This window comes from Osmia bicornis, chromosome 7 (assembly GCF_907164935.1).
Source record: "Osmia bicornis bicornis chromosome 7, iOsmBic2.1, whole genome shotgun sequence".
Classification (NCBI taxonomy): domain Eukaryota; kingdom Metazoa; phylum Arthropoda; class Insecta; order Hymenoptera; family Megachilidae; genus Osmia; species Osmia bicornis.
The window spans coordinates 4,152,840-4,291,689 of NC_060222.1; the positions used below are offsets into that span (position 1 = coordinate 4,152,840).

At 43.1% G+C, this 138,850-nt stretch overlaps 20 protein-coding genes and 2 non-coding genes across 24 annotated transcripts; 4 read left to right on the forward strand and 18 right to left on the reverse strand.

Moving 5' to 3' along the window:
• The first annotated feature begins 1,799 nt into the window (after window positions 1-1,799).
• Window positions 1,800-14,259, forward strand: LOC114873220 (1-phosphatidylinositol 4,5-bisphosphate phosphodiesterase-like). Of its 2 annotated transcripts, none has more exons than XM_029181321.2 (20): window positions 1,800-2,138; window positions 6,664-6,718; window positions 8,093-8,330; window positions 8,492-8,551; window positions 8,831-8,968; window positions 9,199-9,278; window positions 9,615-9,750; window positions 9,826-9,926; window positions 10,021-10,187; window positions 10,534-10,744; window positions 10,812-11,070; window positions 11,332-11,526; window positions 11,621-11,825; window positions 11,898-12,055; window positions 12,130-12,336; window positions 12,406-12,778; window positions 12,850-12,999; window positions 13,064-13,241; window positions 13,310-13,760; window positions 13,839-14,259. In XM_029181321.2, exons 3-20 carry the CDS (start codon window positions 8,160-8,162, stop codon window positions 13,905-13,907), a joined length of 3,309 nt encoding a protein of 1,102 aa, XP_029037154.1. In that variant the 5' UTR covers window positions 1,800-2,138; window positions 6,664-6,718; window positions 8,093-8,159; the 3' UTR covers window positions 13,908-14,259. The 2 variants fall into 2 exon arrangements, with proteins under 2 accessions (XP_029037154.1, XP_029037144.1); XM_029181311.2 differs by having other exon boundaries at window positions 1,802-2,138; window positions 11,332-11,532.
• On the reverse strand, window positions 2,149-2,879 carry LOC114873258. Its single transcript, XM_029181416.2, has 2 exons — window positions 2,711-2,879; window positions 2,149-2,504 (listed from the first exon to the last, which is right to left on the reverse strand). Exons 1-2 carry the CDS (start codon window positions 2,824-2,826, stop codon window positions 2,270-2,272), a joined length of 351 nt encoding a protein of 116 aa, XP_029037249.1. The 5' UTR covers window positions 2,827-2,879; the 3' UTR covers window positions 2,149-2,269.
• A 1,020-nt stretch (window positions 14,260-15,279) lies between the features above and the next one.
• LOC114873255 lies at window positions 15,280-16,002 on the reverse strand. Its single transcript, XM_029181400.2, has 3 exons — window positions 15,927-16,002; window positions 15,595-15,853; window positions 15,280-15,380 (listed from the first exon to the last, which is right to left on the reverse strand). The coding sequence occupies exons 1-3, from the start codon at window positions 15,936-15,938 to the stop codon at window positions 15,280-15,282; spliced, it is 372 nt and encodes a 123-aa protein (XP_029037233.1). The 5' UTR covers window positions 15,939-16,002.
• Window positions 16,003-17,061: 1,059 nt separating this feature from the next.
• On the reverse strand, window positions 17,062-17,764 carry LOC114873234 (adhesive plaque matrix protein-like). Its single transcript, XM_029181346.1, has 2 exons — window positions 17,735-17,764; window positions 17,062-17,664 (listed from the first exon to the last, which is right to left on the reverse strand). Exons 1-2 carry the CDS (start codon window positions 17,747-17,749, stop codon window positions 17,062-17,064), a joined length of 618 nt encoding a protein of 205 aa, XP_029037179.1. The 5' UTR covers window positions 17,750-17,764.
• A 1,231-nt stretch (window positions 17,765-18,995) lies between these two features.
• On the reverse strand, window positions 18,996-19,987 carry LOC114873248 (MAGE-like protein 2). Its single transcript, XM_029181369.2, has 3 exons — window positions 19,946-19,987; window positions 19,586-19,867; window positions 18,996-19,502 (listed from the first exon to the last, which is right to left on the reverse strand). The coding sequence occupies exons 1-3, from the start codon at window positions 19,955-19,957 to the stop codon at window positions 19,359-19,361; spliced, it is 438 nt and encodes a 145-aa protein (XP_029037202.1). The 5' UTR covers window positions 19,958-19,987; the 3' UTR covers window positions 18,996-19,358.
• A 1,942-nt stretch (window positions 19,988-21,929) lies between these two features.
• On the reverse strand, window positions 21,930-22,720 carry LOC114873254 (MAGE-like protein 2). Its single transcript, XM_029181384.2, has 4 exons — window positions 22,709-22,720; window positions 22,391-22,517; window positions 22,148-22,317; window positions 21,930-22,070 (listed from the first exon to the last, which is right to left on the reverse strand). Exons 1-4 carry the CDS (start codon window positions 22,718-22,720, stop codon window positions 21,930-21,932), a joined length of 450 nt encoding a protein of 149 aa, XP_029037217.1.
• A 3,434-nt stretch (window positions 22,721-26,154) lies between these two features.
• Window positions 26,155-26,999, reverse strand: LOC114873241 (MAGE-like protein 2). Its single transcript, XM_029181357.2, has 5 exons — window positions 26,988-26,999; window positions 26,782-26,905; window positions 26,579-26,659; window positions 26,406-26,515; window positions 26,155-26,343 (listed from the first exon to the last, which is right to left on the reverse strand). Exons 1-5 carry the CDS (start codon window positions 26,997-26,999, stop codon window positions 26,155-26,157), a joined length of 516 nt encoding a protein of 171 aa, XP_029037190.2.
• A 1,434-nt stretch (window positions 27,000-28,433) lies between these two features.
• LOC114873229 (ATP-dependent RNA helicase DBP2-like) lies at window positions 28,434-29,620 on the reverse strand. The gene is made up of 4 exons (XM_046286344.1): window positions 29,609-29,620; window positions 29,101-29,326; window positions 28,801-29,067; window positions 28,434-28,732 (listed from the first exon to the last, which is right to left on the reverse strand). The coding sequence occupies exons 1-4, from the start codon at window positions 29,618-29,620 to the stop codon at window positions 28,434-28,436; spliced, it is 804 nt and encodes a 267-aa protein (XP_046142300.1).
• A 4,788-nt stretch (window positions 29,621-34,408) lies between these two features.
• On the reverse strand, window positions 34,409-35,914 carry LOC114873786 (nuclease SbcCD subunit C-like). Its single transcript, XM_029182463.2, is given in 5 exon segments — window positions 34,409-34,504; window positions 34,611-34,848; window positions 34,906-35,102; window positions 35,162-35,401; window positions 35,897-35,914. Coding segments are annotated over 5 exon segments (789 nt in total).
• A 3,398-nt stretch (window positions 35,915-39,312) lies between these two features.
• Window positions 39,313-43,689, reverse strand: LOC114874008. The gene has a single exon (XM_029182879.2). The coding sequence runs from the start codon at window positions 43,687-43,689 to the stop codon at window positions 39,313-39,315; it is 4,377 nt and encodes a 1,458-aa protein (XP_029038712.2).
• Window positions 43,690-46,524: 2,835 nt separating this feature from the next.
• Window positions 46,525-50,088, reverse strand: LOC114874014. Its single transcript, XM_029182893.2, has 2 exons — window positions 50,068-50,088; window positions 46,525-48,666 (listed from the first exon to the last, which is right to left on the reverse strand). The coding sequence occupies exons 1-2, from the start codon at window positions 50,086-50,088 to the stop codon at window positions 46,525-46,527; spliced, it is 2,163 nt and encodes a 720-aa protein (XP_029038726.2).
• Window positions 50,089-51,485: 1,397 nt separating this feature from the next.
• LOC114874019 lies at window positions 51,486-53,490 on the reverse strand. The gene is made up of 7 exons (XM_046286530.1): window positions 53,449-53,490; window positions 53,113-53,372; window positions 52,798-53,033; window positions 52,484-52,722; window positions 51,923-52,318; window positions 51,645-51,841; window positions 51,486-51,570 (listed from the first exon to the last, which is right to left on the reverse strand). The coding sequence occupies exons 1-7, from the start codon at window positions 53,488-53,490 to the stop codon at window positions 51,486-51,488; spliced, it is 1,455 nt and encodes a 484-aa protein (XP_046142486.1).
• Window positions 53,491-58,008: 4,518 nt separating this feature from the next.
• LOC114874027 lies at window positions 58,009-59,592 on the reverse strand. Its single transcript, XM_046286531.1, has 2 exons — window positions 59,581-59,592; window positions 58,009-59,516 (listed from the first exon to the last, which is right to left on the reverse strand). Exons 1-2 carry the CDS (start codon window positions 59,590-59,592, stop codon window positions 58,035-58,037), a joined length of 1,494 nt encoding a protein of 497 aa, XP_046142487.1. The 3' UTR covers window positions 58,009-58,034.
• A 2,855-nt stretch (window positions 59,593-62,447) lies between these two features.
• Window positions 62,448-64,156, reverse strand: LOC114874034 (uncharacterized transmembrane protein DDB_G0289901-like). Its single transcript, XM_029182932.2, is given in 3 exon segments — window positions 62,448-63,884; window positions 64,039-64,066; window positions 64,068-64,156. Coding segments are annotated over 3 exon segments (1,539 nt in total). The 5' UTR covers window positions 64,142-64,156.
• Window positions 64,157-67,562: 3,406 nt separating this feature from the next.
• On the reverse strand, window positions 67,563-69,720 carry LOC114873589 (proteoglycan 4-like). Its single transcript, XM_029182068.2, has 2 exons — window positions 69,573-69,720; window positions 67,563-69,455 (listed from the first exon to the last, which is right to left on the reverse strand). The coding sequence occupies exons 1-2, from the start codon at window positions 69,585-69,587 to the stop codon at window positions 67,563-67,565; spliced, it is 1,908 nt and encodes a 635-aa protein (XP_029037901.2). The 5' UTR covers window positions 69,588-69,720.
• A 1,133-nt stretch (window positions 69,721-70,853) lies between these two features.
• LOC114873447 lies at window positions 70,854-71,929 on the reverse strand. The gene is made up of 2 exons (XM_029181789.2): window positions 71,870-71,929; window positions 70,854-71,416 (listed from the first exon to the last, which is right to left on the reverse strand). Exons 1-2 carry the CDS (start codon window positions 71,882-71,884, stop codon window positions 71,159-71,161), a joined length of 273 nt encoding a protein of 90 aa, XP_029037622.1. The 5' UTR covers window positions 71,885-71,929; the 3' UTR covers window positions 70,854-71,158.
• A 2,509-nt stretch (window positions 71,930-74,438) lies between these two features.
• On the reverse strand, window positions 74,439-76,893 carry LOC114873033 (tRNA N(3)-methylcytidine methyltransferase METTL6). Its single transcript, XM_029180880.2, has 9 exons — window positions 76,313-76,893; window positions 76,096-76,241; window positions 75,892-76,035; window positions 75,653-75,820; window positions 75,421-75,469; window positions 75,188-75,238; window positions 74,942-74,998; window positions 74,710-74,758; window positions 74,439-74,539 (listed from the first exon to the last, which is right to left on the reverse strand). Exons 1-4 carry the CDS (start codon window positions 76,703-76,705, stop codon window positions 75,655-75,657), a joined length of 849 nt encoding a protein of 282 aa, XP_029036713.2. The 5' UTR covers window positions 76,706-76,893; the 3' UTR covers window positions 74,439-74,539; window positions 74,710-74,758; window positions 74,942-74,998; window positions 75,188-75,238; window positions 75,421-75,469; window positions 75,653-75,654.
• Window positions 75,065-75,147, reverse strand: LOC114874351. The gene has a single exon (XR_003789093.1). It is a non-coding gene; the product is annotated as a small nucleolar RNA snR60/Z15/Z230/Z193/J17 (small nucleolar RNA).
• Window positions 75,303-75,382, reverse strand: LOC114874358. Its single transcript, XR_003789095.1, has one exon. It is a non-coding gene; the product is annotated as a small nucleolar RNA snR60/Z15/Z230/Z193/J17 (small nucleolar RNA).
• A 1,884-nt stretch (window positions 76,894-78,777) lies between the features above and the next one.
• LOC114874333 (D-beta-hydroxybutyrate dehydrogenase, mitochondrial) lies at window positions 78,778-88,729 on the forward strand. 2 transcript variants are annotated; one of them, XM_046286331.1, is made up of 6 exons: window positions 78,778-80,254; window positions 85,754-85,980; window positions 86,309-86,546; window positions 87,313-87,465; window positions 87,819-88,026; window positions 88,291-88,729. In XM_046286331.1, the coding sequence occupies exons 2-6, from the start codon at window positions 85,774-85,776 to the stop codon at window positions 88,445-88,447; spliced, it is 963 nt and encodes a 320-aa protein (XP_046142287.1). In that variant the 5' UTR covers window positions 78,778-80,254; window positions 85,754-85,773; the 3' UTR covers window positions 88,448-88,729. The 2 variants fall into 2 exon arrangements, with proteins under 2 accessions (XP_046142287.1, XP_029039352.1); XM_029183519.2 differs by having other exon boundaries at window positions 78,780-80,684.
• A 1,654-nt stretch (window positions 88,730-90,383) lies between these two features.
• Window positions 90,384-92,234, forward strand: LOC114874039 (glycine-rich protein DOT1-like). Its single transcript, XM_046286532.1, has 4 exons — window positions 90,384-90,398; window positions 90,771-90,837; window positions 90,913-91,713; window positions 91,998-92,234. The coding sequence occupies exons 1-4, from the start codon at window positions 90,384-90,386 to the stop codon at window positions 92,156-92,158; spliced, it is 1,044 nt and encodes a 347-aa protein (XP_046142488.1). The 3' UTR covers window positions 92,159-92,234.
• A 2,969-nt stretch (window positions 92,235-95,203) lies between these two features.
• LOC114874044 (cuticle protein 19-like) lies at window positions 95,204-96,308 on the forward strand. The gene is made up of 3 exons (XM_029182955.2): window positions 95,204-95,215; window positions 95,274-95,508; window positions 96,049-96,308. The coding sequence occupies exons 1-3, from the start codon at window positions 95,204-95,206 to the stop codon at window positions 96,222-96,224; spliced, it is 423 nt and encodes a 140-aa protein (XP_029038788.1). The 3' UTR covers window positions 96,225-96,308.
• Window positions 96,309-138,850: the final 42,542 nt, after the last annotated feature.

The following is a 138,850-nucleotide window of genomic DNA, read 5'->3' on the forward strand; positions in this document are numbered from 1 at the left end:
TTGATAAGCAGTTAATTTTTGATTGGTGTTATTGATTGGCGCAAGAAAATCTCATATGCGAGTTTACAAGGTTTAACGATTGATCTACCGTTACGCAACCTTCTGGACTTTGTTACGTAGACAACGCCGTTTTTTGTTTAATTAAATGCGCATATGAAATCAGGTGACAATTATAAAAGAAGCTTCAAGCATAGACGTTATTTTATTTTGATAATACTTGTTTCGATAATCGATACTATTTTGTTAGTGTAACCACGAGGAAACATTTGATCTGTTGCTTCTAATATATTTAGTTTGTTATTTTTCAGAAAATTCACGGATCAGAAGCAGATGTTTACGTAGACGTGACCTGTCTACGAGTATAGATAACTGAATTTCCTCTGTTCACGATGAAAGATATTTATATCTTCTGATTCAAACTTTCATTTGCCACTGAAACATAGCATAGGAAACAACATTTCGAGTCTACATAATTTATTCCTGTTTGTATGTCAATATTAACGTTTGCGCAAGTGTATATGCATGCACCGGTCGCGTTAATTAAAAGCCTGATCATTGAAACGGATATTTTCTTCAACACTCCGCGGATTCTTTTAATATGTTCGTTGACGCGAGAAGAATACTTGACTCGTTTAAATTCGCGTGTACGAAAGTTTCAATTCTGATTAATGATAGCCTGAATTCGAATCTACAGGGCCGTGAGAAGCGAAAAATAAGGTATTTTACAAAATCGAGGGAAAAGTAGTCGGTGAGTCACATACGGTGAAATTTTTCCTGTCCATGTTAAGGCATCAAAATTATTTATCCACTATTCACTCGAAGATTCTAAATATATATCGAAACGTGTTTCCATTCAAGAGGTAGTAATTTTGGCACTCTGCTTCGGAGTAGAATCATCACTCTGTAAGTATTCAGGGACACGGAAGTATTCGGTCGATGGATGAGATAATAGAAAAGAAAAACAGCAAAACAAAATGCTTTCTAAGATATAACACATTTGGTTCGAGAGGAAAGCTTCTCCTTTTCGTTACACTCAGTTTCCACCAATTAATCTATTTTAAATTACTACTGTAATTTTATTCGTGTATGTAATTTTCTTTTCTTCATTTTCTAATCAGCTAAGTTAATTACTTTCGCAACGGTGCTCACCGATCTCCCTCCTTAATTTTAATCTTTCCACGGAGCTTAATTCCTCGAATTAACAAACGAGGAAGTTAAGCAGGAACAAATTTAGAATTAAAATATTCATTAAACATTGGTGGGGACAGGGCAAGAATCTAATCAACCTGAAACTTGTCGCGTACACCCTTCGATCCTTGGAGACCGTGCAGCCTTAAATATACAAAGCACACTTTCATTCATCGAGCTTGCGTGAAAACGTGTTTCTTTTGCATTATTTGACAGGAAGAGGGAGGAAGAAATTAGTGAGCAAATCATTCTTTAATTAACATTTTATTTTCTACCCTTACATCGCTAGTACAATATCAATGTACCGTAACCTTTGAACGGCGGACCATGGAGAGAGCCTCAATTCTATATTAATTTTACACTGTTCTTCTAAAAATTATTCTCCCAATATATGAAACTCTTCCATTTAAAAATTACACATTTAATTTCAAATTAATATGTTTCGTAGCTTAATCAGAAGCTCGCTGTTCAAGGATTAATTATTTATTTATACCGCATTTCTAGGTTCAATTTTTATCCCGATTTTTTCGGAATAATTGAAAGACGCGAGTGCATAGCAGATACCGCGCTTATTAACCGAGCAAGTAGAAACAGAACGGCGAGCAGCGAGATAGTAATGCGGCACATGCGCGCAGGAGAAAAGGACGGTATCGAGCCAGGCTAGAGGCTTGCCCGTCAACAGACGGTGTCGCACCGTCAGTTTCTTCCGCCGCGCCTGAAGGGCGTTCAGTGTTGCGCTGAGAAAACGTGCGTTCCTCTTATACCCGTTGCTCGTCAACGTTTTCCTTCTTTTTTTCTCCCCTTTTCGTTGAATTTTCTCACCCCTCGACGCGGTGACCGCGTGTGCGCTCCGCAGTGCGAACCGATCGCGAGAGAGGAACCGTGAAAGAATGTGATCCAAGAGAGAGACACGATCGCCAGCGTCGTTTCAGCCGGTAGTTTCACACACGGTAAGGCGAGAAACAGCTTAAGAAAAAAAAAAAAAAGAGAGAAAATTTCATTAGCGATATCGTGTCCGCGATCGCCTCGAACGTGGCCCGCGATCGTCCACGGTTACTGCACGTCAGGGACACGTTGCGTTTCATCGGGAACCTTGGACATCCGCTGACCGCAGAAACTGTCGATTGACGTGCGAGAAATTTACGTAGAATCGAACGTGATAATACGGAGGATCGTGACGTACGCTGGATCGCGGTCGTTCGCATCGATCGCATGTTCGAAAAAGCCAAGTCGTCTTCGATTTTATAACCAGCAGCTGTCCGTTTCGATTTGCATAAACGTAATCTTCCGATTCGAAAACTGATCCGAAACTATTTCTGAAACGTATCGGAACGTAAACAGAATGATAGAGGTTTTTCAATCGATGAGGTATCAGTCGAGCATTGTACACAAAGCGCACGCACACGTTCGTCTGCTGTCAGTTGTCCGAAGCTACTCGTTACCTATATTTTTCTTTCCTCTCGTTCTCTTCCTCAGTCTTTCTCTCTCTCTCTGTCTCTCTGATACCGTGAACTCTGCTCACCTGTTTATCTTCGTCTGCTTTTTCTCCAACTCTGTTACTCCTTCCGTTTGCGTTTTCCGTGCGTGTACCTGTCGCGAGTGCGTGTTCGTGCCGCACGAGCATTGTATTCCGTGCATTTCGTACACGCACCAAGGCAGAGCACGCAGTCGAGCAAGTGCATCGTAATGAGACGGTGAGAGAAATTAAGGAACAAACGATTCGTTAACACGCTGGCTGCGCAGGTGGTCACCGATGACCACCACCACGGAATTTCATTAAACCCTTTCGCTAATGTTCCCCTGCAATAAGATTTATTTTAAAATATTCCAGTGTTGGCCATTTTTAGAAATAATTAGAACACGGATGACTAGTAGATTTGAAATTTATTAAAATGTACCATTTCTGACAGTTTTCACTGTGGAGTGTAAGGTGTTAATTAACGAGAAAACGACGATCGGCGAACCATGAGACAGAGGATAAGAAAGTGGGGAAACAATGGAGGGATCGACGCGACCCTGGATGCGGCTCTCCCAAGGGATTTTCGAGGTCAAGGGAATCCGAAGCGTGACCAAGAAATGGCGGAGTAAACACACGGCTTTCCGCGAACGACGAAAAGCGTCGCTTCCATTACGAAATATTGGCTCGTGTCTGTTGCCTCCAGCTGTTCCTCACCTTCGTTGATATTAACCGACCGTCTACCACTTTATCTTCGCCTCGTACATTTTTCTCGCTTTTTACTCCGACTTTTGACCTTCTTGTCGAAAGGAGGGGATTCAGCTTCACGCGTGTCGGCTACATCGATATTCCACGATGCTGGTAATAATTTTAATTAACAGCGTCGAAGCTACGTATTGTTCGGATCGTACTTAAATCTCTGAATAGGAGTCGGGGTAAAAATGGGTTAATGGATCTTCAAATTGCAACCTGCTGGTATCCAGGGTTTCTGGAAGGATTGAAATTGTATCTGAACCAGTTACGAATAACGAATAACCCCTCTCGTGTCGAGAAGATTGCAAGAATTCTAACCGCGGCACACGGGTCATGACCCTCATTTATTTCCATTCTTCTTGAAGCGACCGCGTTGCGTTATTGAGCGATCGAGCGGTCAATGTCGTGTCAGCTTAATTCGTCCTTCAAAGGCTGTACCGGAAGTTACGTAATTATTGATCGACGGAGTCGGTAATTGAACCACCGCCACGCGTCGATTAATCTAACGCACGAAGAAATTCTCTGGTAGCCCGACGTTGCTCCAAATTCAAGTAACACCGGTATTCATCGGCTGTGCAAATATTGTTCCACGGCGTTCCACTTACGTGATATCAGAGTGCAAATGTTTGCACTGTATTTACAAGCACGTGTGTACCGTACGTGTGCGTTAAACCGCTTCGTGTAATGGCTACTTCACAGATAATGCGACGTTTAAAAAAAAAAAATGGAAAGAAAGAAAGAAAATAAGCGACGCGGTACACGAACGCTTACTTTCACGTTTTGTCAACAGCCAGGGCTTCCATTCATTCCCGTCAGCCTTCCAGCAATAATTTCATTCATTTCCCTCGATGGTAGGTTATAAAGGGGTTACGTGGTATTGCATAAGCGTATAATGTACGCAACTCGTTTCACGCTGGAACGAAACTGCTCGAACGGTGCATTAGTTATTTAAAACTTCCCGCTGGCGAGCCTTGCGAAGGAGGATGCAAAAATTCTAATACAAAATTATTCTGTCAGAGGAAGTGCTTATTAAGGATCAGGGAAGATGCAGTAAAAACGACACATAACAAACGTGTTTATGCATTTTTTAAATTAAATTCTTGGCGACCGTAATGGCAGTCGACGCGTTAACGTCCGCAAATGCTATTCTTCTCGATAAATAGTCATGCAAAGCGAGGATTATTCTTCTTGTTAAACGACAGTCTTTAACACCTCTGGCTACATTCGTTCTCCTACTTATGAGAGAAGCGTTTTAAACTGATTGAATTTCCAAGTAGCAATATCCTTCGAATACTTTTCAAGATACTTTTCTCGGAGACTAGAAAATTGACGGTCTCGGAGTCTTCGGTTCTCACGAAAAATGGTCCATAAAGGTGGAAAAGGCACCGGTGGCAAAATTGGACGAGAAAGTCGTCAAGTTTACGAGCAGTCAGTGGTCGGAACGGATTCGGTAGATTATCAACATAGCCAGACGATATTACGGCATCCCGACGTTCTTCCGCTTTCACGACCGAAATACTCGTGTTCCGCGCTTGCCATTAAGCAGGTTCCACGGACGCGTACCGCATCATCGTCACGATTGCCCGTGAAGAATTCGTTTACCGTGTAGGCGCCAGAAACGTTTTTATCGTGCCAGGGAAGAAGCACCGGCACCCACCAACTCTCCCACATTATTTTCGTAACGCTCCTGTGTTTACACGCTTGTCTCTGTGTATGATACAAACCATTTATACAGAGGTGTGCGATGTGTACACGCGCTATGGGACACGAGAGAAGAATCAAGCGTGGCGACCTGAAACTCCTGCTATTTCAGGCAATTCGATCGTCCATGGAATAACGCCGATCACAAACTGCGAGACCACCGGTAACGAATTAACAGCTTTATTGAATTCCTCGCTTTTCCCCCATTGGACAGACGATTAACCCTACGTCCGTACCTTCTGTCGCGTTGTCCTCCAAATAGAGGCTTTGAAAATGTCCATCGAACGTTTTAATAAGAATCGAACGTACGATTGATAATATTTCAAAGAAGAAGATGAAAAGATTTATCGGATCAAGTTCCCCCGGTAAGAAACTACATTAATACGAAACTTCTCTCGGATATTTATGATCGAATCGAACGCTTTCGTTCTGATTGAAAGCGCGTTAGGGGACGTTCCGAAAAGTTGGAAACTCGGGCGATCCGAAAATACCTGCGTCTGTCTGCCAGTTCTTTCGTTACATTTCTCCCCGACCTTATTCCTCCCCCCTTACCACGGACTTTCTTCACTTTTGTTTTCTTTTATACTTTGCCATGTTTGTGCCGTCTCTGTACACAAGTTCCTTTCAATGTTCATGGTCATTGTTACTCGTTCTACGAAAAGATTGAGACACGCTCGCGTGTAAGCGAACGAGCCAAAGTATCCAAGCGAAACAATGAACAGACGTTTTCAAAAACTCTTTTCTACATAGAAGTATTTTGCACGTGATTGGTAGACATTTGCGAAACTTCCTACTGCGTCAATTAAGATAATTCGCGATAAGCCGAAACGGGATATCCGTAGACGATAGTAACGCTGATAGGTGCTCGACCTTTCTCGTTCGCAAATGATAAACCCAGTTACTGAATAATGGTCAGCCTTTCGCGACCGATAAGCGTTCGATTAATTGCACTTCATTAGTTACGCGCTCTTGGTCGATCTATCAGCACGGATGTTGGTTTCCCACGGCAAGCGTAGAACATTGTAATAAGTAAGCGTTTAGGATTCGATTATTTAATAAACGCGATTCATTTTTATTCATTTGAACGATAATCGACGAGACGTGTGTGTGACTTGTTATAAAACAGAAAAATAAGGAGAGCATATTGATCACTAATTGCACTGTCATTTTTTTTTACTTCGGATCGCTAACAAGTCGATGCAATTAGATAATTAAAAAGACGAACATAGACGAATAATGTAAAGTGGCAATTGAACGTTTCAATTAAAAATGCATACCAGTCGAGAATTATAATCGTGTCTATTTTTAGTAATGGCAGTCGTGTCGATTGAACTTGATTGAAATTCGAATAGAACGTATGAATTCTTGCTGACCGGAAGCGGGTAACAGTCACAGGGGAACGTTGTTTGACAGTTGCATGAAATATTTGCACAAAGATTGGTCATAAAGTTCAGTGAATCTAATTTGTATACCGGTTGCTATACATAGACTCAGAGACCTTGACTCACAGCACAGAGGGGGTAAGAAGATGCATTATAAACTTTATTCGATCTTTCCTGTCGTAGGTGCAGCGGAGAAGTAAAATGTGCAAACCAGCCAGGAAGAAACGATCTTAACGTCGTAAGTGATCATCGTTTTGTTTCCTAACTTCGTCCACGAAAGATAAACTTTTCCTATAACTTTATTTATTTATTAGACGTAGAGGGTGTGTACAGGGGTTGTGTGAAAATTTCTGAGAAAAATTCATGAAAATATACAGAGTAGGGCATTTTAAACCAGGTCACCATCGGAGAAAACTTGCAGCATTTCGAGGTACACGTAATCCGCTTAAATAAGATATATGTATATCTATTTTAATATTTTTTCACCTTCTCATCTTCGCTACGCCTCCACTTATGAAAGAATTACTGATATCAGATTATGCGCCCTTTGAAATCAAGCAAATTTCTATCATCAGAAGCGAACGAGCCATTCAAACGACCTGTTTTAAATTCCCCACCCTGAATAGAATCGTTCTACCAATCGTTTCGTCGAGGAAACGTTCTACCATTATTCTATTTTCACCTAGCCATTTCCGTTTATGGTACGTCCTACTTGCAGCCAGGGAATAAAGGTCAATCAGTGCAACGATGCCAGCAAATCCTTTGTGCTTCGATGCAATATCGACCTTTCGAAAAAACAGAAAGCTTCCCGATGACGCGATTGTAACCCGTTTCGCGGTGATAAAAGCTGCACTTTCGAGTGCGCCAGAAGACGCGTTAAACTCCCGACTTTTCTCGTAAACCCTGCCAATGCGCACCCTTCTCGAAAAGCAAATCGCAGCAGGGGAGATTGATTCTGTAACGATTGATTCTTTGGCGAACAAAAAGGGCCGGCTTTGAAAAGCCAGTTAACGTTGCTCGTATCGCGAACAGAGGCAACAGTTTAACGAGATTAACGTTTAATTGGATTCCGATGCAGGTGAAAGAGGTCGGAGCATGTACTTCGTTCTCTCGGAGGTTAATACTCAATTGAGGTTGAGAGAATACGATTAAAGGACGGTCTACGCTCGAGTTAATCGAACCGAGTATCGATTAGTGCTCGACGTGTAATGGTGCTCGTTTCGAATGAACGTGGGACACCGGTAACCGAGTAAATCGTTTCGTACTCATCGATTCGCGGTCAACTTTCGTAATTTTGGATAACGATCCTGGAATCGGTAATGAGGAATAGAAAGACACCCTGCAATTAATAATTTCATTAAATTCCCGAGGACTTATGGAAGCGTGAAAGTAATCGACGTAGAAATGTTATTTTTCGTGGACGATGTACGATTGCGAAAGGTATCGTTAGATATTCACCCAGAAACTTGTAAACAAATGAAGCCGAACGTTTCATGCTACTCACGTAATCGGCCAGGCAAATTTGAAAACGTAATATGAAAAGCGAAGATTCGTGTCACGGACGCGATGTTTAGGCAGCGTTTATCGAAAGCCTTGAACACAAAATTGACAGGAACCCGACGACGCAAGACGTGTACGCTGCTCGACACGGAGAAACAGGTGAAAAAGAAATCGTGAAGATGACGAAAAGGTTCGAGTTCAATTGGCAGATCGAGGTACCGCTACCGCTGCGTCAAGGATGCATGTTCGATCGTTGGTCAGAGGAAAAGGACAACACGGACCTCGAACTAAATTGCATGTTCAAGGTCGATGAGTATGGTTTCTTCATCTACTGGCAAAGCGAAGGAAAAGTGAGTGTCTACCTTTTGTCTTTGCCTCTGCTTTTGTTCTTTCGAAGAAAGACGATATCTCGTACGTTACTTGTCCTATCGAGGACAATGGTGTGGATTATTTTATTACCTTTTCTCTTTCTTCCTTTTTTTTTCTTCTTCATCTTTTGTTCGTCCTATAGGACGGGGACGTCATTGAGCTGTGTCAAGTGAGCGACATTCGCGCCGGTGGATTACCAAAGGTAAGAGTATCAGAAGTCTAGGCACAATGCACCTCGTTGAACCTGTCGCACTTTTCGATGAAATATTCAATACAAAACTTTGAAACTAGTTGCTAGACCGTAAGTGCTTCGAAACTTCACCCTTTCACTCAGCTCGTAAATTGATCGCTTAAAGGCAAGTAATTTACACTTGGACATTGAAATGTTAATGACGAAAATTACCCTTGGCACGGTGGCGTATTGAATAATTTCGCAAACGAGAGGAGAATTTTGATAAAACCGTTCTGTAATTTAATCCAGGACCCGAAGCTGTACGACAAGCTGCTGACGAAGCACGGCGAGCAATTAGACGAGAAAAGTTTAACCATCTGTTCGGGCGTAGATTACACCAATATTAATTACCAGCACGTCGTTTGCCCGGACCCAGCGACGGCTAAGGTAAATTTGCTCTTCGGGCAATCCCCTTTGCTTGATCCTCCGAAAAATGAATAAATTAAACGAGCCTCTTATAATTATCGATTACCATTCGTTTCATTTTTGCATTCGTCCGATCAGAAACAACGAGCTTATATTTTTCTCCATCGATCGACAAAGAAAAATTTTTCAATCGATCAGTCAATTATTACCAATAATCAATAAGTCCACGTGTTTGCTATGCCCCATGACAGGTATGGCTGGATGGCGTACGATCGATTACGCACAACGTGAAAGCCAACAACGTTTGCCCGCTTACGTGCTTGAAGAAACAGTGAGTTTAGTACTTCAATTACACCCACAAATACACGCACGAAACACACCTACGCTGTTACTCGTAACCGCGACTTACGTTTACGCGAATCATCGTGAAATAATTAAGCGGAAACGTCCTTTTCCACTTCTGCTCCTTTGAATTTCACGAAAACACTCGTAAACGAGACTCGCGTTTCACGAGTGAAAGCAAACAAGATATTCTTCTTTTCTTTTTTCCGCTATTTCTTTTCATCCATGGAAAATAAGTATCGTGTTTTTGCTACGCGGACGGTAAACTATACACGAAAGTTATCTTTTTGCGACTGAAAGATAAAGGCTGGTCGGCGTGTTCCAGTTGGATGCGGCTCAGAATGCTGGTCGATCCGAATGGAAAAGTTCCGGTGAAAGTGGTCGCGAGAACTTTCGCGTCCGGGAAAACGGAGAAGCTCGTCTATCAATGCCTCGCCGACTTAGGCCTACCTAGCGGAAAGGTACTCGATGATAAAAATTGAAAAAATTAAAATTCATTATAAGATACGACTGAAATTTTAATTATAAAATTGTAGAACGACGTGATCGAGCCAGACGACTTCACGTTCGACGCGTTCTACGCGCTCTATCATAAAATCTGTCCAAGAAACGACATAGAAGAACTATTCCAATCCATGTGAGTATGAGAAGCATCGGTCTAACGAACGCTAATCGCGATCGATTCCTCAATAAACGTGGAAAGGAACGTTTGTTTGCTCTGAACGTTCCAGCACCCAGGGTAAGGCGAACACAATCAATCTCGATCAACTGGTCATGTTCCTGAACGAGAAACAACGCGATCCAACATTGAACGAGATCCTATATCCGTTGTACGACGAGAAGAGGGCATTGGAAATCATAAAAGATTACGAGCAAAACGAGACAGCACGAAATCAAAGTAAGATTTTCATTGGATGTGTGTCTATGTTGCTTTCTATGTCCTCGAGTGAAACGATATTGCGAATAACTAACAAGAAGTATCTAAAAAATTTTATTCTATGCTACGGATAATTAATTATTTTAATATATAGGAATTTTGTTGGTTATTTGCCAAGAACGAGTCGCTCGACTTTGCTTCATTCCATTTCTCATTAACCCGTTGATTGTTCAATAACGAAGGATTATTAAGAATTTCAATTCCTGATCAATCAACGCGTTACACCTGCACCATCGATCGCCTAAGCGTTTGAATTAGCTTGTACCTTCGAAACGGCATCCTTTCAGAAGCAATCACATCCTTTCAGAAACGATGACAAAGGATGGTTTTATAAGGTACCTGATGTCCGACGAAAACGCGCCGGTTTTCTTGGACAGACTAGACGTCTACATGGACATGGACCAACCGTTGGCTCATTATTATATTAATTCGAGTCATAATACGTATTTGAGCGGCCGTCAATTTGGTGGAAAGAGCAGCGTTGAGATGTACAGACAAGTTTTGCTCGCCGGCTGCAGGTAAACTTAACAAAACCATGTCTTATGGAAGGATCGAAAGGCGAAATTTCGTTGGTTCGATTTAAAGATGCGTCGAGCTGGATTGCTGGGACGGAAAAGGGGAGGACGAGGAGCCGATAATTACGCACGGAAAAGCAATGTGCACCGACATCCTGTTCAAGGATGTGATATACGCAGTGAGAGACACGGCATTCGTTACGTCGGATTACCCGGTGATCCTCAGCTTCGAGAACCACTGCAGCAAGAAACAGCAGTACAAATTGGCAAAGTATTGCGACGAAATTCTCGGCGACCTGTTGCTGAAAGAGCCACTCAAGGAGTACCCTGTGAGCTTTCTTTTTTTATCGATCGTGTAATTTAATTAACCGTGCGTCATCGATTCGTGTTTTGATCAGTCATGGAATCTGATAACCAGACAAATGCGTCAATCGAAATCTTCTTAAGATTATCATCGATAAATTAAGCAAAAGTACCTTACCATATTATCGTCTGAAGTGTTCGAAAATCAAGATAAATGGTTCGAGTGTAGGATATCGGTCTAAAAATAATACATTAATAAATACCGATCTTGCGTTCTGATAAAATAGCTGGAGCCAGGGGTGCCGTTACCGCCACCCAGTATGCTGAAGCGTAAAATTCTTATAAAAAACAAACGCCTGAAGCCCGAAGTGGAGAAACAAGAATTGGAATTATTTAGGCAAGGTCAATTCGTTATTGAAGACGAAGTGAAGGAAGATGCGAGTGCGCCTCCCGTTGTAGCAGCAGTCGTTGAACAACAATCGGTAAAGGTAGCCCTCGTTAAGAGTACCTGCGTGAAATCTTGCATTCTTTTTTTAAAATCGAAATAAATGATTTGATTAATGGTATCTGGTATAGGAAGAGGTTTCGACGACCGAGTCTGTCGCATCTTCGACCACGGTTACGCAACAGCAATCTGGTTCCAGCGCTGGTTTAGGAGATACTTTAGAATTGGCGGTGGTTCAACCGTACACCGGAAGCACGACGAACGTGCATCCATGGTTGTCTTCTATGGTCAACTATGCTCAGCCAATTAAATTCCCTGGTTTCGACGTCGCCGAACGTAAGATAAAACAAAACTTCTTTTAAAGGTGTCTCGTATGAATACGCGAGAAGTTTCTATTTATTTGTACAGAGAAAAATATTCATCACAATATGTCTTCCTTTGCGGAAACCGCCGGCCTGAATTGCCTGAAGACGCAAGCCATCGAGTTCGTAAATTATAACAAGCGTCAAATGAGCAGGATCTATCCGAAGGGTACTCGGGCGGATTCATCGAATTACATGCCACAGGTAATTTTCACCGCGTTCAAAACCGATTCGAGCGATCAAAAGAACGCGTCCGCTGATCGATCGATCGGAAACAGGTCTTCTGGAACGCCGGCTGTCAGATGGTTTCGTTAAATTTCCAAACGGCGGATTTACCGATGCAACTGAACCAAGGAAAATTCGAGTACAATGGCTCCTCTGGATACCTTTTGAAGCCGGATTTCATGCGAAGGGCGGACAGAAGCTTCGATCCCTTTGCCGAGAGCCCTGTGGACGGGGTAATCGCGACTCAGTGCAGCGTTCAGGTATTTAATAAATGTCACACCGAAGTGTTAATATTAACGCTTGGTTACACGTTAATATTTATTTATTAGGTAATCGCGGGGCAATTTCTATCGGATAAGAAAGTCGGGACGTACGTGGAGGTGGAGATGTACGGTCTGCCTACCGACACTATTCGCAAGGAATTTCGAACGAGAGTAGTTCCAGCGAACGGCCTGAACCCAGTGTACAATGAAGAACCCTTCCTCTTTCGAAAAGTCGTTCTGCCGGATTTGGCAGCGTTGAGATTCGCGGTTTACGACGAGTCGAATGGTAAACTGTTAGGTCAGAGGATCGTCCCTTTGGATGGCCTGCAATCGGGCTACCGCCATATATCTCTGCGTACCGAGGCGAACTTCCCCATGTCCCTTCCTATGCTGTTTTGTAATATCGAGATCAAGATCTACGTGCCGGATGGCTACGAAGGTCGGTGTTCGTTTCGTCTACACGAAAGGATAAGGTGGATAAGGTAATTTTAATTTCAATTCGATTCACAGGACTTATGGACGCGCTCACAGCACCACGGGCCTACAAGAAACCTGAGAACACAGCGCAGAATAAAATGCGCGGACTCGGTATCGAAGAAAGCGACAGCAAAGGGAACTCTGATTCTATGTCTGCTCATCGCGAAGTGGCCAAACCGCGGGGTAAATAGGAAAACAAAAATAACTCGAGAATAATTTTTAACAAATATTTATATTTTCCTTGCAGAGGAGATGAAATTCGACCCCATAACGGTAGAATCGTTGCGTCAGGAGAAAGGATTTCAAAAGGTGCTAAGGAAGCAGCAAAAGGAATTGGAGTCTCTGAAGAAGAGGCATCAGAAAGAGAAACTTACCGTCCAGAAACAACACTGCGTTGCCATCGAGAAGATTATCAAAGGGAAAAAGTACGGAAGGATTTAACTTCTCTTCTTTTCATATCTTTGAAAATCAATTCTCTTTGTTTTCGAAACAGCAAAGCGGAACTGTCGAGGGATCCAACCGTTCGTCGTGCGGTTTCCGAACAGACCGTTCAGTGGTCACGGTTAGCGGACAGGCAGCGACGGGAGGAGCGGGATTTGATGCGTTCTCACCTGGAGGAACGAAGGAACACGTTGCGGAAGTTGTGCGTGGCCGCACAGGTGGCTCAGCAGAAACAGCTGACGGCGCGGCACGAGCGGGAAATCAAAGAGATGAATGCCAGGCAAGCGAGACTGTCGGTGGAGAGCATGAGGGAGGTGATGAACGATAAAACGCTGAAGACTCGGGGGATCAAAGAGGGTAGATTGAGGGAGAAGCAGCAGAATAACACGAAGAAATTCATGGAAGAGAGGAGAATCGCTCAATTGATTCAAAATAGAGAGAAAGAGAAGCTGAAGGTGATTCACGAGAAGCAACTGGAGGAATTGCAAAAAGACATGAACGCGGTAAACGAAGCGCTTTTTTCTTTTCTATTATTACGATAAACAGTGATTTTACAACAGACGAGACGATTTCTGTTTCAGATAATGGATATGTACAAAAACGAGGAGATGGAGTACGAATTGGGTCCTAAAACCGAGTTCTACGTGTGATGGCCGACAGGAAGCGATCGCGTTCGCCCCTTCCCGTGACCGTGAAAGTTTCCCCGGAAGAACTGAGGTGCTGCATTCACAGAATCCACTACTATCGTTAATTACAATTGGAATTGGGATCAAGCCTCGTTAGCTATCGTTCTCGAAACTGCCGGCACGTCCGCGCGTGTCGGCAACCAGAGAACCGGAAGCAACAGAGAAAACCGCGTTTACTCGTGTATTCTAGTTCATTCTCCTGGATATTTTTTTATAAAAGAAGCGTCTTATAACTCCATACTGTCCGTCGTCGCACGAGCAAGTACCTAGACTAAATATAAGGGAGTCAATAAAAAACTAAAGTGATCTAGTCAAACTCTTACATTGATAAGCGTATATATACACGTACATACATTTATTACAATTATGTATGTGTATGGATATATACATATATATACACAGGCACGGTTTCCTAGGATTATCCGATCAAACTTCGTCGTCATGTTCTACGAATATAATTAAGAAAAAGAAATTGTTGCATAAATATAGCTCGTTTGATGATTCATTAAATGAATTCAATGAAACTTTATAAAAAAGAATCATAAAAGTTAGTCTTATTTCTGTCCGTACAAAGTCTGCGAGATTTCGTGCAACGTTTAGTTTCTTATTTCCACCGATGTCGACGAAGTTAGCTCGGAAGGATCCTAGGATGAAACGTGTATAGGTAAATGAGAAGTATGAATCTCGCGGATCAAGCGTGCCGTGTGATTCATCGGTTACAATATTTTTCGATCGTTAACGCTATTACCGAATTCTATCGTTCTGCGTGCGTGAGCGAGATGCGAGCCTGTGTTTCATGCCTAACGCCAAATGGAATTTACCGTCACCGTAACGATTCCTACGCTACGATTAACAAGAAAACGATGCTTCTATGATCGGAAAGAGTCAATAGATCGCGCGTCTGTGATGGTGTCTCAGCTTGTCGAATTACTTTCAACGCATGATCGAGCGGGTACTCGTTCCCCTACCGTTTTCTTCCTTCCTCTTTAAATCGAGTACTATCGCGAGAATGGTCCAAAAGTAGTATCGCCGAGAGGCAATGATTGCGTTGTACATAAGGAGGACAAGGGCCGAGGAAAATGGAGAGCCTAGCATTAATTGTCACCACGTCGTTGTTTTCATTCTAATAATGTTATATTTACACAAAATTATTATATTAATCTATATTACATACATATTATCTATATTGAATATAAAGGAGTAAGGAGAAATAAAGAAATTGCTAGCTCGACCGATCGTCGTTTCTTCGAATTGATGCAACTGTTGCTGCAAGCGGCGTTCAGGGAAGCTGAATATATGCACCCGAGCTCATTAAAGCTTAATGAGATTTCTATAACTAATAATCGTAATCGTGTGCATGGTTGTAGCGTTCGTAGTTCCGAGGAAGAGCCTGATGTGGATTGAAGCCTCCGTGGTTGCCAGCAACGTTGAACGGACCTGAAGAAAGAAAGATCCGATGTTAATCACGTTGATGATCAGTGATTTTAACGCCATCGCGACGATAATTAACTTTCTAGCAACAGTTTCACTGGGAAAGCACACAGTAGGTAATATAAATTACTGAAGTCGTCGTGATTAATTTTTTTAATTGAACTTGTTTTGATTTTCTACTTTTCTAATTCGGACACTTAACGCGTTAATTGAACGTTACCTCCTGCAAAATGGTCGGCAACGTTCGCGTGACCACCAATGGCACCCTGACGACCGTAGAACTCGTTCCCTATATCCAAGTTTCCATAGGGTCCCCTGTAATCTCCAGGAAATTGTACAGGACCGTAGTTATCCAGTTGTCCGTGCTGATATCTAGGGCCACCGTGTCCATGATGAGCGCCTTGAAAGCCCGGAAAAAAGGACTCCGATATCCTAGGTATCCTTGTCCCTTCGCAGACAACGGCGACCATAAAGAGCAACTAAAACCACGTTCCCAGTATTCGTAAGATTCTTGTATATAAATTCGTAACACTGAAATAGAAGAAAACTCACGAAGTATCTCATAACGAAGGCTGAAAGCAAGTTCCAAGTTCTTACAAGGTTTATTACCAAGCTATATTCCTGCGTGCATTCGCTTTTATACTCCTGAAAAATGTCGAAATATCATCGCAAAATCCGGACAATGCAAGACAATCGGAAGATTACACCCCTGTGTTCCCGATGATTGCAAAATTGCAAGACGATTCGTTTCATTGCCGCGGTTTGCGCAACATCGTGTTGCGAGAGAGTGACGAAACGACCGCTCCTCGAAATAATCGGGAATCGGTTGGAAAGCCTTCTGCGACCGGATCGTAATTAATTCCTTACATAGAGCTGGCAAGCGATCTGACGCAATTTAGCAGGCTGATAAAAGGAGAAAAAATGTCGGAACTTGTCGTGGATCTATCGTGATTCACGATAGAATGTCGTACATTTTGGAGAACAAGTTTCCTGTAAACCATTTAAATTAATAGCTTAGCGTGCAAAACGCGAGGATGTAATTAGAAAAGAAAATCTGGCGAAATATTCGAGCTTAGAAGCGGCGATAATGCGATTCAGTTTCCAGGAACAATGGAGAAAAGTTTGGGGAGGAAATGAGTTTGCATAGGCAGAAGGATTAAGAGGAAAGGCAATCTCAGGACTGTAGATGACCGCAGCCTCGGTAATCTCTTGTTGTAGAAAGGATGTCGGTCTGTTATGAGACTGCCGCTAGTCTGATTGTTCCGTCGGATGAAAAGCTTCAGGGAAAGTTTGAGGAAAATTAGCGAGCTATCGAAACTTTCCGTTTCCAAAGTGTTCCTTTCCAAAGCTTTTAACGAGTTTCATTCCCATCGTCGTCCTGCTAACAGCTTTACCTTTCGCGATGTCGAAGATGAAGCACGCTCGACGATTACGAAAACCGCGACGAGAGGGAAAGTCGAGGAGGATGAATAGGGCGAGTACACCGAACAGTCAAATTGATACTTCCTTCGTTTTTTATTGTACAATCTGTGACATGGAAACTTTGCTAAATTACGCTCGATTACTGTGACGAGTTAAGGCAACCGCGAATCGATGGATTTCGCGAATGCGCTCGTGCCACCTTTCTGTTTCCTCGGAACATTCTGAAAAGCATCGATCGACGCTGACGTCAGCCTATCGATTCGTTTTACGGACACCACGGTTTTATGGCCGAGTGATAAATGGGCTGGGGATGAACGACGGGTTGAGCTATCTTTACGTAATTATACTGCGGTTGCACGTGCACCACTTTCGGATGTTGATATTGAACGGGGTAGGAAATTTGGGGTTTATGGACGACTGGCGGCAGGTCGTACTTCTTCAGGTACACCTTAGGTGACTCGTACATCACTTTTTGAACGATGGGCGCGTAATACATGGGCTTGTGGTAGACGGGAGCGTACGATATCATCGGCTTCTGATAAACTGGATAAACTACTTTCGGTTGGACCACTGGTTTCACGATCACCGGTGCTGGCGTAGGCTTCAGGATGACCGGAGGCGGAGCTGGCTTCACGTACGTGATCATCGGTTTGGGGATGTACTGAATCGCCGGTTTCAAGTAAATTTGGGGCGGTGGCGAATAGGAGATCGGGTGCGAGTAAACCGGAGGGCATGGGTTATGATAGGACTCCCTCTTCGGTTTCATCCAGGCCTCCATCGATGATTTTTCTTCCATCATGCCGTCCGGCATGTGCATGTTCATCGCCGTCTCGGAACGAACGCTTGACAGCCATATCAGGCACGGTATCTAGGGATTAGAAAAAAAGATTAAGATTAAGAAAGAATCATGGCACCTTTGAAAATTTTATTTCACTTACCAGTAACCTGAACATGATTTCGGCTTCTGTCGGATAACTTCTGGATCTAATGTCCCTGGCGAAACTAGAGGCGCGTCGTGCGTGGCCGTCGGTTTTATAAACTTTTGCTCCACTTAAACGGGGCAGGTTTCTTGCGGGCCGAAGTCGAATGTGATTCCCTTATGCGGAGTAAAAAGCGGTCGTCGGTCAGGAGTGTGACGCAACCGATCGCGCCCCGGTATTTCCTGAATAAATTCTCCACCTCGGGCATTACGCGGCGATCGTTAGACTCGCGTTTGTCATTTACAACACGATCGCCAGTCATTGGCCGGTTTCTGGACCGACAGAACCGCGGGGCAAACCTCGTAACGGGCTCGATCGCTTCGGGTGCAGCCTCCGGTAACCTCCAGTGAAAAAACGGAGAAAAAGGTTCGCCAGCTTTGAAATATTTACTACCGTTTTATCTAATTTATATCTCCTCTGCGGCCACTCCCGCCGTTTCTACGGGGGTTGATTAATCGTACGTTAAGAAGAAAAAGTAGCGAACCGCTTTTAGATAAATACTTAGACTTTCCGAATATCTGATTATAGGTTCTTTAATATCTTACTAAACTTACAAGGGGAACTACCCAAGTGTTATACTCGCAATCTAGAGATTCACGATTCAAATCCTTGATTCCCAACATTTTTTTTTTATTAATGATAATTTGTCTCTTTGAATAACTATTACATAAAAATTATCATAAAAAAAGAAAAAAAAAATTTTTGGGAACCAAGGATTTGAACCGAGGACCTTCAGATTCCAAGTCATGGATCCGCTCCGTGGTTAAACACACGACTCGCAATCTAAAGGTCCTCGGTTCAAATCCTTGGTTCCCAACAATTTTTTTTTTTTTTTATGATAATTTTTATGTAATAGTTATTCAAAAAGAGACAAATTATCATTAAAAAAAAAACATGTTGGGAACTAAGCATATCTTTTAAACTTAGCTGTCTGTCCCCAAAGGGGGGTATAGGCGTGTTCAGCTCGACGAGCCAACCAAGCTGGCAGTTTCATTAATAAGTGATTGTGACACTTGGGTAGTTCTCCGTATTAGTGGTATCTTAATGTTTCGACTGTAAATTATTTACTTTGAAACAAGATATAATTTGCAATAACTATTTAACGCGATAAGAAATTTTCTGCACATCTTATGGAAAAATGAGAAATAGTAAAAGTCATTCATTATTTCTATACGACTGACATTCTTGTTTTCTCCAGGTGGCGAGGTAATTGTTTTATCACGGTGTTGGGCGGCAATTAGATGGAGAAAACAGTCGAAGCATGCGGATCGACGGGATCCAATCTGGTGAAGTTGACCTAATTAAGAAATCCAGTGGTTCGAAGAAAAAGCGACTGGTTCCGAGCCATTGAAAGAAACCCACGGCTTTCAAAACCTTCCAAGCATCTCGAATATTCGAGACAACCACCATAAGGGAAAGAAATTCAATCGGCAATTGTTACAAAAACAAAAACAGTTTATTTGAGCAACAATAACAACATTGGACTATGTACAAGCGTGATAATGCCAATAAACGATGAATTTCATTTTGGCTGCGTATTTGGTAGAAGGACTCGAGTTTGATACGTCGACGACATCCAGGATCAGTGTTTCCAGCCGTGTCCTTTGCTTTGGTGATGGAACACGTGCTTGTAGACAGGTACGTGGACTGGGTATGGTTTTGGAATGGGAACCGCGAAATGTTTCTCCACCGTCACTGGATAGGGCTTCTCGACAACGTATGGTACCTATACGACATTAATATTTTAATACGAAAATAATATTTCGGGTTCTGTTTAAATTTGAAAGATTAATTTAATCGTGTAGATACCTTTTTCTCTACCACGTACGGTTCAGGCTTCTCCACTGGAATTTCAACGTGTTTCACTACCTCCACAGGCACTGGATGTGGAACTGGTACTTCGACCTGATACGGCTGCGGAATTGGTACCTTAATGTGCTGCGGTACCGGCACTGGAACAGGGTGCGGAATTGGTATGGCGTATTTTTTGTAAATTGGAATCTCCACCGGTTTCGACGTCTCGTGATAAGTGGATCCACCGTGGTCCTCTTCGTAGGAGGCGCACACCATTGTCACCAGAGCGGTCAGTATCTACCATGGAGAATGATCACGGTTTATAGTAAAAGGAATCGATAATTATTCGGAAGTGGTTGATGGAGAAAAACTTACGAAAATCCTCATGGCTTCTGCACTGTGCACGCAATCCGTAGTGTTAACTGGCCACAATCTCTTTGATGCTTTCAAAGTCACGGCCAAGTGTTTATATACCAACGTCACTTTCTCCCTTCTCTTCGTTACATTTACTCTTTCTACTAGTCGTGTTTATACCTGTGCGCGTGCACGATCGTTTTACGATTATTCTCGTAGATATATTTCACCTATGGATGGGTGCTCTTCCTGGCATCCAGACATCTTCCAATCTCTCACATTTTTTTAATGATATTTATCTAATTAACTGCTTCCCTGAAGAGTTAGTACCATTTATTTCTACATCCCTATTTGTCTAATTAATCCCTTCGTCAAAATGATTTATTGTGTAAACAGATTAGAAAAATATTTTTTATCCCTCAGGTGATTATTCAACCTCGTAATTAATTGCCCGATTAATTGTAAAATATATATTTCCGCTTCGGAGTAGGTAGGGCGTTTTTGAAAATATTTCATAGCCTCGACTTCCGTAATTACGCGAACGAGCGAAAAATATTTTAGAAACCTGCCTGCACCGCTCCCACGAGTACCAAATACAGTAGAACGCTTTCGATTCTCACCATATAGAAGGAATGATACACACCGTGGCGATCGCGGGGAAAGGAAGTCGTTCCTCTCGGTTCAATTACCGAACGATTGAGTAATTGTACTTTTAATCGGTCCACCCTGTGTACACGTTGTCACGGTACATGCACATTTTCGGCAAGCCACGGAACAACGCGCGACGCAGTCTCTGCTGGGTAGATCATCGGGAATAAGCTCGGTGGAGCGAAGCAAACGTGGTCGTGGTCTAGTTCGCATACCTAACAATTTGTAAACTACTGTCAGCCAGGCTTTGAACACAAGTTCAGCCGTGTCTATCGCGTTAACACGCGATTCTACAGATCCTTCGGTTCCGTAACTAACATTCGCACAAAGGGGTGTTAAGTGATACGCGTCGATGATGGACGAATCGAAAGAAAATCGATACTCGATGGAACGGTAATTATAACAGGGTGTTGAATTTCCATCGATCATCTGATCGTACGTGAATGGAACTTTCGAACGGATATTCCCGTACTTCCTCTCTCGTTTTCAAGAGAGAGAGTCTATGCTTTAGAGAGTTTCTTGTATCTTCCAGGAGCGTGTTACTCCTACGGTCGTAGCGGAACGCAAGCGGAGGAAGGAAAAATCTTTGACTCCGATATAGAGTGTCGTGGAGGAAAAATATAGAGGGGTGTGGTCGTTGAAGAAAGAGAAGTCTGAGCTCGGAAGATTCGAATCGTACACGAGACTACTCTCTGTACCAACGAGCGGAACAGTGAAAGTGTATCTCTCGAGTAAAAGTGGTCTCGCCTGGCGATATAGGAACGCGTTTGCTGCTGGGCTCGTTATGGCGAATCAAGATCGCGCAGAATTCCTGTCGGCGACTAGTCCGATTCTGGCCGATTTGTTACACCGGACGACAGGAAATGGAACGCACGATTACGCGTTTCCTTCCTCTGTTCGTTGATGAAACGGGAAGAACGTTTTTTCTTACGATTGTAGGAAACGAAAAAGGGGAGGATAAAAACAGACGTGAAAATGTTCTTTTGTCAGGTAATGATCTGCCATCTGAGGTAACTGAGATGTAGGAAAATCCTTTGGGAAGGGTCAAAAAGGTTCATCTTTGAATTCGTAACAACATTTCTAGGGTAACTCGGCATCTTTTTCATTCATCGATAATATTTATGAATTTTTATCAAAACACAGTAGTTTTTAAATATCGTTTATTAACAAAAACGTTGAGGTTCGAGTAGAAAAGGAAAACTTAACAAGTGTATAAAATCTATAACAAAGACATTGGCAGCGTTTGCGTCAACCAGGACGTTTAGACGAGAATCTCGTGTGTCTTTCAAGAAGTATCAAAAAATCATCGTAACGATGAACGTTTGTTTTCCAGACGAGAAGAACGATTCCCATGAGTTTAATGCCATCCCTTGCCCTTCGAAGAGTAATGGAAGACGTGCTTGTAGATCGGTACATGAACCGGATACGGCTTGGCCACTGGAATAGGGAACTTCTTCTCCACGTACACAGGATATGGCTTTTCTACCACGAAAGGTACCTGGATGAAAATATGAAGAGTTATCATAGTTCCTATTTATCGAATATCAAATATTTCCAAAAATATTAATTACTTACATGCTTCTCAACAATGACGGGTTCCGGTTTTTCAATGGGGATTTCGACGTGCTTGACAACCTCGACAGGATAGGGATGAGGAATTTCGATGGGGACTTGTTGAGGCTGAGGAATCGGGATTTCTATCTTCTGAGGAACTTCGACTGGCACTGGGTGCGGAATCGGGATCGCTGAAAAAAATATTAAAGAATATTAATCAATATATTTTGAAAAATTGCTAAGATTTAATAGCGAAATATTTACCATATTTTTTATAAATTGGAATTTCCACTGGCTTCGATTTTTCCTCGTAGGTGCTGCTGCCGTGGTCTTCGTCGTAATGGCCCGCCGATACCGTTCCAGCGAACACCGCGATACCGATCAAAAGAATCTGAAAACATTTTATTATCGATCATAGGTAACGCTTAATTTTCAAATGTCACGTGGTAATTTGAATTTCAACTTCGAAACAAATGAATGCGGTGTGATCTTTAAACCTAGTTTCAGACGTATCCCGTAAACCATAAATTTCACGATATCTCACTGTCGCACTATCATCCGATTTTTCAAAATACTCCTTACGATTTGATTCATTGTTGCAGATCTTCCGTGCGGGGGTGTTTAATTGTGCAAGGACAAGAATCGAGCGTTGAGTGTCTGTGGCACTGGAACACCGAGCTTATATACTAACATCGATTCCACCACCTTTCACTGTTTCTTTGCGCTAGAGTCCCGACCCTTTCCAGGATATATCAAACATCGTCACACCACCGAACAACCTTTGTACGAACTATATACACAGTCGATGAATATGAAAGGATCTCGTTTCATTTTTCACGCGGTACATTGAACCATTCGCCGTCTATGGTGTACCGGAAGCCGAGGTTACGCGTGCTCGTGGACACGGGAAGTGTCTCGTTGTTTGGGATAACACGTTCTTTCCATGTAGATCGTGTTCGGTTTGAATGAAAGTATGTACAATTGTTTTATTACACGCTGTGTGCTCCAGTAAAGGAAAGTCTTTCGCTTATGAAGATCTAATAAGAAATGAGACAAAGTGGATTACCAAAAATATTAAGGATTGATATTTAATTTAATTATGAGGGATATTTTCACCCAGGATCACTCAAAGTGACCGACAAAGCGGAAGATCAAAAGCGCTTTAAGAAGCGACCGCAAATCTACAGCAGCTCCATTTGCCGGAAACAAACATGGAGCTGCGGTTGCGAAAATTTCTACAGACGATTCGATTCCACTCCGAGTGGTCGATTCTAGAACGGAATATTCAAAACAGTCGAGAAGATGACCATCGAGAATTAAATATGCGCATAAATTATAATTATCTTTCTGAAGGAGCTCAAGGCATACGTGTTAAGTTGTTCGAAGAAACGGTCATCGTTTCGGTTTCTTTCTCGCACGGTATGTGATTGTGGTCGCAAATCTCGCGTCTACCGGAAGTGAATGCGAAAAACGCTCTGAGGCGTAGAAAGATTCCGAGTTTCGGGAGCAACGAAATGAAAGTCCTTTCGTATTCGAGAAAAAGAAGTTTTATGAAAAACTGATCGAACCCGGAGATCTTTGTTCCTGTAAAAGCATGCTTCTAGTTTGATAAGTGAACAGCACAGTGATCGATCGGCGAGAGCAGGAAGTGTCTAACACAATCTACTTGTCGATCATCGTGCTTTTTCGTTTCACGATCTGTATTAACAACGAATTGTATCCTGGACGATGTTTCTCCTACGCGTTTCTCATCTTGGTTTGAATTTTAATTACGTGACGCTATCTAGTCGTCGAGATAACATCAGAATGCAATGTGGTTTGTTTGCTAACGCGTATATTAATCCCTGATGCCTAGGGGCGACAGTGACATAGCTGAGGGAGAAATTAAATGCAACTACGGTATGAATTTAATGCAAGCGTGGGTACAGATAATGTGTAATATGGTAATAGCTTTGGATGAGAGTCGGTCTACCCATTTCACGGTAGAAAGTTCATCTGTGATTTTGGTACGGTTTCCAAAGACCGCGAATTTCTCTCAGCGAATATTCGTCTTCCTAAACGTGCAACCAACTTTCGCATTAAACGGGTCCTGTCTTATTATTCGAAATTGTTCGAAAACAAGCTTGAAGAAAAATTGATTTCTTAATGGCCGATCAATCTTCCTCGAAAGGAATACGATCGAGCTAAGAACAACTCGATTCATTTGCCCATTTGTCACGACTCGAGGTACCGTTTTAATTCATCCTCGTTTATTGGCACGCGATGCTTGTCGGCTTCGAAGGAACGAGTCGCTAAAGACACCGAAACGAGTCAAACGTGACAAGTTAGAAACTTGAGGTTCAATAGCGATTCGAGGACACCCATTGCAGAAAAATTGGAGCGAAACGAAAGTCAATTATTATTGCTCGTATTAATCAATTGGAGAAATTTGCAAGATTTTCAAGGGTCCGAAGAAATGTATCTTGATCCCTTCCGTGCGTTCACCTTTCGAAGTAGAAGGCTTTTACCTTCTTTCGCGTTTTTCCTATTGTTCTTCCTCCTCGAGGAGCTCGTTTCTATCGACAGCAACGGGTACCTCGAGAGGAACGTTTGGTTATTTCCCACGGGCGAACAAGCAACGCCATTAACGTTACTCGCTCAAACAGTTTTCACGATGATATCGTTGTTCCTGGGGAGCCATCGTTTAGCGCTCGAGATCGATCGCACCTCCCTTTGATCGTCGAGGAACCGCAGAAAATATTTTAACGTTCAATTTCAGAGGAGAATTGTTCTCGAGGCAGGATTTGAATTTTACTTTCTTTCAGTATTCAATTATTCTCGTTATCGTAAAGAAGCAATTGAAAAGTAATTGTTAATAGAATCCTTGCGCCTCTTTCCGGATAATTTGATCAGGAATTATCTGAACAGAAATCGAAAGCGATTAAGATCATTGATGAGAGCAGTTTTCCTTCCATTAATATCGCTTTTATTTCATTTCGAACAGGTGATTATCGCTCGCAATTGGTTGAGGCTCGAAACAGTCTGCCGTCGTTAAACTTTCTTTCTGACCACTTTTTGCATCGTTTCTCTACTTTTTCTAGCATGAAGTGCGATCGTCGCCCAGTCTGACGGATCCCACTCGGATTTCTCCGCGAACGTTCACGAAAAAGTGTTTAACCGTTGCATATTGATGAGATTCAAAGAAGGAACACGCTGCGTGAAACCTTCCGCGCAATTTCTCTTTCCTTTACACAGCGTTATGATTTCACGATTCTTCTTCCTCCTTTTACATCCCTGCAATTACCGAGATCATCTTCGCGTCTCACTTTCGCCTACACTTCTTTTTCCTCTCGCTACAAATTTGTCAATGTTACATATTTAATTATAGAATCGTGTTACTTCCGCGTTCAAAAATGAAAATGAAAGAACAGAGAGTGAAAGCAAAGTTGAAGTTTCCTTATCGTTTTTCTGTGTCTGTTAGACAATCCCTTCGTAAATGGAGCACACGTTCTCTCGATCAGCTACACCTTCTTTTTTCAGATAGTTAATATTATATCTTTTCACTGTTGAGAATTTGCTCGCAGCTTACAATCTCTTCGAACGTTCGTCCTTTCAATGGACTCTGGCAGTCGAATTTACGAAGGTCAATGACAGAGGAAAGTAATCGCACCGATTACTTTCGCTACCAGTGCTCTCGGAATACGCGACATTCTCCTTTCTCCTCTACGCCTTGCTAGGTCTTATTACTGCGAGCCAGTGACCAATAGTTGCAACGCTTCGTTAAGTAACACCGTGTCACTGTAATGAGAAATCTTCTTTGTTCAGATTTTTCACAATGAATTCAATGCATTTTCCCTTTCTTCCCGTGGAACAGTGATCAATAATCGTAACTCTTCGTTAGATGGATTTAATTAACAAATACCATGGTGCTTCGAATAAGGTCATTTATTAACAAACAATTTTAAAATACAATATGATGGAACAAGCAACAGATATTACAGGAACGATGAATGGCAGAATAATCAACAATTTGAACTCTCGATTTGCTGTTAGTGTCCCTTGTGTCTGTGTATGATCGTCTTGTAAACTGGGATCTTGATGGGAATTGGTTTCGGCACAGGTACAGGAACGTGTTTCACCACAGTGAAGGGAACATGCTTCTCGACCTTCACAGGGATGATTTTCTCCACTGGGGTGGGTACCTTCTTCTCCACCTTGGTGAACACCTGTTTCTCCACCTGAAAAGAAACGAATATTATTATGCGAACTATCTAATTAAGTTTTAATGTTAAATATTTACCGGGTATGGAACGGGTTTCTGCACAACCACCGGAACTGGGTAGCTTTGGGGAATGGATTGTACTTGCAAGCTCGGTACAATGAATGGAACCTTCTTCGGTATCGGTATTCCTGTTGCAATTCAATTTCACGTGGTGTAAAATTCTACATTTCACTTGACAATAATTTACGTACCAATTTCTTTAACAACGGGTATAAAGTGACCTCCTCCTCCTCCTCCGTGACCTCCCAGACCAATCTCGTGTTCTGATCCTCCTAATGCAATAAAAAAAAAAACCTATGACAAGAATTTTTCACAACCAGCTTTATTTGAAAAAATCTTTAACTATGTCTTCGACCAGCTGGATAAATTTTCAATAGTGACAGCTGAATCAGACCTAATTCGTCCAAACTGAAGCCTCCTCCTTCGTGACCCACGTCAATTTCCCCCAAAGTCAGTCCATGACCTCCCCATCCTAATTCGCTGGCCCAGCAGAACTCAATGATTGCCAGAACCACGATCTTAAACAAAGTAAGATTGAAAAAGTTCATTGTTATTAGTCACTGGCATAATTATCTATATAAATGATTGAACGACACGTACGAGCTTTTCCATGTTTCTCTTATTCTCTGCCAACGAGTTGCTTCGTGAATAAAATATCAACTCGAGACAAATTCTTTGGGTAGTCACTTTATATAGCTGGTAAGAGACACGCAACCCCACTATTCCGAGAAATGCTATTCGACACCTTCACCGTGCAAGTTACGTTTCTCCCTTAGAACAATTACGTAACACAGGATTTCCGTCTTTCTTTAGAACAGCGATGAGCAACCTACATAATTCCCCGTCTTTTCCTGTTCTCATTAAACCGACGACTCGATTGTTCACCTTTCTATCACTTCTTTCACACCGCGGCTCGGTATTTCGTGAGTGAATGTAATTACAGTAATATCAAGAGTACTTTGTGGTGGACAGATGATGAGGGTGGTACTTCCTATTTCCTGGTAATAGTTGCGAGTACAATTTTGCAATGATAAGTGAATGTAACAGGAATGTAAGAAAATATAAAAGGGGTAAATTTATAAAAATAGCAAAACAGCTATTATCATTAAATTATTTTTAGAACTTTCAAGACTTGATCGTGTTTAAGATAATTGCAATTATAATGTGTCGCAGGCAGTCGACATAATTAATTAAAAACGTAAGCTTGATCACTTCCTGTTAATTTCGTTAATTATTATTAATCATTAGCCACGTTACGCAGGATTACTCGTCGGTTATTATCTTCGTCGACTTCCTGCATCTTCACGGCTCGTTGACGGTGGTTGATCGTGACAATCGTATTTCCTCCAGTGTCGAACTAGATCGCTCGCGAAGCATTCACTTTCTATGGAATCTGCAGCTGATGTATCGAAAATACCACAGTGAAAGTTTCGATTATGATCTCTAGCGTGCTTAACATGGATTCATCAACCAGGTGCGACGACCGTTAGTGTCTATTCGAAACAACAGGAAAATCATTTGATTTTCCTTCTAATATTCCATGGAAAGTTTTTTCATCTAAATTTTTATCGAGTTTCCACGAACGAACGTGTCGTATTTGTTGGAAATATAATTTGCATCAAAATCATGCTTTGCAACAGCGAAACTGTTTATATTAGTTTGTTTTTAATACGGAATATCTACTTCCTGCTTGATACATTAATACGTAGAGGAATTATCTGGCGGCATCGAGAGGAGGAATTTTCTGAAACTTTTACTGGTGATCAACTTTCACTAGGAAAATACTTATTCGTTCATTTTCAATCATTTTATTGGAAAAACAAAAACAGTAACATTTATAAAAGTAGAAAAACAAACATATAATAGTAACAGTTTTTAACATATATACAGAAAAAACAATAAACTCAGTCGCGACACCCTCGTATAATCATTTTCCCTTGACATTCATATCGATTCCATCAGGGTTGTTCGATGGACGTTGATTCGAGCCTTGAGCAGAAGCAGTGAACGTCTTTGCGAGATCATTGTCTAATGATTCGCGACGTTCTAATGCTTTTTCGCGTGGTGGTAGATGGTTTTGTAGACGGGGATCTTGATGGGATACGGTTTGATGACCGGCACTGGCACGTGTTTCTCGATCGTGATGGGAATCGGCTTCTCGACAGGCACCGGAATATGTTTCTCCACAGGGAATGGAACCTTCTTCTCCACAGGGACAGCGACGGTCTTCACTACTTGAACTGGTACCAATTTTGGTACCGGATGCGCAACTGGATACGACTGGGGAACGCCGACTGCCACTGGATGGGGTACAGCAATCTTCACGATATGAGGAACTGGTACCCCTGGAAAGCGAAAAATTTTAATATATCACAAAATTATTCGCATAAAAGTGCTTTAATTTTAAACTTACCGATGTGTTTGATCACTTTTATGGGTATAGGCTTCGTCACCTCGACGTGCTCCGACACAGGGACACTTTGCACCACACTGTGGTGACCGCCGTCGAGGGAAACTCCACCCTCGTCACCGCCCTCGTAACCACCGCCATAAGAAGAGTAATCCGAGCTCAAGTGGTCACTGGAACCTTCCAAGTGTCCCGAAGATGCTTCGAGACCTCCACCGTGACCGCCTCCGAAATCGCCGCCTCCGTAACCACCGCCGTAACCACCGCCGATGTCTCCGCCACCGTAATCGCCGCCACCGTGACCACCGCCATAACCGCCGCCATAGCCGCCGCCATAGCCGCCGCCATAGCCGCCCCCGCTGCTGTACTCGCCGCCGTAACTTCCACCCCCTGAAGATGAGCCGAGGCTTTCATGGTCGGATCTTTCGATCGGTTGGAAACCACCGTAGAGCTGGTACTGTTGATGGTCGTTTTGATCCTGTTTCACGATCAATGGCGCGGCCGTGGCCAAGGACACCAGAGAAAGCAGCACCTACGTAAGTCGAAGGTAAGGTTCGTGAAAGAGAATGCACAGTCGAATGTCTACGGTGAATGGAATAGTGTGAACTTGAAAATGCAGGTATCGTGTGTTAATTAAGTGGTCGTTAAGTGAAGTAAGATTGCCAAGTAATTGTAACAGAGATAAAAATATTCAGATATTTTAAGACTAATTGACCATCATGATTCGAAGGAAATTTGATTTAACGCGATGGTATTCTTAAGATTTTCTAATTTAACCAGTGTTAGAAAAATTATATCCGAATTTGTTACTCACGATCCGATTCATGTTTCTATGCATATAGCTGTGTTCACTGTACAGAAGTTTCTTGAGCGACTGATACATCTATGCTCATTGCTCCTCTTAATATACCGTCGAGCCTTTCACTGTCGGGGATGTAGTTTAGTCCAAAGGCCGACTCCAGTGAATTGCAGCCGACCGGTACAATTGTTTCCCGTCTATCGGTTCGGCGAGCACGTCCTAGGCATTGGCCACTCTTGCTAACTCCCTTGTACCGTACGAATTGAACGCTTACTATTCTCTTCTTAGGTGATTGCCCACGTATGCTCGTAATTTTCATCTACCATTTGCCGCCGCTCCCACCATCATCTCGGTGCTACTTCGAGGATAGTGGAACTTTGAAGTTTCTTGAACCTGATACCACGCCAGTTTATTAACTTTACAGTCTCCTTCTGTCATTGACTCGGTGAGCGTTTCTACGAGGAAACTGGATGCAGTGCTTGTTAGGTAATTGTGATTACGTTCCTTTGTCGATTCCTGCAGAATTAAGTTCAGTGAAGTTCAGAATTTCTGATCCTTTGACTTTTCACTGAAAATTCTATCGTTTCATTGGTTGAAAGCATAGGGAATCTTTGCTAGAAACTTGCTAGAAATTTTATATATAGGAATTAAAATACACGCTTTCTCGCGTTGTTGCAAATCATTCGCGCGTGTTTCTTATTTGCTAACAGTTGTAACTATCGCTCGACGTTCTGTCGATATTTGTTCATTTGTTCGTTCCAGAAGTGGTTCCTTCCTCTTTCTGTAATTAAGCCCGGGCGCAAAAACGTTCTAATCTCGCGACAGATATTCGAAGATCGCGTGCAGGTGTATTTGAGACAGGAGTCATGCTCGCGAATCTCGGTTTGCCTTGTGGAGAGAGCATAACGAAAGTCTTTAAAAAACAACTATGTGTAAACTACGCCTGCCGTCCATTATTATCCAGAAAATTATAATAATTATAAGGCTGTGGCAAGATACGTGGGAATTCGTGACTCAAATCGCTCCGGCAATTTCCTCGGAAACTCACGCGAATTGCTGAACAATTATATCGAAAGTGCCTCAACTTTGTACTCGCTCGAACAAATGAAAAAGAGAAAAATATACTGATTAAATTAAGTAACCTCCTCCTTTTTCGAAGTCAGTTGAAAAGAGAGCAGTCTCCGTAATCGTAATCCTCTCATCTTTAATTGAAGAAATAAAACAAATGAAATTCTCCGCGCATTGCGATCATCATTAATTATCTCTCGCTACCAGTTGTGATGGATGGTTTTTTAAGAAAGCGACAGCCACGTGATCGATCAACCGGCATTAATTTTCAGAGGGGAGTAGATAAACAAGCAACGGGTTTAATAAAAATAACTCGATCAATTTTATTCGCTAACAAAGTAACAAAACAAACAAACATACAGACATAAATAACTATCAGTGACATTCTTTCATCTTTGTATGAAGTGACGCTTCGTCGATCTTTTCGATTCGAATAAAGACGAAACGTCCTAGGGTTGCGTATCGTGAGCTTTCAAGAAAGCGAATCAAAATCTTCTCGCGTGTTTAACGCTACACACGATGAATTTATTACATTCTGTTTTCATTCGCAGGCGTGTTTTGTAAGCGTGCATCCTTCGGCGGTGTCCTGACGTAATCGGTTAATGGCTCCAACCGTGGCCGTAAGACTTCACCCGATGGAACACGTGTTTGTAAACCGGCACGTGAATGGGGTAAGGCTTTTCCACCGGCACAGGTATGTGCTTTTCCACAGGTATGGGCACGTGTTTCTCTACCGGAACGGGTATCACCTTCTCCACAGGGTACGGCACCTTCTTCTCGACCGGTATCGCGACTGTCTTCACCACTGGAATGGCGACGGGCTTTGGTACCGGTACGTGAACCGGATATGGCTGTGGTACGCCCACCGCCACCGGATGTGGCACTGCTATCGCCACAGGGTGAGCGACCGGTACTCCTGAAGGTAAAAGAAAATAATTTCCCTTTATAAATAGAAGGCAACGCGTACTGTAATTAACGTCAGTAATCAGACGTGTTAGGAAGAAGTAATTACTTCCATTTAACTTTGGAACGATGATCGATGAGGGAAACTTACCGACATTTTTAACGACAGGTATCGGTATAGGTTTCGTCACTTCGATGTGCTCGCTTACTGGCACAGCTGGTGCATAGTGATGCTGCACGTGTCCTCCGTGCAATCCATGATCGTAACCCCCACCCCCGTAAGAACCATAACCGGAACCGTAACTAGACAAACTATCGTACAGTCCACCCCCTGATGCGTGTCCTAATTCCATGCCGTGTCCGGAATCGTAACCACCGCTTGCTACCCTGTTTCGAATCAATTGTGAATTAATCATCTATTAGAATCTCCTTTTTAAAAAATTTTAATATTTAATTCACCCTTGCCAGCCTTCGTCACCACCTGCCTCGATGCTCCCTAAAGTGCATCCCGCGATTAGACACAGCAGCAGTACCTGAAACAATGGGAACGATGAATATTCGTAACACGAAGAATAGCAAGTAAACTTTTTCTCTATCGATACGTTATAAACTCTGTCAGCAAATGCTGGTAAATCACTCGCCGGCGAGTATAACGTTCGCTGAGTGCGATCGTAACTTCCGAAGCATGAATATAAAGCGGGAGACGAATGGAGGCCATAATGCCAGCGGCTTTACGAGCCCTCGACAATGTACATCGAGCTTGTGTATGGAAGAAGATACGCGAGAGCAAACAATAGTCACTTTTCACCGATATCGTTCACGATACTGGCCGCAGTTTTCATGGAGACGCGAAACATCCCTCGCTACCACGGTTCACTGTTCCTCCGAACGCTTTTCATTACCGTCCTTGATTCGTATAAATCATCTTATGCTTTTTAAGGCTACTTACATTAATGGACATTTCTGTTTTTTTTTTTTTAGGTCTACTATTAAGAACGGTGGTTGAAGAAACGTATACTGATACTGCGGGTAGTTGCCGATGGACCGATCCTTTTTATACGCTTTCTCCCTCTCCCCTTCCTAGACGCACTGATGATCTCTCTCTTGGAAACCGGACTTGCATGCTCGAACTCATATCCGACACACGTCGGTAGGAAATACGCTCGTGCGACGAAACACGACACCCGACGTTTCTGTACGTCTCGGATGAGAATTGACTTACAGTGTCAAGTCGATGAAATGGAGAATTGCGAAGGGTGATTTCGTACGTGGGAAATGAAATAGTCACGGACTATTTCTGTAAGAGATCCATCGTTGTCTAGCTTTCTATTTTATGCACCGAGATCCTCTTTCGTTTTTGGTTGAATTTCTAACACAGGGTTATAGGAAATTTCGACAAAGGGATTTTCCACGAAATAAATCGATGGAGATTCACGGGACCGGAGGATCAAGGATCTTTGCTCGATCTTCCTCGAGAAACGCTGACAGAATGCACGGTAAGATTCAGAAACTAACGCGATCAGTGAACGCGGTGAACGCCCATGCGGACCGATCGTGATCTTTCCTTGGCTCGTTGGCGTCGAAAGCGATTTCCTTTCCTACGGCGAGATTCTCTTTCTTCCGTTTTGCCCTATTTTGCGATGTCACCGGCATGAAATTCTACCGTGCAACCGAACCGTGACTAACCGAAGACGATTAAATCAATTAAAACTCCGGATGTGATTAAGTTTTTATGGGTTTATAGATGGGAAACTTTCAATACATTATCGTTACCATTTTTGTAACATTTTTGACGTTGAATACAGAATGGCACTCTCTCGTGACCCGGGCAGTTGGAAAAAAAGTTCGAGTCACGGCTAGTTTCGGTGAGAGCAGCGCGTTCTTTCACGCAATAAGAAAGTAAAGAAAATAAAACTGGGTGAGGTAAAAGGCGAAAAGCGAGTAGATCCAAAAAAAGCAGCATCGATGAAAGTATTGGCTGGTTTAGCGTGAAAGGAGGAGTCGGTGGCCATTAAAATAGCTGTATCTGCCCGAACTACAGTTATTACGATCCTATTCTCGAAACAGATTAGATCGTTCCTGCTTTTTCGATGAAAAATTATTAAATAATTATTTCTCGTAACTGGACTTTTATTTTTAATAAAAACCGAAAAAATTAGAACCGTTTAATTATTCAAGAGGCTTACGTAGTCTCTCGAAACAAATAGGGGTCATTGTCCCAGGTGAACGGTCAAGGGGCAAGGGTAGGGGTGACTTTGATCGAACGACTTTCTTCCTAGATAATTACTACTGATTCGTGGAACCGGGACGGCCCGGCATGGCAGGGTTTCAGGGGAGAAAGGTGATGGTGGAGAAAGAGGCGAGTGAAAGGATTCAGAGAGGGATACCTCGGCAGATTCGATACGGACAGTTTATCCAACCCGGTCGTAGATGCTGCCGCCGCTAACAGGGCGTTGCACGTAACTGGACACTGATATTGCGTTCTTTGGTACTGTCTTCCTGCGAAACGAATCACGCTGCCCACTGTAACTTTCACTGCCACTTCCTGCCAGCGTACCGGTCTCGCTGCCATTGTCTCGAATCAGTCCAGGAAATGGTTAAGCAGAGATTCTTGAACCTGGTGCAACGATAAGTGTGTCACGATCGCGGATTCTTGTTAGATAATCTTCCACGATGCGGTTACCCAAACCACAGCCACATTTTCCAGTTAATTAAACGAGATGATTATCGGGCAAATTAAGAGACAGAAATTTTGAAACGAATTTTATTGATAACAAATATAAACAATTGGGTACACCATCACCGATACAAAATTAACGTGTTTGTATAATAAAATAAAGGGTTTCAGCGGTTCCAGGGATGATGCGGTGGTTTCTGCAGCGCGGACAGCTGCACGGCATTCGCCACAGCGTTTTCCTTGGCGGCAATTATGTCCTTCTCCTGAAAATTCGAAGAACTTTCTTTAATGGAAAGCTTCTTCTCTTTCTCATAGAAGATTCAGAAATTTGTATGATAGTAGTAATATTTATTAACAAACGAAGCGTACCTTCGCTTCCTGTTCGCTCTGACTGATCTGCTTGTCGACATCCTGTTTCTGCAATTGAGCGGCAGTTTCAGCCGCGTTCCTCTGAATCGCAGCCGCTGCAGCCGCCTCCCTGGCTGCAGCCACCCTTTGTGCAGCTGCAACTGCATCCTTTAGGGACGCCAATCTCTGTTGAGCTGCCACCAATTGTTTTGCACTGGCTCTGGCCTCGGCTTCTGCGTTCGACGAGATCTCTTGCGATCTAAGGAGACGGTAAAAGGATCGTATCAAAGAGGACTACTTGGTTTTCGTAATTTACCTTGCTGCAGCCTCCCTCGCCGAGGCTTCCTTAGCCAGTGCGAGCTTTTGTTGAATGACAGCGGCTTGTTTAGCCTCTGCTACTCTCTGCTGAGCCAAATTCACGTTGCGATTCGCGTCCTTTGCTTGTTGAATGGCTTTCAGAACGTCCGGAGGGTAAGCAATGCTCGGCGTCCCAGAGGAGGAATCTTTGAGCGTCTGTAATTAATTTAAATAAATCATCCTATTGTTATAAAAAGAGGAATTTAGTTATTAACCTGAATAGCGACATCATGGGTGGCTTGAACTTGAACTTGCGTTAAGGGGACATCAGGTGCACCTGACGAGCTCCAAGAAGTAGACCCAAAATTGGTGGGTGTCCATGGGGCGGTGGAAAATATGGGCGCAACCCCAAAGAAGTCGTAACCCGATGGTCCCAACAGTGCCACCCCTCTTTTCTCTTTCTTCCCTTGCGGTTTTGACTCTGCTATACTTGCCCATGCAAGAGCAATAATGATCTGTTGACATTTCGAAAATTATTCTGACGTAGTGGAATTTTTGTTTCAGGTGTAGCTGCTCTTACCATGCCGATGGTCTTCATCTCGAAACAGCTTTGGATGATGTTATCGATGATACTGAATGCTTCGGCTCTAAGGACCAGTATATATACAGATTCGTATTCGTGGGAGGACGACGTCGATTTAATGACGGGATTAATTAAAGCCATTAAGGTAAAGTAAATATAGGAACGGTACAATGAAATTACAGGTCTTTATTGTCTAATGACCATTTATTCTGACCGATTCGATGTACAATTACTCTACTGGAACAGCAGTTACTTGCCCGGAAATTGAAGGATCTCGGTGACTATGTTATCTGATTTGCTTCAGGTATTTCTTACGAGGGAAAGCGAGATTTATTTGATGCGAATAACTGTGTCAAAGGTCACTGTTCAATCTTAGGTACGAGTTAATTTTGATCGATTAACTATGTGGATATGAAAGTGGAATGACTTTTCAAGTAAGTTTCATTCGTGATAAAAATTTATATAGAACTTATATACAAATATACATAACAATAACAACGGGTTTATAGATTCTTAATGATGAATCTTAGACTATTCTATAATTTCAACTTCAAAATCTTTTATTCCCCTTGGATATTCTGTATCCAAAACCTTCTTCGTGTATCACCTTGGATACCCTCCCTAAATTATCGCTGCTATGTCCTTCGTTATCCTGGTAATAATGTGGAGCCTTGTAATACTTCAGACTCGTTCGATTCTCTTCGCTGGAAGGATCTTCCGATTCGTCTCTTCTTGATTCTGAAATTACAAATCACTTTTCCTCTTTTTCTGCTTCTCTAAAAACTACAGAAACTTACTTTGTTGCGGTGATTCTTTTCTATACGAAGCCTCAAACTCTTCGTCGAAATTCTTATCGAAATATTTAGGTCTGTAAGTATTCTCCGAGCTTTCTTCAGCCTTCTGTTTCTCATAACTTCCTCTACCATCATCGTCCTCTTCTTCTTCTTGTCTACTATAGTATGGCTTTGACAAAGTGTCCTTTGATTGATATTTATTCGACAGGATCCTTTCATTGCTATCGTAATCAACTTCCTCTTCGTGCTTCTGATCGGAGTACTTTCCAAATTTCTCGTCGTATTGTTTAAAAGGGAACGTCGTGGAGGGCTTGAAATTCCCTTCTGTTCGAGGAGCTTTAAAATACCTGTCCGGTTTATCATCGTACTCTTCATCGGCCTCTGAATTCGGCCTGTAACCTGCGCGAAAAAATTATTTTAATATTTGGAAAAATCAAAAAGCTAATTTTAAACACAAACCTCCTTCATCATCCCCATCCTCGTCGTCTTTCTTCGGGGGAGGAGTCGAGGGATGCTTGTCGATGATCTCCACGTCGGCTCTTATTTCCTGCGCGGGTGTCGACTGACGAACACCCCCAACAGGTTGCACACGTTGCACAGTGTCCTGTTGAAAATGCAATTGCGGCTGCGTCTGAAGAGGCTGATAAGCAGTCGCCGGGAAACCGCCGACAGTCGGGTAAATCTGTATGCTTGCTCCTTTGTACTGTGGAAATTGCGGGCTGTTGACTGCCGTGGAAATCGGGACCACTTGACTCTGAAAGCTGGAAAGCGGCGACAGGAACGGCGAACCCAGTTGCACGTTATTCACCTTTGGAGCTTTGCCGACGAAACTGAACCGATAGTCGGTAGGGTTCAAGAGGTACGGTTGATTTTGGAAGCTGGTCAAGTACGTGGAGAGATCTTGAGGATTTTGTAGTTGAAGAACTGGCAGAGATTGTTTCTTCTGATTGGTAGCATCGCTGTAAGGGTTGTTCTGGAAAATCGACGCGTAACTTTGCATGCCTGAAGATTTGTATAATGGGACTTGGGCGTTGAAAGACGGAAACGCACTGTAAGCACCTGAAAAAAAAATAATTAGTAGATAATGAAATAGATGGATTTAATTTCTCACCTTCTGTTCCTGGATTCTGATTATGTGGCTGGATAATTTGCTTGGATGGTTTAATTTTATCACTTGCAACCTTGTAACTCGCAGTCATCGTGAACAATTTATCTAAATACGGCGATTCGTTGCTTTGAGATTCAGACTGACGTAAATTACTGTACGGTGCATTCACCGATTCTTCCTGATTTATTTTGCCGCTCTTGTAAGAAGAAGGCCTTGCATCCTCGATTCGTGTATTTTGTACATTTGGATTCTTATACCGTGACTGACGAAATTCCTGAGGATTTTGTCCAGCTTCGACTCCTCTTCTGGATCTCAAATGAAATTGGTACTCCGTCCCGACGGTTGTATCCAGCACCGCCACGGTCAATACGACAAGAAGTATCTGAAATAGAATAATTTCACCGAATTCACTAAGAGCACAATGAAGATTTCATCTTGACATTCGTCCGGTTAAATGCAAAACGTACCAGCATCGCGTCGATTCGATCGACACAGACGGATAGCAAAGTTCTCCGTTAACTGGCTGCGAGCCGGAGTCGATGATCTTTTATATTCAGCGATTAGCGATGCGAGACAACCGAATGGGTTTTCTACGATTAAGAAAAAGCGTGTCGAGAAAAACCGCGTCAAATCTCCGCGACTCTCCCTGACTGTCGTCGCCTAAGCACAGGTGTCAATGACCTGACTCGTTAACGTTGCATTTCCTCGGTTTCGTGGCCTGCGGTTTAGTCGACATCACCCGTCACAGTTACTGCAATCTTCCTAATAACAACGTTCGATGCACCTCGACTAATCAATCTCCTCGTATAATGATAGACCCTCCGCCGTCTATTACTCGTTCATTCACAAACTTACGCGATCCGTGAACAATTCGATGCAAGGTTAAAACGGATCGCGATGCATCCGAGTGCACCATTGATAAGCGAATTTCAAGCCGATCCTTGATAAAGGAAACTATTCAACGGAAATACAATTACTCGTTGGTTATTGTCCCCGAGGAAATTACTCGAGCATATTATTCTGAACGGCGTCGTAGATTGGAATTGCTGCAAAAAATTTGTTTCTAATTGCTTACCGACTGCGTCGTTTCTGGAGAAAGTTGTAGGCACTTGTTCGTGATACACATTACGTCGATTTCATTATATCTTTGATGCATTAAGATCTCTTTAAAAAAACCATGTAAATTTCTTTTTAAAACCGTGGTCCTTTCGAACGAGCGTTTAGAAAAATATTCTTCACACTTTCTTGCGCACCCCGTAAAGCAAGTGAAAATATAACAAGGTCGGTGTCAAATCTTTCTCCTCGATAAAACGCTTTCACTTTCGTTGTATTTCAAGCGAAACATTGTGTTTCGTGTGTTATTTATAATTGACGATGATTTATTAGTTAACGGTGAGAAAAAGCGAGAGGCATAAATGTTGCGTGATGGAACATCGTGATGCTCTGTAAAATCAATTAATCGCGCTGCTTATTCAGTGAAAGTACCCTATCGTGTAAACGCGATATTTAACTTGCATTAGAAGGATAAAAACGAGGCCAAGTATTTGCTGATTAATTTTGTCGCGTTATATAACTCGAACGAAAGGCTTTTAAAAACAAAAGGAACAGCGGAGGTGATAAAATACAACAGAATATTATTTTTACATAATTCATTTATATATTATAATTAGTATATACAACAAGTGTTAGCACCTTAAAGACACACGTTAGAACTCTTCTCGTTCAGTCTCGATTTTTGAAACGCTTTTAATTCGACGCAAGCGTAATTTTTACTTTGAAACGATACTTACTTTCTACTATTTATTGCACTTAAAGAAAAGGTAAAAACGATTTTAACCCTACAATGCACTCTCATATTTTCTTTTGCAATAGACAATTCATTGACCTGAATCATAGGATTAAAACATACATATCCTTTCACGGACAATTCGCTGCTACAATTCAAACTCTACTTTTCTGTAAATGTGGCAAAGATCTGGTATCGGAGCCACCGTGACCGTCCGACATTTTGTAAAAATAATCCTTGAAAGTATCGTCGTAAAATTGTTGCTGCAATCGTTGTTTCTCGCCTTCGAAGAACTGCTTCAATTGATCCTGGTCTCGGAAATAGCTCGTGTTCCTTCCTTCCGGTAGCTGTTTGTTCTTCATCAACAAACCAAGCAGATTGTGAGACTTTGGATGATTGATACCGTTCTCTTTACCGATCGATCCTTTCTGCTGATTAAACCCATTGAAATAACCCTTCTTTTCTGGTAACTGTGTAGAGAACGAGGAATAAGAATCGAACGGCGAGCTTTTTCTGAATTCCGGACGAGCTCGTTGCCTGGAATCGTGCAAATTTCCTCGCTGCGAGAATCCATCCAAGTAAACTGGATCGAGATTCGTCGCGGAACCATCGACACCGCCGGTTTTATGAGAAAAATGGTGCCTCGGGTACGGTCTCGGTCCGTGATGATGATTATGATGACTATTATGTCTCGTTGGTCCAGAGATGGGTCTCTTCTTCCCCGGTTTATCATGGAAATGTCCTTTCGATCGATAGGGATTTGGATGCGGCGGTGTCATAAAATCTTTGATGTGGTTCGTCTCTTTAAAATGTTCGCCCTTCGATCCTGGATTATATTTATCCTGCTCGGGTCTTCGATACCTGTGCGGCTTATTATTTCCATAATACACGTGCGGAGGTTCTGTATGATGGTTCTTAAACATCTGCTCCAGTGCAGCTAAGAATTCGTCCGGTTTCTTTCCGGGCAGCTCAGCTGTCTGCACTTTGGTCTCAGTTTGATGTCCTTCCAGCTGATCCTTGTTCCTCTTCGAATCGTACAGCGAAGCTTTCAAACGTTGCAGTTCGTTCTTCAGCTTCGCGATGTCCGAATCGGACGCGTTCTGACGCGCCTGGTTCGCTGCTTTTCTATCGTTGTTCCATTTCTGGGTGTTGTAGATGGTCTTCAGGGACTCCTTGAACATTTGCTCCGCGTAGGTCGCCAGGTCTGAATTTAATTTCGGTTTCACCAGCAACTCTCCTTGGGACGTGAAGGAAGGTTTGAAGAAATTACCACCTGGTATCAAGGGAACGAGATTCAGATTCTGTGGAAGAGGTTCAGACGCGTGCAGTTTGCTATTCAGAGCGCTCTGACTCTTCATTAGATCCATATTTGGAACGAAATTGATTGGATTGAAGACGGGTCTGTCCTGAGACTGGTACGCTTTCAAATCGCCCGTGGATTGATGATTCTTCGATCCTATCTCGGTCAATGAATTCAGCAGACCCTGAACGTGGCTGGATTCCGTGGTGGTCGACGAGAGCAGAGGTCTAGCGGTCACGAAGCTGGTGGTGGTGAACATGGGAATAGAGGTGGTTAACACCGTAGCTGGGTAATGCATCGTCTCGTAGGAATTCAGCACCGTCGTGTCGATGGGGCTGGGTTTGATGTTCGGATTCACGATTTCGACGTTCCTGGTGCCAACGTAAGGTAAATGAGCCGTATCGGCGATTCCTGGGAACGCGTTCACGGTATTAACACTGCTAGTGCTATGGCTACCCATGTTGTCGATCGTTTGATACACGAGCGACGGCAGTTTCCTCAGCGTCGATAATTGATTATCAGCCCCGGTGTTCTGAATCTTCAGGAACTGCTGATTCTGATCGCGAGGCGCCTGCAGGACCACGTTACCTTGAACGTTCTGATGATCGGATAACACTTGAGGAGTACTTGCCGCTATGGTAGCGATAGTGGGCATTGGATGCAACAGCGCTGGGAGAAGATGCGTCGTCTGAAGGTACGTCTTGGTCTTCGGGGCTACGTTAACGTTCCTCAGAACCTGCTGATACAGATTCCCCTGCAGCTGCGATTTAATTTGCTGATTATTCGAATTTTGAAGGTAATAATTACCGTTCACTTGTCTTTGATCGTTTTGACCGACAGGAAAATTTGCGGAGGTCAAGAAATTCGTGTTGGAATTAGGGAACAGAGTCTTCTTGCTCTGCGATTCCGCGGGCAGCAGGCTGAATTTCGTAACAGGAACAGAATGATCGGTAGAAGTAACAGTGGACATCGTTGGCACAGCCTGCAGCTGCAAATTACCGTGATCGATGGGGTTCTGACCGTGCATACCGTGAGGATTCACCTGGATGTTGAAGTCCGAGTTGGGAACCGGGGTGTGCAGCAACGTGGAGATGGTTTGAAGAGTCGGCTGAGGAACCACCAGCTGCGGTCCGTTTCCTTGCACTTGGTTCGTCGAAGGGTGTTGCACTTGGTTCGAAGCGCTGACGTAGGTCGGTCGAGGCGTAGACGCGCCTTGGATATCCTGGACGGATATACTCTGCAAGCTCGGAGTGACCGCGTAAACTGGAGCAACCGTGGTGGACATGAAGTGCGGTTTGAAGTTCATCGAAAATTTGTTCTGCTCGTTCGTCTGGACGGAGTTCTGATAGCCGTTCTGGCCGACGATTATGTCTGGCACCGGAGTGGACACTCTTATCTTGGAATCTTGACTTAGAACATTTTCGGCGGTGCTGATAGCCGGGGATGGCGTGCTAAGCGGATTCCCCGAGACGATATTTTGCAAAACCGCATTCGACACGTCGAAACCCTGGCTACTGCCGATGGCCGTTGCGTGGTCGAAGTTCGCCACTGGTACCAGATTCACTTTAACCGGAACGATCAGCTTCGGTTTCTCGAGCTGACCGATTTCGACCCCGTTCGAGTGTGAAATTTCCAGATTCGGAGATACCTGATTCCAGCTATTACTCGGTTTAAACTTGGAGCTTTGGTGCCTCGTTTCAGAGCTGGAGGTTCTACCATCGTATCTAGAGTCCTCGTAGCTGTCGTCCTGATCGTGATGACGATCCTCGTCGAACCACGAGTTCCCTCTCACCCTTTGACGATGAGACTTCGACCTGGAGGAATGATGTCTTTTACCTTGGTTCTCGAATTCTCCGCTTTCATCTATGGAACTTCGGTGCTCCTTTTGAAGTCTCTTCGAGTTGTCCGCGCTGGAAGGACGCCTTCTGCTCTTCTGCACTCTTCTAGGTCGCTCCGTGTACTCGAGGTACTCAGAATCGTCGGATGTGTCCCTCGAATCCTCGTCGCTTCGGAATCTACCGTCCCTGTTACGAATCGTGTGACGATGCGACAGTTCGGAACTCGACGAATCGATGATTCTAGCGGTTTGATAATCGTCCAGATCCGAGTTTGATTTTCTAGATGACTGATGGTCAAAATTGTAGTTCGATTCGGCGACTACGACAGGTCTGGAGAATTTCTGATGATTCTTTGAAATTTGAGACGTTGCAGCGACGCTGTCGTATGCATCTTCGTGATTTTTAGGATTGCTGCTCGCAGGAACGTTAGATTGCTGGCTCGTCCTTGAGAAGAACGTGGTCGGCCCATTTTTCCTGGTCGCGGTCTGCCCGTGACCGTCGTAGCTGACAGCATCTTGCTGATGATAATTCGCGTTCGCTTTCGCCTGACTCTTCTTTTCCTTCTCCTTCGGCACATTGCGGGAATAATAATCCTCGTACGAAGAGCGTTCCTTATTTTCACTCCGTACCATTCCATAATTCCCCGTGTAATCCTGCGCCGTTTGACTCTTTCCTTTGTTCCTGTGCCTCGAAGATCCAGCCTCGTCCTCCTTCATCTCCATGGAACTCGATGGATCTTCGTAGAAGTCCGGATAATTAGCCACCATCGGGGTGTCGTTTCGAACTTTCAGCAACTCGAACTCGTTCTGACTGCCTTGATACTCGAAAGATCTGCGATTGTTGCTCAGACTTGGAAAATTCAGAAATATCCTGGCCTCCGTTGAAAAGGCAGGATCGTTCTCGATGTTATCTCGCTTATCCTTTTTCTTATCATCGACGCGGCTTGCACTCGAATTGGTCCAAGTAACATTGGCAATTTTCGGTGAGGATGTTACTTCTGAAAGATTATCGGGCCGCTTGGCGATGGGTGCCACCATAGGCACGAAACCGTTGGAGTTTTCGTAATGTATCGTCGTGTCTATCATGGACGGTATCAACTGGTCCCGAAACTCCTTTTGCTCGAGCTTCTTCACACTTTCAGCCACATTTTCCGACGCAGTTGCAATCTGATCGAAAACCACTTCATCCTGGAGGTCCGCGTTTCCTATTACATGCGGCCAGCTCAACGACAACAGAAAAACCTGCGACCAATACGAGTTTATTAGCGAACGAACGTGAAAATCGATTGTTAAACTTAATTTACCGTAGGAACAACCAAATGCCACGAAATTAATTAAGAGGAATCCCCAAGCGGAAGATACTTTACGTTTCAGTGTAAAATAAAATTTGTGCATAGTTGGAAATATTGATTAAATCGATTTGCACGAGGGTTTAAACGTACATACATTGAATTCGATCGGAGGCCTAGAGAAGAAAGCGCTTCGATTATCGCGAACTTACGGTAATGGTAAACGAAATCATCAGCGAAAATAAGTGGTAGTCAAGGGGCTGACCTAGAAAAGAACAGCATACTGGAAAAAGTAAAATGCGAGAGGCATGCGTGTGTATTACGATGGGCAAGAACTGAATGTGCACGGAAGCAGATCCTACGAAACTTTCTCACTGATTCAACAATGGTTCTAGTTGACAGTAACGAGATCGCCTCTGTATATTTAAAGATACTCTATATATTTATCGCGCGATAATCGACAAATGTCGATCTACTTTCGAGTAAACCTTCGTCCGCCACGAAGTAAAAGGAAAGTAAGATCTTTCTCTTAATTGACCGTCTCCTGTTAAATTAGGGAAAACGGTGACGTCGAAATATTAAGAAAGAAAGTGCTCCAATTCCACTGATTCGCACATGTTTAGATACACTCTGAAAATTATTCTTGCCACTGCATCCGTTATTTTTTTCCTAGTAATCGTGGAGCCTTAAAAAATTCAAGAAAATAAATTTATAATCTGTCCTCACAATCTGGATTACCATCCTAGTCACGAAAGTGTTAACAAGATAATTACAAACTTCGGTATCTATCGCAGAGGTACGAAACTTCAGTTATCAACCAAGAAGTTTAGTTCGAGATAAGAAAGCGAGTTCCGGGGAGACGCGATTGCCGTCACTGAAAATCGATTTCCAGTTTCAAGAATGATAACACTCGTTCACGAAATTCTGAATTCTCGATCGATCGTCACCGTGCACAGAGGATCGGATTCACACTTCGACGGGTTTGCCAGTGTCACGTACTTACAAGATGAAGTAACATTTTCGTGGATGGAGTAGGCGGTAAATAGAGAATCGCGATGAAGAAGGGCCGTGTGTGTGTCACAAAATATTCACGTCGAACACATTGATCACGGGCCGCGGCCTCTCCTGTAGTTTCTATAATCCAAAAGACCTTGCCAGTTGAACCTCCATGCGAGAACTGAGCCACATAGTAGACACGCGATTTTCTTTATACACTCCGGTAACCAAGTGAAAAATATCGTTCTAAATATTATCCTACAGCCGACCGGCCGGAGGATACTTTCATTCGCGACACGCGACTAACGCTGGAAAATTGTTGTCCGTAACGGGTGCAGGATGCTACCACCCATCATTATCGTGGAACCCATGCGAGTACGACAGAAGAAGAAGAAGAATCGTCTTAACCTATCGCATTCCAACATCTGCAAATATTTTGTGCAATTAAGTACAATTATCTCTTAAGATAATTACATGTAACATGTTGCTGTTTTTTTCAGTTAATTATCCATGTTCTGTTGGTGGTCTTAGAACGTTCAAAGCATCTCGAAACGAATTCAAGTAAGGTGTTAAAGAAATTATAGAAGGATATCTAAAAGTAATAATGAATGCATTTATTTCGAATGCAATCACTTCGATTTTCTACGAAATTAAAGAAACGGTAATTGGATTTTGTGCAAACTGTAAATAATTCAGTTTCGATGGTCAATAGTTTTTCCACTGCAGCTCTATGCGCTCTGAAACACACGCATTATGCAGCCTGCGCTTGCTCCTCCCGATGCAACCAGTCGGACACGTTAGAAACGTCGGTGCATCGCGGTGCAAGCACACTGGTGCATCTTTTTCGCTGTGTAAGAGCTCGCCTGCAATCGCTTCAGTTTAATGCCTTCTACCTAATTGCCTTGCTCGCCGAGATATGCGAAGATATAATCGTTGCCTCTCGTTGTGAAAACGTGGAATTAACTGCGCCCTTCGACTATCGCCGCTTTAGTTTGTTCGTCTGCACCTAACAGACAATTAATGCTAATTGCCCTCCTCGCAAACCGTGTCGCGTTCACTTATTCTTCAATCTCATTATCCCGCCCCTTCTTTTATCTTTTCCAACATTCTTTGGTATCTGATACCAAGAGCGATTGAATTATTTAAGCAAGTGTCAAAATCACAATAGCGTCGAAAGAAATTTTCTAGGATCACCTTCACGTTTCAGAAGATTAAATCTACGCAATATTGTAAAGAATGCACTTTAAATGATTAGCATGCTGCATATGAAAATCACGCGTTCTGATATTTGCATTTTCCGCCGTATATGGGTGGCTCGTGGAACAAAGGAAAGGTGCCATTAGAAATTCACCGTAGGTTTTTACTTTTTCTTGATTATTCCAGGCGTTCTACGCTAATTGAACGATACAAAGTATCGTTAATTACCGTCAGATTAATATCGCGATGGCGAGAATGTTTGACGACCTGGAGAGGAAAGGAAGAGGAGGAAATAAAAAAAATTCTTATTTAGGTTCAAAGACCATTTAATCGTATAGGAATGGATACAAAGCCATAGGTGTGTTGCCTCGTACAAAATTCTTAAAAAACTAAGCTTATAAGGTACCTTGTTGAAGTGAAAAAATTTGGTCGATCGTAGGTACACAGTTACAAAGCAACGATATGCTTCGACTACGTTGATTTCTCGAAATCTACCACAATTTTTACAGATATCAAGGAATCAACAGCCAGGTACGATATTTCGTAGTGAAATTTTATTGCACAATCCCGTGTTAAACGTTATCGAATCCACTCGAATGGCACCAAGTACTTTGCGAAGCGAAAACAGTGTGCCGAAAACTTAAAAGAAAAATCATACTTCACGGTTAATATAAGGTTTAATCGATAATGTCCTTAACCCTTTCGGTAAACAAGAGAAGGGTTAATTTTCATCTAAAATCGATGCACTCTAGTTCTTAACCCTATAGGTAGGGAATCGAGGATCATCCAAAATCTGAACGTTCTTTACTTTCTGTCGACTACTGTAACGTCCATTGGATAATTGTTTCGGCTCCTCCAGGTTACTAGTCTCGTAACTAGATCTTCCGATATAGGAGTCCGTGGGGTAACCGGGCATCTGGCGAGCGTCCTCCTGGGTCAATCGAATCAAATCCAGGACGGGGCTCTTACCTTGCCCCGAAGTCTGACCTTTCCCGATAGATTCCGTTCCGAGATCGTAGGTAGACGGTTGGGCCAGCTCTTGAATGCTCTTGGCGTACTGAACGAGGTACTGTTGAAGCAGAGCCTTCAAATTAATGTTCTGCGAGGATTTCGTCTGAATAGGAGACGCGCCATCCACTCGGAGTATAATAACCGGTATCAAAGAGTTCCCGGCCTGCACGAAGGTCGGTCGTACGTTCAGAATAGACGAAGGATTTCTAATATATTCCGAGATGGACGGATTGTAATTCAATAGGTCCGAGTATCGAAGATTCGAGTAACTGTTCAGGTCATTGTTATCGAAGCTTTGTTTCTTCGATCCATCCTCCTCGGCTAGGACGTTGTCCAAGTAATTCCGCACCTTCGAGGTGTATTTCCTTGGAGAACGATCACCGGAGGAGCTGAATAAATTGCTGAGAGGAGTGGTACTGTTGAGGGTAGCCTCCGTCGTGTAGCCATCGGTGTATTCGGGATTAGGACCGTTCACCATGTACCTGGAGGGTTGCTGATAGGCCTGATAGTTAACCTTAGCGCTGTTCGAACCAGGTTTCGCCCTCCTCGAAGAAGACGTAGAAAAGGAATAAGAAGCCGCAGCGTTACTGTTGGGCTTTCGTTGTCGAGCCAAGTTGATGTTCTGCCTTTGGCTCACTAAACTCTGATAACCGAGCCGGTACACTTGTTGCTGGGGTAAACTGGACGACAAAGATTCACCGGAAACGAATGGATTCGGCTCCTGTGCGGCCGGTTCGGGAACCGTGGGAAACTGCACCGGTCCCTGGGAAAGCACGCTACTTTCCGTAGTCGTTGGCTCGTAAATCGCATGAGGTTGCTGGGATTTGCCGGACTGACCGGCCGAAGATCGCGTGTACTCCACGTAAGTGGCCGGTGGCACGTCGGACACTCGACCGTCCGGATATTTCCAAAAGATTTTATTCTCGTACCGAACCCCGTTCTCCACCGTGTACCTGGGTCGGTTGGAAAGTTGCGAGCCAGCAGCTGAGAAATGAGAGTCGTAGCTCAACGGTGCCACGGTCGATGAGTCGACGGTTTGTGAAACAGGGAAGCCACGAGAATCGACGTTCGATCGAAGCCTTTGCTCCGCGTAAGTACCCCCGTTCTCGTTCATCGAGAATGGACTTATCGTGCTGGCGTAGTTGAACGAGTTGCTGTGATGGCTGGCAAAGTTCCCGGGGCTGGGAGTTACGTATCTGACCGAATCGCTGGGACTGAAAGACAAAGGCGATTGCGTGGAGATACCAGCGTTCCGGTATCCTGAATTCTGAACCGGGAACGAATCGGCCGATGGTTTCGCGGTTGTCGCTACATTTTGGTAAGACTCGTAACTGGAAGCTCCGGCGACCTTCTGGGGCTTCGTTCGTTGCCCGAATACTGACTGAGATTTCGTCTGTTGCAGATTCGAGTATCGATCCGTCGAGGAAACGAAGGAATTCTGACGGCTGTCCAGGTAATTCCTTTGACTCGAAGCTTGAACCCTCTCGACGATCGTCTTGGGTAAGAAAGGGCTAATGGATTCCTCGATGCTGACCGTGGTTCCTGATTTTCCACCTGGAAAATAATAGTTGTACCTTCGGGGCTGAAGGGCGTTGTTCTCGAGGCCGTAACCTAGACCACTGTTCACGGTTCGTTTCGATTTCTCTTCGGAAGTAACGTTCGAATCTTCGGTGTCGTTTCCAAAATCTAGCAGGATCAATGGTGGTAAAATTGGTAGTTTATCCTCCGATGGATCCTCTTTCGACTCGTCAGTCTTCGAGTCGTCATCGATGTCGAATTGGGAAGGAACGGATTCTTCTTCTCCATCAACGTCTACGGTGGAAGGCAAGTGCCTGCCGGAAGTCCTCTTGGCATAACTTATCAGCAGAACCGTGGTGATCTGAAAGCGACGGGAGACATGTAAGAAATCGACAGCGTTCGTTAAAAAGGCGCGTAACAGGATGAGTCGGTTATCAATCTTAACAGCTCGATGCACCAGTAATAATCTCGCTTTCACTTCTCTTCCTTTACCTTCTTTGAACCTCCCTCTCCTTTTTAATATGAAACATGGACAAACGTGCGCCGTGCAAACCGACAATTACTCCAGGGGAAATTTTACTTTCTTCGGTGTTATTATAATATCCCGACCTTGACACGAAGGAGCTGAAATTTCTACAAGGTCAACACGCGTAGACGATATCTGTGTCGATCGAGTTCGGGTCGAACAAGTTTCATACTTGCGATTTTCACCGCTTTCTTCGAGAAACAGCCTAAGGGGGAATACTCTCTTTATGATTTTCGAATTAAAGTTTCAACGTTAGGTTATTACGAAGTCGCGACGTTTCACTATCGCGATAAAAGTTTCTTTTTCTGCCTCCGAAGTTAATGATCTTCGAGAGATTGGCATGAAAGTTATTTGAAACAGGTGAAAAGTATCACGTCAGGCTCTTTCGCGTTCATAGAAATTGTTTGTTCTTGAAAATTGCCAGTGTTTCGTAACCAAAGATAGAGAAAGAAGAGGAGAGAAGAGGGATTAACGAAGATCGTTCTCGTTGAATTTGTTTTTCGAGCAAAGAAGAAATCGAACGTTACCTAATAACGAACGAGTCAAACAGATTTAACGATAGCCGAAGAGTCACTGTTCCTCGAATACCTTCAAGGACTTTCACTGACTTACTCAAGAGCATCTGCCACGCGGCTAACTTGCCGGACCTGTGCGCGACCGTGGACGAAAGAAAATAAGAAGCACTTTCTCCGTAATGACCGATTCCGAACAGTCTGGATTATCCCGTTGGAAAATGAAATAAAACAATCGTATCACCGACAACGATAATTTTCTTAATTAAATAAAAATATCTCTAGAATAAATTGAGAAAGCTGCATGTAAATTTCAGTTACCTTTGGAAATTTATCAACAGAAATTCGTTTCACATTTTCTACCCTTCAAAAGAGAGTACGAACTTCAAGCACTTGAAATGCAAATTATTTTCTGTGTCGAGAGAAAAGCTATGTACCAATTACAATATCAGTTGAACCGTTATTGCTAGCTAAAACGAAACGCAATATCGGGTTAAAGTTATGCCAGTAATTACTATTGCGGCCATATTCTCCTCCAACTATACCGTTTCATAAAACGTCGAATATCCTTTCGGTAGTTTAATAAAATCGTTCACAATTTCACAAGTAACACGCGTCCGTTCACAGGCACAGGTGGCACGACACTCGAAAGCGGAAGTCCGTCGAATTAACAGGAAGCTTAAACGTTATCGCGAAAACTTGGACGAGAAATCAGGTTACTTACTTGTATCAGGAGGATCCTCATGACGACCTTAAACCTGTGCGCTTGGCGGCCTTCTCGTGTGTATTTGGAACTGATGAAGCAGAGGCAGCAGCATCCCACCTTATATGCCTTCGCTTGAACGCGAGAGGGACACCATGATTATAGTTTCACCGCTGTATCACGACGGCATTCCTCGATTCGATACGTACATACGGAAAGACACCTGCCAGTAGCGTAGCGCTCATCCTCCATTAGCATCCCGACACGAAGAAAGTCAACGACCAATTTCCCGCCACGATTAATGCGACTTCAAACGCGACAAACATGTTTTCTTTTACTCGTCGCTTGACGAATCTTTCTAATCGCCAGGATTCTTGAATAGATTCTGCTAACATTACGTCAACTGGTTGTTCTAACTATTTCTTCATGGTGTTACGAAACATTGTTTGTATGGAAGAACACTTGATTCCTCGTTTTCGTTGATTAATTGAATTTTAAAATTAATAATTTTAAAAGTCTACACCGTTGGCTTTTCCTCCAGCATCCGCTTTCTCGTTTTGCCACGATCGTGAGCGTAAACAGTCTTGCACCTCCGCACGTGTGCCTTATGTCAACGCTATCGAGTATATGACACGATTGGCAACAGGATCTTTAGAGGAATACTAATGGGGTAATTGTAAAAATTAGGGACAACGTGCAATAAGTTACGTAAAATTGATTTACCTAAAGAAGGAGGTTCTGTGGACTAAACTCTGTTATCAGTAACTCTTCGAATTTCTTATGTATCTCATTACAAATTCTATAGTACTATAATTTAATGAAAAAAACAATGGAACATTCTATCACTGGGTGATTTTTATTTTTTATTTATCACCCTATCGGGATGATACTGAGATTCCCATTAATTAATAAATCATTAACAGATGTAACGACTGTAACGTAGCTGTAAGATTTATGTTCCATAGTTTAACATTCATCTCCTTTATATTCGCTGATAAATATCTAATCGTACCGCATTATTCATCGTTCCAAGAACATGGAAGACTAATTTTTATCTGATTCGCTTCGAGGATATCTCTCGCGCAATTACTCGCGAAGTAGGTCATTAACTGATCTAAATTACAGAGTAAATAACAGAACAACTGTTTTTGGTTAAATGTTTATTTAAAAAACATACAAAACGTACACTCATCGATCGTTAGAAAACGAAAAGCTAACAAAGCATATAATGGTACATAAGCAGGACGTCCACGCTTGTCGTTTGACGATTCTCGATGAAAGACTAGATGCGATCGTGCCTCCTACTGTGACGGCGGTATGTCTTCACGGTCAATTGGAAATATCCTGAACGTCGAGATTTCCTTGTACAGTGTCGGCCACCCTAGTGACTATACTACTCGACGTCCATCGATTGCCACGTGAAAAGATACCGATACTAATTAATCAGTTTTACGTTTCTTGTACAAGAAATTCTCTTTCGAAGGCAGAAATCCTCCTTCCAATTTGATCGGCCTCTCTTGATATCTTCATAAACGTTCAACAAAATAATTACAATCAAAAACATACATGCAACAGAATTTTAAAAAATAATTATATACCTTGCAGAATCTTGCGCCGCAATTAATTTACTTGGAACGTACGAATCCAATAAGGATCTGGGTTCAGACAGGCCTACGTGATTCTGATCTGGAACAGATTCCTCCTCCTGCGACGAAACTGGCAGTAAGGGTGCCGATTGAAAATTTTGCGCAGCTGCTTGGGGTGGCACCAAATCGGTACTTGGCTCACCGAGATCCTATCGCAAAAAAACATTTTAATTCAGAACAGATCTCTAAATATTCCAATCGAAGAGAAGATGAAATTCAGAAATACAAACCTTGACGTAGTTCTGTGACACGCTCTGACTGGTCTGCTGTACTAGAACTTGACCGGCTAGCTCGTCAGCGACTGGAACACCGGTATCCAATTGATCATTGGAAGGTTTGTACTTGGAGCCGACTTGCAAAGCGTTGTCCTGGACGTAGACGGGCGCACGAGCGTAAATGTCATTGTAAACCGGCGTGGCGTGCATGTAAACCGTTGTTGGTTGACTGTAGACAAACTGGGGGACGTATTGAGACTGAGAAGGAGCGATGTACGCTTGGGTGTACAAGAATTGTCTTCCTTGAGCGTACGATTGATCCGGTGACAGGTACGTTGGTAGATTTGTCAAAGGAGAAGTAGTAAATTTTTTGGAGGTAACTGGAGTGGTATACGCTGTTCCTTTTGTTATCTGAAACAGAAAATATTTAGTACATCGTTTAATTACGAATCGATTAATTTTTAATTACCGTTCACACCTCGCTTGCACCTGAAGCTTTCGACAGATGGCGTTACCAGGTGCAATATCGTGATATTTCTACTTACTAAAGAGTAAAGTTTCTACTTCTCTACTAACCTTGGTCGTGAATGCAGAAGGAGCGACTGAATTGTATTTCGAAGCGTATTGAACCTGGTAACTCGGCTTCGCTGGGACAATCGGCTTCTGACTCAGCGCAGAGGTGTACACAGGTATGGATATGTGTTCTCTTGTGTTCAATTGAGGCACCAGGAATCCATTGTTTTTACCATTGTGCACATCTAAATTCGGGTAATAAGCCAGAAGGTGCATCACGGGAATGTCGATGTAAACTGTGTCTGCGAAGGATACAAACGATAATTGAAAACAATCTATCGAAACTAAAAATCAATTAACGCCTGTTTGATTTGTACCTTTGTTTAGGTTTTTCGAATACTTCGCCGTGATCGTCTTCTGTTGAGTGGACTGCAGTTGATTGCCAACGTTCACTTCCGGTTGGTAAGCCAATTGTTGCGTTTCGTAGATATTTGGCGCGATTCCTTTCGCAGAGAACGACTGTTGCTGGTATTCGTTGTAATATCGCGGGGATTGTATCTGTTCCTGTAGGATGTTATTTTGCTGCTGGTAAGCTTGTTCTTTCGTAGCGTAACTGCCGGCTCGAACGTACGTTTCCGATGGGACCTGTTCGGATAAATGATTGTGAGACAAGAAACTTGGTAAATTTCCACAGAAATTTATTTATCTTTCGTACCGACGACGGTGAAACGTAGGCGACTTGAGAATTAGGAGGTCCGTTGTATTGATTTTGTATTTGATACTGTTGCTGGCCAATTTCTGGTTTTGGAGAATACTTTGGTTCTTCGGATCGCGTGTTTCCCGAGTTTGATACGTCTTCTGCTCTCAAATTGTCCCTCTCTATGTCCTCCAAGTTGATCTTCTTCTCGCCATGGATCCCCACGCACAATAGACCCAATATCAGAAAGAGTTTCTACAAAATAAATGAATATTTTTATTCGAAAGGTGAAAATTTGTGTTTTTTTATAATAGATCAGGGATGATTTGACTCGAGGTTTATCATCAGGCATATATGTTTGGTGCTTAACCATTGCGATAGCTGCTAAATCATGAACTTGCAATCGGCTACACTTTCACTGCTGACAAAGTTCTGGGTCAAAGATCCAGCATGGACCACTCTTATATACACTGTGGAAGGATCCGGTCCCTCCGGGGAGGACCACTCCCGTGACCAAGTGTATCGCCTCCTCGATACAAAAGTAAAAGTTTCTCTTCCTGTCTCGCGTGTGAATTCCAGACAACGCCGGGAAAGATGATGCACCGCGTCCGAGTTATCGGTATATACTACTGTTAATATCTTCACACATTGTATAATAGTTTCCCTCCTCCCTTTGTATGCATTTGAAAAATTCTAAATTAACTATTTGTTAATTTTGAACATATTGAAGCTCTAATTATTAAGAATAGAAATAGTTAATTTTCAAAATTCAAGTTTTCTATTTGCTATTTGTTAAGTTTGAACATATTGAAGCTCTAATTATTAAGAATAGAAATAATTAATTTTCAAATTTCAAATTTTAAGTTTTCTATTTGCTATTTTACATTATTTGTGCTAAATTAATGTCTTTCTAATGTTTTCCTTTAATTACTCAGGCACGTCTAATTAGAGGTGTCGGTCATCGATAAACTTTATGACATTCAACGTGTTAAGGGTAGCGCAGGTATAATTCAATTATTTTTCAATTGCCATTTAACGTGAAGCGTAGAAAAAAATTTCATTGACTTAAAAGAATATTGCTCGACACTCGCAGATCACACGTTGAAACTCCTCGAATGTACTTCAGACTTAACCCATCCAGAATTGATAAATGATCATTTTTTCAAATGAACTCGATCATTCATGAAGATCACTTACCATGTTGCTTTAATTTCAGAAAGTACGAACACGACACAAGATCCTAGCTCTACTACAAAAGTAAAGTAGATTCAGCTTCTCTTATATAGCCTTTACCCCTACTTACGGTGCTTCCTGACGGGGCACACTTCACTCGTTGATCATAGCGAGCATAATGGTCCCATGGACCACGTGCCAAGGAGTACCCCGTCGATTCCGGTACGAGTGAACGGATTCCACTTGGCTTCTTCTCCCTTTCGGGCCTAAGAACCGTGCAATCGTGCCATTTCACAGAAATAAAGACGAACGTCAAGGAAGATGAACTACCATCGGAATGACAGACAAATTATCTGTCATTCGACCTTGATATAAAAAAGATTGAATCTTATTATATAAAACCTTGCATTTTCTTGTGCAACGCGAAAATTCCCCTTCCATTTCAAGAAACATCGAGTTTTCTAATTTCTAATTTCCCGTCGAGTCGACTGATATAAATTTCTCACGATAACCGACCGGTGTTGATCGAAGAAAAACAAATGTTATTACAGGTTTATCCGTGAGAACGCGTAGCTCGGAAATCGCTCGTTAACCGGATCTTTCTAATTTCAATAGAAAACCGTGTGCGTTAAACGGTCGTCGCGAAACAATTCGATGTGCCGTATAAAATAGTTCCCGAGGAGGACGAAGTCGCGCTAATTATTCTGCCAGACGATCGGTTCATTAGCTTGCTAATGAAGCTCGCTTTGGACAGGCTCTAACGGGACGTCGGGTCCCGTCGTGCGAAAGATACTACAAACGATCGTATTGTGAGAATATCCTCCGTATGGAGGGAAAACCGAAGGGGGAGAAGAAAACGTTTTATCGATGAACCGTTTCCTACCGATCGATCAACGGAAGTATCTCCGCGGAAGTGGAGAATTTATGAATCGAGATACAGGCCCTTTGTTCTTGGGGAACGATAAAAATGCGAGGGGATGAAGTCTCGGCGGAGAAGATACTTGGGTCGAACAATTGAACACAGAGTCGTTGAATGTATTCAAAGACAGAGAAACGGAGAATGAGTCTTAATGATCGTCAAAATTAATGGCGACTGAGTCTGCAGCTTTTGTTCCACGTATTGTTGCTCGCAAAAAGAACTCGAACGAAACGTTCGTCGGGCTTGAAGCAAAAAATTGCCACGATCCTGGAAGAGGTAGAAAACAAGAAAAACAGAATCCACTTTTAATGCTCGCGATGCATTTATTATTCCCGTCGGTTCTATTAGGCGAAACGATCGTTATCCTGGCCCGAATCCTCGTCAGTTCCGCAGCATCGATACGACCTTACAACGTTTAGATAATATCCTTCGCTTTCTACAAGCTTCCACCTTTCCTCGGTAAAAGCTTCTACGTGTACGATCCGATATACAACTGGTATCTTAGGTTTCGCAAACAGCCGTCGCGGGAAATAGTGATACCAGTTTAAACACGTGCTCCGTTAGTTTTGCGTATACAGGATGGAAATCGGTAAAAGCAGCTCGTAGGAAAATTCATCCCGAGTGAAATTGAACAGGAAGACCAGAGCGAGATACGTGCTCGAACGGATAGCTGAAGCGAGGGAAGAAAAAAGAACGAGGTTACTTTTCACTAGAAATAGCCTTCGAAAAATTTGTTTTACAGTTAACGGAAGTAAAGGGGATCTCTCGAAGCCCATCAATCTCTTTGTGGATCCCTCTCTCTGCCGGAGAACCAGTCCTCCATTGGATCCTCGCGTTTCCGCGAACCCTTTCTTTCGATTCCCGCGTACACGCCGTATCCGCTCGTGCAAGATGAAGAAGAAAAAAAAAAAACACTTTCTATCCGCATTCTGGGCGTGGAAGCAGAGGGAATAATGATCTAATAAACGATGACCGTGTCTCGGCCGTGCCTCGAACGGAATTGTCTTCAATTAAGTCGAGGAACTTTCTCGGACTACACGGTGACGTGGATGTTTGCAAAAATAACAAAAACATTCGAAAGATTTGAATTTCAAGTAACGATTGCGATTTTTGGAAGCGCGGTTTCGTCAGAACGGGTTCAAACGCAGGTAGATAGACCACCCGGTCTTTCGGCTGGTCTACTTTCTCGGCTTTTAGTTCAACGGAGGACTGGAAAATCACTTAAACCTTTTGTATACACGCGACCGAACCTGATCTCCTACGCAGCATTTTATGGATCGATGGAGTTTGAGTTACGTGAAGACAGATGGTTCCTTTCAGAGAGGAAAGTTCATTGGCGTGAATTAACACTCTGAAGTGACAGAGATAAATCAGAGACAGTCCTTTAATATACACAGCACTTTAGAGATTAAAGGCTTATGAATTTACTTTTATGTAAAAGAGAAATATTAAGAATGAATAATCAATTTAAAAAATTTTTGGAATTTTTAGTATAATAATTTTAACGATTTCCAGACCATAAAATCCAATTATTTTTTACTTGCAAATTTTGATAGAAGAATATGATGGACCAATCTATGTAAATTTTCGATAACAGCTAAAGAGACCACACACGTGTCGAAAAAATTCAGAGAGAGAATATTAAAGCGTAGCTGTAAAAGGATCTGAAAGTCTGCAACCACCGTGACGATCAAAGTTTCGAAAAGTTTAACGAGATTTCCGTAAACACGAAGGAGAGCAAAAGAGCTTTCGGGTCACCGTGTATGTTCGGGTTCGAAATCGAGCCAAGGTACGAGAAAGTAAGAGGCTCGAGCTCGTCCGATTTTATTTTCGACCAGCGGCACGATCGCGCAGGGAATGCGAAAAATAAAGCAAAACACTCGAACGCGCCACTCTCTCTCTCACCTGCCTGGACGTACGAACGTTCAAGTGGTTCCGCTGGATCCGCAGTCTCACTTCCCCTTTCCATTACCGCGCCCAAACACCATCGACCGGACGTTCTCGAGATCCGGATCGCTTCCTTTCATTCGTCGACCAATGCCTTTCCGCGTACACCATCGAGAAAGGTGAAAAACTCTCGTTTCGAATCGATACGCGTTCATCCTTTGCCTCTCGATTTCCCTCGTTGCACTTTGAGTGCAAGATTTTGAGGCGGTGCAATTTACCGAGGTCACCGAAGGAAAAATTTGAAAAGTCATGCCATGAATATAATATTGGACCACAAAGGTGCCGTTCGGGGCCTTGCACCCAGCCCCAGCGGTACCATGTGCCAACCCCTCCTCCTCGTGGTGTGGTCCGGGCACCGGGCTATTCCGGTGGCAAACGGGGCTCTGGCTATAAGCGTGAAGCGTCTGATTAAACACTGATATGTATAATATTGTGGGAAAGGAGAAAATAACGCAAGCCATCAGAAAACAACAACGATCGTTTATTACTGGTAACAGTGAAACGAGTAAAAAATTTACATACACGTAGGACTCGTGAGCCTCATAAATAGAAACATCGCGGTGTTAGGTCATAGGTGAGAAGGATTGCTAAAATCCTATCGAACGAAAACTATGGGTGCAACTTACTCTAAAGAGGTCCTGCACCAGGTGCTCTGCCAACGAAAGAAATGAACAGTATCGGTAACTTGTCTTGACAGTACACTGGGTGACATTCGTTACGAGAATGCGAGTAAAGTATAGGATAAAAGATAGCACCATACCAACACAGCCTTAATACATTGACTGTCTCAAGGGTCATCAATGAAAAATAATACCTTTCATGGTATCTCTACTTAAAAATTTCTAGTGATGACAGTCAACGTATTAGCCGATAAGGATCTAACCATTCTTGGTTTTAGCTCCAAAGTTCGAATCGTCCAAATTATTCTTGTACTGCTGAGACTGCTGCTGAGTTATCGTCTGCGATGGATTATAGTTGGAGTACTGATAGTTATATCTCCTGGGCGTTTCCACCGTGACGAAGTTCTGATTCTGATAAGACACGGACCGAGTCGAATCGTTCTCGTAACTCTGCGGTTGTTTGTCGATCTGACTGGAAGAAGCATCGTAATCCTGCGCACCCTGAGACGACGAATTCTCGTAATTCTCGTATTCAGACTCGGTCTGATCCTTCTCCGGTTTCTCTACAGCGGTGTACACCCCTGGGGTCAAAGGAGGATATTTAATATTTTTCAATCGAGTAGTCGGTGCTTGCACCAGTTGACCAACAGTTTGTCCAACGTTCAGTTTCCCAAGAATACTAGGATTCACGAGGTAAGCCAATAGACGCTGCGAATTTTTACTCTGATCGTTTTGATTCCCAACAGCCTTAGTAGCATCTTGCTCATTCTGAGCATTTTGCTGCTGCAAATTTTGCGCCAATAATTTCGCCCAGGTATGACTGACCAGCTCTTCCAGTTGCTGGGCTTTCACGTAGGTAGCTGGTAACGGGTAATCAGGACCCACGGGTTGTCCAGCGACGCTGATCACTCGATAAGTAGTTTTAGGTAACGGTATGGGAAGATTCTTTATCTGAGGATCTTGATTCAACTGATTCTGCGGACTGCTGGCTTTGTATGTGCTCGGCTGGCTGTCGAGATCCTTCGGATTTCCAGAAATGTAATTACCTCCGTCAACGAACTGATTGCTGACCGGCTCTTGATTAACGTCGCTATCTCTGTATCTCTTATCTCCATTCTTATCCCTGTTTTTCTCGTTGCTCCCTTGCTCGGAATAAGGATCACCGGAGTAATCCCTACCGGGTAGCGGCAACGGCGGTGGCGGAGGCGGCGGAAACAATGACTGACTGTAATGGCCAGGATAATAATAAGGATGTTGGTAGTAGAGGTTTGGATAGGAGGAGGAATATGGGATCGACGCGTACGTGGGCGGAGAAGCGGAATACGGGGAGGAATACGAAGTGTAGGGATTGTACGGGGTCGTTTGATAGGAATAGGGAATGGTGCTGTAGTACGAATAACCGGATGAGGAGGAAACCTTTGGATAAGGGTTGTAATTAGGGTAATATGGATCTCGTGGATAATTAGCGGTATAGCTGGCGCTGTAGGAATCCTTAGCGTCGACTTTGGGCGCGTACAGTTCCGGGGATAACTGTGTGGAGGTTTCCCTGTCGGTTCCTCTCTTGATTAATTTCGGGCTGTACGGATAAACCGGATATATCGGCAGGAAGGGTTCGTCGTTGGGATCGTTGCTCCTTCCGTCTCCCTGCACGAGGATCGTCGGTGCCAGTAGAAACAGTAGCTGGAACAATATTAAAAAATTTAAATGCAAACGTTTCACAGATCCACCGCATCTGAAATTCTATCGTCCTATCTCGCGATCTCTGGTATATCGAAAAGAAAAAGAAATTGAAACGTATACCGACCAGCAGCTCCATATCAATTGGGTCGTCACTCTCGCCTATCGATAATTACGATCCTCTGATCAGCGTGCGTTCGTTTCTCCGGGCAAATTTCATCCGTTCGTTGCGTTCACCGTTCACTATCCGTCGAACGAGGTATCCGTGCTATCGGAACAGATCGAACCGACTCGCCGCGCAGTCGCGATGTCTAATGATGTATCGGTCGACATTGAATTTCTCCTTTATACCCGGCCGGTTGAAAAATCGTGGAAACTAGTTTAGCATTTCACTGTTCTTATATGTGGATCTGGACGTGAACGGTGCACGCCCGGTTCAGTGAAACCAGCTGGTAAAACGTTTCGAGATCTAGTATATACTACTCGCGTTTACTGTTTCGGTGTAAACAGGTCTAAGATGCCTCTCCAGCTTGTCACGAGAAGGAAATATAAAGACCGATAGAGAAGTCGAAGCGTGAAAGCTTTCGTTCTCGTCAGACCAGACGAGCTTCGACCGACGGTATAATAATTGTTGGTCACACTAAACGAAAGAGAAAGACTTGACACGCGCTATAAGTACCCTCACGATCTGCGGTCACTCGCAGACACGCCATGTTCCCTGACATTCACACTAGCTTCGTTCGAACGAGCCTGTTCTAGAGAAATTTCAAAGTACCAAAGCTCCTACGATAGTGTGAATCAACCTTAACTAAGAGCCTGTCGTTCGGCACGCGATCTTCGAGAGGCAATCGGGCTGAAAAGAAAAAGTAAGAACAATTTGCTGGAACGCGACGTGGCTCACGGAAGTAAAACGTTCCAGGATGGAGGATCTCTTTCCTCCAGTTTCGTTGGTCAATTTCTTTCGAGCCTTTTCGCGCGGTCCGCCCGAGATCAATCCTGCTCGATTCGTTTCACTTTCACCGGTGCTGCGTCCGCTCGGCGCATCGGGTCGTCGCGACGGCCACACCTTCGAGAACAAAGGCTAGATATTTTTATAAAATAGAACGCTTTGAATGCATAGAAACATTGTATATGTTTATTTTCTCATTAATAATTAGCAAGGGAAAGCGTGCGCGATGTTCGTAACCCTTTCGAAGCTTCGAATGCAAATTTGAGGGGTAGAGGTCTAAAAACGATAGCCACGAGTTTTCGTTTATTTTTCTTTCACCTAGCTCGAGAAAGTGGCCGTTCCAATACGAGCCTGACGAATCGAGAGGAAACGTTCGATCGGAGGATCGAGGCGATCAACGGCGCGTCGGATTTCCGCGCGAGATTCGCAAGAGAAATCGGATGAATCGCGAAGAGTAAGAGCAGAATTTTCCCTGTTTTCCCTGGGAGCACGTCTGAACCTGACGCGAGAGTGAAGGCTCAAGTATGTCGCCTGCCGTGAACCAGTCGGAAAATAGTGAAATGTAGGTTTTCTGCGATCGGTTCTACGTTCATCGAGCGAAGGTAGACGTATCGGATCGATATCGGCGATCGAACGAGCCGCATTGACGAAGATGCGTGTTTACTTGTGCATGCAGACGCGCGATCGTTGAAAAGTGTGCCACTCTTGCTGGTACGAGAACTGCACACGGAATACTGCAACGATGCGTCGCGAACTTTCTTCTGTGTGGGTGTCGTTTTACTCTGCCGCTTCGAACGAAAGAAAGGATAGTCGATACTGGGTGACGAAAAATAAGCCAGAGTTTGAATTGACACAATGTTAATGAATAAACGATGCTTTTAAACTTTGTTACATTTTAAGAAATTCTAGTCGAGTCTTTAATCTCGTCTTCAGACCGTAAAACGTAACTCGAGGTACGGGGAAGAGATAAAACAAGTTGTTCCAACGGAGAAGTTCGTAATTTAAAGGAGCAATTAATCAAGCTGTTAATGAAAGAAAAGCAATTAGTAAGTAGCATAAATATCCTTGAAAGACTGGCTTCGCGGAGGGAAAAATATGGTAATTTTATACAGGTTGGCGTAGGTACCGTTAGTGTCATAGGAATAAGGGCAGAGGAAAAAGAACAGTACCCCTATGAATCATGTCAAACCGGTCTACAGACGAGCAGCGACCAGCTCATAAAGAATATGACTCGTCGGTTACTTTCCCAAAAAGAATAAAACTTTAGAAAGGAATCCGCCCATTTCGCCGGAGCCAGCCTTCGAGTAAAAGTGATCCTCTTTTTATACTTTAACAGCGCTATTTTTTTTTGCTGTCGTTATTATACGTAGCGGGCATTCTCGCTTACTTTTCCCACAGCCAATAACTTTCACGAAGCAACCGGGGGTTAATAAATAAAAAATAAAAATAAGAAGAAAAACCGATTAGTGACGGGTAGAAATAATCATAACTAAGATTGCAGTTGGAAACACCAGATTTTTTTTTAAAGAAAATATCTTCTATGCATCCTTAAGTTTAAATTATTTCAAATCTCAATGATTCTCGATCAGTTAACACCAATTGCCGCGTAGTGAAAGCTTATGAATACATTATATGCCACGATTTCGCCGGCTCTATAATTTCTACGCTACGCGAAGGAGCGTGAGATCATAAAATGATTACAAAAAAACATAGATGAATCATTTTATTACAAACAATGTACAAAACTATTCAACAAGCATCACAATGTCGGCGTCGTTGTCGGATCGCGTTCAGCGGTATCCGAGTCGATTTAACAGGAATACAAATACATTGCGACGTTTTAAATACAATAATTATTCTAAACGCGTACATATAAATTAATAAACAATACCCTTGGATCCATGGACGTTCCATTCTTTACCAGACGTTTGTGGACCAGTTCTAAAGTGGGCTAAATCAACGAGTCAATTCATCCTATCAATGCGTTACGTTTAAAATCTCGTCCCGGTTGGATCTCGAGCAAACGCGCTCGAAATTTTGATCATTTAATATTTTCCGTTAGGGCTGGAGTAGGAAATGGTGTCGTATTTGTTGCTGGCAGAGTTCGAGCTGTCGTAACTCTTCCCTGAAGAATATCCCACGTATCTGGGGCTCAAATTCGAATAGGAACCATGGGATTCCGCAGGTGTTCCGTACGACGAGGATGGAGACGAGTAACTTTGAGAATAGCCACCGGAGGATCCAGAGTAAGTCACGCTCGGACTGGAATAACTGGAACTGGGGCTGGAATAACTGGAACTTGGGCTGGAGTAACTGGAAATCGGGCTGGAGTAGCTAGAACCAGAGTTGGAATAACTGGAAGAGGGACTCGAGTAGCTGGAACTTCCACCGGAGGCGTAGGAAGAGCCATCAGAGGAAGACGGTATGTAGTTAGAGTAAGAATTGGACCCGGACGATCCAGAAGAGTAGGATACAGAAGAAGCTGGAAGGGAATAACTGGAAGCATCGGAGGAGCCGCTAGAATAGCTAATGTGACTGTTGGACGATCCAGACGAGGCTGGTAGCGAATAACCTCCGGATCCACCGGAATGGGAGGACAGACTGGATATTCCATGAGACCCAGAGGAGACTGGCAAGGAATAGCTGACTGAACCTCCAGAATTCGAAGAGAGGCTAGATATTCCGTGAGATCCACTCGAGATAGGGATAGAGTAACCGGAACCACCGCTGGATCCGTGCAGACTACCCAAGGAAGATCCCCCTTGACTATAACTCGAGCTTTTCCCCAGTGATCCAGAGTCGATCAACAAACCTCCGCTGACCGGATAGGAAGAACTTTGCGAGATCGATTGAATCGGGATGCTATGGCTAGAAGAGGAAGCAGCTGGCAGACTGAAGGTAGCACCGTGCGAGGAGCCCAACATCGCTGGATGGAGACTGATGCCGCTGGACGAACCGCCACTGCTGTAAGATGACAATCCGTGGACTCCTGTCGCGTATATCGGTGAAGAGTAGCCGCTGGAACCGGAACTGCCGGAAGAAAGACCGCCTCCGTGGAGTCCGAAAGTGACTGGTCCAGTCTTCGAGGAAGGAGAGAATAACGCGATGCTTCCTCCTCCGCCGGAATACGAGGGCTGACCGTAATGACCGCCCAAAGAGAGTCCTTGGAGACTCAATCCATGGCCCAGGCTAGATCCTCCGGATCCAAGTGAGTATCCAACGGAACCGTGTCCCAATCCACCTCCCAAGCTCTGAATAGCCGAGTGTCCCAGGGAATAACCTCCAAGCGATGCTCCACTGTATCCTGAACTTCCGCTCGAGTGAATTGGAGAACTGTAAGATGATCCTCCGGACGAGTAGCCGCCTGAATAATCACTGACACCGCGTTTACCCTTTGCCAGTGGCCGTAGTACTCTCATCTCTCCTCTCGTCTCCCTGCTGGAGGCAGTTGAGATAGCCACAACTGCGAGGACCAATATTATCTGGAAAATAGTAAATTGGAAATTTATTTAAAATATCAGGTATTCGTGTTAACGCGATAGAGAAACGGTGAATCGAAAGTTTAACTCGCGAAGATTGATCTTCTTATTAAGATGTAACGAGGGATTTGATTTTAGATTTCTGTGATACACTTACTAACGACCGCATATTGCTTGTAAACAGGATCTTCTTGCTCGATATTTCTCGTGGTCAGGTAAGAACCGAGTATGTTAAGTGAAATTGTGGTTTCTGATGGCATTGCTACCCAGAAGAGACCTTTTATATACAAATCCCCTCTCACACGGTGAAAGAAAGGTCTAGGTGAAGGTGAGTCTCTCGCGCTGTGGTACTAGTACACCACCACCTTCGCAAGAAACGCGTTCCACACTGGCGTGCTCTGATCTATCTTCAGATATGAAGTTTGCGAACGAGAGTGTGTCCAGTACGGTAAAAGCGATCAAAATGGATATTTATCGTACATTGTTTCGAAGGTATACAGAAAGGGAAAGAATGCATTTCCTTTCGGCGATGTCGATGATCTCTTACGAAAGGAGGAAAGTAAACGGCTTCCTCTTTTCGATTACACTAAACATCATTAATTAGATACGTAAAGTTCCTTTAAAATTTCACTAAGATACCATTGCAGAATCTTATAAAATTTTCATTCGATAATTTGTTAATTAATCTTGAAGTTTTGTTCTTTAACAGGAGGATATAACTGTCGAGTTGTATTTCATGTTTTTTTGGCAAATTTGCAGAGTACCAAACGAGCAATAAAATTTAACGATCGTTTGAATTATTGCATCGAACAAAACCTATCTTCTCTGCTGTTATGAAATATCTTTTTCATTTCGTATCTCGACATACGCGCATTTATATCCTCTAAAACAAGGCATGCAAACATTTCTATTCAACGAGTGTCTTTCTGAATGCGCTCGTATGTTATAAAGTACATCGTGTTCCTCGTTAATTAGTTCTCAGATGGCTTTGTACGAACGCGTGTGCAGATCCAGGTAATTAAAACTTCTTTCTGTCGGATAATTAGCTGACTCCGAGAAAACGTTTCCGTCGCTGTACTTCTGAAAGATTTACCAAATTACCAGGTAAAAAGCTATTCCGCTTTATTAGTCCATCTTTTCTTGAAAGAAGGTGTTTAACTTTTTTCCTGAAAATATTTCTCGAACGACGATTACCGTTGCTCCGAGCGAAATGAAATGCACGCGGAGGAATAATGTTACGTTAACGGAGTAAAATTCAAATCACGAAAACGTTGTTGAATAAATTTCGACCAAGAGACATTTATCTTTTCGTATTTCGGCCTGATGCGATTCGATATGAAAGGAGTAGTGAAGGTGTGGTTTACGTAGCAGGTACGATCTACCTTCAGAACTCGCTGAAAGTAGTTTCGTCGTTGGAAAGTGAAATGCGCGAATAGCTTGCAGAAAAAAAAAAAAGTGGCGAAGATTTAGACGTTCTCTTGCTCTTATTTTCATGCGGCATAATCGTGTCGTGAGCGTAGTAATTAAGACAGTTGCGCCGTCGAAGGATGAACGAAGAGACGGAATCGTGAAATGTAAAACAAGGACCAACGTCCACTCGAAACACCGATTGATTTCGATTTACTTTCACTCGTGGGACACAGGAAGTCATTGTTCCCTGGTTGCCTCTCGATCAGGACTTCAGGGATCGCCAGAAGTGCAAACTTTTTGCTAATCGAAACGAGCATTAAGCTAATTTCGTACCGTTTATCGTAAATTGCTGTCGAAAAGAAGAATTGTAAACGATTTTTTAACTCTTTCTCTTCGATGATATTCGGCCTATTAATGATACAAAAATGAAACGTACCTGTCTTGTTTTTGCTCGCGACAGAAAGTGGTAAAAGTATCCTTAACAGGTGCATGAATTTGTTAAGGTATATTAGAATCGTGAATTTCACGCATTAAGGAGTAATTAGGTGTACGTAATAATAAATGTTTCGCAGACTGGCATTCTTTTGCGAACAAAGAGCACGAGGATTCGTGAGAGTTTTCTAATTAAAATACCTCTAAGCGATTCTTATCGTTGTACTTGCATTGTTACATTTCACGTAAACGTGTTACGTATAATTATCAGCGTAGTCTGATGCGCGACAATCGAATAATTAAAAAATTAAGATACCCGGGAAAATGGTGAATCGAGGAGGTTCGTAATGAAACGGTAAAGGTAGGATAAGATTCGGGTCAGCCACGGAAAGTGAGTTGACAACGAGTTTCCTGTGTGAATCGTGAAGCAGTTGTGTCCGTCTAAACCGTCTCTGCCCCTTTTCTTTCTCATTCGAAACCGCGGTTTACAGAAAATGGAATGGTCATCCGCCTTCGAGGCAATTATACCAGTTCAGTGAGTATTTGTAGAAATCTAGCACGTTTAGCGGTATAATCGTTGGGAAGTACTAGTTCATTGCTTTACTTTTCATAACTCGGTCACACGATTCTCTGATAGCATTTCGTAGCTGCATTGCGCCACTGCGTAACATCGTTGCTCGTTTTGAACGAGTCAACGAACTTGTCCGGCATTAATACCTCGGACATATATCGCGAACGTTGAGTACATTGGGATTTTCTACTGAAATTCACAGTGTCAACGAAGTTGCTGTAGAAATTGATGGATCTGCTAACACAACACGTGTCCGATACCCTTTCCTACGACGGCAAAGTGTCCAAAGTTTACGAAACCGACGAGAACGTGTGCACCTGCTGACACTGATCGCATTATGTATGCACAGGATTAGCCGAATAATCTGGCTGCGTTGACCGTGGTTGGAATTATCGAACGACTTTCGAGGTCACGAACGAACCACGACAGCGATCGGTTGCCCGCCCATTAAGCCATCGGTGAGAGTTCCTTGGTGTAAGTTTTCAGGCCGGAAGTGGAGACAGTTTTCTATGGTGTACACTTTCTTCGACGGCAAAACGAGCACGTCGCGGACGAATCAGGCGTAGACGAGGCATCGTGCTAAATTCAAAGGCCGAGAACGATATTCTCGGATCGCTCGCGGACGTTTGATGGAAATAAAAACTCGTTTGATAATAAAAAATATATTTATTCGATACAATAAATAAAACCAACGTATGTACATAACTCAGCGGAGAAATAGTGCACCATGAACGAAGGCGGAAAACGCATCGGAAACCGATAAAATCGGTTATCGCGCTGACTTATACGAATACCATGTATACAAGTAATTTACCGTTTACCCAACTGTGTATGAAAACGAAACCTCAAATTACTTTTACCGATAGATAATTGAAAGCACCTTTTACCAATAACACCTAAACGGTGCCGTACGTAAAGTAAAAACGAAGCAAACGCTTCTGAAAATTGGAAACGGAACGCGCTGTTGCATCTCAACGACCACATCGTCACAGCCACGTCGTGGACACGTAATTACAGAGTAAATAACCAGGTATACATAATTAGCATATCGAAGAGATACGCGTATGAAGTTAAAATTCACGATAGACCGATAGGATCGAGTCTGGTTATCCTGAGACCAGACGTGTTGTCGCGGTTTACGGTGCTCGATCCTCTGACGCAGGCTACTTTCTTCCTCGATCTCTCGGGCTCTCCTTTCCGCGTGGGTAAACGGTCAGTCTCGATACGGGGGGGCGAGTTACGATTCACCCGCGAAGAATGGGACCGCGTCATTTCCATATTTGGGCCGGTTTCGCTTGAGCATAGGTCGGCGCGTAGCTCCACGGGTAAGTCGGTAAAGCGAGTTTGTGCGGCTGGTACGCGAGGTTCTGGTAATAGTAGAACGGATAGACCGGTTTGATGGGTTTGTAGAGAAGCGGATTAATCAGCGGCGTTTGCAGGCCGTAGGTTGGATGGCCGGTGGACGGCGCGTGGACGGGGTGCAAGTGGCTCGGCGTCACGGGGGGAAGCAAGGGTGCGACTGGATGAAGAGGAGTCACCACTGGATGCAGAGGAACTGGCACCGTGTTAATTGGAGGAGAGGAAGGAAGACCGGGTCGGCTGGTGGAAGGAGTGGAGGGTGTCGTGGGTGAGGCGGAAGTTGGGGTGGTTCCTGTCGGTTTCTGCCCGTGGTCCGTAGGAATGGGTAGACCAAAGTGCGTGGGCGAGGAGCCTGACGGTTGGACAGGTGTGACGGCACCAGGAGCGAAGAACGTCGGCCCGTAGGACGGCACGTTTGACAGGAAACTGGTACCAGTGATTAAGGTCGGCACGAAACCGCCGTAGACAGGAACTGTTGGTGCAGAGGGTGGTGCGGGCACGCTGCTGCCGGGCTGAGAAGTTCCGTCGCCTTTAGTTGCCTGCGGGGGCTGCAGGGACGTCGTAGTTGTCGGCGTGGTTGTCGTCGGGGGTTGAGCGGTGGTCGATAGCCCGTAGCTAAGCGGAAAGCCGGGACTGATCGTGGTTCCTGGCAAAAAAGGTGATTGATTGAAAGCTGTATTGCCGGATCCGAAGGTAACGGTAGTCGGTTGCGCGTTTAAACCGTGAATCTTCATTCGCTGTCCAAGGGAAGCCAGAAGATCTTGACTCTGAACGAAGCTCGGATGATTTTCAGCGTACCTTCCAGACGCGTCCGCGTTCTGAGCCTGGCTTGCGAGCGCTCGCTGCAGCTGAACGATCAATCTGTCCTTCTCGAGAGACTGAATCTGTTCCAGGGTCTCTTGGGCGCTCAGTGTTCCGGACGCGTAAGAGGGCAACTGGCCTGGGAAATTTTGTGGACTTTGCGAGGTACTTTCGAAATTTTGAAACTGACCATTGTGAACTTGATTAGAGTGACCTAAGAACTGATCACTGTTAACCGGAGCGAAATCTTGCTCGTTCGGAGGCTGACCGTACAGTTGTTGTATAGCTTGAGCATTCTGCGTCAGGAAAAGAGCCGCGTCCGATATTTGTCCTTGCGATTGAACGAGATTTTGACTTTGGAAATTAGCCGATTGACCTTGATCGTTGCTCGGAATATTCTGTGCCGCTGCGTGAGCCGAGGAAAATCCTTGGACAGTGCTGAAACCGGGCAACTTCTGATTCTGCGGCGGTAAATAGTTGGCCGAGTGAGTCGCGAAGGGTTCGTTGTTTTGAGTGGATATTGGATTCGGTTCGGCAAAGTCAGCCTGCCTAATTGGACTGGGTACTCCCTGCTCCAGCAAACCACTCGGCCGGCCATCAAAGTTGTTCGAATGCTGTTGACCGAAATGACCATGGAATTGCAATTTATCGCGATGCTGTTGACCGTGAGAAACTGGTCTCATCGGGGATGAATTCTGGTAACCGGGTGGTCCGTATTTGTTGATAGGTCTGTTTATTTGGGCTGGATGTCTATTAACGATACGTCCTCTGTGGCCGGATTGTCCAACTTGGAAACGAGATCTCGAAGCTAACGCGAAATTGTCCGGTCTCTTGTACGAATACCCGGAATCTCTCTTTCTTTGAACATCCGAGTCTTCGGCATCGTCGTCGCTTTCTCCCTCGCCAAGTTCCACCAACTCTAACTTTGTAATCTCCGGCTTGTCCTCGGTTTCTTCGGCCCCGTAGACGCACAATAAACTCGTAGCCAGTAGACAAGTAATCTAAAATTGAAACGAACGGACCCATGATTCAAACTTTCCGTACTCTTGATCGATATCGTATGCTACAAGGGGTATTGACGTTAGATCACTCTAAAAATGATAAATTGTAGTACTTACTAAAAGGAACTTCATCCTTGTAATCCGATTTGCACTTATCACTACACCGACGGTTCGCTTCCTACGCTACAGTTAAATTTCCTACGGGTTTCCTCGACATGTAACCAGAGCAGCCGAACTGAAAAAACTAATTTCTTCAAGGATGGACAGGCTCGCATCGACTAAGACCACGGCCATACCTGCACATGTATAAATACAGTCGGCTCGCGACCATCCACGAATTACAATAGACTTTCTTGCTGGCTTTCATCGATCACACTTAGGCAATGCTGTTACGGATCGGTGATGTTACACATATCGATGTATAGCATCGTCTCCTCCGAACTGCTCCCAAATTTCCCCGATTCGATATTTCGTAATTCCCCATTGGGGATATTGAACGAATCCTGAACTCTTCGTGAACCGTTCAACAGTCCGCAGTCCGTTCTACCTAAAGTAGCTATGATACCGTTAACGATCATCCTACAAATACGAAAAGACACTAACTTTGCGTGCAATAAAAATGGAAACAATTGGATTCCGTAGAAAGTAGATGTCCCGTAGAAATATATTGGACAGGAAGTAAAAAGGATATCACCCAAACTTCCGTCGGCTTCGTAAAAGACATTCCACGGTGTAGTGGGAACGAGGCTCGTACAATTCCCATCACGTTCACATCCTCCAAAGCCTTCAGTGAAAGTACTCAAAGTCATCAAGTCTCAGGGAATACAGAGTAAGTGTTCATTTAGAGTGATATATTCCTATTGTGTAATTCGCGATTACGCTTAAGTCACGCGTGCTCGTGTTTCTTGAAATCATTCTAAACGTGGCCGCCGTTACGCATCGCGACTCGATTATCTAACACCGCAGACGCGAATATTAGAACTCCTTTCTATTGTTTTACATAACGCGAGTTGTCCAAAAAAAATACAAAAACAGGATCCTCTTTTCGTACATCCGTTTCGATGAAACCAGAACAATACACTGACGCCAGTGTCGTGCATAATCTCCACCCCCGGTGACTTCATACTTAGCCTAAATAATGCAATCCGATGATGTCACGTTTCTGTTTGCGGTTGTTGCAACAGGAAGTCCACTGTTCGATAATGCATCGACACTTCGCGATGCATTTTACTATTAAAGATGAAACCGTAGATGCATGTCTAATAAGATCGCAACTATGAAACATATGCAAATTTCATTTATGATTGATGCAACTGGAATATGAAAATGGATATACCATCTTCTACACCAAACGCTTGAAAATATACTTTGAATATGAAGCACTAAATGCACTCTATTACTTTGTTTCGCAAGGAACGGATATTAGGAATGGGTAAAAAGTACAAGATAATTTAAACATAATTAACTTTTATATTTAGCATTCTTATTTACAATATTGCTCTGTATCGAAATGTACGCGTATCCAAAGACGACAAATGTTAGAAAATCGTAGAAAATTTCGATCAACAAAGGTGGGTGTGTTCAGAATTAACTTAAACTAGAATAGTATAAACGACTTCGTTGAGTGTCCATGCGAATGCCATGGTCGTTGTCCAAGTCTTGATCACAAAAGTACGTCAATCGTATATTTCGGTTGATTGAAATTAACCCAGGTAGTAAGAGCTGTAGTAGGGGTAGGTGGGGTAGGTGCGGTAGGCATAAGGCACACTGTAACTGGCACTGTAAGCGACCGGTGCTGCATACGAAGTGTATGCAACTGGAGCAGTGTATCCCAGCAGCAGACCTCTCTTGTCCCTTGGTGCATCCTGGGGTTCTGCGCTCACCACTGGCTCGATCTTTTCGGATTCAGCGGGTTGTTCTGCAGCGAAAGCTACAGCGAAGAGAGCCAAAAGGGCGATAGCCTAGAAGAGAGAACAACGAAGATGGTAATTGCAATTATTTTTTATTAATCATCGTAAGTAGCACTTGGTACAAACGATTCCTCTTTATCGTACGAAGAATGATTGGAAATTATAGATATTTCGCGAAATGTATACAATTTTACACCAGCGTAACGTGTATTGACTAGCGGAGGAAAATGATAGATAATAGGCAGTCATTACTTCGCCAAATAATAGTACCGTAATTTCACGGATTACAGCGATTATCGAGCGCGTTCATTGTAAAACGTTATCCGTTGAAACAATACGAGGTAAAATCACGCAAGTGTAAAAATCGATCAATTAATAAAAAAAATATCGAAAATGGTTCAAGTATCCCGTTATTGAACACTCTCAATTGCTATCATTTGTACAAGCAATTGAATAAAGAGATTTTCGTTGTAACACCCGTGATATTTGAAGTGTAATACTTACAATGTAACACTTCATGGTTGATAGATGTGGGTAGTTATCGAGATCAGCTCGTACGATGATACTAAGACTGAATGATGCTCCTGCTTTTTGGTGGATACCTTTATATACCTGCCGGACAGATCGTCCTACGCGCGTCATTCGCTGATTGATCAATGCACGAGGACACACGCACCGTGCGTGTGCCTTGTCGCGTGTGTGTCGGTGAGCCGGTGGATGTTTGACGGGGTTGTTACACGTCCTATTGTTTACGAAGTCGCATACGTAACCCGTGTACGTGTGCCGTCGTCGGGGACGTCGAGGTCTGCTAAGGAATCTCGTTCACGTATTCCCAAAGCAGTCCCATGTACAAGTACAAGCTCCGATGCACGGCACGCGGGTGAAGCAAGGGACCTTGGCAATCGGCCAAATACGAACGAAAGTGTTTTACTACATACGATGTAATATCGCGTGTACACACCGTGATACAATTGTAACGAGTTCCCTGAACTTCGATGATTACGATACACATCGGACGCCTATAAGCCGTGAATCAACGGAGAAAGATACTTTTTACGCGGACTTCCATTTCGACGATACCGGTCAGGTATGTTACGAAAGGAGAAATAAAAACGTTAGATCGTATTTACCAACGAATTTCAGCGCATTTCAGGAAAAATATTTTTCTGGAAGACCGCGGTTAATAATGAAAAACCAGCAGAATGCATGTTAAACATATCAGTCGTAAGGAATGTTTTCGATGGGAAAATGTGTTCATTTTACATATAAAAGTAAAGCAAATAAACATTGCAAAGTGATTATACGGTTAATTGAATTTATTAGTCATTCTTTAAAAAAAAAGAAACAATTCCAAACTCGAAAGGCTATTCGAATTGCTAATTTACATCCGCCTCCATTTTTTATAATGCACGAAAAACAGAAGGTAAACACATATTTATCGAAACCCGATCAACAGCTCAAACAAGGTGGAGGCAGACTAGACGAAAAACTGACATCATCTTTAAAATCTGGATCTAGACATCGAATAATCAATTACTATATTAACGTCGATGAAAAAAATTACCGTCTAAAGCAGTAGAGCAGAATCATTGGTGTTCTTTTAATTTATCACTTCATTCCATTTTGAATACGAATCAACAGTAATAAATAAATATAGGAATTCGTAAGAGGATTTTTAACAATTAATTTACGATTGGCGCGTGAAAGTTGTTCATTTATAAATAATCTTTTTTCTGTTTCTTATTTTGTTGCATAGTTTGGACTTAAGTAAATAACTTTCGCAATACATTTAATTTATTTTGTGCAATTAAAGTGAGATATATTAAATTCAAACATCTTTCACAATTGAAGGGCATACCCTTGATGCTTTGAATTTAAATTTCGGGGGAAATCCCGGTCATTGCCTAACATTACCCAACGCGCATGCGCACCGACAGTCTGGCAAATCAGTCGAGTCGCGCGGCTGTTTGCATACCGATCTCTTCGATGTTTAGAATTCATTTGAATTTTCTGTGGTCAGTTCTTTGTTCAGTGCTTTTTATTTGTTTACATCAGATTCGTGAATATCAAGAATACAATTCCAAGAATTTCCATCAGCAGAGAATTACTTCGTTTCCACAATTCCGTATCCGGTCTTCTAATGGCGCCGATGTAGTACTCGACAAGGGTAAGTGAGAAATATAATTTAAGAATGATGAATAAGAGTTTCAATATTACACATATTTGAATGTAATTTAGCACTTGTTTCTTCGAATAAATATTATAATTTAATGATATGACGGGCAATAGTAATTTAAATCATGCTTTAAGGTTAAATGTTAACTTCTGTTCTAATCCGTTATATATGTACCCAAAGGATACGAATTTTTGTTAATAATTTATTCTTTATTAATGCCTTGAATGTCATATCATAACTTTTGAAAAATAGGTTTTGTTTGCATGTAAGATTAGCTTGTTCAGCATACATTTATTAATCACTATGATTATATACCTATTTATAAATATTGCTTTTACTATATAATGGCCATATACATTTATTTTTATAATTAATGGAGTTATATTTTATGCAATGCGAATTCGTCGCTGTGATCCGGTTACACGGTCGAAAACGAGAACGCGACATCTTTTTGCCTAATTAATAATCGCGATGCAATTTATTCGTCTTCGCGGCTTCGCTTTCGAATCCATCCTGGGTGTACAATACCGGCACCCCCTAAATAATTTCTCATGAATTTTAATGCGATAGACTTGATTGCAGTTATAAAAAAAGCTACTGTAATTATTATTGGTTTGAAAATTATCATGTGCTTTTTCCTTGTGATATATAACATAACACGTTTTAATAAGTTAATGCACTGGTCATTTTAAATAATAATAACGTGGCTAGCTATCCCAAATGACGGTAATAAAGAACACATATCTGACTAAAAATATTTATAATAGGCCCCGTTTTTTGTTATCTACTTCGCGTATATATTTTATTTTATTTCATAGATATCGTTAAAATGATAAATATTAAGTGCAATAATAATACTAGGATATAAGGTAGTGAGAAATTCGTAACAAAAACGTATGTGCTATGAATATCGCTTTATTTATCATCTATTTATTACAATATTTTATACTGTATAAAATGTGAAATATCATTTCCATAGTACTCCTTGTGCCAACAATCTGTAAAAAAAAAATTGTCTACAAATTTTTCTTTTTTAATTTCACAAGTGTAGAAGTATTGGGAATTTCAGATAGAGCTAATAAAATATAAATCATTAGAATCATTCGAAATAAGTATTCATCATTGTAGTATCACATATGAAAACTTTTTATAAAACAATTCTTTTTACCTGCAATAGAAGATACATGTATTGTCCTTGTACTCTTTATTTGGAACATCTGTAAAGAGATATCAATTTATATTTCAAAGGGTCAAAATGTAATATATTCTAAAAATAATTTTTTTTTCTCAGCGGTAGTGACGAAAGGTACTATGCATGTATCATTGAAATTCAAACATATATATATACATCATCGAAATTAAAACTTAATCCGCTTCTATATCAAATAAAGAGCACTTACCAGTGTATTCAATGAAAATATAAATGTATCCCAAGTAGTTTCACCAGTACTAAGAATCTGGAAATCAGAGATTACATACATTATTGTTGCTTCTTAATTAAATGTCTGATAGGGAAATATTTATAATGCTATCAGATAGGGGCGAAAGAATCCCAAAAATCCTTCATTCTAAATCAGTTGAACTATGAATTCATCATACAGAATATGTCTCAAGTTATCTTATTTAATATATGGTAAAATGCTTACCCATGCAATAGTATGCAACAGTCGCTCTCCTGATGAAATTCTCTACATATTCTGAAACATACAATAGAGAATTTTATAGCAACTATTTTTATGCAGCTGAATTATTATCAGTGATTGTAAATATCAGATAGGGGCGAAAGAATCCCAAAAATCCTTCATTCTAAATCAGTTGAACTATGAATTCATCATTTTCAAGTTATTATTTAATACATCATAAGGTATAAAATGCTTACCCATGCCATAGTATGCAACACTTTTTCTTGATCAAGTTCTCCACATATTCTGAAACATACAACCAAAAATTTTATAACAATTATTTTTATACAGCTGAATTATTATCAGTGATTATAAATATCAGATAGGGGCGAAAGAATCCCAAAAATCCTTCATTCTAAATCAGTTGAACTATGAATTCATCATTCGAAAAATTATAAATTAATCTTGAATTATCCAAGAGAAACATACCATTAAACTAATGTTTGTTTCTCAAATTTTCCTTGGACAAAAATTCTAGGTACATCTATTTTCTCCTTTAAGTTAACAGTCCGTCTTTGTATGTAATCACATGTTAAGGTTTTAAAGCCAGCATGTTCAAATAGCTTTGATATTTCTTCTATTGAAAAATAATATGTTCTGAAACAAAAATAAGGATTTTCAATACATAATTTCGTATTTTCTTTCACAAAAGATGGACGAAAAATTACCTAGTTCCGTCTTGTCTCATATAAAAATTGTCACTGATCTTGTGACCAGGTTTAAATCTCAGTTGGGCCATATCATATAGGCCATAATCTCTAAAAAGTACAACTCCTCCATTATCAAGAACATTGTACAAATTTTCCACAACTCTGGAACATTTTAAGTTTTCAGTGAGTATCCGGCGGCCATCCAAGTATGGCGTCGCTTACTTTCGAAATTTGTCTGGATGAATGGCCGATAGAACGAATATTAAGGTTGCCACGTTCACCGGACAGTCCACGTTGCAGAAACAACTTTCCATAGTGATATCTGTTTGAAAAATGTTCATTTTCTCTGGGTCGTATAGCGTATGGTTCTGTGAAGAATTTCATCAAAATGAGTACATATACATGTATAAAAGATCATCGTTATATAGATATAATATACCTTCATCAATTCCACTGCTCTGGGAGATAAATCACAGGCGAATATTTTTCTAAATTTCAATCCATCTTCGACTAATGGATATACAAAATTTCCAACGCCACATCCGACTTCGAGGAGCACATTTCGATCTTCCTTCGAGCCCAAGCCCAAGAGTTCATTAAATTCTCTGGTGGTCCAGTGTCTGTCTTTAAAGAATCTGGTATCGTTTCGTTTATAAAATAAATCCCAATGCTTTTTAGCATCTTTTTCCAATTGATTGGCTTGAAATTCCGAGACTAAACGTGAATTTTGAGCCTGCATTTTCTCGATCTCTTCTGGAGTAAGACGCTTCGCCACGTGGCCGACGTACTCCATATTACCGTCGATCGATTCAGTCGTTTCCTCGTAGCTCATTGTAGCAAGATTTTCGTAAAATACGAAGCGACGCCGACGCTCTGGGAATCTCCCGTAATTTGTACGCGTATTTGTTCGATATCGAACGAAACATTTACGCAAGGATGGAGTAACAACTATTGAAATTGCAGCCGGTGCCCACTACACAACCTCTTACCTTCGAGTCCCAAAAGGAAATGGACGAGAAGCATGCGTACCATGGACCAGTGAGACTACAGATATATAAAGACTCGACGTGCCTTTGTTCTCGAGGGGTCATGATTCTGGGGATTCTAGACACCCCCAGGTGAGGTTAGGTCTACAGAGCACAGTCGGTATGGTCATCTTGCCTGTTTTACCAGCTCTCTTCTACTACACCTCGCACTGACAATTGAAACGTTACAATTTTGGCTCCCTTTGATTTTTGTTTTTATAAATCAGTCAAAATCAGCACAAAACCGAAAAGTGATTAAAGTAATTATTGTATGATAAACTTGTATTCACTCCACGTGCCTTGGTAAATAAATCATTTTAAAAAAGGAACAGAGTTATTATTTAATATATCCAATTTTCTTTCCGAATCATTTATTTAATACATGTACATTACATTTCTCAGTTACTTATGTATACAACTTCTAATAACTGTTTGATCTTTAACAAATTATGAAGATAGCATATATGAAAATCAGACTTAAATAAAAACACAGTAATTACTTCTCAATATGAGAAATTTGACCCAGAACAAGTTGCAACCTCCGCAGTCTTATAGCGACCACCGAGGGGTGCGGATCTACCTGTTAAACATACATCTTCCTTTATTTTATCTTCCACGTCCGTATTTTTATCCCTTAGCTTCTAGAAAGAACTCATTAGCCTTCCCAGGTCATTTATTATTTTATTCCTCTTTATGGGCCTCGGCTCACCTTTCCCAATTATTTATTATTTTTTTGTCTTTGAGGGTCTGAGAGGGCCCAACCATATATTGATCCCTTACATTCCTAAATTCTTTATACTTTGTATCCCTGCATTCTTTACATCTCTATATCATTCATATCCCTGTATCTCTTACATGCCCGTATCCTTTACATTCCTGCATCCTTTACATCTCTGCATCCCTTATATCCCTGCAACCCTTATAATAAATATATTATAAATACACCGGTTCGGGTAAAGGTGAGTAAAAGTAAATAAAGGTAAGTAGAGGTAAGTAAAGGTAAGTAAAGTCTCATGAGACCCCTTTTTTGAATTCAAATTTAGTTCCTTTTTTGCAACTAGAGGGCGCTGATTCGATGTCGAAAATTTAGTTCGCATTTTTGCCGCTAGAGGGCCAAAATTTTAGCATGATTTAGTTCCTTTTTCTGAAACCAGATGGCGCTGATTCGACATCGAAAATTTAGTTCGCATTTTTGCCGCTAGAGGGCCAAAATTTTAGCATGATTTAGTTCCTTTTTCTGAAACCAGATGGCGCTGTTTCGACATCGAAAATTTAGTTCACATTTTTGCCGCTAGAGGGCCAAAATTTTAGCATGATTTAGTTCCTTTTTCTGAAACCAGATGGCGCTGATTCGACATCGAAAATTTAGTTCACATTTTTGCCGCTAGAGGGCCAAAATTTTAGCATGATTTAGTTCCTTTTTCTGAAACCAGATGGCGCTGATTCGACATCGAAAATTTAGTTCACATTTTTGCCGCTAGAGGGCCAAAATTTTAGCATGATTTAGTTCCTTTTTCTGAAACCAGATGGCGCTGATTCGACGTCGAAACAGCGCCCTCTAGCGGCAAAAATTTCAACTAAATTTTAAAAATTTTATAATATGGAACCAAATTCGTAAAAAGGAATACAGTCAAAGCAATCTGCTATTACCATCAACGTGCATTAGACTGTTGCAGTGCAAAGTGTTTCACATTTTTATAGTAGGATAGAGCAGGTGGCGTTTGTTTTCAAGTCATGTCCAGTCTTATTGGACTGTAGTCACTGCATGGACTCCTCCCTACTTTTTCTGCTAGTAGGGAATTTTTTTATTATTAGGAGAAAGTAAAAATCCCTGTTTTCTTTTGTTATTTAGCAAGATTTTTATTATGATACAATTGGATTAAACTAATTACAAATAGAATTTGTCATGAGATTACTTATATCTACACATTGTTTTTAAATTATCTGCATAATATTGGTTATTAAGATACTGCTATGTAATTAATACTGTTGTTTCGTAGAATTTTATTAGGCAGATAATTTATGTAATGGTTTGTTGTTTCTTAAACTAATATAGTTCAAAAATACTAGCATTAATTTAATTTTGTAACATGATGAATACTATTGATATGAATTCCACGCGTGAACTTATTCAAGAAATTAATATGCGGCCCTCGTTCGAAACGAATATTTTCTGCCTGCGTGCAGCATTGTCACACAATGACACAGTACTGAAAGGGGTTAGTCGTGACTGAAATTTAACCGATGTTTCTGCCACTTATTTCGTTTCAGATCCTATAATATAAATCTATAAAGTTTAACGTGAAATCGATGAAGAACTTCTGGCCATGTTATTAGAGTCTGCTAATTGAAATGCATCGATTGTTGTATCTTATGTGCATCGTTTATCGAATTACATTTTACCATTATCTCACAACTTGCAAATAGAACGAGGTCAAAGGAAAATGAATCGATCAAGTAGAATGTAGGTCATTACGGATCAGAATTTCGTCCAGGGCTCGAAGGAAAGACGATAGATTAACTGAATGAAATGAAAAACACGTTTCGCAACTCTCAGTCGTTAGTGTTTCATCAAATACTGCATCCCATGGTTTCCACGACCTTATAACAATTTTTATATTTCAATAATAATTCATCTATTTTTCTGGTTATGCAGCAGGGATCAATAGGTTGTTAGCGTACTGTTGAAATGATAGAGTTTAAATTGATTCAACTAAAAAGAATTGTTTCATAAAAAAAAAATAAAAGATCAAAGGATGAAACGTTTCATCGTGCTGCTGCATATTACGTTTGCCAACTAAGCTTATTGGATTTTCACGTAATTTCAAGTCTTTCCAACGTTCTCATTACGCGAGCCACCCTTTGCTCGCAGCTAAAATTGATTAGGAAAATGAATTCCACGGTAATCCTATCGCGACATTTTTATCTTATTCAATGCGAATCAAGATCGGTGCGGTCTGCTCGCATAAATAAGAAAAATCACGATAGAAGCGGAACTTTAAGCAAATTAAAATTTGGTCTTCCTTTTTCAGCGAAAAGAAGGAAGCTGATTTAGAACTTTTATTACGAATTTTCAGTGTAATCAGAACGAATGCTTTCCGCGCAATATTTCGCGCGAATGCGGAAGTTGAGAAATTCCTTCCACTTTATTGTTCCGTTCCTCGACGAAATATTTACAGAAATTTTGCAATAATTCCGAGTTACGGTCTTTATTTGATCAACGCGCTGACCGTGCTTAAAGTACTCCTAAGTTTTCAATCCTTTCGGAAAAGAATTTTTATATACATAAATGAAAGAAGAAGTGTCACTTAAGCAAAATTTTATAATTCAGTGTCGATTTTATTGGAATCTCCAAGGTAAGTATATTTTATTTTTAAAATTTTTTGACGACATACAAGGAAATAGAATTTTTTGAAGGTGTTAGAAGGGCCACGGAGGCGCAGTCGAGCGGAGAGTCGATAGACAACGAGCACGTAATTGTAGGCGCGGCGAAGATGCTTCGAGCGTGCCTTTTCCATTTGTCGAGGCAGCCAACGTCGAAGCATCTTATACCGTTCGTCCTCGTGGGCATTCCAAGCGGGAATTCTCGAAAGCCAGTTGTGCCGTAGAAACACGCGTCGCGGCTTGCCGCTCGCCGGTACTTTCGAGTGCTCGTAAAACAGCCGTTTTCTCGCATTGTGCCGTTTTCGAGTGTGCCGATTTTTCTTGCCAAAGGGGCTACCATACAATACCAGAGTATCGTAACTACCTTACCTGGACGCCATCAGACCCAACGGTCAAATTCGGGTGAGTCTCGGTTACCTGTCTCTCGACTACCTGCTGCGTTCACCTTCGATTCCTTTTTTTTCCTTCAAAAATATCCACGGCGTTAATGGCACTGTTCTTTGATACGCTTAATTGGTCGCTTTCAAGGATATCCTTTAATTAGCAGTATCTGACAGGATGATTGAGTAGAAACCGTGAGAGGGACGAATATTACTAGGAATAAATGAATGTTTCGATAAATCATGTTACGAAAATAAAATATAATTTATCTGCCGAGTATCGTGTAAACGACGGGCCGATAGAAAATTCCTGATTAACATCGAGCACATCACGTTCATAATCACAATGAAGTGTTAAGTTAATTAGGTACAAAGTAGAGCATGAATTAAGAAACCGAGTGGCGCGTATCATGCAAGAAAAAATAAATTGCAGGCTGAAACATGAATATCAAATGATCATGCGAACCCTATAATCTTTCGCGAGCATTCTTTACTTGATTCGTGGTAACCGTGTAAGGCGATTTGTAATTAACTCTCGTTTTTCGAAAGTAGAGAACTCCCGTTACCAGGATTCATTTTTTTATTTCTTTTTCACAAAATTTCTACGGCATCAGCTAGTTTGCTAATCCCCGCCCAGAATGTAGGATTACAATGGATATCAACGATCCCCGGTCTCACTCCATTGACACGGTTCGCCAACAGCGATAATCGAAGGTTTCGAAGCGGAAACGACGATCTTCGCTTAACAACTAATCGAAACAAAGGAGTCGTTCGTGCAACAACGCGTCGATACTTTCGTTCGCCAAAGCTCATAGGAATTCTCGATTGCTTCAGCACCGAGCTATTGTAGACACAGCAAACGATCTTGCTAAAATATGCAAACCTCTAGACGCGTTGGTTCGCTGCTCACCGTTTACGCAGCTAAATTTTCGCTCGTCCCAAATTATATATTGATTCTAGAGAAACCAGAATGGCGCGCGGATTCCATCGCATTCCAAGACGGAAGCGTTCTCAGCTGTCCGGCTAGGTAGGAAAAGTGTTTGCTTTGAACTTTCTAACGTGGCATCGTGGCTCGCGGTTACCCGCGATAAGGTAATAGGGCGTGTGAACCTGAAAAATTGCCTTCCACAGATGTACGATATCGTTGCGTAATGGACACGAAATCGACCTTCCCCTGGTATCGATCGACCTGGACTACTTGCGTAACGATAATCTAATCCATTCCGTTCGAGATGCTCTTCTTAGTTTGCAATTCGTCTTTGCTTACCCGCTTATTCGGCTCCTAGAACAATTGAAACGGATGAAACTATAGATGCCTCGGGTAGGACCTGAATTATTCAAACAACAATATTTTTTACAATTCATACCGTTTTGTAGCGGCTCGATAATTAGCTTAAATAATCAACGCGCCAGAGTTGTTTTTCATTTTCTCAAACGGTACACGGAAGTTCCAGCGACGGACGTGATTCCGTGGTTGCGCGATCGCGCGGATAAAACAACAGCCGAGTTAAACATCGAGATAATTGTTGTACAAATAACAACAGAGTGGGGCGTCGTCGGTGGATTGCAAGTGTTTATCTTTTCCACACGGTCACTCGCGGTCAACGAGCAGTACCGTTGCACGTTTGCCTGGACTTGAAGCGTTTGTATCTACGTTGTTGGTTACCGCGGCTCGCACGGTCCCTCTACGGTAAACGCTACTCGTTCGCCAATAATTCTTACGATTACAAAGAAAATAGCCGCGCACGGTTGCGGACGGAGAACGCTCCGTTAAATCGCAGCCTTCCTGCTTTCCTCGAACGGCCTCGCTTAATTCCCTAGCGGGATATGACCACCGCCTACATAAAAATAGCGGTAACAACGCGCGGTAATTTATTGACTTACTCGATCGGACGAAACCTTCGATGATCGATCAGAAAACGATGAAGTGATCATAGGAAAATTTGATAAATCCCACCGTTTCGTAGTTCGCGCGAATCCCATGAATTCCGTTCGTTAGTACAGATTTCCGTTGGTCAGCTAATGGAACGTGGCAATGTTCCATCGCGCGGGCGCAGAAACCACGGGATTGTTGGGTAAGATTCTAGATCGGAAGCAGCGAACGTAGGAGAGAGGACTCTGATCAATATTTCCACATACCTCTGGAAATTAGCACGACCGAATAAACTCCAGTAATTCGATAATGCGACCGCCGAAACGTGAATTACTTGGTGCCCGGCGCGGACCGGAAAGGAAACCTATCAGCACCCGGTATCCGCTTGCGCGTTCTCGCTCTGCAACGCGAGTATTTAGCAAGCGTATACGTGTAATCCGTGTAACTTCCAACATTCCAGTCGGTGCACGTCTCACGCCGGCGCGGCGATTAATAGAGATGACATAGCTGCTTATTAGCATCGTGATCGTGGTTGTTGCTTAATGATGGAAATTATAATGTCCTTTGAATTTCATTCCACTTCAAGTATCGAGGATCATTTGTACGCTAAGCGAATGTTTCTCTCGACAGGGAAAGTCATTTACAGATTCGGACTAGTTTGCAAATAAATGTCAAAGTTAATTGCCTCTTGCTTCGTTTCGCTCGAACGCAGTCAATGATGTATCAATATTAATTTCATGTTGAAAATACCAGGACGAAAATACATGGTTTCTTTTATTTAACAAACACTTCGACATATTTGATATTCAAATCAGAATATTCCCGATGCTCTCATATTCTTGTAAACACTCGTGTCATTTAGATTCAGAAAAAAGTCACTTTCCCTCTGGAATCGACGAATGCTTTCAAGTTTTTCTGTAAACAGAGTTGCAATAAATTTCAAGTAATTAACGAATACGAGTGATTTAGCGAAAAATCACGTCGCTGGTTTCGCGGAGAAATTCTTATTGGAGAAAAACAAGTATGGCATTTGCAAGATCTCGGGATAACACTATAATTTCGTGACAGCTGTCTTTCAACTTGATTTCTTTCTGTACCTGCATTCCAGAGAAAGTTAACTGCTGTGATTTGGCACGAAACCGAGACGAGTACACCGGCTAACGTGTATTCGTAACCGTATCACGTGTGTGCTTGTTTAAAAATTCAACAAAAATATATTTTCCTGCACGAGTTCCTCTTAATTTGCCACGAATAATCCTGGAATATTTAGCACGGACGTTAGAGGATCTTGAATTCCGTTTTAAAATCGCAGCTTATCGTTCGCAGAATCCTCGAACGCTTCCAGTATCGGCTAACTCTCACTTCCGGCGATATGCTTCGAACTGTTTCATCCGTTTTCCGCATACGCGCCTGATAACTCGAGTTTTTCACGAAATGCAAAGGGGGAACAAAAAAAAAAGGGTTCAAGCACCTGGATCATTTATACGAATGGATACCTAACACAAGACTCGATCGATACTTTAATCGATCTCAGATTAATTGAATGGCGCTCGTAACGCTAAGTGTTCGCTGCTTCGAGTGGAAAATCGTAACAATCGTTAAGTACGTATTCTCATTTGCAGTTGCAATTGGTAACGATGAGTTTTGCATTCGAATTTTATTATTCTTGCGATATTCGATCGAGATTTATGCATTAATTAGCGCGTGTGAGTATTAACGATACGAAGAATTAATTTTAAATGAAACGCGTCGTATTCAACGAAGGGGTTAATTTACTACGGTCGTAAAGTTAGAAGATCGCGTGAGAATTCGTAAGTTACGAGGGTTTTAACAAGTTTCACTGATTTACTGCATTAGAAAATGCTTAGAAACGAGAATTTCAATGTTGTAAAAAATAAGAAAGTGTAGTTGTTTTTCGAAGTCACTCGTCCGTTACGATTTATCGCGATGCAAAACGAATCATTGCTGTGATTCTTTCCACAATTTCCCTTTTTAAAATGAAACTCGTAACGCCGTATGGCAGTTGACGCGGTAAAATAAACGTAGGTAATAGTAATAATGGTAGTTTCACTAGAAAGGTTTTCTCCTTGAATGAAAAGTCGGCTAATTACACAGGCAAAGTCGGCGATAGTTTTCGTCGATTTTTCTCAGTCTGGCCGAAATTCCTGGGTCTCGAAAAGGAAATTATACGGTCGTTTGAAAAACGCCTCTTTATGCTCGTCGAAATGCCACGCCGTTTGGCTAATCGATTCAGCACATTAAAGGAAACGTGATTCGAGCTATTAAATCGACGGCTAGAGATTTTCACCGTCGACCGGACACGTCCTCGGCGAAATGGATTGTGTTCGATTTTGCAAATTCGAATAGAATTCGTGACGACGAGCAGTGACGGCTGACCGTGGAGAAACAGGAGCGGCTTTCAGCCACGCCTCGGTGAGCCTAGATATACTTTAGAAAGGCGAATCACTTCGTCGAGCAAAAACCTTTCCAACGCCCTTCACTTTTCGCGGGAAAAACAGAATTCCCGATGAGTTTCACCGGGATGATACCATTACGAGATGTCGAATCGTTCGCCGGGTTTTATTCAAAATAGCTCGCGTGTTATGATAAGAAGTATACGACTGATGAGAAAAATAGAGAAAGTAAAGAAACGGATTCGCTTCCATACGATTGCTTTTCTTCAATGATTCCAACATAAATTGGAACGCGAATATACTGAGCTTTATAGCATCATTATTGATCGATCGGTTGTCAACGACATTCGTGCATCGAATTACAATTTAGGGAGGATTTATGTGGGCTGCGTGCGGCCAGCAAAACTTGGAAGATGATCGAGAAATGAAATTAGTAAATGTAATAATTACACGGAAAGGATTAATCCGCCAGCTTATTTCCAAGAATCAACAGTGTTTCAACGCTCGTCAACGGTGTAAAGTTTCGAAAAGTTTTCAATGGTTTCGAGAGAACTTTTCGACGTTGAACAAGTATCAAAGTGATACGAAATACTCCGGTAATTGAATACGGTAATTGAATGGAGTTTACAGGAATCGAAGGTATGCGCGTATCGGTAGACGAAACTGTGTTACGAAATTTAGCGGTGAGCTATGCCATCGGCACGATGAGAAACCATTCAACCGTATTGCGGAAGTGGAAGGTCCAAGCCCGTGCGAGGTTCGCTTGAATTGTGGCGTAATTGAGATGTAACTTCTGCTTTGCAGATTGAATATAGCCAGGCAGGATGGACGCTGAAACCGGGGCCATTTTGGCCCTACAAATATTGGCTCTCTGTTCGATAGTCGCCGCCCTGTTAGCCTATCTAATGCGGCAATCGAGGAACGCAACGGACGAATACGAGACCCGTAACAAACGTCATGTTCTCGTTACCAGCTGCGATACATGCGTGGGTTTGCAGATCGCCATTGCGCTCTACGAGGTTGGTTACAAGGTAATGATCCACGCGTTTTTTCTTTCCCTCCCACCTGAATATTACGTGGAAATCCTTTTACGAGACAGTTAATCGAGATAGTAATCAAAGTTTCGTTCTTATACTCAAACGACGATCCTTTGACTCGTTCAAAGGATTATTAGCTACCAGAAAATTCGATATTTCGTGAAATTTAAATTACATCGTGCTACCAAGCTTTTGCTTCCCGTCTCTTTTTTATCAATATCAAAGCTTCGTAAGATCCATGGAAAATGTCAGAGCAAACAGTTGGAGAACTCGCGATCGATCGTAGTTGGACAAGTTTGAATTCTAATTAATTATCGAACAGGTATTCGTCGGACTGTTGGATCCATCTGGCAACTCACCATCGATGAAGATCCTGAGGGCGATCGAGCAGCAGAAAGAAAAGGAGGACGAACCGGGAGACACGGGTCGAGGGAACCCGCAGGATCCGGAAGTACGTGCTCGCGGCCAAATCGTTCCATTGGAACTGGACTCGACCAGGGAGGACAGTTTACGCGCTTGTTTGGACGCAGTTAGGGCGAAACTTCCGGCCGGCGAAGACGGCAAGCAATTGTCGATTTCATGCGCGTCGAACGGTGAAGATTGAACACGCTTCGCTGCATTTTACTCGACTCCGTACATTTTCCCACACTCGGGCTGGAAATTTCGCGGTTAACAATTGGATTTCACCTTAACGACAAATTTTCAATCTTTCAAAGGCGAAAAAATTAAAAATACAAGGGACAGTTTCGATAGCCAACGGGTTTTATCGACTTCCACTGGTAACAGGATTTTAAGGGAAAGAATAAGAGAAAATAGAGTTGCCGAATGTACAGCGACCGCAAAGATTCGTAGATGTAAAATAGCTTCGCCTCTGTGGAAATTGTTCGGTTAAAACGGCTTCTGATAACTGATAGCCGGATGCAATGAATTTACTTTTATCGATTTTCATTGCTTCGCCCGTGCATCGAGGCCCAACGATATATAACGTAATCGCGTTACGGTGGATATTCCGCTATAAATTACTTTCGATGCTATTTAACAAAAATATTGTTTCCCCCTTTCACTTCGAAATTCGGCTCGCAGAAAAGCAAAGTATCCTAAAAAAAAAAATAAATAATTATCCAACACAGCGTAGAAGTGTTACAATAACCAGAAGAAAAGTGGTTCCATTTCCCAAGAATCATCTCGCAAGAAGAACCGAGCCGCGAATGGGTCAAGTGTCGCTAGAATTTCAACGCGAGTTCCATCTTCGCCGTGTCTGTCGCGCTTAACACAAAAGCGTGTCTGCTTAGAGTACAGCGGAGTTTGAAGTTCGCTTAATTACAGGTCTCTGGGCGGTCGTGCACACCGGTGGCTTGGCTCTGCCCGGTGTTATAGAGAGACAGCCGAGTTCGGCGTGGGAGTCCATGTTGCGACACAACTTGGTCGCGCCGCTTAGGACCGCCAGAATGTTCATTCCTCTTTTACGCGTGAAAAGAGGTCTGCACCTTGTCCCTTAGGATTAGAGACTGACGCGTTGATGTGATTACAAAGCGAGCGTGTCGCTGAAAGACTATTAGCTACAGGCTTGCGCTTAACTTGTTAACCGGCGCGGAACCTTTCTTTTTTCATCGGAGATATAATGATAAATAAGTAGGATATTTTTATATCATCAAATCGGAACAGACATCGTACGTTTCGAAATCGATCGACCGATAAACGAGCACACGATTTAGATTCTTCCGTAAGGGTAGTTTGGTAATGACTTGCCCTTTGTCGGTTAACAGGTTAAGAGGTGGTTACTGAAAGCGGAGAATACAGAGCGCGGCTGTGAAGTATGATTCATTTTATAGGACGCATCGTTCTTTTGGGCGATTCGACGACGAGCTACGGGACGAAAGCTGGCACAGGGCTGGTAGCGTTCAGCGCTTCGAGGAAGGCGGTCGAAGGGGCTGCGGAGGCATTAAAAAGCGAACTACAATCGTCCGGAGTCGACGTGGTTCTTCTTAAACCACCGCCTGTGAATCCTCTTATTCTTTACAGCTCGCCCGTACTCAAGACGTAAGACCCCCGTTCTCTGAAACGGTATTTCACGAACGCCTTCTCGTTGGATAAGTAATTCGTACAAGTGCTTAACCCGCGGAGTTGAATTCTCAAAAAGAGTTTGCATTTCGTTCGTAATTGGTGCCAGGTTTAAAACTCATTACCGGCTGTCTCTGTCGCGAACGTTACCATTCAAAGACGAAGAGAAAGTTTCGCTCGTATTCAAGAACGAGATGAGAAAGGAAAAACTTGATAGATGAAAAGAAAACGATGTGTTCACAGATCTGACGTGGAGTCTGGTATAGTCTCATCCGAGGGAACATGGACTGCTCCGATGTCGACTCACGCCATTCAGAATTCCCTGATACCAGCACTCACGACACCTTGTCCACGAACTTCCTACGACATGGTTGATAAACCGAAGCTTTTCTGCAGATGAAACGCCGGATCTCGCGGATACTAAGAAGTTACCTCCGGATGAGTTAATCGATATCACGTTAGGTTACGTATCAGCCAGTATACTTTTGTAAGATTAATGATCGAAACGTTAACTTAATGCCTATTAATCCTGCATTGTACCCGTCGATGTCGGATGAATATAATTGACGTTTCAATTACCTTTCTAGTTAAGAGGCTTAAGCTTTCTCGACAGCGTGTGTGTGTGTGTGTGTACAGTTTTGTAATTAATATAATGTTAACAAAGATTTGTAATTCATTTGTACGAATCCTTTTCAATTTCCACCATAAATGCAGTTCGAGGGTGTAGTAATTATATAACGAAATTGAATCGCATGTAAAAATACGTAATCGACAAAATACGTGCTCGCTTCTTAAAATATTATGTAGCTCGATATTTTTGTCGCGCAAAACGCTATTCTAATTAATCATCAGACCGTGCATAATCTTTTTCCAATACTTTCGTCGAGAGCAAGAAAGAATCGCGTCCGAAGTCAATGTGTTAGAAAATCGGGCAACCAGTTTCCTAAAATATACGAGATGGTAGCCAAAACTTGTCGGGAAGTTTTTAAATATATCTTTATGTAAAAAGAAAAGGTATTACGATTGAAATTCCGGACGGTTGTTCCTGAAACGTGGAATCGTTTCGAAGGGAAATTATTTGATAAATATTTGTCTCGGTGTAGCTTCTATTTTGAACGCGATGTTAACGCAAATTCGTCGTGAAATTCGTCAAAAGTGCATTTCATCGGTCGTTAACAGGGAACATCGGTGATAATAATCATCGAAATAAATGAAGAGAGACAAAGCGATCGGACGATAGAGAGAGAAGGGGAAAGGGTATTTGACTTTGCGTCAAATCGATAGATTACAATTCAGCCAGGAATAAATGTATCATGCGAACGGGCGGTACGCGGAAATGCAATAAATTCAACAATAAACTGTATCGCCAGGTTGGGATGCGGCTATTCAGGCGACATATTGACACTCGTTCGCTCTATCGTCGAGAATGTGCAATTTATTGCTCATTAATCTCGACAGTCGAATTTACGTGGCCGATCGAATATATGATAGGGCGGTTTCTTTAATGGAATTGAGTGAAGCCAACGGGTAGAATAATTGTAGCTCTATAATTTTAGAATTATCGCGGATTTCCGAGCTGATTAAAACTACTAAAGCATCGGTAATGCGTTCGCGTATGCGAAACTCACGGATAATTTCGAAGCGAAACATCGAATTAAAATTCCTTTACGCGACAGGTTTGTGTAAATCTCGTAAATGACCATCCTATAAACGCGTACAAGTATGGGAACTTGTGAAATGCAGCGAATAATTAATGTTTGCCGAGTATTATATGTATTAGCTTATTCTGTCGAATAATATTTGACAGAATTGTTTTGAAAATTCAGGCAAATTGAAATGGTAATTAAGATAATATTTCTATTAGATAAACGTGGACCTAATTATTGTACCTTGACCTTGTCAATCGCTGCGGGATCGAAGAAGCTAAATTCCTGAAATCCTAAAAATGGGAAAAGGTATCCGTGTCACAACTTGTGCTCCCAGTGTCCGAACAGGAAGAATTTGGTTCGGTTTCGATTTCTTGTCCGATTTTGAAACAAGGAACCTACATTTCTCGCCCCATCAAACACCTTGCAACGGATTTTTTCGAACCCTTTGCATCATAATGCGACGTCGATGCCAGCTCGTGTCTGGCTATGTCGAAAATTGCAACCGTAACGACGTTCTTTGAAGCGGGGAACCAGCTTCGCCTCTCGCTCTAGCCAAACCGCCGACAAGCTGTAACAAACGAATTAATGGTTTAATGAGACTGTTCTTCTGCTCACCAATCACACCTATAAAATGGCATTTTCGCTATCCAGAAAACAGTCAATCGGTGATCCTTCCAGAGAGAAAACATGGCACTAATAGAGGTAAACTATTAGGTTAAAAATTAATTTTTCGCTCGCCGGTGATTCTAGTGGCAGTCAATTAATTATAATTCGAAACTTGGATAGCTAGGGATAATACAATTGTTCGTTGCAATTTCGTGTCTCAATATTATTGGTGGAACCGTACTCTTCGTAAAATGGATCAGATTCAAAGTCGTGAGCGCAAAGTGTTCTAAATACCTTTAGGTGACTCCCGAAAGTGTCTCTGCAAGCTTCCGACAAAGTATAATACTTCTTTGGCAATTTTTCGTTCCAAAGTGCCACTTCCTGTGATGGAGATAAATTTTACCATTATTTCGTCTAACCTTCGCTGTCGTGTATATCCTGCAACAAAATGCAAGTTTTATGTTTTAGAAATTGCTCATCGTTGCTTTAATTTCGATAACTGTGACCAGTTGTTATGAAACATCCTTACATGCAGGTATGGTAATTATTGCACAGATCTGTAATATAAAATTGATGGCCATTTAATTACAATGCTGATAATTGATTTTAGACGATGACGATGATGATAGCATAGAGAGAAGCGGGTATGGAGGCGGTCATGGAGGTGGTGGACATGGGGGAGGCCACGGTGGTGGAGGTGGAGGACACGGGGGAGGCCACGGAAGAGGCGGTGGAGGACACGGGGGAGGCCACGGAGGTGGCGGTGGAGGACACGGGGGAGGCGGTGGAGGACACGGGGGAGGCCACGGGGGAGGCGGTGGAGGACACTGGGGCGGATACGGTGGACACGGTGGAGGCCACGGAGGAGGCGGTGGAGGCCACGGGGGTGGATACGGTGGACACGGAGGAGGCCATGGAGGTGGCGGTGGAGGACACGGGGGAGGCCACGGAGGAGGCGGTGGAGGACACGGGGGTGGATACGGTGGACACGGAGGAGGCCACGGTGGTGGCGGTGGAGGACACGGGGGAGGCCACGGAGGACACGGGGGTGGATACGGTGGACACGGAGGAGGCGGTGGTGGACACGGAGGAGGCGGTGGAGGACACGGGGGAGGCCACGGAGGTGGCGATGGTGGACACGGGGGTGGTCACGGCGGAGGCCACGGAGGTGGCGGTGGAGGACACGGGAGTGGTGGACATGGGGGTGGTGGACACGGGGGTGGCGGTGGACACGCGCACTCTTTCCATCATTTCTCCGGGCCTGTAGTGGGTGGCCATCAAGAGGTCAGCTGGAAGGATAAACACGGACATTATGATCACGATTATAAAGCGTATCCTAAATACCACTACGCGTACGGTGTAGAAGACAGCCACACGAAAGACTATCACGGACAGAAGGAGCACCGCGACGGTACGCATCGATCGAAAACTGGCAAGAAAGCGTAGAGAGACTCGATTTCGTGCTCTTAATTAGAATCTCGAACTAATTGGACAGCCGGCCTTGCTCTTAATTAAAACTAGCAGCAAGTTCGGCCGTTGAACTGCTCGGTGCACGCTAATCCCCTCACTTCTTTCGACGCACTTCGCAAAAATCTTGAAATCTTCTACGTCTTTCTTCCTTTAATACCGGTAATCCCGTGTACGTAGTTGAATACGATAAAAGAGTATTAACCTAAATTCTGTTTGGAATTGTAGGAAAGAAAGTCGACGGAGAGTATCATCTTCACGAGCCTGGCGGTAACGTGAGGAGCGTCAAGTATCATTCTCATCCTCACGGTGGATTTTTCGCCGAAGTTCATAATTATGGCGGAAACGATCACTCCGGAGGCGGACACGGAGGACACAAGCATAGATAAGAGCCCTATCATCCCACGACTCATTCACTAAACATACGATTCTTGTTATCTATTGTTATACTCCTGTCACACGTTTTTGTTTCTCAACATTTACTACCTGTTATCGTTTGTCAATTATTAAGCACAGAATATAATAAATCAGTACATTGAATTCGATTTGTTCATTTATAAAATCCACGAATCCCCTGTGCATAATCGGGCATGCAATATGCAGTCGTTTAATGCAAATTCCAAACGAAGAATAATAGAATGACCAAACCCTTCAATTTTGATGATGTTTCATCAAAGGTAGAGAATATCAAGACGCATAGTTCAAAGTGGTTGTAACAATATTACGTTTGCAAGAAGCAAGAAGCAGGATCGATCGCGTTGTAGGAGGATCGAACGTTCGTTTCGTTACTGACCCACCCCCGCCAATTCCGCTATCAATTTCCATCGCTAGTAATTGTATTGCGCATACGCTTCAATAATTTCTCTCTAAGTTTACGTAGGATGATATCGAGTAGACGTGGCTGGTCGTTCGAACAGGCACGCCAACTTCGCGCCCCTTTCTTGATGCTTCCCCTTCGAGAACTGGGACGCACAAGGAAGCGTAAAATACTTGAGCGAAAAAGCGTGCAATTAAAACGAAATATGCATCGTATCCAAACGTTACCCAGCTCCCGTAGCTGGGAAATTTTCAGCGAATTTTTCCCTGGAATAAGAATCGGAGTAGAAAGTAAGGTTCTTTAATCAATTAGTAGAACTTATCGCGGTTACCTTGAAATTATCCTACCTTGAAGTTTCCCGGACGCCATTAAGAATGCTAAGTTTAAATTCCACCGACGACGGAATTTCATCAAGAAACTCGTGGAAAGAAGCGAAAGATATAGAAGTAGAAGAAGAGAATTAAAGCAAATTATTTTTTCTGCCATTCGAAGGATTTTACTGGAAGCTACCAAGCGTGACAGCCATTGTGCACGGGCAGAAATACAAAATAATTACGCGTGGCTGTTGCTCTGGAAGAAAAGGTGCAGGGAAGAGAGGACATCGTTTTACCCCTAAAAATATCCGCATGACTATTGTACGCCACCCTCTTGTTTCTACAACGATGCGTCGCTTCTCGCAACATCTTCTGCTTCTGCAACACCTACTGTTTCACTCTCACGTCCACGATTCTTGCGACAATCGGATGCCACTCGAAACTCGTTAAAGTAATTAACTTCCACGGATGTGCATCTTCCCTTCCGCAACGTCTACGAAATAATATCCACCCTCTCTGCAGAACGTGCACAAGTTGGGAAAAATATTTTATAATAAACCAACGGATGAGCGATTCCTTTAAACGTAATCCTTTGACGAGGGAAAACAATTTTGATATTAGAGACAATCCCTCGGGGATTGTCTCGCAACTCACCGGAAGGAATTGAATTTGAAAGAAATTACTGTTGCAGCAAGTTCGTTTTACCTGCACCGCCCGATGCTGTTCCTCGAATTAATTAACTCGTTTCGGTCGGAGCTCTCACTCTTGTATTTTTATCAAATTCCTGCGATATTAATTTACGCACATTTTGATAAGGCACAGCCGTCGCTCGCGGAGTCGTCTGCCAGCATTAATTTCGTTCTCGATTATGGCGAGAGCTATTAGTAAATATCCACGTCCGTGCCGTGCTCTCTGTTTGGAAGAGACTAATTGCTTGGTAAATATTTAAATAAACGATCGACCGATGGAGAGCATCGCGGTGCCTAGAAGTCAGAGTTACCTTCCGCATGCTCACGCATAAATGACGCATATCCGTTCCGCATACGAATGCGCGTTGCAACTCGACCCGCGGATCGATACAGTCGTTACCGAAGTAAACGGATGGATTACCAGTCGAACGAGGGAAACAGTCTTTCCTCGCGAGATGCATACGTTGAAAGAAGCATGAAAAAAGCCACCACTCCATCCAGCTACAATCCTACCTTGGTTATCCCACGGGAATCTATCGACCCTTGCCCCGTTCGAGCTCGTTCACAACGAATGCACTTATTTAATTAAGAGTATTACTCGCCGGCTGGCTCGTTATTTTAATAACGTTATGTCTCCCTCCCCAAGATTCATTTAAATGCAACTTTCAAAAGCGTATCATACGACGTTTCATTTAATGAACACTATGAAACTTTGGTTATCGGACCGAGCTAGTTCGGTAAACAGTTTGCTTTTGTTCTATATTTTTCTGAAAATATCAAAGGGTGTACGTTTACGCATCAGTGAACGAAGGTTAAATATTACTTTATTTTTGGGATGAAAATCGATTTTCCAGGTGTAACCCAGTTCGCAATATTCCGAGTTTGTTCACCGAAATTTTTACCGACCATTTTCGTATTTTTTGGATATTTTTTAACGTTAAATATAACTTCCGTTATATGTACAGCTGTACGTTCCAGGTTTGTAAACGAAACTTTCAGCAGGACGATAAATAAACTTCTATCTCACTTTGATAATTTCGAATTAAATTAAATTGTTTGCTTCAAGTTGCGTGAAAAGTTCGTTGCCTGTAAAGAATTGTTTAAAACGTTACCTGTACCGGTGGACTCGATTCCGACCTGTGACACCGTGTTGTTTATTTTCGAATTAAAACGTTGCACGGAAAACGTTATCGGAGCTGCGAAATAGAACAACGCGGTACAAAAACAACTTCGTTAGATATCCCGATCAGAAATAAAATTTTTATTTGAATCGATCAGTTTGGGGAATAATTTCGAATAATTTCTTCTACGATTTACTAACGACGCTTAACCGTGTCACCTCGTAAGATCGTTTTCTCCTTGTGTATGCAAAAATTCTTCCGCATCGAGATCAACAGAGCGGAATCGATTATTGTTTTAGCGAAATCCACGTGCGTGGTTCCAATGAAAAAAAGCGCATACTTTAGTTTTAGAAAATCAACAGACACCCGCTTCAGTTTTTTGATACTAACGTAACACGTCTGTCCAATGTTCCCTCGCACAAATATCTGCTATATAAAGTGCTATGGACCGTTTGGTAAGCGCCATTCGAGCACGATCTCATACGCTAGCAAGATGGTGACAAAGGTTCGTTTCGAAGCCTTTTCATTTTTTAAATTGATTCACTTACTTTTTTCCTGTACAGTTCGTTTTAATTGCGACCGTACTGATGATGGCATCGGTGCAGGATGGATCAGCAGGACACGCTCACAGCTTCGCGCATTTCCACGGTCCTGTGGAAGGTCCTGCGGAGGAGATCACCTTCCATGGTAAACATGGATATCACCATGGATACGTAGCTCATCCAAAATACGATTTCTCTTACGGGGTTCAAGATCACCATACTGGCGACCATCATAGTCAAAAGGAACACAGAGACGGTAAATTTAAACTATCATATTTTCACAGAAAATTTCAACAGACGTTACCTTTTTTAACGAACGACGAAGTAAGTTGCAATTAGAGAGGTAGACGTCTGGCTATTTATTGGTTAAAATAAAAAGAATGCTTTCCTAGTTGTGGTAAACGTTGAAACATAAATTTCTGTCAACGTTCGGTGCTCGTATTGCTTGTAATAAGGGTACACGCTTATCGTGGACCTGCAGGAACGTAGTGGAAGAAAGTAAATTATAGATGCGGATAAATTCTGCTCAACAGGTTGATATATTATATTCCTTGCTGGTTCGTACATTTTTCCTGCGGCACAGGCAGGTTCGTGAATCCCTATTTTATAATTCTCTGGCTTGGTTATTATTTTATTCAACAAGCGCACGGTAAGTTGTTTCTTTTTTTTATGAAGTGACACTGATTGAATTTTCGTTGACAGTAATTTGTGACCGAAGTATTCGGAGCCTGGGTTCTTATCTTCCAGAAATTTTTAATTTATCATCAACATAATGATTAAATTTCTCGTTAAACAGGGAAAAATGTAGCTGGCGAGTACACAGTGAAGGAACCAGGAGGAAACGTGAGAACCGTGAAGTACCACGCCGATCCTCATGGAGGATTCTTCGCCTACGTGCATAATTCCAATGGAAACGACCACGATGGATATGGAGGTGGACATGGACACGATGGTGGATCAGGCTACTATTGACGAAGACCAAACTGACCAAAGAAACTTACGATTCGTTAAAAAGATTACAAGAGATCTTGTTAGTATACGTTTGACGTTGATACTGTTTTTGTTGTTCCGTTAAATATATCCTTGTTGCAACAAAATTTCATCCCCTTTTTATTCCACCCATTCCCGTTACCGATGCGCATTCCGAGCGATCAAGGGAGTTTGAAGAGAAACGCGAAGGCCGTTACAATCATAACACCGTCATAATAAAGCTATATTTTCAGGAGAAAATACGAGGCTCGTGATGTTTTTTATCGGTTTCCTGTACCGATAAAAACTTCATTGCTCGGCTATAAATTGTACAAACCCTCGCGGTGTATTCGGCGCTCTAATGAATTGACCGAATGAAGTTCGTTAACGTTCTTAATTATTAACACGAATTTTTCCTGTCTCCGGTTCGCGAACTTGAAACTTTCGGGTGTCGAGTGGCGTAACAAGATCGCGTGAGGATTATTCCCAATGAACAAGACTGTTCCAGGGAATCGATCGAACCCTCTCGCGACCGCTTGTCATCCCCATTAACCTAGAAAATGGTAAAGTCTTAATGAACGCGATTCTTCCAAGTTCCTTCTATTAAAATTTAACGACTCTCAAAAATTACACTCGTTCGTTTTTTTCAACGCGAACCCGCGTGTAAATTGATTTCGTTCGATGTATAACCTTCGCATTTGTCCGCCCCCGAACGACACGAATACTCGTATGGAATAAAGCGAGATAAATAAATGTCTGGATCGCGTGTGTACAGGGTTAACTTAATAACGGCAAGGGTGGCTCCTAATCCTGTCCCGAGGCATCGAGTCACGTATTTCGACGGATACTGTTATTATCTCTGTTCACAGCATAGAGAGAAATGAATTTTCATCGTTGAAAAATCAATCACTCAATTTCTACCCTTTGACCTTTCTAATCGTATCAATTTCTGTAAGTCAAGACGAAGAGGTCTTACCCGAGATTTCTCGATGATTTAACGGGAAATTATGGCGTTCGGATTCGGTGTTGCTTTGTAGCTCGATCGTGCCGAGATTAAACGTTGTTATTACGTGGCCGTTTACGAGTCTGACAGGGTATTACGTTCCTACGTAGCGCTAAGGAAAGATACTAATTTTCGAGGCGAGCTCAAATTGGAATTGCGTGAAAGATGTTCTAGCCTCGGTTAATCCCTTACTAGATTACGTATTAAATTCTCAGGCTGCCCCAGCTGCGCTCTCTATCACGGATTACGGTGCTTCCAATTAGAGGTATTAGTCGCATAATTGCCTTTTAAGGGAAATGCTTAGGGATGTTTAACAACGTTGACGCGAATCGTTAGCAATTCAGACTAAATATTCTCGTTACGCGTTTATGCTCGGATGACAACGAGTTGCTTCTTCGGTCTGTACGCCACAGACGTAGAAATTCGGAAAATCATGGAGGGTATGTCGCTTTAATTCGCTTCGTTTCTCGTTCGCTGAAACTCGTAAACGATATCGCGCACAGCTGTTCGCGCGTAAAAACCGATAATTTCAACGTGCGATCGTATAAGGAGGGTAGTTCTCCTTGCAGTCTGTATCTTCTTTCCTCTGGATGTTTGGGGTGTCGAAGTGTAACACGGGGAGACACGAACACCATCCTGGAACAGCAGTAACAACAGAGAACGAGCGTCATCCCCTTTCGGCCAACCCCGTCCACCTAGAGTGGCTGTGTCGGCGGTGGCCACAATCAGGCGTCTAGCAAAAGGGTGGGCACGAGTTGTCGGGAACAGACGGTGGCAATAATACGCGATGAACGTGATAGGGTGCGATCGATTTTCTCGATCTCGAGAGAATGGAGTTCTTATTATTCCGGCGTGAAGGCGGCACTCCTTCAGGGGGGTAGCTTCGTTATTCGATTCGAAGCAGCGGTCGACTAGAATCTACCCCCTCGATTCTCTCGCGTCCTTCTCCCGGCTCTTTTATACTCGCCATTCTTCTTCTTCTTTTCTCTTCTTCAGCCTACTTCCGTGTTGGTAGAAATCCAATTCTGGCCAGGCTCGTCGCATGGAAAATAAGAGGACGGGAACGTTGAATCGTAGCTACGTAATGGCTCGACGTAACGAACCTTCGTGGTCTATCGAACTCGACTCACCGATCGATTCTTAATTTCGCTAATAACTTTTGCCTTTTTAAACTTCCTCGCGAATGTAGATACATTTTGGTAATTATAAGGGAAATAGATTTAACGCGGTGGATAGTTCGTTTCCCGACTGATTGAAAATTATCTGGACGATCTACCACGGTTCGAACCATGACCAATTAATTCTTAATGACCCCACCATCCCGTCTTATTTAATTCATCATTCGATTTCGCTGTGCCCGGAGGCAAAGGTTGATCGACTGACCCATGAGAATGATTAAACTTTCAAGTATTTCGAATGTTGCGCGAGTATTCATGGAATTTATAATCCTCTTTTTGCCTGATCGCTTTAACCCGATAGAATTGTTACACTTCCTGTTTTCAGCGAAACGCTATCGAAACCGTCCGATGGAATAAAAGCTATAACCAAAACTGTATCGTATCGTTTTATTTTATACGGAGAAAAACGGAAGCCGGTACAGAATTTTCCTCGACCAACGTTGCCGATGAACGTTAAACGATTCAAACGAGGGCAAACAGTTTCTTTGATGTCGAAAAACAAATCTCGTTGCTGAAGAAACCGATGAATCCAGATAGTTATCTTTCACGGGAAATTCACGATGAACTAGTTGAAAAGTTTCGTTCAGTCAGTCTTGGCGGGAAACAAAGTGTATCCGTGGCGCAAAGAAACCCGCCGCCTGTTCGCTCGAAAAAGCTTTCTCTTCGGTAAACATATTTACATAGAGAAGTTTGGGAAGTTGGCCATGTTTTCCGGCTGCACGAAACGCTGCTTCGACCAATCGGAAAGTTCGAGGATCGTAAAGTCTCTCGTCACCGGGCACTTCTCGGCTTCCTGCCTAATTAACGTCGAAATGATTCGATAATAAGTCGAAAAAGAAGCTCGCGAATTGAAAGTAACAATCAGCACTTCGAGCAAGTTGGATTACACGCGATCGAAGATAATTTCATCTTTCAGAAAACGTCGAAACGGATAAACGAGTAATAACCTTTCGTTCTAATCGTTCTTTTTTTTAATAAGAATCTTTTATAAGGTTCGTAGAGTGGCACACCATGGCGCATCATTATCGATATGCTTCAGGAAGCGGCGAAGACTCGAGCAGCTTATCGCCTGTTGCCAGCCTAACTCGTTCTCATTTAACTTTCGCAATACTCGCCGTCTCGGAAGTGTGTCTCGCGAACTTCCAATCGTTCGGCAAACTTTTCGCGAACCGTAACTGACTTCGAACTGCAACTACCCTTAATATCATCGCCTGCTTCCTCAAATCTGAATATCTTCGAACAATTACCCCACGTCGATTTTATTACTCTATTACTCTATTATTACTCCTCCGACAATCTTTCGAATAACATTCGTCGTTTCGAATCGATTAACCTTCCTGCAAAGCCATCATCATCGAACGGTAGAAAGGGTACGCAACGAGGCTAGGAGGGAAAGAAAGGAGAAAAATTTCTTTTCCCTCGACACCAGTTAGACGCTTGGCACACTACTGCTAACCAGTAAATTCTTGGGCAACGATAATTTCGCGGTACCTTACTCGCCGTTCGTCTACAAGCCGGCTCTCCTCGTTTGCCGGAGAACATTTTGGTATCTTGCCAAGATACATCTGCCAGCACTCACCGAACCTACGTACGTACACGTTCGCGGTGTATATAACTCGGGGGCTAGTCCTCGAAACAAAACCACCCCCGCGTGCTTCGTCGCTGAGATTCGATCTTAATCTTCTTCTTCTTTTCTCTCGGCTGTTCCTTTCCGCGTGGCCCTCGTACACGTACCGTAAACGATCGTCGATGCGTTCGAGCTCGATTTCCGGCGTCCTTTCACGACGACGCGAAAGAACGACGGGTTATTTACGACCCGCGCCCGGCAATGTATCCTCGAAATGAAATTCTTCCACTTTGCTACGAGGATATTTCTCAACCGCGCCCGTCATCGGCTTTGATTTTCCCGCAAAATCACGTGCCCCTGAAACGATACATTTTCCTCCTGTATAATCGAGACGGAAAGTGAATTCTCTGATCATTAAACTGATTGAAATTCTTCGCAATCTCCGAGTGGAATATTTTCAGACACGTATTTGGATTTCCATTTATTCGCTCGCAGTGCCGAGCATTAAAAGCGGTACTTTCAATAGCAAATGCAATGAGCTTGCGAATTGAGTTTAATCAATATGTTCGACACGCGAAAAATATTCGACGCATTTTCAATAGGATTTTGTTATTACACAGTAGAGCGTACGATAGGTGTATGGGAGACGCGGGGGTGTACGCGTGGTCTGACGAAGTCGCCGATTTTAAGGGAACGGGATTTCAACCGGTAATGAAATTCCATTTCCCGATTCTCGACCTTTTAAATGGCGGCATGTACAATGAGCGTTTCTTTTTCTTTCCCTTTTATTTCTTCCCTCCCCATCGTTTTCTCAACGCAGTTTTTTTCATCGGGAATAGAAATTCATCCGGCGTGGCGTGGAATTCTAAAGTCGGTCCACCGTAGAGGGAGAATATAACAGGCTATGAATTAGTAAAATGCCAGGCTTATTTTTATTCCCTCCGTCGTTCTCGACCGATTATAGAAGCTTCTCGCGTTTAAGCTCGGCTTAGCGACGCGTTAATTTTACGGTCGGAAGGCCGCGTTGCTACGTTTTCCTTTCTTTTTTCCTCTCGTTAACTCTAACACCGTTATCCGATTAGCTTTGCTTCAACGTATTTTAATAATTGAAGTATCGTTTCGTAAGTTTAAACGGGATCAGCGGGATTGTAATCTTGGTTCTTACCGGGCTAAATGTATTCTTCGTTAAGTGGTCTTTATACGAAAGGTGCTTCTTGATTTCTTTAGAGAACTGCAATATCCCATGTATCATCCCTTATAAGACCATGTTAATAAAAGAACGATAAATAAATCTGTTCGAATAATAATGCACCATGCAGTGAATAATCGTACATCCGTGTTAATTAAGCTCATTTGGGAAACATATTGAATTAGATAATAGAGATAAGAATTGCATATGTATCATCCCTTATAAAACCATGCTAATAAAAGAACGGTAAATAAATCTGTTCGAAAAATAATGCACCATGCAGTGAATAATCGTACATCCGTGTTAATTAAGCTCATTTAGGAAACATACTGAATTGGATAACAGAGATAGGAATCGCCTGTTAGCACTTTCAACGAGCTCCCAATCAAAGAACATCGCGGCAATTAATTAGACCGGTTAAAAAATGAAATTACTTCCTGGCGGAATTTCCATCGTGTTTAGCGTAGCAATGAAAGCGTCAAGGCGAAAAACGGGAAGCAACGGTCACGATCGAAGAAACCGGTGGAATCGATCAGGTTAATGTACTCGTGTGCACGGATCAACGTAGACGCAGCGTTCCAGGGTGTGATTAACGTGATGAAAACGCTGCTTTTTACCTCGCTACCCACCGAATGAACCAACTTCCTGAATGTGTTCCTGCCTTTTTATCCTTCTCGAGTTCCCTTTTCTTTTTCTTTCTTTACTTTCTTTTTTTAACCCGTATCCCCTGTCTCTGTTACGCCATCGGCCGTTTCATTCGTTCCTTCCCGTTTCTTCGTTCCAGATGCCGGGGCAGAAGGAAAAGAGGCGAGCGGAAAAGCGAAAAGTGAATACTGGGAAATGTGATTCGTGAAGTACGGCCGTGGCAACGGGGGCTTTGCATTACCATTTTGGCCGTTGGCCAACCCCTAGACCTCGAATCCGAGGAATCCTCGATAGAAGATAAGACCTTGCCTCCTGTTCCCTTGCTCGCGGTCGCATTCACCAGGCACACCCGCTAGATAAACACACCCGTGGGATGGTAACCGACTCCAGTCGAGGCCGCCGGGACCGTTCCCGGATTTCCACAGATTTACAAGCTGGAATACCTTATCGCAATCAACTTTGCTACCAGCTGGAACGAAGAAATCGAAAGGTTCCTTTCAACCTATCCATGATACATCCTTCGAACAATTGTTACACCCGTTTGCACGGTGAAAAATCGACGATCTTCGACAGCCGTTTAATAAACACCCTAAATACCTTCCTATTACTTTCAGCCAATTCGTCTCAGCGCCGGTATCAAGTTCTTCTACATCTCGAAAGATCTCGGGTTGCCCTCGCCCGGGATTCCTTGCTTCCTGGAAGCGTCGTGACTAAGGACTAAATGGACAGCGGTTGACGTTCGAGGATCGTCAAGGAAAATGCGGAGGGTCGCCGGAGGATATCGAGTGGCGTGGATAATGTGGCGGACGTTCGAAGAGTACGAAACATCCAGTGAGCTCGTCTCTTCATCCTCTGGGATAAAACTGAAGTCGTTAATAATTATTTCCATCGCGTTTCCTCGGTCATACGCATCATTTTATTACCCTTCGCGCGATATCGTTCCAATTTCCACGAGGGAAATGATTTCTTCGATTTAATCGTGATTCCCCGAACAACCGTACAAAGCATCTCTCGAAAGGAGAACGTTCGATACGCTGTGCAAACGATCCCGTATTCTTACCATTTCCATGCACCTTCGTATCAATCTCTTCCTCCCCTATTTTCATCCTCCTCGCTTTCGTTTCTCTCGAACGGAGACGAAGCGTTGAAGAATCGTTGAAAGTATCTTCTCCGTGTCGATCTTTCGCGATAGAAGTATCTCTCTGTACCCCGGCCACGAACGTTTGCGTCTTTTCCTACGTGTCTATCAAATTCCCTCCGTCTACGAAACTTTGTATAGGAGAAGACTGTCTGCCGCGTCGAAGGAATGAGTTTACATCGAGTTTACTCGAAAAAGAGATAGTTTACGTACCGGAACCGTCCCTTCCGTGGCTCGTTCTTCTTTCATCCCTTCCTTCGGGGCTAACTTTTTCCTTCCAGACGTATTTGCCTCGACGATGGGCAGAGTTTCGGTGTTTCGAATTCTCGGAATAAGGCGTGTTTACCTCTTTCTTCCGCCCTGAAATCGCGCCACGAATGGAGAAGTGTTTTTTAATTAAAGACCCAGGCATCCGCGAATACTCGGTTGCGCCAATATTTGCCGAGGATTCGTCTGGTTTCTCGATGTTCCCTGCATAGACCGCGTCTATCCGCCGGTCATTGTTGCTTTTTTCCGTCTTTTTGTCAGAAAACCGAGGGAAAATAAGGAACGTGTACACACCGGCAGTCTCGAGAGGAGTCGGTTGATTTTTAATTTATGAAACGTTTGAATTATAGAAGCTCCGCTATCTTCCTGTAATTCCAGGACAAATAACGATCTCGAAATCGTTTGTACGCCGTTCCTGTTACGTCAGACAAAAATATACGCGACACAGGAAGGAGTGCTCTCGAAGAAGATCGCGCAAACACGTCCCTTCTTTCATTCCTTCCTATTTGAAGAGCCGCGTACTCGAAAGCAACTGTGTATGGAATTGCAAGAATACGCGGTTTTTCCCTCGCAACCTATTCACGCGATTTCCGCTCTTATTTCTTTTCGAATATCGTCGGCTAACGACTCTGGAAATCTATCGACGAGCTCTGCAGACTCGACGTCGCCTTCCTTCATTCTATTCGTCACACACCGAAATAATTTCCATAGCTTCGCCTTAGATCAAATATTTCTCCTCTATTTTATTTTCCCTCTTAACGCGTCGTCAAAAATAGAACATCGTTGACGACGCGACAGAAAATCACCTAGGTTCTAAGATCGCAGAGTACGTTCCTGATTCTGATCGATGCTCGGCTTTCTCTCTCGAGGGAGTGTCACCGTGGTTCCGTGAACGTTCAAAGCTCGTGCGAAATTTAAATACGATTTCAACCCCGACGTCAAATTATTTCCCTTCTAGTAAACCCGATCCTTCGCAAACACTCGCGTCTCGAGGAGTCATGAATCTTCGAATTATAGGAAATGGAACCAGTTGCCGCGATGTTCTCAGATTATTCCATGATTGATGCGTGTCGAATCGTTTCTGCGTTAATATCGCCACTGTCTCGAAGAGCTTCATCGGATCTTAATTTATATCCCATCAGAGAAACGTTTCACTGGTAATTTTTGATTTTTCACTGGAAATACTCGTTGCTGGCACAGTTCCGGTTTACCGTACGAAACGGAATATTTTTCAAGAATATAATGGATAACGTTTGTTCGCCGGCTAGGGTAAATTACATTTTAAAATAAATATCGCGGCCAAGCGGCGCGTATACTTCTGCGTGCACTTAACAATTTTCCGGAAGCAGCCAACATTGCTTCGCGCCTTTTTCTTTTTCTCGCGAAGAGCGAAAATGGAAGCATGCCTGGTAAGTTTTCTCGCCGACTGTTTATTTTATTATGCTCCAACGCGGCTCCTTCGCGCGAAACAATTTTTCTCCTCCTTCCTACCCAGTTATCATGCTCGACTTTCATGCATACGTATAGACTCCCCTCGACATCGAGATGGATGCTTGTACGGCTTTGTTGCCTCGTAAGATTAACGAGGTCCCCGGAGAAAAGCTGCGTTTCCGTGCTTCGTCGATTCGACGACGTTAAAACGAAAACGCGTTCTAGGTGAAATCAGATTTCCTGCAACTAGCGCGCGAGTAAAATGTCGAACAAACTGTTACGCGGCCAGATTTCGTCCCCTTTCCTCTGAATAGGTAAATAAAAGCGTTCTTAAAAATTACGATCTCGTCAAGTCTATTCGGTACTCCGGTTCGTTGAATCGCGAGAAGCCAGACTGCCACCTCTTCGATTCATTCAGCCAGCTTATTAAAGTTACAGCGTATCGAGCGTTTGCTCCTTCGACGCGGGACTATTGAACGATATTCAAGAAGTTACTTTTAAAGGAGGTCAGTAGCCAACTATCCGACCGTCAAATGAGCTCTTCTACCATTCAATCTCTTCCTTCGAACGAGATAGAAAAATCCATCGCGTTACGTCTCGCATTCATCGTCTCCCGACCAGCTTCGCTAACTATGCGACAATGGAATTCGCGTAAAGCTATAAACCGGATATAATTAGCGTGCCGTTCGCGATATCTAAACTCGTACCACTGGTTACAATACCCCGTGAAACGAGTCACGGCAGGTGATTCCAGCCATACCGGCGCGTGCTTTAATATCGGCCACGCTCGTGTATACACGCGTCGTACGAGCGTGTTGCGAACAGCGATAGACGCGTGGCTGGATACAATCGTACCCGAGCACGCTGTTCTCCGGCGTGTATCGAGAAAAATTACCATATCATGCAAATCTGCCCGCGCCGCCCGTATATAACACCTACCAGCGAAGCTTCGTCGCGGGGAAAAACGGGCCGGGAAAGCGGTGGACTTTTCGAGCGGACCCGATGGACCGTGACGCGTAATTCCACGGACAACAATACCATCTATTTTTTGCCGCTCCTCGATATCCGGAAACGAGATGCGGAAAACGATACGTGCGCGAACTGTTCCTAGTCGGCGATTTATCGTGGATGGATGGACGTTTGCTGGAGGAAAGGAGGAATGGAAACGCGATTGCTCTGGTTCCTTTGCTGGTGTTGGACGTTTTAAGACTTCGCGTGGTTTTCCCTTCGGAGACTTGGAAGTTTGAAGCCTAGTTTAGAGCGGTAGCAAGTAACCCGCAGGGAGCAGCAATTCTTGAGAGTCGAGTGGACGTTTTCTGCGCCTCTGCGATTAATAAAAAGATCGCTAATCAAGTTCCAACGATTTTTAGTATGTTTTGTAATTTTTCCGAGCTCCTGATGATCAGACCGTGTCTCGATAAGAGTAAGAAACCGAGTGTACCGCAAACTCAGCGTTACCGAGCAGTTTTAATGCTATTCATCCGGTCGGTTCTTTGCGAGCACTCTTTCAAATTACCCGAAAAACTAGCATCGAAGTTCCATTATCATAGAATCTCCGATTCCTCTTGACGAGACCCCAGAGAAGACAAGCTGGCAGAAGCGATCGTAAAAAGAGCGACAACCGGGTAGAGAGACGGAAGAGAGCAACGGTGTTCCGTAAATTTCAAGCATCTTCGCGAATCGCCGCGTTTCCCGATGAAACATCATCCGCATTCCCGACGTTCTTAAACGGAATGCCGTTCGTTCTACGCGAACAGAGTGTACCTTTCCGTATTTTGGAGAACCGCCAGAGATATACGAGTTACGGGGGGGAATTTAATTGTTCGAGGACCTCGGATTACAGTCCCTCTCGAAGTGTAATCCGATTATGGGGTTTCCTCGTTTCAATTGCTACTCCTAGAACGGCGTTATTGGGCCAAATTCTAACCGGCCAATATCATTTTTGCCTGCAAGTATGAGTACTGTTATCGCTAAGTCGTCTTCGAACAACCAGACATTCAGAATCCGTCAGTGAAACGAAACCTCACGAACTCGATCTCGTAACGCCATTCGATAAAAATTGTTCTATAAGAACGTGGCATTGTTTTTCTTTGAAAAGTTCGATAAATTGTTAAAATGCATCTTCGCGTCTACGAGAATGCGATGGACAGTAACGTATAATCCCAGCAGACAGTAAACACTTTGGATTTATGTGGACAGTCGGGAGCGTCTTACCGATGGGATAAATTCTCCTGGAATGTTTTCAATTTTATCCCAGGGGTTCGCGTGAGAGGATTTTCCAGGAGATTCGCAGCAGGTCGGCGAGAATGGGCAGGCGTGGAGGATACAAACTGTGTGCATTGGACATTAACGACGTCGATCGACGAGCAACGCGAACGCGCTGACATTCTACGGGCCAGATTCATGCAGATTGGCCGAATCGAATATCGGGATTAAATCCAGCTAGGGTTCTCCCAATAAGCGAAGTTCCCGGTAGGAATTTCACTGGGAAATCTCAGTAGTTCGGCTGCATAGTCAGACATTGAACGGTAGTTGCAACTAAATTTATGCTATCCTATTACACCGTCTACGCGTGACTTTGATTATCGCGTTAATTATTGATTTGGACGAATCAACCGATGAATTAATTGTGTAACGATACGAGAAACGGAGGAAACTTACTCAGTATTTTTGCTAAGCTTGCAATATTTAATTAGTCGCGTTGATAATTTACTTTAAAAAAAAACGAATAGCTGGCACGCGTATGTTTGCGGCTGACACGAAAAAGAGGATGACAATCAGGGAAAAGGAAGGAAAGGAGAGGAGGGCGGATTTTTAGCAGAGTAGTAACCCGAATCGCTCCATTTTTCTAATGGCGTACCGCGACGTTTCCTGTGCTCGTCGAGCTGTGTAACCGCGAGTAAGATGATGAAGAAGAGGCGAGTGTGTAGCGTGTGCACACGGCTCGCCGCGTACGCGCGCGTCTTCTAAAAGTTCCAACTTTTGGAAACTTACCAAAGAGTAAATGGTGACGGAGGCTGCGCTCGCCGGCTCTTCTTCGGCGCGTTTATACTTTCAAACTTGCCAAGTACCGCTTTTACAGAATTCCACGGTGTCGGTGCCATTGGAACGCCAAAAATCTGCGAGCTCATTCGCGAACAGTTTCGCGGGCTGAAAGAAAAATTACCCCAAGATTTTACTCGACGTAGCCAGAGCTGCGAAGATATATTAATAAAAATCGTTTCTCGAAGAATTTTCAAACTTCTCGAACGTCAGTTGCAAAGGCGAAAGTTTGTTTTCTTTTTTTATCTAAATTTTCCACGTTGCTTTTCTCCCCTGAAAACGAGTGATACGTTATGGTCGGAAAGTTTTTTAATCAGCACCGTTCTCGATACGGAAGCAAAGATTTCCTGGCATCGACAGTCCCGTGGAACGCGAGAAAGAACCGTTTATATACGAGCAGGCACTGAGAAACCATTACAAATTGGAGGAAAACGCCGGTGAAAATCTATTGGTAACGGAATGAGATACATAAATCGAGCTGGAGAAGTAAAACGTAGTTGGAAGCCACGGGAACGGTTTTCTCGGGGATATGGAATTGATCTGGTTCTCGAGAGGTCGATGCATATAAGAAGAGAAAAGGGTAGGAATGGTAAGAACGAGAGGAGGATGAAGAAATCGAGGCGCAGGGAACTGCAGTTAGTTCCAACAGGTAGCTCCAAAGACGATTTCGATTTAAAAGCAATTCTATTGTCACGGGCTATCACATTTTTCGCGGTTGATTTAAGATCGTACGGTCGAATTAGTTCCGGATAGAAAATCTGAAATGCTGCTTTCGTCGAGGATGCTTCTCGAATCGAGCCCGTGCCGCCCTTCTTACCAGAACAATTCGAACGGTTCGATCCATTTTTATGTCGTTGCTCCTTGTACCGTGGCGAAGGATTTCTCGCAGAGAAAAGAAAAACTTAATCAATAGGATGGCCGTTTGACAAGATACATCCAGTGATGGGCAAGGTCGACCGAAGGACGGTAGGGTGAAAAATTGCCGCGATAAATTATATTCTTTCGACCATTATTTCAATTGATTCAATTTCTTTTTGTTTGCGTACTCTTCGACTTTCTCCGTGGCACCTTCGTCGTTCCTACAGATTTTCAAAATTCAAGGTTGTTTCCGAAGTTACTAGATGAAATAAAATCTCACCAGGGATCTTGGAAACTTTCTTACAGAAAGTTTGGAAACTGACCGCGAACGCTGGTCAAATATTTTTCCGAATAAATCATCGAGATTTCTGTAAATCGTTCACCGACGATTTGTCGAAGGACCAACATTACTCTTCCCGGGTATTTCATTACACCATTATTTATTCAACTATTTGTTGAGCTTGTATGAATATTCGAGAAGTATCCGTGGTTCACATCTGGGCTATGTTGTCCGCACGATCGACGTCAGATTCGTGAGATATCGCGGAGATCGAAGCTGCCATAGGTTGAAATATGTTCGCGTTCGATCGAACCGAACATCCGTCTTCCGGTCGATACTACAACGTACAGCCAGCCTCGTTCACCAACGCCGGTTACTCACTTCGGTTATTCTTCCGGCGAGTAGCATCGTCTCGTTTCTCTAATCTTCCGTTCAATTTGAAACCGACCGATAATCGAGTATTATCGGCGCTTTATGAAAATCTATTGATCGATCGGCTAACTTATCAGGAATATTGCAAACCTTCCGAGACGAATGCTAAGTGTGAAATTATATTAAAGTAATAAATTATTTTCTTCGAGTGAAAAATAATTAACCCCGAAGGAGGCTGTATTATTGACTATGACTACTGGCGCAGTGAAATTTTACGAATACGGTCAGACGTGTTATAATATAAATATCGGGAGCGGTGATTGGACGAAATAAAAATGCGAAAAGGTATCGAGGAAGATGGGGAAAAGCGAGAATAGACGTGGAAAGTCGCGAATTGAACGGGACACGCCCTTGCTTCGCCGCCCCTTGAAAAGTTGTGGATCGCGACTCCGTTAAGAACCCCGAACCTCATACTTTCCAGCTGCTGCTTCGAGACTTTTCGAGGGTTTTCCAGATCCGCCGCTGGACATTTCGACTTCCACGTGAACGCGTTAAGAGCACCGACTTCTGGCCGTGTCGTCGCCATGAAAAATCGACGCCGAGCTTATCGCCGAACCCATATCCACACTATCCCTCTCCAAATTGTCGCCGACCGTATCTTTGCTTGACACACTAGTGTCATGAATATCATGAAGAAATATTACCATCGTTTCTGTCTGACGTTTAGAAATATGGCTCTCCTTCGAAAAAGAGAAGGTAACGCGTTCCATCAGAGATGAGACTCGATACAATCGATGAAAATGAACAATGGTGTTCGAAATTTTAAAGAAAATTTGATTTTTTTCAACGAGAAATTATCTAATGCTATTAATGCACGGTGGATCGAAGCATAGGGTACTCGATACATATGCAGGTCGGCCCACGGGGAAACGACATCCACGAAATGGAACTATTTTTCACGGAACAACGAACCGATGTAACCCGGAAGAACTTGGAGTGAAAAATTTCACGTGCCCGGCTTGAAACTGCAGTTTCACAGTTTTGATCGAAACGCGGCGATAACTCACGCCGGATTTACAATCCGTGCTTGTTTCACGGTGGCGAACCGAACGGCAACAGGATCGCGGGGAAAAAACTTTCGGTCCCCGCAATACTTCCGGGAAAAGGTCCATTCGATAGGAAACTAATCGAACAACGCTTCGTCATATCGAGTTATTTTTCTTCCAACAGCTATGGGGAAAAATCTTGAGACATCATCGAAACGCAATAAATAAGCTCGCCGGAATGAAAGGGGACGAGTTGTTCCTGTTTCTGACCGAGGTGATCGAGTTTGCACGGTGTATTACGCAAATGTAGCGTTCGATCAAACGTACGAGAGATTCCGATTCACTGGTAGGGAGATCTGGAAGGCTTAGGAGGACCCGGAAATGAAAGTAGTCCCTTTGCTTCCGATAAATCATACGCTCGATTACCTTCGGAGAATCCACTTTGATAAGGATTTCTCTGTATTCCACGCGGTCGTGCAAAGCCCCCGAGGTTATGGCCCGTTGCTTCAAGACTCTCTTCAAGGTTCTCCGATGTCTAATGATTAGAAAATCGGCCAGGTATATCGAACGAAGGCATCGGTTCACCAGCTATGCCAGTGAAATATAGCTTTTTCCCCTCAACGAGATTAATCAGCGTTGCTCCATTTTTTCCCATAGCAGTGAATATAACGACAGAGGTGGATTCTGTGAAAGCTACGAATAGAATCCTCCACCTTTCTCTGTACTCTTTGATTAAAAGCAACGATACGTTCGTTATTCGGGGCTCGCGGTTAAAAAGACACTCGAAACCGGCATTGGGGCGCGAATTTTTTCGTTTAATTAGCGCCGGCCGAAAAGGCAGCGGTAGGAAAATGCGGCTCACGTCGTCGGGACTGACGTTCAACCAAGGAACACGTGATTTTCATTCCACGCCCACGCGAAACGATGTTCGTTTAGATTGCGATCGTTCGAAAACGAGCTGGAACAACGCAAATTACTTTTTCGCGGATACTGAAATTCTCGATTTCGATCGAAATTGAATCGATACTCCGTTGGAGAAGTTTCTTCGAGACGTTCGGATCCATCGTCTTCAGGAATCTTCACCGGACGAAGGATGTTGGTTCGCGCGATCTTCGCGAAGTTACGTATTGCATCTCGCGACAAAGATAAATCGTATCCACGAAACGGCGCTCGTCGTTTGGACGCGATAAGCGAAGGGAAACGCAACGCGGATTGCGGGGGTGCTTTTTCTTTTTTCGGCGATGTTAAAGAATGAATCGATTCCGCTCGGTTTGTCTTTGAACGCGATGGGAATTTATGGCGTCGAACGCGTTCGGCTCGGATGCATGCAGCGCCGCGTTAAGATAAGACCGAGACAAATTCTCAAAGCGAACGGGACGTTGCGCCCTGGTGAGGATGGAAACTAGGTAGACACGAGTTGGAACGATGCGAAAATTCGTTGGGACAAAGACCGATGTGCCGTGAAAGCTGTCTCGTAACGATTTCGTTCGGCTACCCTCTTAACGCTTCCAACCCCCTTCGATAGATTTATTCTCCACCCGCAGGGTCGCTTTCCCGATTCCCATCAACGATACACGTGAAAAACATATTTTAACCCCTTGCGGACGATCGACGCGTATACGTCATAATAATTTACGTACAATTATAATTTGCCTCTTTTTGAATAACTATTACAGCTGTGCTATAATCATTGCATTTATTAATAATTAATTACATATACTGCAATTTTTATAGAATTTAAGTTATTCAAAATAGAATATAGAATTTTAGTTACTCAAAAAAAGAAAAAAATCATTATAAAAACCAATAAAAAATCGGAACCAAGGAATCATGGATCCGCTCCGTGGTTATACACATGACTCGTAATCTGAAGGTCCTCGGTTCAAATCCTTGGTTCCCGACAATTTTTTTTTTTATGATAATTTTTATGTAATGGTTATTCAAAAAGAGACAAATTATCATTAAAAGAAAAAAAAATGTTAGCAAAGTTTCATTAATAAGTGAGTGTAACACTTAGGTAGTTCCCCTTGTTAGAAGCACCAACCAAATTGAACACATTTGAACCTACGTCACGATCGCGACACGATATTGTAGGGCAACGGGTTAAATCCACGAATAAGTCGTTGATTGACTGGAACAATCGAGGGATACCGATCGATCGCACGCGTATTAATTCCCGAGTGGGGTAGTTCGCGATGAAAGGGCTGATCGCGCGAGTTGCGATCATCAATCTCGAAAATCCGTCTCTCTCTCTCGTCGATCGTCCCCGGCGCTGTTCAGAACTGTAAGTACCGTTGCTGGTAACGAGAGAAAGAGTGATAGGTCGGCGAGATAATTTTTCGCAGGGATGCTCCGCGTCGAAGGTCCGCAGCAACCCGTAGAAGTAAGCCGGTGGCGCGTTTCCATTAGCATCGGTTAAAAGTGCTTTCCATTAGCGTCGACAGCCCACGGGAACAAAGGGGTTCGAGTACGAAAGGCAAGCGAGCGCGGCATGGAACGAGCTTCGTGCCGACCGAGAAAGATGAGACGAAGAGGAGCGTTGAAGAGGCGCAGAGAGGAGAGAAGAGGAGAGAGGTCAGAGGGCAAAAGGACCGACAGATAATGGGACTTGCTCCCGGCTGCTGGTCTAGGTGCGCGCCTACTCAAAATAATATCGCAGCGCGATGGGTGCTCATCAATCACACGCTTCTAATGAAAAGCACCGGCGCTAAAGCTGCGTCGTGAATGAGCCTGCCAGACCGACTCACCTCTCTGCCAATGGATACGCAACGCAAGCAATCTCTTCCTCCAATACAATTGTCATTCAAAACTTATATTTCCCTGAAGAATCTGTTTTGTTAATTTTTTTTTTCATCATCCTCTACTCGTTAAGGGAGACGTGCATTGTGCGTGAGTCAAATACGTCATCCAACGTTAAATCACGCAACGACTTATCTTTCACGTGCCAACGATTTTCTCAGAGGGCTTCGGGTTTCTCTTTTGTCCTCGCTTGCTTTAGTTCCTCGTCAACGACGCTCTTTCCCTGTCTCTTACCCCTTTTTTACCCTGGATGACACACCTGTCAACACGCCGTTAATACACGGTGCCGCTTCACTGCCGCTGAATAGCCCTCGAAATCTTTATTTCGTGCCAGCTACGACGAACTTGTAAACGAACTTACGACACGGTGAAATTGCCTTCCACTAACTTTCTACTCTCCTTTAATTTCCGTCCTTGCGTTCCACTCGATACTAACTTTTGTTACACTGTAATACAATATTCATTTCCAGCGGTGAGCATTGAAATTTTCGAAATTTACGGAGAAAACTTTTCGGTTTCGCGTTTCGTTTAATCTATTCGCGATGTAAATGTATCGGATTAACGATGTACTGAACGTTCGAAGAATTTCTCGGTTTAAGATAACAAACGGAGATACTTTAGACGAATTTGTAACGCGACATCCTTTGATCCTTCGTCCTTCTCGTCTCTCTTTTGATCTGTTACTTTTATCACGAGACGCTTGTCGACTTTCGCGTTAATGTACACCGGTGTGCTCGAGTGACTGAAGATATCCTTCGTCTCGCAGTTCGCAAGTTACGATTATTCGCGAACAGCGAGGGGAAACAGGGTGTCAGCTCGAGGAGGATGTCTGGATCCCGGAAAAGCTTTCACTCGAATAACTAAACTATGCGCCACAAAGGTAGAGATGTTGTGTCACGGGTGCCGAGACAAATGTCGCATCTCCAACGTTTCACGTTTATTCCGCGCAGCGTTTCGATTCGAAACAAAAACACCTGCATTACCTGTTTACAACGGGCTCGTTAGTTCGAAACACCGGCAGAGCTTTTCGAAGCGTCACCGTTATAATCGTTGTTTGTCGCGCAACATGTTACGTGCTAAACGACCTAGTTTACCCGGGAACTTTTACTTTGCCACTTTATCGATCCGCCTATACTCTCCACTTGTAGCGCAACTTTTCCTATCGGGCTTACAAGCTCGGTAGGAAGATATGATAGCGTGCGACGGGACACGCGAAAATCGAGTTTAACCGCGGGGGGAAAATTGCGCGCCGGCTAATTAATTTGAGTAACACGACGGCTGTGCGCGTGTTACAAAAGAATCGACCGATCGCGTCCGTCGACGATAAAGCATCAGCGACGGAATAACGAGCCAGTTACAACGACCACTTGTACATACCCGTGAGCGTGCAAGTAACGAGCACCTTTCTCGCACGGTTTGTCGTTGCCCTCCTCTTTTGTCTGTCCATTGATTTTTATCACTCCACTCGTGTCCCCTTTGCCTCGAGTCCGCTAACAACCGACCCCTCTAATAAGAACCGGTATCGTTTTCATCATCGAAACGACGTTTAATTAGATACCCTGATACGAATGAATTTTTCATACTGTTGGACTGTTAATTACCCACTCCCCAATTAGCCTCGCAGGGTCACAGAACAAATGTTATCGATTGAAAAATAATTTTAATATTAATTTATTGCCCAGATTTTTTAAAATTCAGGCATTTTAGAAGACAGTCCTCCAAAATGAAGTATATAGAACATGTACAATTTATTTAGAGCACCTCCTATAACTTCCATAAAATTCAGGTTGAATTAAACAGGGTTAGGTCTGAGACTTAAGAAGAATCGAAGGAACGTTTGAACACGCGAGGGAAGCTTAATGAAGGCAACCGGTCTCTTTACGAGACGACTTAAAACCGTGAAATTATCGCGGTAACATGTTCTTATATTAACCAGACGGTCGGCATAAAGAACGCGATATTTACTGCTAGGAATAAACGCGTCGACTTTAATAACTCTACGGTTGTATTCGCGAACAAAAGGAACGGACGGGCAAGCGGAGGCTTTATGGCGGTGCACGCGTACACTTTCAAACGCACTGCACGAAAATCCTCTTAAAAATTTCCCTGGAATATAATTCGAGCCGCAGACTGGCACGCGGCTCGCGTTCCCATCTGCGGCTGGGGGAACAAAAAGTAGGGAAATGTACGTGCGGGTAGACGTGAAGTAGGTTTTTGTAAAATTTTTATATCCCGTCGGGATGGTCAGACCGTGTGGACCACGGGCATAAACCATGGAGAGATTTTTCGTCAGAAAGCGTCTTTATAAATCCGTGAAAAGGACCTCGACTTTACGCGACTCGTTGAAAAGTCTGCGCCATTTACATTACCGCAACTGTGACTGATTTTTCCGCGGTTAAAAATAAATATTCTAACGCGATGTTTGCCTAATCAGCTGCGCGAATACAGCGAACCACGAATAGTATTTACACGGCCGGTTTAATTAGGACGAATCGCAAATTCGTTATCATATCGGCAGGTTCTGCCGTGTCCGCGACAGCAAATGGAAGAGGAAACCCGTTAATTACGTGTAAACGGAGCGACGTGGTAAATTCTGGCGGGGCTAATCGAGGAAACAATCGTCGGACAGGGTGTCGATTTTTCTTCGTTCGCGTCGTTAAACGAGGAAAATCCCGATCGAATTGACACGCCATTAACGGGCACTTGTTTCGTTGGAATTCCAGCGAAGCCGATTTCTCGCGATATTAGCCGGTAACGCCGGCCGAACGAACGTCGTAATTGCCGTTAATTACCGTCCAAGTGGACACGGCAGTTCCCTATTTCATTATGGGCGATGCTCGTTCAGTTTTACGCCGTCGAAAGTGGACCGAAGGGTGAACGAGGGGGTTGGAAGGGTTGGGGGAAAAAGTGCAGAGCAGCCGATAGGGCGAAAAGTCAATCAGAAATCGGTCGATGACGGGGTGGTTGTAGGCGATGCTGGATTAACTCCAATAATCCGTCGATTGGAAGTAAAGGGAGATAGAGCAAGGGCGGATAGGAGAGGAGCGTATCGGAGAGGCAAAGGCAGGGTAGATAGGGAGAATGATTTTGAAGCGGTTAGCAGGGCGCGAAACGAAATTCGGCAGAGAGGTTGCCTTCTGGCGTTCGCTCGCCGCGCTAATCGGTCGAAAGCAATTAAAAATGTTTAATCGAACGTGAGACGACCGGTCGAGGCTTTTCGTCGAGCGACCGTCTGATTTCGTTTCATCTACGTGCGATTTCCATTCGATTCTTTCTCCTCTCATCGCGCTTTCTCCGATTAAAAGCCATTAATTCGCACAAACCGCATTCCTTTCCTTTAACGATCCCCCGAATTTTCATTCTCTCCTTTTCGAGCGCAATGCTTTAGAAAACTGAATTGCCGTTCCGTTTAGTCGCGGTACTGCGAAAGTTAAATCGCGCAGACGAAACATTTTGACAGAGCTATCGTTACACACGTGTCAACCTTAACGTTAATAGGAGTTTGAGCGCCACTGTTGGAGGGTGCTTGTCGCGCGAACCTCGGAGGGTTGTTCGCATTGTCCGCGAAAACAATGCTGTTCAGTAGGTAATTCGATGCGAGCGTTGTACAACGAGATGTACGTAGAAAGCCCGCTTTTCGTACAAAGCCTCGTCGAATCTTGTTTTACGCATTTTCGAACAATTTCAACCCAGCTGGTCTTCTACAAAATTATCCTCCCTCTAATATATTATACGTGTCTAAAGATACACCTTTCGAATGGTGCCGTTGGATCGTTAAAATACTTCGTGCAAGAAACAAAAAGAAGGTAACATTGGACCGGTTACAACGTTGGCATGGCTGTGCTATCGGTTTAAGAGCGACCCACCGTTCCACGGCCCAGTTGTAAAATTCCATTTTCTCCGACGCGTTTAAGCGTTTCAGTAGACGAGCTTGCAACGGCGTAACAACGCGATTCCGCAGGACATAAAATTGCTGGCCGAGATACTTTTAAAAATCTGCGAGAAACGCGTGCGCTCGCTCATAACGGGGAGAGAATGTCGGCGAATAAACGGGACCGGAAGTCGTTTTTATTTTAACTTGTTTCCCGTCGTTGCAGCACTACCTACGACCGGCCAGCGGCGCCATTTTCCTCGTTCAATTATATAATATACACGGCCTTTGAATTCTCGTGAACTGTTTTAAGCGCAATCATCCCTATCCGACGAAAGCCGCAATAATGGTGTGCCTGTTTTCCCTCTTTCCACGATGGCGGAATAATTTGATAAAAATTTACACGACCTTTCGTTTAACGCTTTGTAAAAATAAAAAACCGCTGGTATTCTGGTCTTTTATGTTTCATCGATCCGATAATTCGACGAAATTTATCGTTAATAAATTCGACGCAGGGAACTCGGTAGGGATTCTCGGAATACTCACAATAAAGGTGTCGTCAGCTTGTCATTATGCCGGACGTGCCCTCGAATGGGAGGAATTTCTGAGGAATAGGAGATTCCTGGTACCGGAAATTGAATCTTTTCAGGTTACACCCAGCTACTTTGTCCATTACGTCAGCTGTCATCTCTGCTCCTTAAGATATTTTTTATCCCGAGCTGCAACGTGAATAAGATGGCTTAAACTATCTCATTACTCGTATCCATACTAGTCTCACTGGCAGGTAAAGGGTTAACGAAGATCAGCCGGTGTATTTCGAGGACGCTAAAGCAATTATCACAAGTGTTGTAGCGGAAGTCTCGGAGTTCTCAACTGGAACCTCGAAGGAGCCATTAAGCGTAATTACAGCGCGGAATTAGTAGGTGCTTAAAAATTTGGTTTCTTGTTCGAGAGACTTGCACGCGAGGCTGCGTTTTACGCTCTTCCCTCGAAAGAAACTCTCGAGCAGAGTATATTAATTTGCTACCGTAAGAAGTTTCAACGGCAGACCAAACTCGGCTCGTCTTTAAATTTAATACGACTCTCGTAAACCCGTTCTCTGCACTCAATTTTCTTCGAATTCAATCGCCATTTTCTTCCGTACAATTTTTCCCATAACCGCCAACACAATTTCAACGATGAATTTTGTTATTAACGCGAAATTAAGTGAGACGAATTTAAAGGGGATGGAGAAAAATCGAAGGATGCAAAGCTCGTCCGTCAGATTCTCAGCAAGTTGGTCAAGAATATCGAGAAATACGATAACGCGGGGAAAAAATAAAGGAAGGAAAATCTCTTTATCCGATCGAGTACGTGATTCGAGTTCTCGAATTGCTGGAGCTCGACTGCGGAAGCATTCCATCCATGCGAAAGATAATAACGCGGCGAAGAAAAGGAAGAATCGCGTATCGGCTTTTCTCGATGTTCCTCGTACGCGATGTTGTGATCGTCTTATCGAACGACCACGAAGACAAAGAAAAGGATGATATTTCTCGTCGGAGTTTTGCTGGCAGGTAAATGTACAGCGAATGGGAAAACATTTCTCGGGAGTAATAACTTTAACGTTTCGGAGAAAACTGTCGAGTGCTCTCCTTTACACCCAATCGATGTCGCTCGACGGTCTTCGCGACTGAACAGAAGTTTCAATAACAGAAGTGGGTAACTTGAATGAAAACAAAGGATATTTATAGTAATAAATGGTGTGATATTATTAGGAGGAGAGATCAAATTTAGAATCGGTCACACGAATGTTATGCATCTTTATAAAATTATTAAAAACCCACCAACCCTTTGTATTATTCTACTTGATTGTTCAATATTTTAATCAAAATGATTAGATTTCAATCTTCCGAAAAATCTCAGTGATTGCCTGAGAGATCTAAAAACTATTGTTGCGACTCGTTAGTTTGTACAATAAAATTTAATTAAGTCACACGTGCAATTAACCTACCTGTTGTACAAAGCGCCAATTGTAAAAATTGTAAGAAATTGTCTATGTATGACACCTTGGTCGCTAATGACCTTACTGTTAATGCAATCATTACGAATAAATAATTTCGTTTTCTAATACTCGAAAATCTTTGGACTTCCTGAAACGCTCTGTATATAAACGCGTTCAAATGGACGTGGAGATCAACGAGATGATTCGGCCAAGTTGCCGACTTAATAGAAGCCACGCAGTAATTTCACGCCATGTGTTACCAGTTGCAGTCTCTCGAACAATTCTGAATAGTCGCAAGTTGCGACGCGCATAATTACCAGCTATTTCCACGAAATCGTCTTCTCTTCGACAAGTGGATCGTTGCTTGAATAAATTAACTGGTCGACTGTCGGAGCGAAAATGGCCAATTTATAGGAATATCGCTGGGTATCTCGGATCGGATTTAAACGTGATATCAGACATAAAGGGTGGAGTCTGTTAAGATCGGTGAAGAGGATGAAGAAGAAGAGAAACGAGTGGCTTATTTCGCGAAAGCAAGATCAACAGGAGGAACGATGATACCGACAACGGAAACGATCGAGAGAATGGTAAAGGTTTGCGGAGAAGGAAGGGTGAAAAAAGATGGACAAGCGTAGAAGAGCAATAGAGGTGAACGGAGGAAGGAAGAAACGGTGGTTCGATGGAGAGACGTGATTGAGTTTAAATCGATTGGAAAGATTAGAGATTGCGAGAAAATAAAAGGCTCGATGCTCGGACGCGCGAAGAGGAAAGCAATTCCGAATTAAACTAGCCTCGATGGATTTTCTTCCTCTATTTCTCCTTTATTCCTTCCCCTGTAAACCGTCTTTTATGTTTCGTCTCTTTCAGTCGACAGACCTCGAAAAGTCGAAATCTAGAATTGTAAGAATATTTTACTTCGGGCAATGAATTCTTATCGATATTCACGCGATCGCAAAAAGATACTTAAGAGGATCGAGGGTTGAGAAGAGGCAGATGTTCGCCAGTTGAAGCGGGAAAGACAAGGGTGTAATTTTCCAGTTTGCCAGCGAGAGTCTTTGGCGACGCGATTCTCGCGAGATATCACTGTAAGAGACGGCATAAAAATAAAGGGGACCAATTTCAACGGTGGTAAGCCTGTCGTTGTTCCCCGAACAGCGGCGTGTAATTACCAATTACCCGCGGGAACGCTCATAAAACAGCCGATTCGCGCGAATGATTCAAAGGCGGGGAACAGTGTGAAATAATAGCTCGTAAATTCGCAAACTGCTAACGTCGAGGGGTTTTCCTCGAACACATTTTACAATCAATGGATTTTTATCCTCGCGTTAAACTCGAAACGATATGCGTAAAACGTTTTAAACTAGCTGAAAATTAAACGGCAATTTATCCTGTATCTAATAAGAAATTATCCGGTGGTTTCGTCAAAGTCGGAAGTGACGATAAGCCGCTATTGATCCAGGTATTTACAGAGATCTCCTTCCCGCGGATTTCACTACGTCTTTTCACTTAGCCGGGAAATTTATCCAGCCAGTTCACCGGGAAATGAGAGGCAGGAGAGATTTCGTAGAGGTTCTCCTACGATACTTATCTTATCTTGTCAAGTTTCACGAGCGGCTTCGAATTTAAGAGTCCGCTCATATGCATACAAAACGATTCTTTTTTAATACCGTAGCATTAAATAGCTGATAAGCCACCTTTGGCCGCGTCAGCGCAGCGATAAAGCTTCCTTTCATTTGAAAATTTCCTTTTCGGCTACACATTCAATGCAAATTCTCTTTAACTTGAAAGCTCGAAACGTAATTACAGTACAATTTAATGCTGAAAAAAAGAATCGTGAAAAAGCTGGTGTACCTGTGGATTTTTTGAAAAGCATTTCATTGTGTTTGACTTAATAAAACCTATTTAAAAAACCTCGATATTACGGAAACGTTCGTTTGTTCGCTCCGCGATTGTACGTTCCTCACCGAGAGCATTACGCGATTAAAGTTCTCGGTACGTATATTGATTCAATTAATACGATTTACAATTTAATTAAACGCGCGTAGATTGAACGAGCGCTCGGCGTACGATTATTACATTAATTTTCTCAGTGCTCTGTTACATCCTGCAGATAATTTTACTCGAATCCACAAATACTCGACGCGATCATTTCGCGGGGAAAGAAGATCGATCGTTTGGAAATCGCTAGATGAGCGCAAAGTAGGCTGATGAAGTTAAATGACGCGATCACGAGTGTGTCGGTATCCGATGGATTAACAGAAGCTCTTATTCACCTTTGGACAGATTCACTAGCTGCATTTGCTCCTCCGAGAACGAACACCTGGGTCCCTCCTGTACCTGCTTCCTTATCGCGCACCGGCTGCTAACCAGCTTAAGATCCATCTTCGAATCGATACTCGCGGAACTTAATCGCACCCTGAGACGAGTATTTTACCAATAATCCCGTTGATTATTCATCGGGGGATGAAATCGCATCGGTTCGAAATGAAAATCGTAATTTATTTCGAATTCGTCTTCGCTGTTCGTTTCAACGCAACGCTGTTATCCGAAGGACGGCAAGTAAGATACTAATGAAAACGAAGGTCGCATACTAAGTGAAAAATGACGTAGCGTCTCGAAACGTACGACCTGCCGCATAAACAATGTGACGTTTTCTCCGTGCACTCTGAGAGGACGTCGCTGAATTTTACATCGCTACTTACGGCTACATATCGGACGCGTTTGTTTCTTTCGGACGTATTCTATAAATTATTGAAAATTGTCTTCCGACGAGGATCGCGTTATTTTCTGGAAAAATTCTAATCCACCTCCAAGGAATATTTACGAGGAAGCGAAACGCGCCTCCTCGCAGTCGCGAGTAAACCGAAACGGTTAGGAATTCCGATTAAAATCGCGTTGTTATAAATTTTAATCAATCTCCTTCCCTTATTTCAAATTTTCTCCCTCTGTACTCGGCGAATATTACGAGGAACTAATCCATTACAGTAATTACGAAGGAAAGTACTTAATCCGCGTGTTATCGGTTAACAATAGTTTCCCTTAGCAACTTTTTTGAATTGCCACAAAGTCGATCGATCGCCGTTTCGCGGATGCATTAAATGTTCCTTTTTCTATTTAATAAACGAACGAGCTTCGCGAATGGATATTAAAGGAGACGAGGGTTCTCGCTTTTTATCGCGTGCATTTATCTTTCATTGAAAGGCTGAAATAAAGCGTAGAATTTGAAAGACGATGCACGAGGACCGACTTCCATAGAGACTCGTTTGCGCACAGCATCGTGTTCGCTAAGAACGTTCCCTTCCGTCGTTGACGTAACACAAGCATCGTGCTTCTTAATTACCTCGCGGATTAGGAGAAAACGCCGCCGGCAGGCGTTTGTTTTCGAGCTCGACTCAGCCGGATTTTCACCCTCTTCCGAATCTCACCCGTCCTCGAACTTTTGAATACAAATTGCTCTCGAGACAATACGCAGCGCACCAGGTCCACGGTGTTGCATGCAACTATTCACGCGACTGCTACTCCACTCTGTGTTTCCTACAGACCGTGAAAACGGAAGAGAACCGCTATTTCAGGCGTTAATTGCGCAATTATCGAGTAAATAGCTGCGATCTCGAGCTGTACGAGAATCGCGCTGAAAGTTTTGAGAATACGTCGACGGAATGGAACTTTACCTTCGTATATTCATATTCTTTGAAGATAGAATTTTTCTACAAATTTTCTGGAAGAAAATCAAATGGTTCGGCGAGCGACTTGACCATGGTAGAACAAGGCAGAGTCATTGATTATCGTATCGACCTTCTTCCAGCAGGTTGGATAATGCCCATGCTTCTATTTTCCCGTGGCTGAGGTAGGATTATAACGCAATAAAAGGGCAAAGGCTTTCTGCTTTCTCTCTTCACCTTAGCCGCAGTCTTCCAGTAATTTTCCACCGCGTTCCGGGCCATCCCCGTCTTCGAGATTTCTCCTTTCAATTTCCTTCGATCGAAATTCGATTTAAGGCCGGGGGTGGCTTGTGCCTCACGGAGGGCCTCAGATGCTTGCTCGTTATACCTCGAGTACGTGAACATTTTCGCGCACCCACACGTAAACACACCCTCGAGATGTCGAAGGGTAGTATTATCGAGGTCGTACGGCAGTCTTTGAAATTATAACGGGAAAATTTCGTTGGAGAAAACCCGGGTACTTGGATATTTCGGTGGATTTAACGAACCGCTTGAACTAATTTTACCGACTTTTTCTTCAATTTACCGGCAGGTTATAATTAAACTTTCCCTACTTAACTGGTTGCCGGGAGAAAATTATCGACTTCAGGTGTAACAAACTCGGTGTGATTAATAGTCCGAGTTTCGAGACGATTAAGCGGGGTAAATTTAATTATAACAACGTGGTATTGCGAGCAATAGACGCGTTACGTTGGCAAACTCGAAACGTTCTCTACGTTTTCCACCGATTTTCCCGTACTCTCCACGCAAGTGGACCGCGTCGAGGAGGCGACAAAACGATTTCTATTCATTTATTCCGGCTTAGCCTTGCCGTGGACGTGGCAGACATGCATCGAAATGTAAAATATAAAATTATACGAAGGCCAGAGTCGCGTCGGAGTCGTTTTCCGAGATGAGTCGTAGGGAAATGTTCGTTGAAGGGTCTCCGATCCATTTCCAATAGCATCTTTTACCTTCTCGTTTGTGATCCGATTGGGATTTACGAGGATTCTTCGGTGATCTCTTAGGAGTCGCCTTTTGCGATGCGTTTGCAAGAGAGCATCGTTTTTGAACGAACGACACATCCGTAGCTTGAAAGACACGACTAGCTGCAGCCACTTTTTTTTCCCTTTATTACGCTGGTTTGAAAGGTGAACGATAAACCTGGTGAAAAGTTTTCCCTCCATTCAACGATCCGGATAATATCTTTATTACTTATATAAAACGATTCATCCGCTTTACGAGGCTGGATGAAAGTTCCTCAAGTGCCGTCGTCATCGTTGAAAAGTAATTAGATTGTAACGTTATTCGAACTGCACGCTTCCAGGTGAAAGAACATTAAAGTTTCTCCGTACAAGCGTGCAGAAATCGAAAGGGAAGCGCGACGGAGGAGTTATAAATTTTCGTTTGCTTAATTAAATGGACGAGATCGCGTTTTGTTGCGTCCGCTCTGTAAACGTTACGCGTATTGTTTTAATTAATACGATCCTGTTGACATCAATTTCATTCGCCGCGTAGTCGACGCGACGATGTCACGTAATTACGTTATTGTTAACAATTAACGATCGTAATGGACTATCGAGATTTACGCATCTCTCGATAATATTTTTGAATTATATTACAATAATTCACGGTCAGTTTCATCCGGAGGAACGATCGTTCGAAACAGGAAAGGTGATAGTACTCGATAATATCGGGTCATCCCTTGGAATGCGTGCTAAGGGTGGCTTTAATAATAATTTCATCCCCTTCGTACGTGGGACGCGAACGTGTACGGTTAGCATACCAAGATAATGTACGGTAATTGGGCATTAAAGAGCGGATTACGTCGTTTAACACGCTCGAAGAGGCTGGCATTATCGCGAGCAATGTATTTTTCTTACCGTTCGCGTTGTGTACGCGACCAATTAAGGGCAACGAAGGGATTAAAGGGAAAGAAGGTGGAAGCGCGTCGGTCTTTAAGGTACCTTCCGATGAAATTTGCATAGTAAGAACGGCAAGTACTCGAGATTTCTTAGCTTAACGCTTCTGCAAACCGTACTCGCTTCCTCGCTCGCTCCTTTCACGCAACAAGCATCGACGCGAAAGCGAAATTGCTATTACGCGAGTTTATTGAGTTTAACCATTTGTCTTTTAAGGGACCGGCGAAGAATTAATGAACATCGCGAACGGCTAAGAGCTTCGAACGCGTCGAGAAAATTATTCCAACTGGGTTAATTATTTCGACTCGCCTCGACCGCCAGGTTGCTGCTCGGCCGAGAAACTGGAAACTGCTCTAGAAAAATTTTCACCCGCTACTTGGAATCTCGACTCAACTTCAGCCTCGTCAATCGGTAAATGGGCTGGAATTGGCACGACTACTGTTCGAATAGAACCCGGGCTTTTCGGATCGTTAGGCGTTAATGGATTGACGTACGCGTTATTATTAACCCTTTAACTGGGACACGGTACGAATGAAAATTCTCCATCGAGTGGAGGACGTTAAAAATGAAAACTAACGGAACGATAGCAATAATAATTAGAGGATATCGTGACCTGATTCGCGATCGAACTCAGCTGTTAGAAAATAACAAAGTTACGATGTAAGCAAAGCGTCCTTTCCGATGGCCATAATTCACAGCATCCATTAGGTCATTTCAAAAGTTCGTTTCTATCATAAATAACAGTGGTTTCAAACTTCCTCTTCTAGCACGGATACAAAACGAACAGGATTTCTCAGTGATATTCCTTGAAACAAACAACTGGAATCCGATAGATTTAGCTTGGGAACAATTGATTTCGCAAGAGCGGGGATAAATCATGGTTGCCCGCGGTTGGCCCGACGATAAACTGCGACTTAAACCCAGGGCTCCCGGGCAGATTGACACGCGTGGGCAGCGCTAGCTAACCGCGGTAGGAAATATAAGAGGATGCCTGTAAGCTGGTAATCCGATGGACTCGGATCGAGCGTGGTTCGACGCTGGATAAAATATGATTAAGCCCGGAAAAATACGAGGTACCCGTCGTGCCACGCGAGCAAAACTATGAAACGATCGAAAGCCGAGTGCCCGTACGACGCGAAGAGAAGAGTACCGAGCTTTTTAATACCGTATAAATCCGACGAACGGTCCTGGTATCCAGGCTGGATTTCGCGACGGTCGATCCATCCCGTTGTCAATTTAGGGAGATTTCACTTAGACAATCGATGACGCACCAGTCACCAAGATCGATCTGTATTAGCGCATCGGCTGACTCAGCCTGTAGCTACTATCGACGAGGTAATCGATGTTGACCAACCGCAAACAGCTCGGTATCGCCTGGCAACGAACGATCCTCTTCTGCAGCTCGAGACGCAAACACGAGGATCGTCCGTTGCACGACGATGACCGGCTCAACGGACCACCCTACAAATTGTTTCACCCTGTTTGCTTAGTAATTATTACGCGTTACTCTTGTCTCGAGGCTGGAGGGAAGCGAATACTAAATAGCTCTACATAGCGACAGGAATTTTTAAAAATTCCATATTTCCTTTAGGTCCCGGGAAATGTCAGGTCGAGCCATTTTCAACAGTTTTCCCAACTAGCTAACGCGAGGTTTCATAAGTGGCCAGCGTACGAGGGGAATCGTTCACGCACCAACGTTCTCGCGTTTCCTTTGACCAAGTTCGGCTCGAGTGGGCCGGTTATCGACGACAAACTGGAAAATCCTCGGGAAACGCGGAGAGTTTCACGGTACAGACCCAGAAGAGTCGTTCAGCGAAATTCATTCAGACAGGCAGGGTTGGAGCGTTGGGTAACTTTTATGGGGCCGGAGTCGGATACTCAAACTTTCGAATCCGCTTCTCGAATTACTCTGTTGCGCGGTCGAGATGTGTATGCGATTTTAATATAGCTACGTTTCACTGTTTTCGCAGTGCCTCGTGGCCGGGGGATGAAACTGGGAAAACTTTTACCGCAGCTGCGCGCAGAGAAAATCCGTGCCACGCGATTGTCCGTCGAAATTCTAAGAAGAATAATACGATTTACTTATTTCTACCGAAACTTTGAATCTCGAATTTTTATAAACAGTTTTTATACTCTCTTTACGCATCAATTTTGAGACGCCCTGTATATTATCCTTTCTTTCCCGTTTCGAACGTGAATGCAAGGTAGCCTGAAAGTGGCTCGCATTCGAGACCAATTAAGCCTGGAACGGGGAAGCGAGCAATTATCAGGTACCCGGAGCGGAAAGTTTGTGCGTTCGATCGGTCAACCGTGAATTTATCTCGCGATGAATGCAAGCGAAACATAAAAAGGAGTGACGTCGATTCGTGTATCGGGTATAAAGCGTTTGCGCGAGACCGTTTCAGAGACGAGGAATCGAAAGGGTAGTATCGACGTTGTCGTGGGAGGGTGGATTCATGGAATTTAATATTTCGTCGAATGAATCGAAACGAAGTAGTAGCTCGCTAGTCTGCCAGAAACACGTACCCGTTCGCGTGACGCGGTAATACCGGCGGAATGAAAGCCATCCACATCGTCGTTTCGTTCGATGCAGCAGATGTGATATGTCGGTGTAAAAGGTTGCTTGACACTCGATAATATCGCGCGAACGTACGCGTGTATGCCAGTGAATAGGTCAATCTATCAGCGAGCATAACGACGCAATAATGGAAACGTCTTACGATTCGTAGGAGATTGGTAAATTTTCAACATGAAAGTGTTACGTTGCCAAAAATCATTTTGGACATTTTTATTATCAGCCCTGAAGAAAATCAGTGAAATTTGATATTTTACCTGGCATTTGTGTAGCCTTCTTAATCAAACCAGCGGCGTGCAATTTAACCGGTAGCATTAATTACCAAGGCTGCAATTTGTAAATGTTTCTCATTATTCACGGCCGGCCGTATCGTGTACAACAACGATACAAAACCGTACGGTATTATTTCTTTAATTTAACGAGCGCTACGCTCACCATTGTTTGATAAACAACATTCGGCAAACGTAGTTACTCGCTAATTGTCGGAAGGTTTAATTACTTCGAAAATTCCCATTTGTAAATGGGCATGCGGTCGAGTGAAAACGCGTATCGCTGCCCTTTTGATATCAGCTGATATTACGGACGTTGAATATATTTTTCACCCGAATACTGAAAAATAAGGAATTTCGATATTTGAGTGGCAATTTCTGCTCGAGCATCGTTTCTTCCCTTCGAGCCGGTGAAATATCGCTGGAGAGAAAGTAGCGGAGCTCATCCTTCAGGCCGGCAGTTTGATACATTTTCTACAGGCATTTCAATGCTTTTATTTGTCTTCGGGGTATATTTGTTTGTTATCAAGGCTTCATAGTTACGAATGAAAACGTCGTTCGTATCTGTCATCTCTGTAACGTACACGAAATCCGCCCTTATTCGCTGGATGCTTCTAAAGAAAATTGTCCGCGGAGAAGAGGATGGAATAAAACTACTTTCGAAGAATCTACGCACGAACAAATGGAAAGCTTATGTATCACTGTCAGCGGATACTCAATGGGACAAGTATGCTTAAAATATTTCATCGTCTCTGAGTTTGTATTGACAAACGAGGGAAATAAACTGCTACGAGAGAACTACATTGGATATCACCATTTCTTTAATCCTTTCACGTTGATGTGTGAGAATAGAAAAATTTTCAAAATTTTCATTTTTCACAGACTGACGGGAGGAATATTCTTGTCGCGTTGCATAACGATGTCCAAATTAATATTTGTTATCTGTCAAATAATTCAGCGATGAAATACGGGTCGGTTAAACAGCAGCAACATCGCTCGGTATAAAATATTTTTCCACCATCGCGCATTCTTTCCATTGCAAAACCATTGGCCGAACGACACGTTGGAGCAGTATTTATGTGTTTACTACGGGAAAGCGGAGTTTTATATCGATTCGCGGTGCATGCTAGACAATTGATAAAAGTCACCATGCAGCGGCTACAAAGAATGGGTAAAGTCACCTCGAACTCGAGTTCTCGACTTCTATCCCTTAGAGAATGGAAACGAAAGAATAAGTATTCTATTTTTCAATAAAGCACTCGTTATTCAATTTACAGAAAAAAGAAATATCAGAAGTTTGAATAAAATCAGAAACTTTAACCCAGTTCATATCAAAATGTATCAATCCATTTTTACTAATTTTTTTACCATTTTAATAAACTGGAAGAGAACGGTGTGAAAGCTCGCGTTACATTTACAAGCCTCGCTACCAGTTACACGCCCGCGGCTCTGTCGATCGCTGTTCCGATTCGAAAACGCGCAGCTACAAAAGCCCGTCCCGTCGCACGCGTCGCAAAGACTGCGAACTTCCTCGCCGCGGTTTCAATGCACCGATATCAATGGCGCGAAAGAGAGAAGAGCAACGATGCACCAATGCAACGCGGAGTTATTGCCGCGTTCCCGAAACCCCGAAAGACAAACGCGTTGCGTGGAAGCCGGGCGCGTTTCAATTAACGAATGGGATCTTGACGGTGGTTCGCGTTGAAAGCGAGCAAACGGATACCGATGCCATTCTCGAATCATACTCGTTTTGCGGTCGTTAGAAACGGGTGACGAATTTACAGCGACCGCAAACTGCACGCCGATGGTCGACTCGTGCGGTCAGTTCGAAACTACGAAGCTCGGAACGTCCCGTCGAGTGCTCGCCTACCGTGCGGCTTTTCATTGAAATTCATTGGGAAGGGTTGGTAAAAAAAAAACAGTGTAACTACTGCGCGGTGTGTACACGTTTCCGCGAGCTACGTTCTATGAATTCATTGAATACGCGAGACGGCTTATTGGGTCACGTTCGCAGGGTTCGATGAGAAAGATAAAAATTATGGTATTTAAAAAAAAAAAAACTTAATCCATGTACGGAGATTGTAGCGAAGCGATTAAACGAGGATCGATCGAGTCTCCGTTTCTGTAAGAAAGTTCTAACGACTCGCTCGTACGTGCTGGTGCAATGCGACAAAACGATGATTTCAAAGTCCAGATTTCCAGCAGGGTAATCTGTCCTTCTCAAATATTTACGTAGGAAATTCGTGTGACCGCGATTTCCGAAAGAAACCACTCTCCGGCAGCATCCGTCAGGAAGTTCCGTCAAGGTAACACGATTTCGACGTTCGTTAAGGGGATGAGATCGATGAATCGTTGACGAAACAGGGTTGTCGTCCCTTTTGTTCGTCGTTTTAAACGATAGAAACGGGGAACGGGAAGTAGAATGGTAACGGATAGAATCGATATTTCGACGAGTGTCGAAGATATCCATTGGAAATTCTTTTTCCACCGTCTATCCTCGGTAACTGCCTGCTTCCCACCCCGCGGTCGTTATCCCGGCGAGCAGGTAATCCAAAACCGGGCTGCCGATAGAGTCAGCCATTTTCCTATCAGACATTGGAAAAACGTGTCTATCGAATTGGAATATATAACGCGGCCGGTGCTCGAGGAGATCCGAAAGGGGAGAAGGATACGATCGTACGTGGTGGTTTCCACGTATCATCCTTCTCATCCACCGTTTCTACAGCCCGATTCGAGGGAATCGCGCGAGCCTCCATTCTTCTCACCCGTTCGTGCACACCGCACCGCAGAATATTTCTTCTTATCGATAAGTTTCGTTGGCGAGCACGGAAATACCAGGCGACCCGACTGTCGATCGTAATCTTCGTCGAGGAAGTAGGTTAACTTTTATAATAAACGAAATACCAGCTACTTATTTTAACGCCCCTCTTCTCCTTCGGATCGTCCTGTTTTACAACTATATTTATAGCAATATAACCTTTCCCCAGGGAGGTAGATAACATATTAGATGAACCCTTTCGAAATTTTCTTATACAAAATATCCTACACATTTTTCATGGCAACAGAGTTCATTTCTCTTGACTAATTACCGCGTCGCTTCGGACCCTCTAAATCATCGCTGTTTCGAAAGAGCGATTCTTTTTTGGGCCGGATAGCGAACTTTCTTTCCATTTCTTCCAGGGCAACTTTGATGAGACGAGTAAAATTTGCGGGAAAGTTTTATTAATCGGGAACGCTTATCTTCCAGCTCTCGGGCACGCTTTTTATCTCGTTACAAGTTTTTAAGTTCGTCGCCCTGGAGACGATACTTTCGCGTTATCTGCTGTACAAACAGCGGCTCTTTATTCCGAACATCTCCGAGCTCGTTATTTCCTCCCGCGGTCCGTTTGCGGTCCGTTCTGCTCCGCACGGGCGACTGAATAAACGCGAACAGCAGACGCGTGTCAAAGGGCTTTCGAACAGCTGTCAGAGCGAGACCTTCGCTACGTAACGTTTGATCGAAGGAATCGATTGTTGGTGTAACCTTTAACAACAATCGCCACCAACTCGGCGCACTGCATTTGCGAAGTTTAATCAAATACAAAGTGCCCCTATGCAATTCATAAATGCACGCGGCGAGGAAACTTCGTTCAATGGAACGAAATGCCTTTGAGGTAAAGGAATTAAATTTAATTGCAGCGAGCATTCGAAGGAAAACAGTATCTCCCGTAAACGATGTTAAAAAAATATCTCCAGGAAGAAACTAAAAGCGACAGTACGAAGCGTCTTGCGAGTGAATTTACTGGCAGAGAGATAATACAAGAGGAGAGCAGTTTATTTTACACGGAACGAATTTCTCCGTTCTGCATTGTACGTAATAAATATAAATGTACACGATAGAGAAGGTATGTCCGCAGCTAATTTCGCGTGTGTGAAAAATTCTCGCGCAAAGTCCGCGGTCCATAACTCCGACACTTTTTACATATAAACCGCGACTTGAAAATTAAGAAAAACTAAGAAAAATTATTCGAGAGCGATCTAACTGCTCCTTGGCAAGCGAGTACTTACTGTAACATATTTGTATGACTGTACGTGTTACAGGAGACACGTTAAATTCGTGTACAGGTAATATCTTCATTCAGGTCCGCTCAGCGCGGCTTTCCAGCGTCTACTGCTGTTATCGAGCTGCATGTACGGATTGTACACAACTTCTTACACGCCCTACACTTGCAATCTTCAAATGCCCCCTGTTAATTGCGATAAATTCGTTAACCGTAAACTGTAGCACCAGAAGAGCACTCTTGGAATAAATTGTACAAAGTATTCAGAATTGTTTAATAAAGAAATAGTTGCAAGTCGTTCGAATTATTTCCAATCCTGATTTTTCCAACTCCTTAATCCAACAGGAACAATCAAGGGAAATACAACGCAACGTGTATCGATTGTCCGGCTAGCTAGCAAATTACACGATATCGATCCCCGGTGTCCAATGGGTCACTAGTTTCCAGCAATTCTCTGCGTGTCGTGCCGAATCCGATCCAGGAATGTTGACCAGAGAGAGAGTCTCCTCAGACAGGAGCACGGTTTCTCCCTCGACTTCTCTCTGTCACTGGGACCTGGTCACAGAGAATAGTTGCATAGGCAGGAATGTTTGGACGGAAACGTGTTACGCGAACTGTCGTGGCCCGACAAACGGACCGTTTGGAATTAATCGACTTGTCCGTTGGACAGGGAAACGTTCATAACAGTTTCGAAGTCTTAGCTCGAAGCAGCTAGCTTTCCTTGATTTGTCACTGGCTGGATGATATTGCGAAGTATTTTATAATAGCCCAACGATTTTCCCAAACAGACGATCGTGGAGAAGTTTGAGTATCAAGAAAAGTGGCTTAAGAGCTGGAAGAAACGTGTAATTTCCTGATGACTCGTACCGGTGGCGCGTTCGCAAGAAAATAACGAAACTAGAGCAGAACGTTCTTTCGCTCCTGTTGTTCCGTGATAATGCGTTCGTCGATTACCATTAAATCGACGATTCGTGCCGGCACTCGGGGTATGCTAAAAATTTAATCAATTCGAAAACGTTTCAACGAATTCTGTTCTTTTTTACCCCCCTCGTCGACCAGGAGCGAGAGCTTTTTACAGGGACAGTATTTTTCAAGCGGAGGAAAAATGACGAGCGGTCGCGGTTAACCATGGAAAATATATTACTGTTTGAACGAGAAATATTTCCCTTGACGGTAACGCGTCGTTTTTCAGGTCGAATGTTCCAACTATTTCTTCTCTTTCTTTTTTCCTCTTTCTCGTTCACGTGGTCTCTCGATATAACGTTCAGTATTTATTCTCTAAATCGAGTTCCTGTTGGATGGTGGATATCGATGGAAATAGAAAGTCAGGGAAAAAATGAAGAGCAAGAAGGGAGGAATAATAATTTCCGAGTATACAGGTATGTGGAGCAGGATAAAAAGAAGAGCGTCGGTTGCCGCAACTTTACCCTGAAAACTTAAGCGTCGAGTGCAAGGATAAGGACTTTTACTCCGCTGCGAAACGACCAGGCAATTTGCAGTCTCTCTCGACTAATGGCAACATTCTTCGACGAGATGAAGTTCATTTTTAGCGACATCGAGCCTTTACACAGGAGGCAGGATCGAAAAACAGTTAAACTCGCATCGACCCTCGAAGTGGAGGAATTTGTTCTTTCGGCGAACAATTAAAATTAAAATTATAATTAGAACGTACAGAAGGGCCATAATGACATCGATATTTCTAACGTCTTCCTCGCGATTAACATTCACCGTGCTTACTTCCGGAAACCCAGGTCCTCCGGGACCGAAAAAACGCGGAGAAGAGGGAGAGGAATAGAGTGAAAATAATCCCAGACTTGTTTCATTTAAACCCGGCGTCGGTTCATCGAGGGTGGCCGGTAGCGTAAGTACGAGCAGCGAAAATCGTCCCGGAAGCCCTCGGTGTCCTGTTTTTATTCTTTTCCCGAGGCGAGTCGCGAGCCTGCAACAGGATTAACTGTGCGACGCGCGTGAAACACCGCACGGAACCGTGAATGCTAATTTATGGATGAGACTTTAACGCTTGGGAATAAAAATGACAGGCATTATTTAAATCGCACGAGAGATTTAAGAACGTGTCCCAGTAACTTCGCGTTAAAATCTTCTTGCAAGCTCGTTGTAATTTCGTAACTGTGCGAGAATTAATTGAACCTTTTCATCGTAGAGAAAAAAGTGAAAGGGGTAAGAATTTGTAGGCGTTTAGTGGAGGGGGAGAGGGTTTCGTCTCCACGGACGCCTTTGGTTCGGGCTGGCGACCGCTAGGTGGCGACGAGACGACAGCGTTCTCGCTAGCGGTCGCCCGGCATGCAATTATAGGAGTTCCGAATTGCGGTATCATCTTTTTCTCCCCCTCTCCTACAAATTGGAGCTTTCGCTAGAAATTAGAGAAAGGGTTAAGACGGTAGACTCGTTAATAAATACCTTTAGATATCGCGAGCACGAATCAGACCCTGCACGTAGATGGAGCCGGTTTTCACGTAGACGTGTTCATACGTACCGCGATAACGAGGATAAGCGAACGGGTTGCACGACGGTGGTTTGGGAACGATGGCGTCGGTGTTTGTAAAATACACAAGTATTATATGGCAAGACGGTGGCTCGGCCCGTACTTTTGTTTGCGTTTCTGCATTATTCATGAGCGTACTTATAAGCCAGCATTGCGTCGCGTTGCATCTCCGTGGCGTTTTCGAGGGGTGCCGCGAGCCGGGAACTGGGAAAAGAGAAGGAACAGAAAAGGATAGGTAGAAACGGACGAAAAATCGACTTCTAGCATGAACCCAGGAACCGTAACGAAAACTTTATCGGAGCGGAGCCACGCGCTTAAGCTGGAATCCGGCTTTAGTCGGTATCGGTTTTACCACCGCTAGGCTACTTTCAGAACCGCTGAAACCGCTGTTCGACGAAGATTACGCGCTTAGTAAGGCTCGCGTAATGGGACCATTCCTCGTTGCTCTATTTTTCTTTTCTTTAACCTTCCAAGAAAGTGATTCCAATCATTGCTTCAATTTTCGGAGCAGGATGGTCTTTTCGAGAAACGGCGTTTCAATGGACGCTGATGAATTCCTCGGGAAGAAATATGTGGGGCAACGAAGAGGAAACCGGTGGACTTGCAAAAATCGAAAGTGGATGCGATACCGGTGATTCATACGGCATATTCTCTCCGTACATTGAGAAAGTATGATTTCACCCGGTGTTACCAAGATGCGCTATCGTTTCCCGGATGCATAATTCGACTATTCGGTTAAAACGATCGTCCCGCGACGCGATAGCGTGATTGCAGAAAAATATCATTAGCTTTCTGTACCAAGTTTCCGAAAGTGTTTCTATCAAATATACACAGACCGTTTGAACGGCGCGCAGATGATCCAGATTCTGCCTTTATATTCTATCTTTACGAGGTATAGGAAGCCGGTAATGCAAAACCAATGTAAGCAAATCTTCTGCCACCGCCGCGCCGGATAGACTACGTCGACGAAAATAAGAAAAGTCGCCCGACTTTCCAGCATCGACTCTATGATGCGGTTCGGATATTAGATATCCTATATCGCTCGATTGAAGATCATTTTTTCACTTCGACGCGTTATCGCGACATTTTCTGTTATTTTCCTGCATTTCAGTTGCAGCGTTAAAATATCACGAATTTCTTTGAAAGTTCCCATCGTGCGATCTTAATTTTAATAACAGCTCCATCGCCGATATCCGGGATGTAAAGTGAATATTTCCATTGTTTGCACTTTCTATGAAAGCTGTACAAATAGGAAGATTGTCAACCTGTATGAAGATGATCCGGGAGAAAAGAGAAAGACAGCGATTGGCTCGTTAAAAGTCTGCTAGATGTACGATAATGATTTATTATGCGTGCCCGTCGGCCGTGTTCAAACGTACTGAAACAACGTGGAAAGTATCGAAGGTAGTTCGTGCGGGCGTACGACTATTATTCGAGCGAACGCTCTTTCAAAATTATGGAAACGTGATCTGAATTATTCGGCCTGAATCTACTCGCCCGGTTTTATTATTTACTCCCCCTTTAGAGGGAAACCGTTCACTTCGACTTATTTGCATATTGATCTACCTTGCATGGTTATTTGCATATCGATTGCCTCGCGATTGTTCGTCGAACGGTAAATCGTTCATTTATCGATAAGTTCATGAATTGATTCGTTTTATAAGCTCCATACTTTCATCAATTTCCACCGGATTGTCGTCGGGAACTAGTTTACCCGTTTTCTTGCATCGCTGATTCGTACAATCATGATCGAAGGATGGAGCGTATTTAAAATTGCGATGAAACGTGTAATTGCTATTAACCCTTTAACTGTAAATTTTTGCTAATATCAAATAGGAAATAAATACAATAAAAAAATCTTTTAAAATAGAATATCACTTCAGTAATATAATTTTAAATTAGAATGTAATAGGCTGTGCTAAAAGTACTCGCAGTTAAAGGGTTAACGATTGATCCGAAATGTTGTACCATCGCACTTGTCTCGTTTATCTACCGGTATCCCGTTTCATGGTTCAAAATTGTCTGTACATTGCTCTGTTCGCTTTAATATTCATACTATTTAAATATGCAGATTCCGCATACGCTCGAGTATCAGCTTCGTGCCTGGGAGAAGCGAGCTCGGAGATCGATTTAAGCGATACAGTCGGAATGATATTTCAAGCTTTACGAACCGCCCGAGTTTCTTGTAGACGTTGCTCGAAATTTCAATGATTTCCTCGAAATCAAATCTTTTTCACGGTGTTTCGCTTTCCAAAGGTGGCACCGTGAAAATGATATCCGAAAATGGAAATTCCTTCTCTCCGTAAACTACGGTAATTTATTTACCGTGTCGGCGTTCGAAATGCCGTTTAAATTCGGTTAATTCCAGCAGCGAATCCTTTCGTTTCCGAGCGATCGAACTGCTCCGCCGTGGGCCACGAGAATAGCCGCAATTTGTCTAACTGCGTGTCGCGAATAATTAACAGCTAATTCGTGTTGCGTTGATATCCATCAGGTGTGTGCGGTAATTACGCGGTAACTTGGAGATTTTCCCGATATTCAATCGCACGAGTACGCGATGACTGGCGAAAGTGGTCGTTGTGGAGGCAACGAAACGTTTTATCGTTAAGAACACGTAATGAATATCGGCGTTCTTCCAGGAATAACTTGACAATTCGTCCGCTACGTACCAGGACAGGTTCAAATAAGGGAATATCGTCTCGACAATGGGAAACAGGGCTGGCAAAAAAATACAGACCAGGAAATTTGACTGTACAGAGGAAGAGAGAAACGCGCGTAAAGTTTCGTCCCGATACGCGGAGTTTCGCGACCGCTTGCCACGGAGACAATAAATATCCCCCAGGAGGATAGCTACTAGAAATCAGCCGGTTTCACCGTGCAACCAGCAGCACTCTGGCCAACCAGCAACGCGATAAAAACCGTAGAAAGTTACGCGATGTGTGTCACAGTCATAACGGGCGACAAGCGTGTTGCTGATGTTACCGTCCGTGCGGGTAGCTGGTGAAGAACGTACGAGAATCGTAGATAATACAGTATTCATAGGATACAATTCTGTTTAAAACATACACAATAAGCATTATCCGACTGTATATTAAGAATAAACATGTTGAAATTCAAAACGGTGTATTTATAATAATTAATATTTCCCACCGCCCAAGGATACCATCTTCCAGTTCATTAATTCCAAATAATATCAATGAAATTTTGTGTAATAATAAATATTTAATACTTTTCAACAGCCAAGGATTCAACAAGCCTGTATCCCGTTAATTATAAATGAATCCAATTATATTTTCCGGAACAATAAATATTCAGAGGAGGGTATTTACATTTCCCATTGAAAGTCCACGGTCTTGTAAGTACACATAGGAAGCTTTCTGATGGAGGATCGCTGGCAAAGCTCACCGCGATAAATTCGCGTGCTCGTCCAAAGGGACAACGAATAAAAGGGTGTTCCGTGAGAGCACCGTGTACAGGAATTCGAGAGGAAAGCATGCGTGTGTCCAGGGGTAGATGAAAGGGACGATAAAAAAGGTCGAATAAAAGTTGAACCCACGGTGGGTTACCGAGACCTGCTCGTTATCGCGAGCTGGATAACAGAAGAGTTTTCGTGAAAATTAGTGCCACCCGGGTCCAGTTTCCATCTGTCAAAGTCTTAACGATGCTCCTTCGCGTCATTAAACTATTAGTTTTCGGATGGCTTCTTGTTCTTCTCGACATGCTGAAAAATAACGTAAATCTGCAACTAACGACCTTATTACTCTGCAAAACGTGCTCCTCCGTTTACATCGAAACCGTGTCGGAAATTTCTATGTAACTTTTAGAAATATAACAGAGATTGAATTCGAGAGCGTGTAATTGTCTACTAATTAAGCGTTAATTAAATGGTCCGTTACGCGGGTAATTTGGAAATTTAGGCAGAAAGGAACTAACGCTCTTGAAATAATTGAAATATTTTTAATCCGCTCAATATCGAAGGCTCGAATCATTCGATCTAAATTGAATTTCGACGAGACTGCCGCAACCATTGATGTAGATCAAGATATTTACGTTGGCACAGTGTCACCAATGGATTAATATGCGACTGGGTGTACAGGTGTGTCGCTAGATTCGGTTATACGCGTTTATAGATCGATCGATCGATCTTCTAAATCGGGGGTTATATTAATCAGTGGTAAAGTAATCGAACGCGTGCACGCACAACATCCCGGTTTCATTATCGAGCTAAACACGACGCGTGAATAGATTACGAGATGGTCTTTTCGATTAAATGGGAGAACAGTCGATTTAATTATAGCTTAGCCGAGTCATCCGTTAACTGTGAATGCATCGATTCTAACAGAAACTTCAGCTTCCGTTCGGCGAATCAATTCCAACGCATTGTTCCATCGATGATCTTTCGGATAGAAAAAATAAGAATCTACAATCGCATTAACCGAAACAAAAACTTCTGTTTTTCCTCGTTTCATCGTAGAAATTCAGTTTCTCGCGCGATAATATCACCGTTGGAAACTCGCGTTTTACCATAATCGGTTCGAACCGATTCGTTATCGTTCCGCTTCGCTTATCGCCGCGCGATTTTTCACCGCGGGGCGAAGAGTCGAGCTTATCGAGGAAAGTGATGGAACATAAGTGAAACAAACACGCGAGGGAGAATGGCATTGCGGAGCTGTGAAAATGGAAATGACAAGCGTGGCTGTACAAATACCGATGGTTGTCATCGTGCGGTGGACACGCGTGTTCGTTTCGCTCGTATGCGCACCGACGCGTCGGTTCGCGGTTTTCGAGAGCTTTCGAGGCCCTGTCGCTTTCCCAGAAACACGGCCAGAAACGTAGGACACAAGGATTTCCCGGTGTATCGTACGTTTATAGAAGTAGGTAGAAGCTACTAGCTGACAGGGCAACGTGTTTCTAGAGTTGCTGTTACAACGCGCACGGTTATACCATTCGGG

Excerpts from the sequence above, each read along its gene's own strand:
- LOC114873258 (XM_029181416.2), bottom strand. The coding sequence starts at position 2,826 with ATGCACGGAATACAATGCTCGTGCGGCACGAACACGCACTCGCGACAG. Across the intron at positions 2,505-2,710 it reads AAGCAGACGAAGATAAACAG|AAATAGTTTCGGATCAGTTT; the intron begins GTGAGCAGAGTT and ends GATACGTTTCAG.
- LOC114873220 (XM_029181311.2), top strand. The coding sequence starts at position 8,160 with ATGACGAAAAGGTTCGAGTTCAATTGGCAGATCGAGGTACCGCTACCG. Across the intron at positions 9,927-10,020 it reads GAAGAACTATTCCAATCCAT|CACCCAGGGTAAGGCGAACA; the intron begins GTGAGTATGAGA and ends TGAACGTTCCAG. Across the intron at positions 13,000-13,063 it reads CGAAGTGGCCAAACCGCGGG|AGGAGATGAAATTCGACCCC; the intron begins GTAAATAGGAAA and ends TTTTCCTTGCAG.
- LOC114873255 (XM_029181400.2), bottom strand. Across the intron at positions 15,381-15,594 it reads TGCCGACCATTTTGCAGGAG|GTCCGTTCAACGTTGCTGGC; the intron begins GTAACGTTCAAT and ends TTCTTTCTTCAG.
- LOC114873248 (XM_029181369.2), bottom strand. Across the intron at positions 19,503-19,585 it reads CGTACGTGGTAGAGAAAAAG|GTACCATACGTTGTCGAGAA; the intron begins GTATCTACACGA and ends AATGTCGTATAG.
- LOC114873254 (XM_029181384.2), bottom strand. Across the intron at positions 22,318-22,390 it reads TCCAATTTATAAAAAATATG|CGATCCCGATTCCGCACCCA; the intron begins GTAAATATTTCG and ends TATTTTTTTCAG. Across the intron at positions 22,071-22,147 it reads CCGTCATTGTTGAGAAGCAT|GTACCTTTCGTGGTAGAAAA; the intron begins GTAAGTAATTAA and ends ATTTTCATCCAG.
- LOC114873241 (XM_029181357.2), bottom strand. Across the intron at positions 26,516-26,578 it reads ACCCGTTGTTAAAGAAATTG|GAATACCGATACCGAAGAAG; the intron begins GTACGTAAATTA and ends GAATTGCAACAG. Across the intron at positions 26,344-26,405 it reads AGAAACCCGTTCCATACCCG|GTGGAGAAACAGGTGTTCAC; the intron begins GTAAATATTTAA and ends GTTTCTTTTCAG.
- LOC114873229 (XM_046286344.1), bottom strand. Across the intron at positions 29,068-29,100 it reads CTATGGCGGCGGTTATGGCG|ACATCGGCGGTGGTTACGGC; the intron begins GTGGTCACGGTG and ends ACGGTGGCGGAG. Across the intron at positions 28,733-28,800 it reads AAAAGTGATCAAACACATCG|GGGTACCAGTTCCTCATATC; the intron begins GTAAGTTTAAAA and ends TTCGCTTTCCAG.
- LOC114874008 (XM_029182879.2), bottom strand. The coding sequence starts at position 43,689 with ATGCACAAATTTTATTTTACACTGAAACGTAAAGTATCTTCCGCTTGG.
- LOC114874014 (XM_029182893.2), bottom strand. The coding sequence starts at position 50,088 with ATGAGGATCCTCCTGATACAA. Across the intron at positions 48,667-50,067 it reads TGAGGATCCTCCTGATACAA|ATCACCACGGTTCTGCTGAT; the intron begins GTAAGTAACCTG and ends CGTCGCTTTCAG.
- LOC114874019 (XM_046286530.1), bottom strand. The coding sequence starts at position 53,490 with ATGGTTAAGCACCAAACATATATGCCTGATGATAAACCTCGA. Across the intron at positions 53,373-53,448 it reads TGCCTGATGATAAACCTCGA|AAACTCTTTCTGATATTGGG; the intron begins GTCAAATCATCC and ends TTTATTTTGTAG. Across the intron at positions 53,034-53,112 it reads CGAAAGATAAATAAATTTCT|TTACGCTACGAAAGAACAAG; the intron begins GTGGAAATTTAC and ends TCGAGCCGGCAG.
- LOC114873033 (XM_029180880.2), bottom strand. The coding sequence starts at position 76,705 with ATGAGCTACGAGGAAACGACTGAATCGATCGACGGTAATATGGAGTAC. Across the intron at positions 76,242-76,312 it reads GAGCAGTGGAATTGATGAAG|AACCATACGCTATACGACCC; the intron begins GTATATTATATC and ends AATTCTTCACAG. Across the intron at positions 75,821-75,891 it reads ATGAGACAAGACGGAACTAG|AACATATTATTTTTCAATAG; the intron begins GTAATTTTTCGT and ends TTTTTGTTTCAG.
- LOC114874333 (XM_046286331.1), top strand. The coding sequence starts at position 85,774 with ATGGACGCTGAAACCGGGGCCATTTTGGCCCTACAAATATTGGCTCTC. Across the intron at positions 85,981-86,308 it reads TCTACGAGGTTGGTTACAAG|GTATTCGTCGGACTGTTGGA; the intron begins GTAATGATCCAC and ends ATTATCGAACAG. Across the intron at positions 88,027-88,290 it reads AGCTCGCCCGTACTCAAGAC|ATCTGACGTGGAGTCTGGTA; the intron begins GTAAGACCCCCG and ends ATGTGTTCACAG.
- LOC114874039 (XM_046286532.1), top strand. Across the intron at positions 90,838-90,912 it reads TGAAACATCCTTACATGCAG|ACGATGACGATGATGATAGC; the intron begins GTATGGTAATTA and ends AATTGATTTTAG. Across the intron at positions 91,714-91,997 it reads ACAGAAGGAGCACCGCGACG|GAAAGAAAGTCGACGGAGAG; the intron begins GTACGCATCGAT and ends TTGGAATTGTAG.
- LOC114874044 (XM_029182955.2), top strand. Across the intron at positions 95,509-96,048 it reads TCAAAAGGAACACAGAGACG|GGAAAAATGTAGCTGGCGAG; the intron begins GTAAATTTAAAC and ends CTCGTTAAACAG.